Source organism: Scardinius erythrophthalmus, assembly GCF_964197995.2.
Source record: "Scardinius erythrophthalmus genome assembly, chromosome: 3".
NCBI lineage: Eukaryota > Metazoa > Chordata > Actinopteri > Cypriniformes > Leuciscidae > Scardinius > Scardinius erythrophthalmus.
The window spans coordinates 24,464,762-24,608,940 of NC_138223.1; the positions used below are offsets into that span (position 1 = coordinate 24,464,762).

General features: G+C 40.1%; 3 protein-coding genes across 5 annotated transcripts in view; 1 reads left to right on the top strand and 2 right to left on the bottom strand.

The window, feature by feature from the left end:
- Positions 1-33,748: 33,748 nt before the first annotated feature.
- On the bottom strand, positions 33,749-93,433 carry cckbra (cholecystokinin B receptor a; the record flags this gene model as incomplete). Its single annotated transcript, XM_081361083.1, has 5 exons — positions 33,749-34,284; positions 38,350-38,477; positions 73,212-73,470; positions 79,776-80,024; positions 93,277-93,433. The coding sequence occupies 5 exons, from the start codon at positions 93,431-93,433 to the stop codon at positions 33,749-33,751; spliced, it is 1,329 nt and encodes a 442-aa protein (XP_081217209.1).
- Positions 93,434-96,947: 3,514 nt separating this feature from the next.
- On the bottom strand, positions 96,948-106,297 carry LOC308687685 (T-cell-specific surface glycoprotein CD28). Of its 3 annotated transcripts, none has more exons than XM_081360397.1 (6): positions 106,262-106,297; positions 105,951-105,981; positions 100,819-100,850; positions 97,928-98,266; positions 97,670-97,788; positions 96,948-97,308 (listed from the first exon to the last, which is right to left on the bottom strand). In XM_081360397.1, exons 3-6 carry the CDS (start codon positions 100,826-100,828, stop codon positions 97,216-97,218), a joined length of 561 nt encoding a protein of 186 aa, XP_081216523.1. In that variant the 5' UTR covers positions 100,829-100,850; positions 105,951-105,981; positions 106,262-106,297; the 3' UTR covers positions 96,948-97,215. The 3 variants fall into 3 exon arrangements, with proteins under 3 accessions (XP_081216523.1, XP_081216521.1, XP_081216522.1); XM_081360395.1 differs by having other exon boundaries at positions 100,819-101,628; XM_081360396.1 differs by having other exon boundaries at positions 100,819-101,628; positions 105,951-106,290.
- Positions 106,298-106,424: 127 nt separating this feature from the next.
- The window catches only part of raph1b (Ras association (RalGDS/AF-6) and pleckstrin homology domains 1b), a 61,570-nt gene continuing 23,815 nt past the window's right edge, over positions 106,425-144,179 (top strand). Inside the window, 5 exon segments of the mRNA XM_081360689.1 lie at positions 106,425-106,887; positions 118,749-118,808; positions 137,505-137,626; positions 138,979-139,081; positions 139,623-140,197. Coding sequence (XP_081216815.1) covers positions 137,507-137,626; positions 138,979-139,081; positions 139,623-140,197 — 798 coding nt within the window. The 5' untranslated portion in view covers positions 106,425-106,887; positions 118,749-118,808; positions 137,505-137,506.

Sequence of the window (144,179 nt, forward strand, 5' to 3'; positions counted from 1 at the left end):
CCTGTTCATAAAAGGTGTGCAAATTGGAGAACTAGTGTGTGGCAAGGATGCGTGGTTCAGCGAGGTCTGTGACGGGAGAGAGGATCAGGAGGCAGGTGCGGTGTAAGTGGGTTAAGTGTGAATGACAAACACCTGTGTCTTGTTTCAGTAATTGGCGTGGGGAGACCAGATAAAAGCCAAGAGGAAACGAGACCACAAGAGAGAGAGAGACAAATAGGAGACCTGTTGGTGATCGTGCTACCAGCAGCACAGTGGAAAGAGGTTTGGAAATGCTACAACGCCGAGTGCGGAGAGCGCGAGGACGTCTTGAGTGATTACCGATTTATTGGACTGAGTTTGAATGCTGCAGCGCCATGTGCGCAACTCTGTTTTGTTCTTTTGTTTATTTTGAATAAATACCCACAGTCTCCTCAAGTTGACCCTGTCCTCTTCCTTCCCTACATATTGAACTCTGTTAAACTGGTACCGAAACCCGGGAAGGAAGACGGAAGCCGCCGCCAATATGCAGAATCCGTCAGCTTCACGCTTGATTTCATCCCTCGTGATGGCTCAACAGCTCCGGGACTCTTGCTGCAAGTGGCTACTGGCTGAGGGAAGCGACGTCGGGAAGATCATCGACCGTGTGGTACTGGAGCAGTTTATCGCCCGTCTGCCAAGGAAGACGGCGGAGTGGGTCCAGTGCCACCGACCGACGTCACTGGACTAAACTCTTCGTTTAATCTCCCGAGTGGGGATACCGAAAGAGATCCTCACTGATCAGGGCACAGTGTTTATGTCACGTACATTACGCAAACTTTACGAGTTATTGGGCATTAAATCGTTCTGGTGGAACGGTTTAATCGCACATTAAAGACCATGATTCGTAAAATTGTTCATGAAGACGGCAAAAATTGGGATAAGTGGTTGGAACCCCTGTTGTTTGCTGTGTGCGAGGTCCCGCAAGCCTCCACGGGGTTTTCCCCCTTCAAGCTCCTTTATGGTTGTCAGCCCCGTGGGGTGTTGGACGTTCTAAAGGAAACTAGGGAGTAAGGACCTTCGGAGAGTCATAACAAAATTCAGTATGTCCTGGACCTGAGAACAAAACTCCACACTTGGGGCGGCTCTCGATGGAGAATTTGTTACAGGCTCAGGACAGACAGACCCAGTTATACAATAGGGGAACTAAACTGAGAGAATTTTCACCGGGAGATAAAGTCCTTGTATTGCTTCCTACATCAAGTTCCAAATTACTCGCGAAGTGGCAAGGGCCCTTTGAGGTCACACAGCAAGTCGGATATCTCAATTATGAGGTATTTCGAACGGATAGGAATGGGGCACGTCAAATTTATCACCTCAACCTCCTTAAAAAGTGGAGTGAGGCAGAGTCAGTAATGCTGGCGATGGTGATTAGTGCAGTAGAAGATCTCGGGCCAGAGGCGAATATTAAAATTCCATCTCTTGCGCTGGCTCTGGGAGGAGATCATCTTTCGCTGTCCCAGATTACTCACGTAGCCAGGTTGCAGGCAGAATTTGCCAACGTGTTCTCGCCCCTACCCGGTCGAACAAATCTCATTCAGCACCATATTGAGTCCGAGTTGTATGTTGCAAGGGAGGCATGGTTCAGCGAGGTCTGTGACGGGAGAGAGGATCGAGAGACAGGTGCGGTGTAAGTGGGTTAACTGAGACCAGATAAAAGCCAAGAGAAAACGAGACCACGAGAGAGAGAGACAAACGGGAGACCGTGGGTGATCGTGCTACAAGCAGCACAGTGGAAAAAGTTTTGGAAATGCAACAACGCTGAGTGCGGAGAGCGCGAGGACGTCTTGAGTGATTACGGCTTTATTGGACTGAGTTTGAATGCGGCAGCGCCGTGTGCGCGACTTTGTTTTGTTCTTTTGTTTATTTTGAATAAATACCCACAGTCTCCCCAAGCCGACCCTGTCCTCTTCCTTCCCTACATACTGAACTCTGTTACATAGTGAAAAAAAGTGCACCTTTTTCAACTTGAAAAATTTGTTAAAATTAGAAAAAGAGTTAACTAGTTTTTAGCATATAAATTAAAAGTGCACCTCCACACCTGACACCAAACTTGCAGTGTTTATGGAGGATTTTTCTTACAAATGATCCAATATAACTGTTATGTTTGACAAGCTGAGCAACATATTCATATTGATTTAAATGAAAGATAGACAATATATTCTTTTTCCTGTATTATTGTTTTTGAAGCAATGTCAGGGTCTTACATTTCAATTAGTTGTTGTAATAAAAGAACACAAAAAAAACAAACATTTTTGCAACATGCTGAAAAATGATTGTATTGGCACAGACATAATATGGTGGGATTGTTGACAAGAGTTGTGTGCGATTTGTCAAAGTGACACATTGTTCATGGTGTTTAGAGTCACGAATTTGAAGATGATTCATTTTTATTATGAAATAACATGTACACAATCACTCACTTCTTTCACCCCAGCTTAATTTTCGTTGTGGGAATATGCAAAATGTCTGACTGTGTGATATAGGCTAAATTAATAAACAGCAATCTTTGTTGTAATCAAGTCAAGTGTTTCTAAAGACAATAAGTATCTAAATTAAATTAACTTAAGAAACTAACAATTAATAATCTGATATTTAGGAAAGATCCATTTAAAACAAACATGAAATGTTAATTTTAATTACTGGGTGGTGGGGGAGGATCTCTCTACCTGTGCTGTACTGTATGTCTAAATGTTCTAGAAGCTCTGTGAATTTGATAACAATGGATTTATCACAAATGAGTTGTCAATTTGTCAGCATATAATTAAAACAAAAATGGATTGTGATCATTTCATGCAGTTTTACTCACATAAGCTGTTTCCATCCAAAGTTGCGAATTTAACTTGTGTGCAAAATTGGAATATCGCATAAAACATTTGCGAATAAAGCAGCGTTTCCATCCAGTGTGTCGAAGAGAACAAAATAGTCATATTTTGTATATATAAACTCATAAATAGAGTTTCTTGTTAGTTAATAGTAGTTACTAGAGTGTTAATATGATGTTACTTATTTGTTCCAGTGTAGTTAATGACGGAACAAAATACTAAAGTGTTACTGATTTTTTATCTGCATTGAGGAATTTATTCGGTAAATGTGTTTCTGTAACGGTCACCAGCTGGAGTGCCCTTGAGAACTACCAGAGGGCACTCCACACCAGACTCTCACGTTCACTCATCAGACTACATCTCTCATCATTCTCTGCCTGGACTCATCAGCACTCATTATCACATTCACCTGTAGCTCATCTTCTTGTTTAAGCCTGGTTCACCCCTTCACTCACTGCGAAGTTTTGTATGTTGTTGCACTGCACTTCTGAGCGTTTTCCTGGTTTTCTTGTCTCCTGGTTGCCTGTTTTTTTGGATTTCTTTCTTGGCCCATGGATTACTCTTGTGCCTCTGACCCCTGCCTGTTTTGTTTTGTTTGTTTGTTGATTTGTTTGGACTGTCTTCCTGTGCTTGATCCTGTGCTTGTTGGATTACGATTCTGGATAACCCCTTTATTAAAAGCTGCATTTGGATCCTCTACCCTCTTGTCTCAGAGCGGTTCGTAACAGTTTCCATCTTATTGGTGGAAACATTTATTCGACTCAAATGACATATTTACGTTTTTTATGCAGATTTGTCGAATTTATGCGCATCTTGGCATTTCCATCCAGCAGTTTTTTATGCGATAGCCTGTCCCAAAATGTGCATAAAAATAGGTGGATGGAAACTTAGCTAATGCAAATCTAAACCCAAAGCTTATGAAGATAAACACTTTTGCATTCCTCTTACCAAAGCACCAAACACAATGTTGGCCAAACATTTAAAAAATGGTCATCTGTGAGAAGTGCGCCCTTTGATCCATCACAAGCACATCAGTGGTCAGGGGTCGGTCACTAATGTGTAATCCATGGACAGTTACTGTCTCCCGTTTCCTCTGTCTCTCTGCATTTGAAAAATGTTGCCCTGTAACATGGAGGACCATTTATGTAAAAGTGGGCCTGTGAGCAGCATATGTGGTCATTATGTTTGGCCACATTAGAGAAAATTACTGGATCAAAGGGTGAATTTTAAAAACACACTGAGAACAACAGAGATGAAATGAAGCAACAAGAATTACGATATCAGATGAAAGGAAGAAGAAGAGAGGAGGACAGAGAGAAATGTGAAGGCTAGTGAAGATAAATAGCTTGTTCTGGGGTCTAGTTCTCCAGGGCTTTCCAAGCCATTATTATGCAGTGGGCACCATGAAGCAGTGTGTGTGTGTGTGTGTGTGTCTGTGTGTGCGTGTGCGTGTGTGTGTGCATTTAAAGAGTCTATTTGGCTGACAACGAATCCTCCAACTCTGTCTCATACTGAAGCGAAGAGGAGTGTCCATCCATATGAAACATAGCCGCTCTTCTTTTACCACTTATGTCTAAGGTGAAAATTCAGCATGTTATTCTCACTTTCTTTTCTTCTTCCACCTTTTAAAGGTACACTATTTGAAAAAAAGCTTTGAATCACTATGTCAGAAGTGTAATGAGATCGTGATGGCTTGAATCTCATCTCAAAGTTATAAGGCCTCTCTGCCAGTGTGTGTATGGTACAAATATCCTGGTATAAATTGAGCAGTAAATTGCTGAATTATGAATGAGCCTTCTTTTATTACTTTTAAGGAGGTAAGTCAGAGGGTGTTCACTTGTTTATTTAAAAGAGGAGCAACCTTTTGCAGAGGATTCTCGTGCAATAAAATATATTCTGTGTGTGTAAATTTGCCTAAAAACATGGATCAGTCATCATTTGCTGTATTGACATTGAATAATAAAGCAACTAATGGAAATTTACATCTGTTCATTACCAAGGCCAGTATGACTGAGTCACTGCAGTAAAGATGCCAGCAGAAAGTAGAAAAGAAATGGAAGACAATTTTTTAGAACATCCTCAATGACAGGTATTGACAGAAATTAAGAGTGAAAGGCTGTCAGTAATTCTAATATTTTATTGGTGGTGCAGTTTTCTTTTAGATTGTTAGAATTGTTTCTTAAAACCCTGTGAGATTGGACAGACCCAATGAGAGATCTCTTGCTTAATATCTCCTGACACTGTAATCGGTCTTGAGATACCCCTGATTTGACCAAGGTTTTGGAGATGGGCACTAGATATGACTTATAAATGAAATACTGCACACGGACACACAGATTCTATCCCTCACAAGACATTACTTTGACCTTATGTCTCTCCAGGATCAATCCTTACACAGTCTAACCACAGAAATGAGCAGCTTGGAGACAGAATCTCATAACCGCTACAATGACAGTGTGTGTGACCAGGAGAGACTTGTTGACTCAAACTGACCCTCATAAAAACATAGCATCTCCTCTTGCGATCTGGCCATTTTTTCTCTCTCCCCACTGGGATTTCCTCAATGGGAGTCTTTTTTTAAGAGATGAAACGAAAATAAGTGCTTGAGAACTAAGCGTTCAGGCAGAGAGAATTGCTTAGCTTCCCCTGACAGTGCTAACACAGCAGTAATTGCATGTGTTTTTGATTAATCATATCTCAGTGTGAGATTTACCATTCACTCGGATGAATGAAACATGGAAAAATTCTTCCTTTTTATGTCATCTGGATGCTTTTCCTTCTAGCTCATTACCTGCCTGCCCGTGTGTGCAGCTAATTAATAATCACAAGGAAATTTCTTCTTGACAGGCAGGTGTGAACTGTAAACCTGAGAGATAATAAGGCAATTGAACAGAGAAGGTGGTGAAAGGAGCAAAAAGAGGACATTGACCCCAATTATGGCTGCCACAAAGAAACAAGACAAAAAGAACTGTTCGGTTAAAGTGAATATTAACAAAGTCCTCACTTGTAGCCAGATGTGCTGAATGCTCTTCCATGTCTAAGGATACAATTTTGGTAACACTTTATTTTGATGGTCCCTTTTGAACATTCTGTTGACTACAAGTAACTTTTCAACTACATGTCAACTTATTCTAACCCTAACAGTCTACTAATACTCTACTAAAACTCTAATGAGAGTTAGTAGACGTGTAGGTGTAATGTTACTTATAGACAACCGAATGTGCTAAAGGGACCATCAAAATAAAGTGAAACCACAATTTCTGCCTTTCCTAAAAAAGTGTCAGTGCTAGTGCTATTTTTGACTACAGCTTAAAAAATATAATTACATTCATTTTGATAAAAGCTACATTTTAAATACAACGAAAGGCAGTATGGATTATGCCATACTGTTTGTTGGATTGTGACCCTTCATTGTCGTGAAAGTTCCGAATGACCTATTGTTTTGTCTGAATGTTATCAGACTATGACTTGTTTAGGGATTAAAAGGATCTCAATCAGTGTCACTGAGAATACAAATCTAAGATTTCATGTTGCATTTTTTGGACTGGGATTGTCTTCAGTCCTAATTGATGACAATTCATTACAAAATATTTATTTATTGTAATGTATTAGGCTACATACATGGAAAGTCTGTTGTAATCGAACAGCTCAGTATGAGGGATGACTTGTGATCATTTGGATATTATGTTATCTAGTCATATCAAATGTTAAACAATGCAGTAATGCCCATTATGCACTACTGAGAATAGATACAGTGTTGAAATTTATTTGAGTTATGAAATGTCAGTTTACTCTAGATTTAATTACTGTTTGTTGCAGGCTGCAATAAAGTTGTTATTCCTTTGTGTCACAACAGTCTTTCTGGCGGTTTTAACACACCATCTCACTATCAAACTCTATATATTGTCTACACACACATCATACATAACATACTGTATACTCTTGTCATGATGCTCAGAGCTGTGCAGACAAGAAAGATGCAAGCGATTTAGAGTACCATGCTGAGACAACACCTGGGAATAAAGTAGCTGAATAAACATTCTGTGATGGAGGAGGAAGAGTGGGAGTTTCAAAGACATGATAACAGAAGACAGATTACCATGGCAGCATAGAGAAAGCTTTATTTTAGCCTTGACCTCAAACTACAAACCCAGAACACGACAAAGACATTGGCACATTGAGAAACAAGCTGGTATATACCACAGGTATTCTAAATATATCAAACATAATGAGAAAAAGACACTGATACAGATTTCTCGCAGCTTGTGTGACAAAGACAAGTCATATTAAACAGAACATACAGCGTCAGGGTACAAATTCCCACAATTCTCTCTATCTCAGAGGACCAGTAAATTTGGCCTTTATATTGGATGTGTATATTGTTTGTTTGTTTGTTTCTGGTATGTTTGTTTGTGTGGTTAATTATAAAAAAAAAAAACTTTTCCATAAATCATAAGTTTTTTCCCTACCCCATAGTGTGCTTTTTAAATCATGTGATATTTATTTTAAAAAATTGCATTTAGAGATTTATCATAAAAATATCCATTCAGAATAAAAGTGAATCATTCATCATCATTAGTCAAAACATAAACTTACAATGTTTTGGTAAAATTATACAAATCGCAAAGCACTCACAAGAAATACAACACATTTCCGGATATTTAATAAGGAAACTAGCAGAGGATAATTCCTCAAAGAGAAAATATTAGAGCAGAGAAACTTTGACACACTGCATAATTATCAATCTGTTAGTGCTCGTTTACATCTGCCACAGAAACAGCACAAGACAGCATAAGCATGTTAGAAAATATAAGGAATCTTCTCTGAATTAGGTCAGAAGGTGGGACAACTGGTAACCTGTTCCTGTTAAACCTGCCAAACATCAAAAGTGACACTTTCATTAGACTAGCCGAATACTTTTTGTCAAGCTTGACTGGGATAACAGATGAATTTCTGAATGCAGTTCTTTGTTATTTGTTGTCTGATTATCTAAAACTATTCCAAAGTAATTGTTTGTTTTGCTGTTATTTATTTATTCAGGTAGCTTTCATTTCAACCAGGTTCTATTTGTTACTTATTGTTTCGTTCTGTCCTAATCAAGCCATTCTTGAATCTATGAATGGTTGTCTTGGAAACAGGATCCATATCATATCCTCTGATGGCATGGTTTGAAATAAATGGCCAGACTTATGTTATCAGTCATCTACCCAAACAAAAACCTGCAAGACGAACTAGTTCAACTGTAGCTTTTGGCGGATGTCACTGACAACAAGAGAAATAACAGCAGCTGCTTAGCAGGTTGTGTATCTGAGTGAGAAATAACACTTTCTGTTTATCCCCAAGTTTTTTGTTTGATATAGGTCTGCCACATACCCAGGTGGTCCTTTAGAAGGAATGGAGAGATAGGAAAAATTGATCAATGAAAAGAAAAATTGCAAGTAGAGAGTGATAATAAAGAAAGAAGAAGACAGAAATGGAAGAGGTAAGGAGGGAGGGTGTGTACGCACTGAAGTACAGTATTTGCTCACTGTATCCTGAGGGCACATAAACAAATTATGAAGCTATGAATTCTAGTTTTGACCCTCAAAGTTATCCTTGTGTACATGAGGAGGAGGGAAGAAAGATTCTAATTCTAATTCTAATGGAGGGAGCAAGTGCCCGCTGTACAGCTCTTTTCTTCTACCTAATTCTCTTGCGCTCTGCCAAGCAAGATTTTCGAGAAAGTGTGTCATTCACAAAACCATTTAAAAAAACAACAACCATTTTATATAGGCCTGCAAAAACACTCAGTTGTGTTTTGGACCTCTTATTTGCCACCTGGGCATACGTCTATACAGGCTGCATTTTGTCATGGAATTTTTATTTTATCTATTCTCACTGATATATTGTTAGAAATAAAGTTCAATTTAAATTTGTAGAGTACATGTTAAACTTTTTTTCTGGTTGATCTATTGTTACTCAGAAATAATCAAAAGCCTACTTATATTTCTAATATAGCCTATTTGTAATGGCTTTACAAATTACTTGTTTCTAATTAGTTGTTTCTGTGGTTTCTAAACTTTATGGTAACACTTTAGTTTAGGGTCCAAATTCTCCCTATTAAGTTTCTTATTATCATGCATATTACTAGGATATTGGTTAATTATTAGTACTTATAAATAACATATTAATGCCATATTCTGCATGATCATATTTTACATTTCTTAATCCTACCCAATTCCTACCCAAAACCTAAACTGAACAATTACTTTACTAACTGTTAATAAGCAGTAATTGGGAGTTTATTAAACCCATCGGCAACTATAGTTGCTGCAGTGTATAGTTGTCATTTTTCTTTTGTAAATATTTTTCTAGATGTTATCCATGTTTTATGTCTCAATGACATGCAAGCAAACAACCAAATAAAGGATTTCAAGAAGAAAAAAAAAAGTATTCACTTCCTTCCTGTCACATGAGGCTGTCAACTTCCTACCCCCTACTTCCAGGAAGCATGGCGAAGGCAAGCCTCGCAAAGAAAGTTTACATTTTCATGTTACTAATAAGTATTTTTTGTTGACATATATATATATATATATATATATATATATATATATATATATATATATATATATATATATATATATATATATATATATATATACATGATCATGAAGGTCTCTAGAATCATCCAAACAAAACAAATCTTACAAGAGATCTATAGTTTTTTTTATACTTAGTCAAAAGTCTAAGCGACAAATGCCTTGTAAATACATACTGTATACAGTATCATGGTAAAATTTGGTATACTGTGTTAATAGGTTAATAAATTAAGGTTATTGGTCTTGTTTAGTGCATAAACATAACTTAACCCTTTAAATTACATCTCTACTCTGTATTTTCTGTATGCACTGTTATTTTTATTATTTAATTGTTTTTTTGTTTGTTATATAGATATAATTTTTTCTTCATTCTATTTATTTGTATTTATTTATTTTCATTTAACTTGTTGATACACAATGCCCTGGTATGGCTGCACTTTGTTCTGCACTATGTTCCACCACTTTAACCCTTGTGCGCTGTCTGTTTGCGGTTTACAGTCGGGCTGTTTGTGGTCTCAGAGACCAAAAAAAAAAAAAAATATATATATATATATATATATATATATATATATATATATATATATATATATATATATATATATATATATATATATATATTTTTTTTTTTTTTTTACAAATGTCATTTTACTCAGTTTATTAATGTTTTTACTCTGGATTTTGCCATTTTTACTCCACAAATTCACCTAATAAAAGACCCACATTTCTAAATTTCATTCATGGGGATAACATGAATAATTTGACATGGTTTACTGTAAGATTTTAGTTTTTCCAGTTAGATTCATATCTACATATTATGAAATCACAATTATAACAATTAAAGTTACTTTTTGTCAAAGTTTAGCCGTTTTTGTATTGGGAAAAAAAAATCTGTTTTTCAATAATGTTACATTATGATTAGAATCAAACCTGATCAAGATGTTACAAAGAGAACATCAAAGTTAGAGGGCCCAATTTTAACGATCTGAAACGCAAGTATCAAATGCGAAATGCAAGTAACTTTGTGGGCGGATCTCGGGCGCTGTTGCTATTATATCAGCGGGATAAATGACTCTTGCGCCCGACACAAATCTAAAATGGGTTGGTCAGAAGTAGCTACATTACTCATAGTTGTGGTTTGGGCGTAATGTGAAATAAACCAATCAGAGCGTCATCTCACATTCCCTTTAAGAGCAGGCGGTGGATTTGCCAGGCGCACGCCAGGAATGGTTCACAGCCGAGGAGACCGACATTCTTGTCAGGGCTGTAAAACACAGAGAAGTGACATTGTATGGGGATGGGAGAAACCCACCCAAATTAGCTTTGGTAAACAGGCGTAAAATAATTTGGGTAAATGTGTAAGCTAGATTTATGACTATTTTTTCGCATCTTCATGGACACCACAATGATTTCCCTCGTGTGGAATATTTTTCCTTTTAATTATGTATGGTTTGCAAAAATGTCAACTGCTGCGTCTGTGTGTAGATGAGAGAAGCAAAGTGTATGCGCATTGTGCACACGCTACATTATGGCCAAGCATGCGCCCCTTAAAATAGCATCTGAACGTGCCACTGACTTTAGACTAGGTTTTTCCTGGTCTGTGGCGGAATTGTTTTCTGGAACTGCAAAATAGCACCAGGGAACGTTTGCGCCGGAACAAGCCTCCTCTTTTCGCTGAACCGCCCCCGGGAGCGCAAGTTCATTCCCTAATTTATCGACGTGCGTCTGTGGAGGGAAAAGTCTGCTGTGCGTCAGGTGCAAAATAGGAATGATACATGCGTCGGTGTACAAAGTCAATTGCGCTGGGTGCAAGATAGGGCCCAGAGTCTTTAGAGTTTATCATTTATTTCAAACATCTGTTTTTCATATAATTCTACAAATTTAAAGTGTGCCACTTCATTTCTGTCTATGTGTGTTCTGTGTTGTTTCTGATTTTGAGGATGAATTTTGTCCATTGATGAAATTCATTTGATTCTAATCATAATATAATTCTGTCAGGACCACTACCGTCAAATATGATTGACAATTAGCATACAGTTTGGATTGGCGGTATGGTTCCGTGCCTAGCATGGATAAGAGCAGGGAGAGCAGCAATAATCCCCCTTGGGGTAACAGAACAGAACCAACATGAAAATTTGCAAATATATTTTATTCAAGATTTTAAAGTACAACATTATTCGATAATTATTCTGATTCAAGGGGAATCAGAATGTCAAATCCTGACTGGGCGAGATGAGGAGCTGGGGATGGAGGAGGGTAATTAGCTCCTGAGAAACGCGATAGCTGCTGATAATACTGAAGGAGCTTATATATGTATATGGTGATAGGCGTCGTATTCCTATAGGTAGATGTGGATCAGCTGAGGGTCAGCTGATGCGAGCTTGACTAACGTGACCGGCCAGAACTAACGCTACGCTTGATCATTATTGAAAAACTGATTTTTTTTTTTGTACAAAAAAAAAACTTAACTTTGACAAATAGTAACTTTTATTGTTATAATTGCGATTTCATAATATGTAAATATGAATACAACTGGAAAAACTTGTGAAAAGATGCCTTTCAGTTAGGCAAATAGTGGAGTTCTGCAGCCATCTACTGGTTAAAGTGATAATTTGTTACTTTTAAAACGTACTCGGTTACTAACGTAACCTCGGTTCTCTCTAGAGAGAGGAACGAGTACTGCGTAGAATACGCTAGGGGAAAATCCTTTTCCACGAGAATACTGAAGCCAACAAAATTATCCTTTAATTTTGCATTAATGTAAAACGCGTTGCGGCAGCATACAGACATAGGCGAAGCAGCTCGCGCGCCTATTGGCTGGTCTGCTGGCAACTGCTTAAGCCTATCGAGCGAGACCTAGAGTGACGTCAGACCCAATGAGGGCGCTTCGCGCCCTCTGCGTCACGTCCCGCCGAAACGGGCGTGGCTTAGGTCTATAAATACCGCTCGCAGGCATTAATTCTCTGGTTTTTCATAGTCGAAGCAACCAGAGCGCGTGCAGGCACGGCAGGATACGCAGTACTCGTTCCTCTCTCTAGAGAGAACCGAGGTTACGTTAGTAACCGAGTACGTTCTCTTACGAGAGATACTCTCGTACTGCGTAGAATACGCTAGGGGAACCTAATGTAAAACGCCGTGCGTGCTGGGATCTGATACCATAGACTCAAGGGCGACAGCCCGGAGTTCATACAGTACATAATCACCCAGGGGACCCACAGGGAGTCCTGGAAGAAAAAGGGGGGTTAGCCACTATCTTCCTTATAGCAGCATAGAGCAAGGATTGCAGTACTCAATAGCTGCATAACTGGCAACGCCAGCTATGAGATTTTGGCCATACTAGACCGACAGTAGTCTGGCCTGTAGTGCGGGAACCTCTAGGTTGTAAAACCTTATAAATGTAGACGGAGAGGCCCAGCCTGCCGCCATACAAATATCTTGCAAGGCAATCCCACTTGACCATGCCCACGATGAAGCCATGCTTCTCGTGGAGTGCGCTTTGACACCCAGCGGGCACTGCATGCCCTTGGTTGTGTAAGCTAGCGCTATCGCGTCCACTACCCATCTGGATAGGGTCTGTTTCGAAGCGGCTTGTCCCTTAGAACGTCCGCTGAACGAAACAAATAGCTGCTCCGTCTGTCTGAAAACAGACGAGCGAGACACATAAGCTCTTAACGCCCTGACTGGGCAAAGGGAGCTTTCATCCATATTTCCTTCAGTGACCGGCAGGGCAGACAGGGAAATGACCTGTGCTCTGAACGGTGTATTGAGGGATTTAGGAACATAACCGTGCTTAGGTTTGAGTATAACTCTAGAGTCATTCGGCCCAAATTCCATGCACGTCGCGCTTACTGAGAGCGCGTGTAAGTCCCCTATGCGCTTCACTGAAGCGAGAGCCAGAAGAAACGCCGTCTTGAAAGACAGGTGTTTAAGATCAATCTCCTGCAAGGGCTCAAATGGATGACCTTTCATGGCTTCCAGTACCGTAGAAAGGTCCCATATAGGGACTGTGGGAGGTCTGGGAGGATTCAGTCTCTTAGCTCCACGAAGGAAGCGAATAACTAAATCATTCCTTCCAATAGACTGGCCGAGCGTGGTCGAAGAGAACACTGCTATGGCCGCTACATAGACTTTGAGCGTGGAAGGGGACCTGCCCTTATCCAACAGCTCCTGTAGGAAGGGAAGAACCTCCGTCACACCGCAATGCAGGGGTGACACACCACGAGCTGTGCACCAGCTAGAGAACACTGACCATTTTGAGGCATAGAGACGTCGCGTAGACGGAGCTCTGGCCTGTGTGATAGTGTTTAGCACTCCCTGTGGGAGGTCAGCGGGTACCCGTTGATGGCCCACACATGGAGGGACCACAGCTCTGGGTGAGGATGCCAAATCGAGCCGTTGGCTTGAGAGAGGAGATCCCTCCTCAGAGGCACTGGCCACGGGGCGGTGCTTGCTAACTGCATCACGATTGGGAACCAAGGTTGGCTCATCCAAAGTGGGGCTACAAGCAGCACTGAGCATCCTTCTTCCCTGACCCGTTCTATCACCTGAGTCAGGAGGGAGACGGGGGGAAAAGCGTAGAGAGGACGGCGAGGCCACTCGTGGGTCAGCGCGTCCTTGCTCTTCGAGAAAAATTCTGGACAGTGAGCGTTTTCCTGAGACGCGAACAGGTCTACTTCCGCTCTGCCGAATTTCTTCCACAGCAGCTGGACTGTCTGTGGTTGCAAAGACCATTCCCCTGTCGGAACTTGGTTCCTGGACAGTCTGTCTGGTCCTATGTTTAGGAGCCCTGGCACGTGCGCTGCTCTCAGCGAGAGCAGGTTGCTGCGGGCCCATATCAGGAGGCGCTTGGTTAGCCTGTACAGAGTCAGGGACCTGAGGCCGCCCTGGCGATTTATGTAGGACACCACTGAGACGTTGTCTGAACGTATTAGCACGTGGTGTCCCTGTATGAGGGGACAAAAGCGCGTGAGCGCTTTGCTCACTGCCAACATTTCGAGGCAGTTGATATGTAAGAGCTTCTCCCGCTTTGACCATAGGCCAAAAAACGGTCTGCCCTCGAGCAGCGCTCCCCATCCCGAGGTGGATGCGTCCGTGGACACCACCATCACTCTCGAGGAAGTCCCCAGGCTTACACCTGATTGGTACCAGTCTTTTGCCACCCAAGGTTTCAAAGCTGCAATGCATGCTCGATTGACCTTGACGCGAAGCCGACCGGAGGCCCACGCTGAGCGTGGTACTCTCTTTCTGAGCCAGAACTGCAGTGGGCGCATGCGCAGAAGGCCCAACTGGAGAACTGAAGATGCTGAGGCCATCAGGCCGAGCATCCTTTGAAAAGCTCTGAGAGGGACTATCGCGCCGCAGCGGAACGCGCCGGCTGCGCGACGAATGTCTAGTGTGCGCTGAGATGACAGGCGTGCTGTCATTAGCAGCGAGTTCAGCTCTATTCCCAGAAAAGATATAATCTGTCTGGGGAAAAGTGAGCTCTTCTCCCAATTCACTGTGAGACCGAGATTCTCGAGGTGATCGAGTAAAATGGTCCTGTGCTCTACGAGCTCTGAGCGAGATTGGGCTAGAATCAGCCAGTCGTCCAGATAGTTCAGCACTCGTATGCCCCGTAATCTGAGGGGTGCGAGCGCTGCATCCATGCACTTCGTAAATGTACGGGGTGCCAGGGACAAGCCGAAAGGCAGGACTGTGTACTGATATGCCTGGCCCTCGAAGGCGAATCTCAAAAATCGCCTGTGACGTGACGCTATCTGTATTTGAAAATACGCGTCTTTTAGATCTATTGACACAAACCAGTCCCCCTGGCGGACGTGCGCGAGGATTTTTCTGGTTGTGAGCATCCTGAACTGGCGCTTCATAAGCGCTCTGTTCAACTGCCGCAGATCTAGTATGGGTCTGAGACCCCCGTCTTTCTTGGGCACCAGGAAGTATCTGCTGTACAACCCCCCCTCGCTTTGAGCTTGAGATAGGGGTTCTATAGCCCCTTTGCTCAACAGTTTCAAAATCTCGGTTCGAAGTAGATGGGCTACTTTCGATTCTACCGTGGTCTCGACGCGCGCCGTGAAGCGGCGGGGGCGTCGGCGAAACTGCAGCGAATAGCCTCCTTTTATGACGTTCAGCACCCATCTCGAAACCCCGGGAAGCTTTTCCCACGCAGGTGCGCGAGTAGCTAGGGGCCGGATGCGAAGCGCGCTCTGATCGGCTCGCGATGCAGCGGCTTTTGTGTGCTGTGACATAAGCGTCGCGCTCATGACGTCTGAGGCAGGGGGCGCGCTGATAACAGCGGGCAGAATGCCCGCGCTCGACTCCTCCGCAGTGTTTAGCTGAGAGGAGGAGGGCTGGGCTAGTTTCATGTCTGTGTGTGGGCGTGGGCGCGGAGCGGCGGGCACGTACACCACCTTTGCAGCATTGCTCGCGTGAGCAGAGCATATGCATACGGGTCCTGTATTCACAGGGACCGTGAGACATGTGGGAAGTAGCGTTAGTGGGCACTGGGTAGTGGGCACTTTTGCTACATTTGAAGCGCAATCGATCTGAGTCGATTTTATGTGCGCGCGCCCTGTGTGAAGGGCTGTGCTTGTGTGTAGGAATGGGCGCTGAGTAGCGGGCATTTTTTCTACACATGAAACACCGTCGGCCGTGGCCGGGACACCAGAAAATACACTCTTTAAGGGATTTATCTGGGTAGCCGTAAAAACGGCTTTTGTGTGCAGGCAAGCGGGTAATGGAACCGGCTTGTTGGCTGCTAAATACGCTGGACCAGTCACATTTCCTGGAACTGGACGAGCGGCAAGCTTTGGTGGAAGTCCGGCCGCAGCGGGACTTGGACACCGTCGCTTTCCTAGGCGTGCTAGGATGATTTCGGGGCCTCTGGCTTCAACACAACCTTCTGCCGCGGGCCACGCGGGGCGGGGCGGCGGCCGGATGAGCGAGAGCGCGGTCTCGAGCTCTGGGCTTGGCGGTGTTGAGAAGAGGAGGCGGCGGGCGGAGGCTTAGGCTGTGAGCTCTGAGCAGACGGTTTCGCACGGCCTGCTGCAGAACTGGAGCGCTTCGGGAGGAAGTGCTTCATGGCCTGGGTCGCTTTCTGCACCTCAGCGAACCTATCGGCGAAATCTTTGACCGAGGTTCCGAAGAGGCCGGCAGGGGAAAGCGGCGCGTCGAGGAACGCGGTGCGCTCCGACTCAGACATGTCAGAGAGCGTAAGCCACAGATGTCTCTCAGACACGGTGAGCGAGGCCATGCTCCGTCCGATGGCCTGTGCTGCTGACTTGGTGGCGCGAAGAGCGAGGTCTGTAGCGCTCCTCAAGTCCGGCACACAGATTGCGTCAGGTCCTTTCTCGTCCATCTGGCGGAGGAGATCGGCCTGGTATATCTGAAGCGTGGCCATGGTGTGCAACGCTGACGCGGCCTGCCCGGCGGCGGAGAAAGCGCGGCGGAGCAGAGTCGACGTCGTGCGGCAGGCTTTTGAGGGCAGCGCCATCTTAGCACGCCGTCCAGCGGAGGGCGGGCATAAGTGCGCTGCGATAGCCTCTTCAACCGGCGGCAGGGAGTGGTAGCCTCTGTTCTTTGCGTCATCGACAGCGGAGAACGCCAAAGAGACAGAGGACCGAATCCTGGTTGAAAAAGGGGAGTTCCAAGATTTAGCGACTTCTTCATGAAGCTCAGGAAGAAAGGGCGCTGGCTTGGATGCAGGTGAAACGCGCTCCCCAGGCAGGAAGAAGCCGTCCAGCCGGTTATGAGCAGGCTGCTCAGGCGTGGTCCACTCGAGGCCGAGGCTCGCCGTGGCCTGAGTGAGCACGCGCATGAGCTCCGCCTCAATGCTCGCTCTCTTTCCCGTAGAAGCACGGGCAGGAGGGGTGGGGTCCTCAGAGCCCGCCCAATCCTCACTGCCTGATGCTATGAGAGAGCAGGAATCCTCCTCTCGAAGCAGCGCATCGATCTCATCAGCGTCATCGACAGAAGCGGCGGCAGACCGCGGCCGCTGTCCGTCCGTGAGCGAAGCTGATGAAACCGGAGAAGCAGGCGGGCGCACCGGCGAGCTTTGACGGCTGAGAGAGGGCTCCGGGATCCGCTGAGCGCGGCGCTTTTTACGGCGCGGCACAACAGCAGGTGTGGGCGCAGTCTCGGTGAACAGTGCCAAGCGAGTCCTCAGAGTCGCTAAAGGCAACAGCTCGCAGTGATGGCAGCCGCCATCAGCGAGCGCGAGAGCTGCGTGTTCTTGACCCAGGCAGGAAGCGCAGATGACATGGCGGTCCCCGTCGCTGAGTGGGGCTCTGCACGAGCCACAAGCAGGCATCTTGAAAAAGACGCAGCTCTTTTAGATAGTCTGAGTCGCGCCGGCGAACACACACACACAGAGTAAGAAAAAGGATATGGGCGCTGGATAGCGCAGCAGGAAGGCGATGAAGGCGGCGCGGCCAGCAGCTTCTCGACTCGTCCCGCTGAGGTGCTCCTTCGACAGCGCGGCTTCTTCTCGGATCCAGCGATGTGAGTTGCTTCGCTGAAGGATGAAAAATCAGAGAATTAATGCCTGCGAGCGGTATTTATAGACCTAAGCCACGCCCGTTTCGGCGGGACGTGACGCAGAGGGCGCGAAGCGCCCTCATTGGGTCTGACGTCACTCTAGGTCTCGCTCGATAGGCTTAAGCAGTTGCCAGCAGACCAGCCAATAGGCGCGCGAGCTGCTTCGCCTATGTCTGTATGCTGCCGCAACGCGTTTTACATTAATGCAAAATTAAAGGATAATTTTGTTGGCTTCAGTATTCTCGTGGAAAAGGATTTTCCCCTAGCGTATTCTACGCAGTACGAGAGTATCTCTCGTAAGAGAACTGCATTTTCCAAAAGATGGGCAAAAATCTTTCACTAAACCAAGTCAAATTAATGAATGAAAGTTAGAAATGTGGGTCAAAAAGACCCCGAACAGCGCACAAGGGTTAAATGGATTTGTTGTTTGTTGTGTTTTCATATTCAAGAGATTATATAAGATAGATGCAGCTTTTTTGGGTTCGCATCAAATGTTCTTCGACTTTTATACAAAATAAATTTGTTTATGAATAAAGATTGATCTGTTGAAAGCAGTTATTTTGAGATAGATGCCAAATGTTCTCCTTCTATTCATATTTGACATTGAGGGGGTGCATACAACATATTTGCCCACCAGCAACTATAGTTGCCGCACATTCAAATACGATTTTCAAGAAAAAGAAAGAAAAAAAAACTTGGAGAAAATAAATGCAGAACATGTTCACATAGGACAATATTAACACGACTATATGCATGAAACTATTCAGAAAAATTTGGCCACAGATGGGTTTTAATAGTTAGTTAATAGTGAGAATTGGACCTTAAACTAAAGTTTATCAGACCAACTTTGACCAACTTTATCATAATTCCCTAATCTGCCTAATCTGAGTTATGAGAATATTTTTTTCAATACATATTAGGTAGCAAAAAATTTTAACTGGGACAACTGCCAACTTACTTGTATGTATAAAATATGGCCATACAAGCATTCCCACAATCCATTGGATAACAAGATAAACCAAGTATAAGCACATACACATCTCTACAATCCTTTTGATGCTGAATTTTAAAGCACTTGGTATTGCTGTGCAGATCCAGCTTTCATGTTTAGCATGAACCACTGAATAAATTAATTTCAGCACAAACAAGAGCTTAGCTTGCCTTTCATATATTCAAAGAGGCTTCGTTTGGGCCAGGCAAGAAGCCGAATATCCCAGGAGTCTCATCAGCTTCAGCAATAAGGAAGAAATCAATTAGAGCAACACCAATTTAATAAAGGCTGAAGTTTGTTAGGTTTTTTTTTTTGTAGTGGTTTTGCTAGAATGTGTATTAGAACATTAGTGGCTACAAGGCAATCACATTAAACTTCCCTCTACAGTTTATTTTCCTTTTATTTCATTATTTCCCAGAGCATCTAGTTGAAATTTTATACGAATTTCGTAAAAATAATTCTAAATCGAACATATTTTTCGAGCTGCCCAATTGGTATGAATGACCTACCCTGACCCCGCCCCTAAACCTACACAGTAAAATCTAATTAGTTAGACTTACTTAAAAAAAGCTTGCAAACCGATTACCTTAAAAAAATAATAAAAAAAAGTAAAGTGAAATAGGAATAGTATGTGGTACTGACAAATGCTTAGTTAGTATAGTTCACTTGCACAAGAGTTCTAGTAACTAAAAAAGAACTGTAGAGAGTACTTGATAATTTACTTAAAAATATATATATAATTGTTACCATTGTTGTGTTTTGCATGCTGAATGTTGAAGTCTGTGTGACTCAAGCATGATCAATTGCAAGGTTGTCACAAATATAGAGGGATTTTATAAACCCAATTAAAAGTTTCACAAGGTTCACTAGGTGTTTAGAACATAAGTGTTAGCAACAAAATTATAAAAGATATTTAATTGACATGAAATATAGTTACATCATTCATTCATATATATATATATATATATATATATATATATATATATATATATATATATATATATATATATATATATATATATATATATATACATAGTGCTATGCATAAGTTTAGACACCCATGCTAAAGTTGACTAAAAAGAGGAATAAAAAATTATCTTTTGGAAATTGAACTTAATGCCTTAATTTAAAAAATTAGGAAAAATCCAATAAAAACTGCATAAGTTTGGACACCCCTATGTTAAATTCCCATAGAGGCAGGCAGATTTTTATGTTTAAAGGCCAGTTACTTCATGGATCCAGGATACTATGCATCCTGATAAAGTTCCCTTGGCTTTTGGAATTAAAATAGCCCCACATCACCACATTTATTTCAGTTAGCCTAATAGCTGGTTTGATTTGCATTGAGAGATGATCTTATGGAAAGTACTCCATGCCAGTCTCTAGGTATGGTGAAGGCAATGTGATGATGTGGGGCTATTTTAATTCCAAAAGCCAAGGGAACTTTATCAGGATGCATAGTATCCTGGATCCATGAAGTAACTGGCCTTTAAAAATAAAAATCTGCCTGCCTCTATGGGAATTTAACATAGGGGTGTCCAAACTTATGCACCCTGTATTTTAAGGAAGAACATTTATTTATTTACGATACATTATTCATTCACAAAGAAAATTGGTGTCCTTAAAGGTTGGATTTTTCCTATTTTTTTTAATTAAGGCATTAAGTTAAATTTCCAAAAGATGATTTTTTATTCCTCTTTTTAGTCAACTTTAGCATGGGGGTCTAAACTTATGCATAGCACAGTATATATATATATATAAAAAGAAAGAAAAAGAAAAAAGGTTTGTTGATTGTGGCCTGTGGTGGAATGTTGGTCTACTCCTCTTCACTGCCTGTGCGAAGTTGCTGAATATTGGCAGGACCTGGAACATGCTGTCCTATATGCCAATCCAGAGCATCCTAAACATGCTCAATGGGTGACATGTACAGTGAGTATGCTGGCCATGCAATAACTGGGATGTTTTCAGCTTCCAGGAATTGTGTACAGGTCCTTGCAACATGGGGCCATGCATTATCATGCTGCAGCATGAAGTGATGTTCATGGATGAATGGCACAACAATGGGCCTCAGGATCTCTCCAAAGTGCCAGACGCCATCGAATGTGAGCATTTGCCCACTCAAGTCGGTTACGATGACGAACTGCAGTCAGGTCGAGACCCCGATGAGGACGACGAGCATGCAGATGAGCTTCCCTGAGACGGTTTCTGACAGTTTGTGCAGAAATTCTTTGGTTATGCAAAATGATTGTTGCAGCAGCTGTCTGGGTGCCTGGTCTCAGACGATCTTGGAGGTGAAGATGCTGGATGTCGAGGTCCTGGGCTGGTGTGGTTACACGTTGTCTGCAGTTGTGAGGCCGGTTGGATGTACTGCCATATTCTCTGAAATGCCTTTGGAGACGGTTTATGGTAGAGAAATGAACATTCAATTCACAGGCCACAGCTCTGGTGGACATTCCTGCAGTCAGCATGAATGAATGTGTTTGGGATGCTCTGGATCGGCATAGGCTATACGACAGCGTGCTCCGGTTTCTGCCAATATCAAGCCACTTCGCAAAGCCATTAAAGAGGAGTGGACCAACATTCTACAGGCCACAATCAACAACCTGTTATATATGTAAGGAATAATTGACGACAGGCCGTTGGATTATTAGAAAAATAATGCACACCCGAGGTGGTAATGCGGTCACGACGCGAAGCGGAGGTTACACCTCGGGTGTGCATTATTTTTCTAATAATTCAACGGCCTGAAGTCAATTATTCCGCTTATTCTACAGTTACCACACCTCGAAACATTGTTCAGATTATTTATTTCAAGACGTTGAGTAAAGTTTTTGTCATTAAAACGCTCTTGTATGTAGGACTAATTTCTTACGCATCTAATCCAGTGCCTCCGTTGCTAATTCCATAATGTCATTTTAGAGTTAGTAACGGAGGTTTGAGCCACTGATAGCAGACTAATGCTGGGGACACACGACTAGCTGACACATTCTCTGACTGTTTTCATCGCAGCATATTTTAAACACCGACTTTGAACACAGATTGAACGCGCTGAACACGCGTTTGGGTATGATCAGTCATCAAATTGCATTCATAACCGGCCTTAAAGTGTGTCCTCGGCTCGGCTTTATGCAGTTATTAGAGAGAGATGTTGCAATAATGAGACAGAAAAGCATGTGCGTCAATATTATTATTTATTTATTAATTCAATTCGTTTTATTTCATTCGTTCATTCTTTTTTTTTCTTTTGTTGACAAATGACAGTAGACTAGCCAAAAAAAAAAAAAAAAAAGCCTTTTAACAAGTAAGGCCTATCAATAATTATTTATTTGTTATATTATCTGCAATAAAAATCCGTGCTGCAGGACTATCCATTTATTTAGCCTATATTCAGTTTAATTTTCTATTGATTATAGATAGGAATATACTTTATTTATTAAAATTAAACTGCATGTTTCCATTGATTGTGAAGCTAGACATTGAAAATTGCAGATCAAGTGCATGGGGCTAAATGTTTTTTCTTGTTATGAATTGTATCCTATTTTCCGTTATTACAGTTAACTATGCGAAGTGATATGGAACTGTAATGCGGTCAAGACCTGCCTGGAACTACTTTAGCTGTGCGTTTCCCTGAAAATAATGCACACCTTAGAACGTGTCACGGTTCATGAATCGGCTGTCTCATTTCTGATGTGTGTGTGTGTGTGTGTCTGTGTGTGGGTGTGGTTACTCATTGTGTGGATTATTGTCGCCAGCTGTGTTCAATCCCCGTTCCCTTTATATGTGCAGTAATTCCCATCTCATGTTGTCAGATCGTTGTGGCTTCCCCGGTGTCGTGTCCTGTTCCCGTGTTTTGCTCTCGTCTCCTTGTGTGGATTCCTGTCTTCGTGGACCCGCTTCGTTGTGTTTCACGCTGTCTGGATTGTTTATTGTTTCCTGGTTCCTGAGCACGCCGATCACCGCACACCATCACCGGGTTGCCCATTGAAGTCCCTGCGTCATCTCGCCATCTGAGTGTTTGTTTCCCCGACCTGTGTTTCTCTGACCATCTTCAATAAACATTCTTTTACTTGCAATTGTATCCGTCTCTGTATCACTACAGAACGATCTGACCAATCATGGATACAGCAAGTGCGGCAAGTTGGAATGACTTCCTCACGCATAGCGTCACAAGAATGGATCAACAAGGAGAGGAGATCGCTAACACAGGTCGCGCAGTTCAAGCACTCGTGACGCAGGTGTCCGAGCTCACCCAACAGCTACAACTTCTTCGAGTTCCCACTGCGCCGCCCACACCGCCCGTTCAGCCCCCCCCCCCCCCCGCCTCTGCAAGAGAATCAGTCGGAGCCTCGTCTGCCCACGCCAGAGAAATATTCAGGTGAACCTGAGTATTGTAGGGCTTTTCTCACAGCATGTTCCATGCACTTTGCATTGCAGCCACGGACCTTTTGCACTGAACAGTCTAAAGTGGCGTTCGTGTTGACACTACTGTCGGGGAAGGCGGCTCTCTGGGGAACGGCGGTGTGGGAGAACCAAAATATCTGCTGCGCCTCGTTCCAGGCACTCTCCACAGAGATGAGAAGAGTATTCGATCGAGCGGTAGCGGGTAAGGAGGCGGCCAGATTACTCGCTGATCTACGCCAAGGAAATGGCTCGGTGTCGGACTATTCCATCCAGTTCCGCACCCTGGCTGCAGAGTGCCAATGGAACGAGGAGGCGCAGTGGGACATGTTCCTGCATGGGTTGGCTGACCACGTTCAAAAAGAGATTTACATTCTGGACCTTCCCAAGACCCTGGATGGCCTGGTGGAGCTTGCGCTGAGGGTCGATGCTCGTCTAAATCGTGTGACCTCTCATGTACATCAGAGTCGACTCCAGTACCACACTGAGGATCCACGGGCCAGCGGCGGGGGCGCGGTCAGCCCAGTTTCAGATCATGAACCCATGCAGGTGGGGAGAGCTCGGCTTTCCCGGGAGGAGAGGGAAAAGCGGAGATCCCAGGGACTCTGCCTTTACTGTGGCAAGGCTGGCCACTTTCTCTTTTCCTGTCCGGTAAAAGAGCAAGCCCGATAGTAAGTATGAGGCTACTATCGGGTGGGATCTCCGCCGAGAAGACCTCATCACCATCATCAACCCTCCTCCCGGTAAGACTGAAATGGGCAACTTCCACGCACCGCACTCATGCACTGCTGGATTCGGGAGCAGAGGGTAATTTTATGGACTTTGGACTTGCACTCAAACTCCAGATTCCCATCACTTCTCTCACTCACAAGATTTCCGTCAACGCACTCAATGGACAAGAACTTCCAAGAATCTCTCACGCTACTGAACCCCTCACACTCATCACTTCTGGCAATCACACTGAAATAATTTCCTTTTTACTCATGGACTCACCACTAGCACCAGTGGTTTTAGGGCACCCGTGGCTCATTCAACACAACCCCCGTATCGACTGGCACAATAATTCCATTTCCACTTGGAGTAACCGTTGTCATGAGTCATGTTTGATGTCTGCCTGTTCGTCTGTGTCTGGTTCTGTGTTTCAAAGTGAGGCAGCGGATTTGTCTAACGTGCCCGCGGAGCACCTTGACCTGAAGGAGGTGTTCAGTAATAGTTGGGGGCCTTAAGCACATAAATAGGTAATTTCGCGCAAATTCATCTAAAAGCGCCAAATTTGGCACAGATGTAGCTCAGGTCATACCGAAATGATTTAGCTAGGGCGCCGGAGCCAGCGACCCTTGGGGCCAAGATGGCGGCCAAATCCAATATGGCCGCCGCCCGAAAAGGGTTCCGGCTTTAACTTTTGAACCACATGAGTTACAAATACAAACTTGATATGTTTTTCAGCTTAATTGATCATGAGAAACACATAGGAATGATTATATTTATGACCCAGTATATCTGGACCCCTTAATCCTCCAATTCCAATATGGCCGCTGTCCAAAAAAGCAGTTTGGGCTGTAGTATGGGGCCTTACACACCATTGTTCGCGCAAATTCATCTACAAGCACCAAATTTGGCACAGATGTAGCTGAGGGGATACTGAAATGATTTAGCCAGGGCGCCCGAGCCAATGGTCCCTGAGACCAAGATGGCGGCCAAATCCAATATGGCCGCCGCCTGAAAGGGTTTCGGCTATAGCTTTTGAGCCAGATGAGATACAAATACAAACTTGATGTCTATTTTACCTTCTTTGACCATGGGAAACCCATAGGAATACTTACATTTATGATTGGGTATATCAGGACCCCCCAAATTCCCTAAATTCAATATGGCTGCTGTCCGAAAAATGGTTTTGGCTACAAATTTTTAACCAAATGCGCTACAAATGAGGATGTGGTGTCTATTTTATGTTTATTGGCCACAGGAAGTCCATTGGCATATTTATATTTATGCTTGTGTAAGTCTGGAACCTGTATTCTTTTCAAGACTGTGGTTGAAAATCCTTTTTTTTTACCACAACTTTGAAGGTTATTCTCAATGTTGATTCATTTCCTTATGAAAGTGAAATGGTTTTCAGTTTACCACAGGTGAATACATTTCAAAGTGTAATCATATAAGAAAGAATAAGACACAATTATTATTGCAAGGCAATATTTATATTATATCAAATTGTTAAAATAATAATATAGTCAATTTTTCCAAAACTCTTAAAGGTTTGCTTAGCATAACAAAAAAACAGCAATAACATAAAAAACAACAGTGAATTCTCATGGTCTCTCACATGAATTATCATTATCACTCACAATCACCGGATCTCTCATTGTCTTCACCATCATTGTTTGTACAAGCACCCTCACATGCACATATAGAAGTGCAACGAACTCCAGCTTTACAGCACTTACAGTGCCCTCTACATGCTGTCTTGCAGCCACAGTGGAGCAGAATGGTGCAGGCTTTACTGGCGTCTCCGAGATTAGTCCAGTAAGGTTCCCAAGTCTTGCTCGTAGAGTCCCGATACCATCCCCATGCATTGAACTCTGGGATATCTTGCTGGACAGCGGTTGCCTGATTCCAGTAGAAGCTGGCCTGCAGCAGTGCTCTTTTGATGTGCTGAATCAATGCAGCTTGGGTAGGTGGCAGGTTCTCGAGTAGTCTCGCGTAGCCAGACCTTCAGACTGATGGCTGAAGGTCTGGAATTCTTAGCAGCTTTCTTTGGCCAAGGCCCGCCCATAAGGCCGTTTGACCGACATGTCAAACAACCAATTACAGTTCGTTTCGTTCAGCGTCACGTTTCGGGGCGTGGAAATGTCCCCACAACAACAGACCGGCGTGCAACAAGTCAGTCAGCATAGAAAATCAAAGAAGGAGAAGAAAACAAGCAGTAAGTCACTGATCTGTTCGTGCACGTATACTTTTGAGAATCCTACGTTTAGCTGATCTTGATAAATGCTCATTGTCACTCATGTAAACACACCAGTTTTTCTTCCGCAATCACACGTCTGCGCGTTGTTTCCAGACAGACCGAAAATAAACGCGACACTCGCGCCCCCCGGAAATCCGATAAAATTCAACCAATCAGATGACGACTTCGACATTCCTGAAGTGTTTCCAGTTAAGTGTACCATAAGCATCAGACGTTTAGCCAACGTTCCGTGGGCGTGACGTCTGAGGCTGAGACTAGTTCTCGAGAGACTTGGTACCATTCGAAAAAAGGTGATGTCTAGCTTCATCTACACGGCTGAAACCACAGCTCTTGCTGTACATGATGACGACCATACGCTCCAGTCTTTGGACATGGACGTCATTGTTGATCTGTTCAGGCTCCAAGGTGAGGGTAACCAGAGATTCTGTGAGATCTGGTGTTGCCTCCCAAGCTGCCCATGCACTCTTTTTCCCATGGCACAGGAAGGCTGAGGTTGTGTCACAGCCTGTTAAAGCGTGGAAGAGTGGTAAGGCTAGTGACTTCTGGGGACCAAGATCCTTCATGATTTCATGAGCAGGAATGTCCCTATAGTTTTTTCCACCTGCAAAGCCGATCCAGAGCTCTGTGAGGCCGAGTGTGTTGAAGAAGCAGATGGCAAGGATGACAACATCGCTGTCGACAGTCCGGACAAATGCCTTTTTATGGCCATTGGCCCCAGCATGTGCAAGATGCAGGATTATTCTTGTATCTGCTTCTGGATGATTACAAGGCTGAAGGGCAGACATGTCATACCCTGGTCTGTTGGAGAGTACAGCATCTTTCTTGGTGGAAAGGAGGAGTTTACCTGACATGCCATGCTTGGTTATCTCTTCACTGATATATCCAAATAGTTAGATATAACAATATATCCAGTATATATATAATAGATATATCCAGTTACGTTTTGGAATTGGAGTTCTCCCATCTACTTTAGTTCTTGATCCGGTTCCTCTGCGTTGGTGAGTTTGTGTTTTGAGGTTCTCCTCTGGATATGTATCAAACATAATATCCAATCACGTGACAGATTCATAGCTCATGTGTGACCTCACAAACCCAGCAATATTGGTGTTAACATAGTCATGGAATGTTTTTTTCAGTAGTTGGCCGGACCATTTGGACCATGAGCTATGAATCTGTCACATGAGCTCATCATGTACAGCAAGAGCTGTGGTTCCAGCCGTGTAGATGAAGCTAGACATCACCTTTTTTCGAATGGTACCAAGTCTCTCGAGAACCTGCCACCCACCCAAGCTGCATTGATTCAGCACATCAAAAGAGCACTGCTGCAGGCCAGCTTCTACTGGAATCAGGCAACCGCTGTCCAGCAAGATATCCCAGAGTTCAATGCATGGGAATGGTATCGGGACTCTACGAGCAAGACTTGGGAACCTTACTGGACTAATCTCGGAGACGCCAGTAAAGCCTGCACCATTCTGCTCCACTGTGGCTGCAAGACAGCATGTAGAGGGCACTGTAAGTGCTGTAAAGCTGGAGTTCGTTGCACTTCTATATGTGCATGTGAGGGTGCTTGTACAAACAATGATGGTGAAGACAATGAGAGATCCGGTGATTGTGAGTGATAATGATAATTCATGTGAGAGACCATGAGAATTCACTGTTGTTTTTTATGTTATTGCTGTTTTTTTGTTATGCTAAGCAAACCTTTAAGAGTTTTGGAAAAATTGACTATATTATTATTTTAACAATTTGATATAATATAAATATCGCCTTGCAATAATAATTGTGTCTTATTCTTTCTTATTTTGATTACACTTTGAAATGTATTCACCTGTGGTAAACTGAAAACCATTTCACTTTCATAAGGAAATGAATCAACATTGAGAATAACCTTCAAAGTTGTGGTAAAAAAAAGGATTTTCAACCACAGTCTTGAAAAGAATACAGGTTCCAGACTTACACAAGCATAAATATAAATATGCCAATGGACTTCCTGTGGCCAATAAACATAAAATAGACACCACATCCTCATTTGTAGCGCATTTGGTTAAAAATTTGTAGCCAAAACCATTTTTCGGACAGCAGCCATATTGAATTTAGGGAATTTGGGGGGTCCTGATATACCCAATCATAAATGTAAGTATTCCTATGGGTTTCCCATGGTCAAAGAAGGTAAAATAGACATCAAGTTTGTATTTGTATCTCATCTGGCTCAAAAGCTATAGCCGAAACCCTTTCAGGCGGCGGCCATATTGGATTTGGCCGCCATCTTGGTCTCAGGGACCATTGGCTCGGGCGCCCTGGCTAAATCATTTCAGTATCCCCTCAGCTACATCTGTGCCAAATTTGGTGCTTGTAGATGAATTTGCGCGAACAATGGTGTGTAAGGCCCCATACTACAGCCCAAACTGCTTTTTTGGACAGCGGCCATATTGGAATTGGAGGATTAAGGGGTCCAGATATACTGGGTCATAAATATAAACATTCCTATGTGTTTCTCATGATCAATTAAGCTGAAAAACATATCAAGTTTGTATTTGTAACTCATGTGGTTCAAAAGTTAAAGCCGGAACCCTTTTCGGGCGGCGGCCATATTGGATTTGGCCGCCATCTTGGCCCCAAGGGTCGCTGGCTCCGGCGCCCTAGCTAAATCATTTCGGTATGACCTGAGCTACATCTGTGCCAAATTTGGCGCTTTTAGATGAATTTGCGCGAAAATGTGCTTAAGGCCCCCAACTATAAGTCTCGTGCTGCTTCTCTTCCTCCGCATCGTTCCTATGACTGTGCGATAGATCTACTGCCAGGTAAATCTCCGCCTAAGGGCAAACTTTACTCTCTTTCTGTTCCCGAGAGGGAGGCCATGGAGAAATATATTTATGATTCTCTAGCCTCTGGGTTCATCCAGCCTTCCTCTTCTCCTGCGGGGGTGGGGTTCTTTTTCGTTGGGAAGAAGGATGGCTCTCTGCGACCTTGTATTGATTACCGAGAGCTGAACAACATCACGGTTAAGAATTCTTATCCTTTGCCGTTGATGTCTTCAGCTTTCGAGAGGTTGCAGGGAGCATCCATTTTCACAAAACTGGACTTACGTAATGCATATCATTTGGTTCGCATCAGGAAGGGGGATGAATGGAAAACCGCTTTTAATACCCCTAGGGGGCACTTTGAATATTTGGTTATGCCTTTCGGGCTTTCCAACTCCCCAGCGGTTTTCCAAGCACTCGTTAATGACGTGTTGAGAGACATGGTAGATCAGTTCATATATGTTTACCTGGATGACATATTGATTTTTTCTTCGTCTCTCCAGGAACACGTTCAACACGTCAGACGAGTGCTCCAGAGACTGTTAGAGAATGGGCTTTTTGTCAAGGCGGAGAAATGCACGTTTCATGCACAGTCTGTTCCTTTCCTAGGGTACATCATCTCTTCTGAGGGAGTGCGCATGGATCCTGACAAGGTTAAGGCTGTAGTAGATTGGCCAAGTCCAGATTCCTGTAAGGCCCTACAGCGGTTTCTGGGGTTCGCCAATTTTTATCGGCGGTTCATTCGCAATTTCAGCCAACTAGTCGCACTTCTGACTGCCTTGACCTCCCCCCGAACGACGTTCTCGGCAGTGTTCGCCAACCTCAAAAGTCGCTTCGTTTCGGCTCCCATTCTTGTCACCCCTGATCCCACACGTCAGTTCGTGGTGGAGGTCGACACGTCAGAGGTGGGAGTAGGAGCAGTGCTTTCACAACGCGCTTCCTCAGACGACAAGATGCATCCCTGCGCGTTTTTTTCTCATGGACTATCGCCTGCTGAACGTAATTATGACATTGGTAACAGAGAGTTGTTGGCAGTCAAGTTAGCGTTGGAGGAGTGGCGTCATTGGTTAGAGGGTTCAGGGGTACCCTTTATCGTTTGGACCGATCACAAGAACCTTGAATATATCAGATCTGCTAAAAGACTCAACTCCAGGCAGGCTCGGTGGGCACTTTTTTTCGGACGTTTTGACTTTGTTCTCTCGTACCGCCCGGGTTCCAAAAACATCAAACCCGACTCTTTATCTCGTATTTTTGATCCATCCGAACGCCCGGTGACTCCCGAGTGCATTTTACCTGAGAAAGTAGTTATCTCCACACTCGTATGGGAGGTCGAGTCGAAGGTCAAGACGGCCTTAGAAGGGGTAACGCCTCCGCCCGGTTGCCCACCGAATCGTTTGTTTGTTCCGGAGGGGTTACGGTCCGACGTTATTCGGTGGGGTCATTGCTCCAACGTGGCTTGTCATCCAGGAGTGACTCGCACCAGTTATTTAGTTAAGCAACGATTCTGGTGGCCGTTAATGGCTCGCGACATTCATGATTTTGTTTTGGCTTGTTCTGTCTGTGCCACTGGTAAGACATCTAACCGACCTCCGGATGGGTTACTTTGACCGCTGTCTGTCCCTTCGAGACCCTGGTCCCACATCGCGCTAGATTTTGTCACCGCCCTCCCGCCCTCCAAGGGCATGACGGTTGTTTTAACCGTAGTGGACCGGTTTTCGAAGGCGGCACATTTCATCCCCTTGCCCAAATTACCTTCAGCCAAGGAAACAGCGGTCACGGTCATTAATCATGTCTTTCGGTTACATGGCCTCCCGACGGACGTGGTCTCTGACAGGGGGTTCCCAATTTGTGTCCAAATTTTGGCAGGAGTTCTGTAAGTTTTTGGGGGCCACGGTCAGTCTGTCTTCGGGTTATCATCCCTAGACCAATGGTCAGTCTGAGCGAGCCAACCAGGATCTTGAGAGAATGTTGCGATGTTTGGTAGCCAAGAATCCTTCGTCCTGGAGCAAACAACTTTCTATGGTGGAGTACGCCCATAACTCGTTACCAGTGTCATCTACGGGCCTCTCTCCGTTTAAGTGTAGTTTAGGTTACCAGCCACCAATTTTTCAGAGTCTGGAATCCGAAGTCGCGGTCCCCTCTGCTCACGCTTTCGTCCAGAGGTGTCGCCGCACTTGGACTAGAGCCCGTGAGACTCTACTCCAAGCGGGGGGGGCGCATGAAGGCCAAGGCCGATCGCCACCGGTCAAAGCCTCCCGTTTACGTCGTGGGTCAAAAAGTGTGGCTTTCTACCAGAAATATTCCGCTCCGTTCCGTTTCTAACAAGTTAGCTCCCAAATTTATCGGCCCATTTCCTGTCACCAAGATTATTAGTCCGGTGACAGTCCGACTCAAACTCCCTCCAGCGTACAGGAGAATTCATCCCGCCTTTCATTTGTCTAAAGTCAAGCCCGTGTTTTATTCTCACATTAATCCGCCCGCCCCGGTTCCCCCCCCCCCACCGCAACTTGTAGATGGGGAACTTACTTATTCGGTACATCGTATTCTGGACTCGAGACGGAGGGGACGCGGATTTCAGTACTTGGTGGACTGGGAGGGTTACGGTCCGGAGGAGAGAAGTTGGGTACCTGCTAGAGACATCCTGGATCACTCCCTTATCGATGATTACAATCGACAGGTAAGGTTGTCTGGGAACGCCAGGAGGCGTTCCTAGGGGAGGGGGTACTGTCACGGTTCATGAATCGGCTGTCTCATTTCTGATGTGTGTGTGTGTGTGTGTGTGTGTGTGTGTCTGTGTGTGGGTGTGGTTACTCATTGTGTGGATTATTGTCGCCAGCTGTGTTCAATCCCCGTTCCCTTTATATGTGCAGTAATTCCCATCTCATGTTGTCAGATCGTTGTGGCTTCCCCGGTGTCGTGTCCTGTTCCCGTGTTTTGCTCTCGTCTCCTCGTGTGGATTCCTGTCTTCGTGGACCCGCTTCGTTGTGTTTCACGCTGTCTGGATTGTTTATTGTTTCCTGGTTCCAGAGCACGCCGATCACCGCACACCATCACCAGGTTGCCCATTGAAGTCCCTGCGTCATCTCGCCATCTGAGTGTTTGTTTCCCCGACCTGTGTTTCTCTGACCATCTTCAATAAACATTATTTTACTTGCAATTATATCCGTCTCTGTATCACTACAGAACGTTCGTCAACCAATCAGATTCAAGCATTCAACGGCCCTGTAGTATAAATATATATATAAAAGGTTGTTGATTGTATATACTGTATATATAAAATATATTTTAATTTATATATTACTTTTCCTCCTTTGAAACCAAATAACTGATTTCTTGTTGCATTGCTGCATCAATGGGAAGATAATTACAATAGTATAAATTAGCCTAAGTTCCAAGTGCCCAACCAAAGGGATCACTAATCGCCATAATGGTGACAAAGAAAATTTTAGGAAAATCAACATCAATTTATGAAGTCAGCTTATATATATATTTTGTTGTTGTTGTTGTTGTTGTTGTATTATTGACAATTCAACATTCAAGATGACTTTGGGAAATGACTGAATGCAAACAGAGAAAAGTAACTGCAGAAGTGGAGGAAATGAGTGAAAAGTCCATTAAGAATTTTCCTGCCTCAAAAACCACACTCAAACCAATCAATTAATCTTAACTTGGGTTTTCTGAGTAAACAAAGCATAGTATGTGAATAGTTCAGATTACTAGATTTTTACAATTAAGTTAAGACATTGAGTAAAGTTAACAAAAAAGTGTTAGTTAGAATCAGTGTTGGATTTTACAGTGTACCCATCACGTGGGTTTAGACAAATCGTACGAATTCGTACGAGTGAGGTCGTAAGAATTATACACCTTTTACTCATTCATACGAATTGGTCGTGAGATAGCGTTGGTCATGCAGCTTATTGACCATTTAATAACATCAACTGGGATGAAGATTTCCAAGAGACCGTTATTCCGTTGATGACTGAATTGTCTTGTCCACCTGATACATCTTCATGAAGGATAACTTGTAAGAGATGTGCATCAAAAAAGAAGGAGCACAGATTAAACATTGTCTCCTACAAGACCATATTATGCTGTTATTATCAGAATATACAATAGAATGACTCTCAGTGGGGTCATTTAAGCAAAGCTCATTAAGACAAAGATTCTACTATACAACTAAGAAAACAGTTAACAAAAAATACAGACATCACAAACACTCAAAATAGACTGTACCATTTTGTAGCCAGAAAGCAGCTATCTACCAGTACTCTATTGTTTGATCATGCTACATGCAGTATTTGGTTCCATAACATAAAAGATACAAGAATATTTTTATGGTATTTCCCTACTAACAAATCCCATGCATGATAAGATTTTACACAATTAAAAATAAAGCTACATCTTTGCACATCCCATGTACTGCACCTTTTGATTGTATCACAATGCTAAAAGTTGAAGACACAACCATAGAGAGACACACCGACTTTGGACAGAAAGAACAGACAAATTAGGTATTTTTTCCAAATAAAAATGAACACTGACACCATGAAAATGAAGAACACATTTGGCGATCTAAACTCCTAAACAAGCAGTAAATGTCACAAGCACACAGCTCATGGATCAAACTGGAGACACCTGCAATGCTAATGCTAACACTGTCCTACCGTGCTAATAGTGGTATAACTGAACTTTGTTATGGATGCCCCTGTGACCCCAGTGATCTCATCGTCACCTTCCCTCCTCTTCCTCCGGTTGTGGCACGGCCGCCTGCAACACCCAAAGGTGACAATGAGAGCCTTGCGGAAGCGGGTGTTCATGAAGCAGTAGATAATAGGGTTGACGCAGGCTGAGGTATAGGACAGCAGCTGAATGAAGGAGATAGGAGCTCCGGAAAGAGTGCGCTGAGCTGACTTTTGGTCAAAAGCCTTCCAGGTGTTGGCTGAGTACAGAGGCATCCAGCATACGAAGAACATGGCAACTATAATGATCAGCATTCGTATCACTCGCTTCTTAGCAATGAGCTTAGCCTCTGAGGTGTTGCTCCGTGGACGGTCTGTCTTGACGGTTGCTGAGGTGGTCAGGGCAGAAAGTTCTATAGCAGAGGGCTTCTTTGGGACCTGGATGTAACATCCATCGCTCTCATCATGGCCAGGAGACATTACATCATTCAACCCATTCCTTACGCCTGTAATTAAAATAAGTGAAGAAATTAAGAAGGTGTACATTCACTCTATTCCGTTTTTAAAAGAAAATGTATATTATTTCTTTTTAAAGGTGCCCTAGAATGTGAAATTGAATTTAACTTGCCATAGTTAAATAACAATAGTTTAGTACATGGACATGATATACATTGAGTTTCAAACACCATTGTTTTCTCCTTCTTGTTTAAATCTCGTTTTTGAAAAACACCCCTGAAAAACGGGCGAATCTCCACATAACACCAACTGTGACGTAACCGATGGGATCATTAATATGTACGCCTCCAAAATTTGCATAAGCCAAGCCCTTTCAGAGCTACGGTGCTACACGGAACTGCGCTGCGCAGGTAAAGAATCAAGCGAGCATCGTAGGGCAAATGGCTGATCATGGACATAGATGTTATGTACCAGGCTGTGCAGGGGATGTGACGGCTTTTCATACACTTCCCACAGAAAAGCAATGTCAACAGGCGTGGCTGATGTTCATCTATAATCGGATCCCGCAAGAGTTTAATTCTAAGTTGTTTGTTTGCTCTGCTCATTTCACCACGGACTGTTTTGCTAACCTTGGACAATATCAAGCAGGCTTCAGTCAGCGTGACATTCAAGTTCAGTGCCGTTAGAACCACAACATTGGTCGGTGGATAGCAACAGGTTCTCTGAAGAGAAAAGGGCAGAGGCAAATATGTTCTCATTATCACATCACACGCATAGCTTTTAATGGTGCGTTCACAACGGACGAAATTTCGCTTCAAACTTTTGTTTTTACGCGCGTCAATTTAGCTCTTGACGCGTAAATTGATACAAAAAGTGGTCAAGCGTATCACTAGACGCCGCAGGCGCGAATTTCACATAGGCTAATCCCTTTTTGAATTTGACGCGCTATGATCGCGTCCGATGTGTGAACGCACAGGCATAGGCAGTTTATATGAAACGAAATGTTTATAAATGGAATGAATAAGGCCTGTTATTATTTTAATTTCCAGTTAGTTTCTTGATCTTGCGTTTCTGAAATATTTTGCAGATGTGCTGTTAAGTGGACAAACTTTTTGAGGACTTGTAAAACTCTAAAGATTAATAATCCCCTAAAATCGACAAAGGTTTTTCAATGTTGACTATATTCCAATGTTCTCATTACTGTATAGATTTCATACTACATTGCTATGTAAATAAGCCTGTTGTTCAAATGAACCTGATTATGCCCTTGGGCGCTTGAGTTGCCTAAATAAATAAATTAAATATGTGGCAGCCGTTGTGTGCAGTAAACTTTCCTTTAACAAGCCTGTGATGTGATGACCAGTTATAGTTTTAGTGCTAGTAAGCCTATTTAGAGGTGCAGATTAATTCAGGTAGGACTGTGTGTAGACATATTTTATTATGTGTATTATGAGGTGGTCCGCGAAAATTCTTGATTACAAATAGTGGTCCACACACTCAAAAAGTTTGAGAACCCCTGGTCTAAACAATGCGCGCTGCCATGACGACGACTCCGGTTGCCTACTTCCGTTCGTAGCGCTTGACCTGTACTGGCAGCGAGAGAATGAGTTCAAGCTCCTCATGTGCTGTTGTTATTTGTTTTAACAATTCAAAGAAGATTTCAAACTTTTTAGAAACTGAGTGTTTCGAGCATAAGATAAGAAGGAGATAATGTCCATGTCCGATTCCGTATCAGATGCATTCAATAAAGTAAACGTTTAGAGTGGTTAGCGTTAAAACTGAACTTCTCTCGCTACTAGTACAGGTCAAGCGCTACGAACCGGAAGTATGGAACCGGAGTCGTCGTTATGGCAGCGCCCATTGTTTAGAGCAGAATAAGGTGGATAGTCCAGCAAGTGGTAAGTAGTGATAATTTACACTTGTGTTATCTGAATCAAGCGTAAGATCCTAGTAAATTACGGCAACAAATAGCAAACTCAAACTAGCATACACAACGTTAGCTAAAAGGCCTAGTATGACAAAGTAACTGTTACGTTGAGGTTCATATTTATTGCCTGTATTGTCATATAACGTTAAATGTACAAAGTAATACTGTGGATGCATGTGTAAATTCCCTATTTTTTTTTTCAAATGTTACTTTCGTTTATTTCATGAACATGTCAGGGGCTAACGTAACTACGCTGTTATAGTTCCTCACAGATAAGCAGATAACTTAGCTCACTCAAACCTGCAGCCCGCAGTGAAAAGAGCCAATCAGAGCAGAACTCCTCATTACTATTCATGACCCTTCCAAATAAGGTAAAAACAGACCATTTCATTCTAGGGCCAATTTATAGGGTTGGAAATTGACCTGTTAAACATTTTCTGGACATTTTAAATGGCTTTTTAAGCCACATACCCTCTATGTAGATATCAGGGACAAAATTAAAATATTATTTCAACACATTCTAGGGCACCTTTAACACAAGAAATCTGCACTCCATTGACTTCCATTCATACCCATGAATGAAAGTAAATGGAGAGACTGGAAGAAATGCAGAAGACATTTCACAATCCTCTGCATTCAAAGGTTGCTGAACTCTAACTTTTGAATCTATATAATGAGAAGACCTGTAAATAACAGAGGATTTAAATGCCACAGATTGACCTCTTGGTTGAATTCAAAGAACACAAACTTTAAAGCTGCATAATAGCAGTGCTGCAAGAAAGTATTGAGTATATGGTGTATTTAAAAAAAGTTTTTGAAATTATTACTATATTTACTAAACACGGAAGTCCTAGAGCATTAGAGCAAGAGCTTCAGAAAAGTCTAGTGTCACCAAAGTTTAATGTAGATGGCATAATGTGGGTTTTGCAGGGCACAATAACATTATGAGGATGGGAAGGTTAATTTATATAAGTATCTTGTAACACTCTGCATGGACCTGATACAAGGGATTAACAAAGTAAGGAAAATAACAACCTTTATAAACAGTAGCCTGTTTAAATATGTAAAGACCTTGTTCTGCACGTCCCTACTCTGAATATTAACCCAATACCCAAATACCCCAAATATTAACTTCAGTATTCCGTGAGCTTAGAATTATAAGGTTCTATCTCCGTTTAGGGTAGTTCCGAGATATTGAGCATCAAAGTTTTTACATCCCAGCTGGCAAATCTGAGATGGAACCTTTTTATTTTATTAATAACTACTAACAAAATATTTTTTTACAAAAATAACACCCCACAGGCATTAATAAACACCTAATGGATCAGATTATGTCAAAAACTCAATTTCGACCAAAAGTGGAGATAGAACCTTATAATTCTAAGCTCACGATTCACTCTCGTTTTTTTTTTTCCAGCCTCGTTTATTTGATCCCAGCAATGGTACAAATAGTAGCCTACTTTTTGAGGGACACTTCTAATAAAAGATACCTGTGGAGGTCTTTAACTGCAATGCCCTCAGAAGTACCCCTTTCCACCTCACTGAAGTTGTCTAAAGCTTCTCTCTGAAAGAACTTCCAGCACATCAGTGCACAAATAACCTTAACACATAGGGAGGTACTCAGCATGACCTTAGTGCATTCAGTCCTCGCCATTGGGAGATTTGGGTCAAGCAGCCTCTAACACAAAATGGGAAGAGAAGGCAATAGTCTGTTGAGCTTTTGAGAATGCCAAAGGAAGCAAGCCACCTAACTCGTAGCAGTTACATCATGCAAAAAAAAAAAAAAAAAAAAAAAAAGTTTCCAAAAGGTTTCTAAAAAAGAAAGGTCTAAAATGATGACATGACAAAACTTTTGACTGGCTGTTTGGCACACATGAATCCAGTAAACACCATAGCCAGTAAACAATACCGAATTAGAGTTGTTTAAATTTTGGCTTCACTGGCTTACTACTGGAAATCCAAGTCACAGGTAACATCCAAAGGATAAGTTTAAATCGGATTCAAGTGCTAGCAGAAAAACATTTGTTTAAATGGAAAACGACTGGTGGCTAAACAAGTGCAGTCTTTTAGAAGTTTTCCAGGTGGTTCATCAAGGTGAACATGCATGCTTCAGACTACTCAGGGCTTCAAGGGCTTAATGAAATTGTGGTGTGAGGGCTTTTACAAAGAAGAAAAAAAAGATTCATACCACTAGAGTCTTTCTTCTGCTCCAGTTCAAACTGAATCCCTCTGTAAAGTTCTCTGGATATAAGACCGTAGGAAATTATCATCACCACACCTGGGATGAAGAATAGAATGAAGAGCAACAAGACGTACCTAACAGAGAGAAAGAAAGAAAGTAAAATATCTGTAAATGAAAAGGCAGGGATTCAATACAGATAAGACCGTAAGTATAACAATGAAACCAAAGGACTACATTTCAGTAGTAAACATATGAGAACCTGAGAGATGAGAGGTGAGACCGTACTGTGCTGCATTTTCCAAAAAACGTCATAAGCTTAAGGGGATTGTAAAAACCAGAAGATCTGAGATTCAGTTGAAGTTCTTTTATATTAAGAGTCCTATAATAAGAAACCAACCCAGAGAACATAAGTGCCACAGAGTGGAAAAGTAGAATGCTATGAATAAGGATAAATTGCTGTATTTTTACTTACAATTCTGTTTCAATCTGTTTGTCTCTTGGTGATAAGAAAAGCTTGATTCTTTGGCTTCTTTTGGAACTATTTTTGTTATTATCTTTCCTGAATATTATCTTAAAACTTCATCTAAGAAAAAACGTCCATTACAAAACAATCAACATACTGTAGCAACAAGTGATACAATAATATTAATACTGAAGTCCTCTGAGGTTATTGTCCACACAGTTGATAACTGAAATGCAAGATTATTTCAGTTACCCACATCATGAGCAGTATGATATATAGTTGTTACTGTTACAGAATATTAGTAAATATCTGATCACTGAACACCAAAAGTGACCACTCAGAATCAAGTATTTCAAAAGTGTCACACAAAATTAAGTGTTGTTGTACTGAATTCTGAACTTAATAAATAGCTTTGATCACCTGTGGCTGTGGTGATATTAAGTACAACAGCAATATAATATTGTTTAACTAACTTTTGCAGTCAATTATAATTATTTGCAAAGAACAACAAAAGCTAACAGACTCAGTCACATCATATTTTAAATTATGTGGTGTGATGGTCAGCTCTGGCATGCAATAGGGCAATGTAATAAGTCAAGTCAAGTCATCTTCATTTATATAGTGCTTTTAACAATATAGATTGTTTCAAAGCAGCTTTAAAGTGATAATAGGAAATCAAAGTAACAGAGATTGTTTTGGCTTTACAGCAGCTTTAGAATAAAGTTATTGTCCATCTAATGTAAGTTTGTGACTGATTCACTTCCATTGCAAAGATCATTAATTATTAACTTAGGGGCCACTTACACGATACCGTTTCAACCGAAAACAGAAAACTTTTAATGTGTTCCGGTCGCTCATTTGCACGACAACAGTGTTTGTTGTCTCGAGAACCCAAACCTTGAAACAGGTTCAGGTTCAATACTTGAATGTCAAAATTTAAATTAAAAAGCTGTATCCAGCAATATGACATCATTTTATAATATTCAAATGACAGAGTGGGGGTGTTCCCTGAAAGCATCTATGCTACCCTGTTCCTCTGATCTTTTTCATCTATCAGACAGCTTTGTGCTTGCAGCTCCTTTCCATGTTGCACTTATATGATATCAAAGACACTTTTCTCTCCTCTTGTTTCCTTTGTGGCTTTCAAATTCATTACGAGCTCCAGCACAAAGGCAATAAAAGCAATACTAATCTGAAGTAGATGTAAGAGATGAGGGTGTGATATTGGGAAGCACCTTTTTATGCAAAACAAATGTATACTGTGTGATCTTTAATAATACCTGCGTGATGTTTGAAGTTTTTTTCTCATTTAAACAGAGCAAAACAAGTGTTTTTTGCTTTTTTTTTTTTTTTTGGCCGATGAGTACAATTCAGAGAATTTAGTTAGAAGTACCTCTGGATCCTCATAATCTTCCCCAACCGCATAGACAAATGTTTCAGATTTATCAACCGCTTCAGGACCGGATGGGTTTAACAAAGTGTAGGCTTGTACCTTCTTTGATTTATCTGACAGGCCTACATGTGCCATTCCTTTTCAAACTTCTTCCAGTTATCAGAAATGTTGTCATTAAAAACCAATGGATTGATACGACAAAGTCCCTGGGCCATTGTATCCCACTTCTGCCACCATGCAAGTTTTTGAAGGACAGAAACACATAGAACCACTCTTGACCCCTTCAGTTGAATGAATGAATGAATGCGGCATTCATATAGCGCTTTCATATGCACTACTGTACACCCAAAGCGCTTTACAATAATTTAAAGGAACACACCGACTTTTTGGGACTTTAGCTTATTCACCGTCCATACATACTCTTTTCATCTCCATGCGTGCCGTAACTCTGTCTGAAGCACCCACCGCTAGCCTAGCTTAGCACAAAGACTGGACGTAAACGGCTCCAGCTAGCATACTGCTCCCAATAAGTGAAAAAATAACGCCAACATTTTCCTATTTACATGTTGTGATTTGTATAGTCACAGCATGTACAAATAACAAGGTCACATGAGACACAGCCATCTTCTAACCGTATACATACTGGGAACTATATTCTCAGAAGGCGAAGCGCTGCTACTTGGGCGGAGTGATTCACAGTAGAACTAACAGTCGATTAGCTTTTATCATAACAAACCAATCACCAGAACTAATCACAGTGAAGAAGACTCAAGTGACATTGTTTTTACTCAACCGTATGATTTAAATTAGGGATCGACCGATATGGATTTTTTAGTGCCGATGCCGATACCGATTTTTTTTCATCAGCCTTAGCCGATGACCGATACGGGCTGCCGATTTTCTTGGGCCGATATTTGGAGCCGATACTGCTTTTGCTCACTCAATTTAAATCATAAAAATGACACAATGATGATAACAAACGTTACAAGTCTCAATTTAAAAAAGGAACATTTATTGAACTTAAAAAAAAAAAACAATATTTGACAAATATTAAAAACATGTGAGGTAGAACAAGTAAAAAAAAGTTCAGTGCTAAAATTACTGAAAATAAATATTTAAGCATAATTCAAATTCTTTAAGTAAATTCTGAAAATAAATATTTAAGCATGAATAAAATAATTACACTATTGCACACAGTAGCAACAAGCAAGCAGCATAATAAACGTCTGTCTTTGCTATGCAGCCATGAACTGCGCTCTCCATGATGACATGGAGGAAGGATTAATTTATTTCCTGCCCTTTACGACTACATATATTTATGGAGATGAGAAATAAAAACCCGCCCTGTCCAGCTATGATCAGCTGTTCGGCCGAGTTTTCGATGCTGTCGTATTATTCCACCACGGATGCGGCATTCTGAAAAGTTGAGATGTTTTTATCTCGATGCGGCGCGGACGCGCTTGGAAAAAACAAGCGCGTCGCTTCCATTATGAGCGCGCATACCGCGCGCCTACATTTGAAATAACGAACTTGAGCGCGCAAAAGACGCGATGTGAACAGGCCCTAAAAATGTATTTGTTTCCATCTCACCACGGCATAGAAGCGCCTGGACAAACGAGCGCGCTGCATCGCATGCGTGTCGCAACCGCGTCGCTTCTTTTATGAGCACACGTCCAAACCTCAGCCAGGTGGTCGCTGAATAAAACTCCCACAAATATCACGAAACAACGTCGGCATTATTTAATCTTATGACCATTGTTCGTAACAGCTGCCATATGCATATGGATAGCCTCAAACTTAGCTATTTGCAGCTCCTTAAATACAATGACAAGCAGTTTTATAGATGAGGCATTCGCGTTTTCCATTTGGACCCACAAACTTGCCTAGTTGCACGCACATATAAAGCAACGTGTTTCCACTTTTAAAGTGTATGGCAATATTTCAGCTAAGTCAAACAGTTAAAAGATGCTTTGAAAGTTTAAAACTTGCCGTCTTGAAGAGGCTTCCAGCACTCTGCTAGTGTGGGAGGGGCAGTGCATGGGCTGCACGTGAACTGCAGCGTCTCCAGCAACACAGAGCTGCCTGCGGACGCCTGTCTGTAAATAATGCCGGGAAAAAACTATCGGCGAACGCAGCAGCCGCGTATCGGCCGATGCCGATACACGTCAAACCCGCAAATATCGGCCCGATTTATCGGCCGACCGATATATCGGTCGATCACTAATTTAAATGTTCATTTATCTTTCTATTTAAGAGACTCAATTAGTTGTTGTGGCCAGTGATCTCCCGGCCATGAATAAAACTTTATTTCTACAAAGAGCAACTTGGGAGCCATGTCAGGTGCTGCGCAGCTGAGAAATGGATTCTACGCTCAAAAGACAACAGATCATCAAAGTGTCATCGAGGTAGTGATTGTAGCTTCTTGATGGGACGCCGTCACCTTACTTCAGGTAAGTATTGTATTAAGAAGTCAGATTTAGTTGGTTATATTCATATTAAGAATTTTCATGACATATGTTTTAGAGTTTAAAAAAAAAAAAAAAAAAAAAAGGCTCAAATATTGTCCAAAATGAACTAACTGGCCTGGTTGATTCACTTCCGTTAATAAGTTTGGGGTCTGCAAGATAAGATTCAAATCCTGTTTTATATTTTGATATATTTAATGTTTGTGTAATTCAGTCACATCATCCTTGCAAATAAATAAATGAATAAAAATTATCTAAGACTTATATGCTTCTCTGTTCGTTAACCTAAATTTCGCTATGAGTATTGAAGAATCCAAATTTAAGAATATGTTTAAGATCTGCTGATCTTACTTTCTTACATAACATCACATGAAAAACTAAGGTGAATTACACTGTATTGGGCATTCAAGGTGAACATGATGGCATCAATTTACTGATCAGAAGTCAGCTTTAAGTCAGCTGTCTAAACATTGTAATAGTCTTTGATCTTCCAACTAAGAGCAATATCTCAGTTGGGGGCAATTGCCTCTATTGTCTTTAGATGATTCGATTTAGTGGTTACCTCTAAGGCTGTGTGTATGTTTAGCACCTTTAAGGACAGCCCACTGAAAGACCTTTAAAGAAACCATGTAAAGTTTGTTAGCCAGAATGATTTGGGAAGAACTGCAGCCGCGTCAACTCGAAGTCCTCAATAAAGAATAGCTTTGTTTGAACGTGATCCCCAACGTCTCCTGGTCTCTTGCTTCGACGAAGAAAAAGTTTTCAACAATTTGGTGCCTGCGACCCGGATGGAGAAACTGAAACTCATCAAAGAATGAACTTTCCAGACGGAACCATGAAACTTCAAGCTCAACAAAAGATCTGACAAAGATTGCCAGACTGAATCTTTCCAGCTTCCTCCAGATTGAAAAAACTTCAAGCTCCAAAAAGATCTCAAAGACTGAATTTTTCCAGAAGGAATCTTTCTCTACAAACGAAATACTTGGTGAGTTTCAATCCATTCAAAGAACCTTTAAAGACCAGTACAAGTTTGATATCCTCTGCGCCGTTCAGAGAAGTAGTTAACAGACAGCTGCAGGGTTTGGTTAACTAAGTTTATCCTCTTAAAAAAAAAAAAAAAGAAGATTTTTTTTTTTTTTTTTTTTTTTTTAAGAGATGAAATTGCATTATCCTCTACATTGCTAGAGAAGGTTTATCCTCTGTAAAGTTAGTGAAGATTTATCCTCTGCTTTATCAGGGACGGTTAGCATATGTGCTAATATTTTGGTTTATCCTTTGCTTCAGGCAGAGAAGAATTAGCTTTACGTGCTAGTTATTTCTGTTGATCCTCTGTTCTTTTTAGCGTAAAGTGCTAGTGTAGGCAGGGAAGATAATTTGTGAAATCCTTTGCTCTGGGCAAGGAAGGTTAACAATAGCTGATGTGTTAACAAGTGTACCCTCTGTGTAGACACTAGAGAGAAGTTTTAGTGTTTTTGATTGTGTGGTAACAAAGAAAACTCACAAAAAAAATGTTTAGGAAAAATGCCAGACTGATCCCCACTACTAAAAAAGGTGGCCGTGCGGCTCCATTGTGGTCAGAAAGCGAATTTAAAACATTGTTGGGAGAGCAAATGGACTCTATAGTGACTAAGTCCGTCAGATTGGATTTGACAAAGAAATATGAGATTCATCCAGACAAAGCATGGTCAATGGAAGATTGTAAAAAGGTACTAGGAGCAAGTGTTCGTAAGAACAAGGTTAAAGCCATTATTTGTTGCCACAGAGAATTCGTCTTAGCAATAGCCACAGAACAGTCTAAACGCAACTCAGAGCTAGAGAAACAGAATAATGAGCTCCGTGCTAGAATATCTTCTTTGACTAAGAAATTACACCGCAACAAAGACGCAGAAAAAACTGATGAGGGAGAATTTAGTCAGCCGGATAACATTTATAATGACTTAAAAGCTTTCTTTGAAAAAGATGTAGCCATCCCATCAGTAATTGATAAGCCTGTAGATTCAGTGAAGGTCTGTGGGGCAAGGAGAAGATCTCAGGGAATTGAGGGAACTGAAAATGTTCCTGCCAACTCTTCTGTTGTCCAAATACAAGCTGTTGCCAAAGCGCTAGGACCTAAAGATATCGAGAGATTATCCCAGAGTTTACCCTCAGCACGCACAGATTTTTCTGAATTTAGAAGAGCATTGATCAGTAAAATGCGTCTTTACGACATGTCGTTGCCAGAAGTTACACAGCTGATGTCACAAATTCTAACTGAATCTGAATTCAACAGTTTTGAGTCTGCTGTTACGTCTGAACTACAACATGCCAGTAAAGGCGATTTGAGAGAAGGTGTTTTGAAAATCCTAAAGAATCTCTTAGGACCAAAAATAGATTGGTCGAAAGTCACTAGATGTGCACAAAAGAAAGGAGAGACTATAAGTGAATACACTGAAAGATTTTCTCAGGCAGCTGCCACGTACAGTGGAATAGTGTAGGATTCTGAAAGTGTACTAGATGATAAAGGAGCTTTAATCCGTATTTGGGCAGATGGTCTTATAGCTGAATACAGATCAGCCTTGCCATTCCTACATGTTACGTGGGCTAACGGAACTCTCAGAAGTAACCTAGACAGGTTAGCTACATGGGAAAGGGATGCTGATGTTAAAACCCAAGTGAGAATAGCAGCAGCTACGTTTAACCCAACAAAACAAGACAATAGATGGACTAAAAAAGAAAGCACATGCCACTACTGTGGAAAATCAGGGCATTGGGAGAAAGAATGTAGGAAGAAGTTGCAAGATAATAAAAGAAATAGAATGCATAATTCTGCTCCTTCTCAGCCTGCCTACAATCCTGATGTAGTTCCGCCAATGTCCACTGAAGCTTTAGGACAGCTCGCTCAGGCTCTTCTAAGAGCACAAAAAGAACAGGAAAAAAACTAATTGTTGGGGCTGTGAGTAGCTACCTTTCCCCTGTAATCCATCATAATGACAAAAGAATTTTTGTGAAAGGTAGCATAAAAGAAAAAGAGATTGATTTTTTGCTTGATACAGGTGCAGAGATTACAATAATTCCTACAAAATTGGCTAAAGGTTTAGACATCCTTTCTTTAACTGGCGTAATAGGTGAAGATTCTGTTTTGTATGAAACCCCGCCCATAGAGGTACAATTTGGCCCGAAAACTCTGACTACAAAATTGCTATGTGCTCCATTGAATACAGGTGCAATTTTAGGCATGGATCTCCTGAGACAAGTACATCTAACTTTAGACATGTCCTCAGAATCTGCTAGCATTAAAATTTCCTCAGCACACGTTTCTACCAATAATGCAATCCCTCCAGAGTATGCTTTCTTACTGAATCATCCAATTTGGGCTAATGACAAGGATGATTGTGGTTTATTGACAGGTGTAGAACCAGTCAAACTGACAGGGACTCCACCCCCGGTTACCAAACAGTATCCGATCAGTAAGGAAGCCATACAGGGAATCAAACCTATTGTAGAAAAGTTGCTGACGCAAGGAGTGCTAGTTAAAACCAACAGTCCCTGTAACTCACCCATATGGCCAATCAAGAAATCCAATGGGACATGGAGACTTACCATAGACTACAGAGTAGCCAATAAAAACATTGATAAAATCACCCCGCTAGTGGCAGATCCATCTACAATTTGTAATGGCTTACCATTAGATTGTAAGATTTTTTCAGTAATCGATATGTCTAATGGATTCTTTTCTGTACCATTGCACTCTGACAGCCAGCCATGGTTAGCTTTCACAGTTGACCTTGAACAATATCAGTGGACCCGATTGGCCCAGGGATTTCAAAACTCCCCGACCGTATACCATCAGGCTGTCAGACGTGATTTGTGTGACCCAGAATGTCCAGTAAAACAGTCCACTATGATCCAATATGTCGATGATATTTTGATTGCCTCAACAGATCACGAGGTACATCAAACTGAATTGGCATCATTGTTGGACTATTTGCATAAAAAAGGACACAAATGCAGCTTTCACAAAGCTCAAATTGCTAAAAAGCAAGTCACATTTCTGGGTCAAACAATTGGTGCAGGAAATAGATCCATTACACAGGATCGAGCGGCTTCAGTCAAAGCCATACCTCCGCCTACTACCATTAAAACACTACGCTCATTTTTAGGAACAGCAGGTTACTGTAGACAATGGATTGAAGAATATGCCTCGATTGCTCAGCCTCTCTATGACTTGTTGAAAGGCCATGGTAAAGATTCAGATATTGTTTGTATGGAAGAACTTCACCTCAAAGCATTCAATGATTTGAAGAGAGCACTATGTCAAGCACCAGCATTAGGAATTGCCCAAGCTGATAGACCCTTTGTGCTTTATGTCCATGAACACTTGGGCTTTATTACTGCATGTCTAATGCAAGATCATGGGGGCAGTTTACGTCCAATTCATTACTATTCTGGTAAACTTGACATAGTAGCTCAAGGTATGGGACCATGCCTCAGAGCAGTACAGGCAGTTCATCTAGCGCTTCAGGCTTCATCAGTAATGGTGTTAGGTCAGACGGTAAATGTAAAATGCCCTCACTCAGTGTCCGCACTAATGAATCAAGCAAAAATCACTTCTGTCACTTCCTCTCGTTGGGGAAATTGGTTAACTACTCTCACAGCCCCGAACATTGTTTTACAGCGTGCACCAGTCACGAACCCCTCATCATGTATGATGTCTGCAATGACTGAAGTTGTGTTAGAGGATGAAGGCGAAATGACTCATGATTGTGTTACGCTTACATACGCAGCGACAAGTGAAATAGCAGAAACTCCCATAGAAAATGCAGAATTTGAGTTGTTTGTTGCTGGTTCAGCTCAAGTAATTGAAGGGAACAGACGAGCAGGTTATGCAGTAACGTCCACCACTGAGGTGGTAGCTTCAGGTCGTCTTCCAGATCATTTTTCAGCTCAGGCTGCAGAACTGGTAGCTTTAACTAGAGCATGCACACTAGCTTCAGGATCAGTTGCAAATATCTACACAGATTCCAGGTATGCTTTTGGGGTTATTCATGATTTTGGTGTCATTTGGCAAACCAGACAGTTTCTAACTTCTGCTGGATCCCCCATTAAGCATGATGAATTAGTGAAAGATCTTATGTTTGCCATGAAACTTCTAAAGAAATTAGCGGTGATCAAAGTGAAAGCACATATCACAACTAACACTACAGAAGCTAAAGGTAATGCTCTTGCAGATGTAGCAGCTAAACAGGCTTGTTCCTATGTAACTGTACAAGTGTGTTCAGGTAGTACAGCACAGAAGACAATTCTGCCTCCTGAATCTATCATTGATTTGTACAAAGATGTTCCTCTATATGAAGCATGGACATGGTTAGACAAAGGAGCCACCGTTGATTCATCTGGCTGCTGGACCAAAGGGGAGAAGTATGTTGCTCCCGAATCACTGCTGCCATATTTGGCTCAACAAATACACAATTTGGGTCACAGTGGTCCAGCAACGATGAATCACAGGTTCTCAAATCAATGGTGGAATCCAAAATTCAGAAATGTAGCCACAGAAACAGCCAAAAGGTGTATTACATGTCAGAAAAATAATGATGTACCAGCAGCCATTACACCAGCAGCACATACCCCAGCTCCACCAGGACCATTTCGTCACCTGCAAATTGATTACATCTCGTTGCCTCGTTGTAAGGGAAAAACTGACGTCTTGGTAATAATAGACAAATTCTCAAGATGGGTAGAAGCTTATCCAACAGGGCGTGCTACCGCTGCACATACTGCTAAATGTCTTGTCACTGATTTCATTTCCAGATGGGGATTACCAGATTGCATTGACTCAGATCAGGGTACGCACTTCACAGGACAGGTAGTTAAAGAAGTGTCTAAAATGTTGAAGATTAAGTGGAATCTTCACTGCCCCTACAGGCCACAAGCATCAAGACAGGTTGAAAGGGCAAACAGAACAATCAAAACCAGGCTAAGCAAAATGCATCAGGAAGGAGTGTCATGGGTTGAAGCACTGCCAGCTGTACTGTGTAGTATGAGAGCGTCATCTAACATATCCGTAGGACTGAGCCCTCATGAGATTATTACAGGACGCCCAATGCAGATGCCAGGTGTGATTGATCTTAGAAATGCTGATGTTCACATTGCCTCAGATGCCCTGATCTCTTACTGTGAACACTTTACAAAGGCAGTACAGAGTGCCAGAGAGAGAGTTGAGTCATGTTGGCAGACTCCACCAGAGGGTGGACACACAATCATCCCAGGTCAGTGGGTCATGATAAAATCATTCAGACACAAGCCGTTAAAACCTAAGTGGCATGGACCACATCAAGTAATGTTGATTACAGCAGCTGCAGTGTTGTGCCAGGGAAAGAAAACATGGACTCATGTGTCACATTGCAAAGTGGTTCCTCCCCCTACAGGGATAGGATAGGACACATGGACCAGTGAGGAGCCCAGGAAGAACTGGAAGCAACAGGCTTTCGGGGGCAAACCCTGCGGTGAAGATTCCCTTATAGGCCCTTCCCCACCATAGTCCATCCTCACCTCACTGTTCCTTTTAGGTGTCTCATGAATTAAGAAATAGGGAAAGAAGGAACCACAAGTAGCAGACTCAGATTAAACAGAGAATACAACCCTAATGTTTGCAGTTTTTACAATGAATACTGGTCTGTTGCAGTAGTTTTTTTTTTTTTTCTTTTTTTTTTCTTTCTTAACTCTGTGCAGATACCACTTGACGGTTATCCTGAGAACCATATGCACTGACCTACACACCTGCACATGATGACCCAACCTCCGGAAAACAACTAGACCAACTGCAGAGACTACAACCAACACAGAAGAAAAAAAAATACACAACGCAGAGATTAATCTACGGGAACTTCAGTCATCCAGCAACATGATCAAGATTGCCTTAATACGCCATGGACATAGCGCAAAGTGTAGACCCCAGAAACAACATATTCTTAGAGCTGATGAATATGTCAAGAAATGCCTTGTTTGCTGGAAAGAACGTTTGCATGCCACATGCACCTTCAGTAGGAGCCAGAATCCCTTGGGTTGCACACCCTATCTCCAAATGTGACACATGTACATTATTCGATCATCATACCAGTGGATTATTCAACAAAGATACATGTCACAATGTAACCATTCCTCCAGTTTCTCAGTGTTGCATTCCTGGACTACCATCCTGCAACCTAACTTCAGCTACTCCCATCATGACAGATCTACTCCTGCCAATGATGTTCCACTGGTGCATAGAAAATTATGCTCCAGCATCGACTCCACTGGGTGAAATTCCTCGTGAACGTTGCAGTTTTGTGATTGAAAGAGGAACAGATGATTCCCATGTGTACGTCACTACTACAGAAATGAAACAGGAAAATGATTTAAACAAGTGTCTCTCCAGGAACCCATCCCTACCAAAACTTTTTGCAATAAATCAGTTGTGTATGATTCCTCCACCAACTGGCACTTTTTGGTTATGTGGAGCTTCTGTCTACAGCATCCTACCCAGCCAATTCAACGGCAGGTGCACCCTGGTGTATGTTCTGCCAGCTATCAGAGAAAACACACACTCCACTCCAAGCTCTCCACAGTTACATGATTCAGCTCCTTCTACCAACACAGATGGCTGCATTCCAGGACTCACTTGTGTTCAAACGTGGTGGTCAAGAACTCTTGGAGCCTTAATCCCATCGTACGGTGTTATGCAGGCTCTCGATCAAGTCAGAAGCCTGTTGGATTCTGTACAGAAATTGGCCAATGATACGGCTTTGGCCCTGGGCAACATCACGAACACTATCGCTTCGCACAAGATAATGATCTTACAGAACAGAGTAGCCTTGGATTACATTCTTGCAACGCAAGGGGGAGCTTGCACCATTATCGGCCCTGAGTGCTGCACCGGGTTACTGGATCCAACAGAAAACTTGAACAAAATCCAACAAGACATTCTTGATCTTTCAACAAAATTACACCAGATGACTGAAGACAATTCTTCATGGTTCGGAAACTTGATTGGTAAACCTTGGCTGTGGATTAAAGAAATAGCAATTTTGCTGTTATTTCTCCTATTGGCGTTCTACGTATGCGTCCACAGTATTAAGTGTTTCATTCAACAAATGACTCACACCTCGCACGAGAAAATAACTGGTCCAACCATAAAAGAATATTACCCGTAAGATTTCACGGACCCTAAGTGCATGTTTGTTTCTGTGTCAACATGCAATTACAGATGAACAACACAGAGCAAGTTATATGTGCCTGTAACTTACACAAGTTACAAGAATGAACATATGCGATGTGCCTGTAACTTACACCAGTTACAAGAATTAACTTTATGTGTTTAAATTTGTATTTTGTGAGAGTTTTTAAGAACTCTCAAACGGGGGACTGAAGAATCCAAATTTAAGAATATGTTTAAGATCTGCTGATCTTACTTTCTTACATAACATCACATGAAAAACTAAGGTGAATTACACTGTATTGGGCATTCAAGGTGAACATGATGGCATCAATTTACTGATCAGAAGTCAGCTTTAAGTCAGCTGTCTAAACATTGTAATAATCTTTGATCTTCCAACTAAGAGTTGGACTGTGTGTGAATGTTACCTAGTCTAAGGTCTCGTGACCATTTGTTGTGTATACCATTTGGGGGGGGGGGGGGGTACCATTATCTCAGTTGGGGGCAATTGCCTCTATTGTCTTTAGATGATTAGATTTAGTGGTTACCTCTAAGGCTGTGTGTATGTTTAGCACCTTTAAGGACGGCCCACTGAAAGACCTATAAAGAAACCATGTAAAGTTTGTTAGCCAGAATGATTTGGGAAGAACTGCAGCCGCGTCAACGCGAAGTCCTCAATAAAGAATAACTTTGTTTGAACGTGATCCCCAACGTCTCCTGGTCTCTTGCTTCGACGAAGAAAAAGTTTTCAACAGTATCATTCCTCAAGGCAGGGCATTTATCTCTCGTCTGTTAACGCTGGCCCACTCCGTGCATAATTTAAGCAACCCGATCCAGCTAGACGAAGGGTGCATGTCCGAACTCAGATTTGGATACTTGGATCAGCAAAGGCCAGATGAATTTACCAAGCTCGCTCAGGCTTCATTTCATCCGCGCTTCACAAAAATTTTCCTATAGCTGTCGCCAGCGTCCTTTGGGGTTTGACATGGTCGCTAAACATATTATGTTGCTTGTGCTAATGAAGCAAGGTTGCCATCATTAAGGCAGATCATCTTGTCAGATGATTATGCCATTTCTGAGACGTTTATCTGGCAATCCGTAGTCTTAATTTTATAATTAAGGTCGCCGCACATTCCTGGCCAATGCAATGCCATAGCTATGTGCTTTTGTTTTCAGGCTTCAGATGGCTTTGCCTTTAGCCAACCCAGATCCATCACCATTCCCTCCCATAACAGAGAAATGTTAAATTAGATGATCTACTCAATCCAGCTAGACCGTACTTCACGAAGGCGCGGCTCCCTCCACCTTAAAAGCTCATACTTCTGCTTGGTCTCCGTTTATAACGTTTTGCTTTTCTTTCCAGATTTCCCATCCTGATCATGGCCGGTAGTTCCTTCCTCGTCTACAAGATTATTTCCTTCCTCGTCTATTATTTCTTTCATTCGTAGATTGCTCGCAGATATAAAATTTTACGCAAAGTTATCAATCCTAAGTCTTTTCACTGCAAACTTTCGTTCGTTTATTACTCAAAGGCATAGCTAAACAACCTTGCGCTATCATGGCTTCTATGTGTGGTCCATCGTGGCCTTGTCTCTATGTGGTCTATCACGACCTTGCGCTTTCAATGGATTTTATGTGCGGCCCATCATGGTCTAATGGTCCATCTAATGGTCTAATGGCACACTAGCGCAAGGTCATGATAGACCACATAGAGACAAGGCCACGATGGACCACGCATAGAAGCCATAATAGAGCAAGGTCATGATAGACCACATAAAGACAAGGCCACGATGGACCATTAGACCACGATGGGCCGCACATAGAAGCCATGATAGCACAAGGTTGTGATAGACCACATAGAGACAAGGCTTCTATGTGCGGCCTTGTCTCTATGTGGTCTATCACAACCTTGCGCTATCATGGCTTCTATGTGTGGTCCATTGTGGCCTTGTCTCTATGTGGTCTATGACGACCTTGCGCCATAATGGCTTCTATGTGTGGTCCATCATGGCCTTGTCTATGTGCGGCCCATCGTGGTATAATGGTCCATCCCTTCCTCAACCACGCTGTTGCCACCTCCTGCTAGCCCCACAGCTCACCCACATGCCACCTTCAGTGAGGTGAGCTCGCGGGTCTACCAGTGTTCAGCTCCAGCATGGTTGGTGGATCCCCAGTCTCCACCTCCGCGACCAGGACTTCACCTCGGCCCGTCGGGCCATCAGCTCAACCGTGGCACCTACCTCCCTCATATCCACCATGGCCCATCAGTCCAGCAGCTCCGCCGGGGTCCCTCGTCCCCCTGGCTCGGCCTTGGTCATTCGTTGACCTGCCCTCGCCTCAGGACTACACTCCTCTGTCTTCGCCTCGTCCCTTCGTCCCTCTGGCTCCGTTGGGCTCCTCACTCCCTCCAGCTTCACCTTGGTCCTCTGTCGCTCCGGCTCCACCGCGGCCTTCTGGATCCCCGCCTGCGCCTCGGTCGCCAGAGCTGTCAGCATCGCCATGTCCCTCGGGATCCTCTGCGTCGCCCTGGCTCGTCGGCTCAACGGCTCCATCCCGGTCTCCACTTCCACCTGTTTCGCCTCCGTCAGACGCCCCCCTAGAGTCGTCAGCCCTTTCTCCACCATGGCTCCTCCCTCTGTCGTCTCCGACAAAGCCATCTGCATGCCCGCCTGTACAGCCTGCTCCACCCTGGCCGCCTGCACAACCTGCTCCACCCTGGTCCCTCCTGCCTTCTGTCTGCCCTTCACCTGCTCTTCGTCCTCCTCCTGAGCCCCCTCCCTCCCTCCCTCCCTCCCTCCCTCCGCAGTTGGTCTATTTATGGTGTGAGGATGCGCCTACCGGGAGTATTGTCACGTGTCAGTGTTTGTTTGGACTTTCAGTTTGTATTTTGATTGGTTCCTGTTCTCCTTTGTTGTTTTCCCGCCACTCCTTTGTATCCATGTTTACTGTCATTATCAGTTCAGTTGTGTCACCTGTGTTTAGTTAATCATCATCATCTGTATCACCTGTTTTCTGTTACATTTTAGGATGTGTTGCTACCTGTTCTGTTGTCTTGTGATTTATTATATTAAACCTTCGTTTGAGGAAATATATCTCCGCCTGCCTTCCTGCAATCACCCGTGACAATGTTAAAATGTAATGCAATGTAAAATTGTACAGTAGCCTAGTCAGGTAAGGTCAGGTTAGGTTTGACGATGTGCGTTTTATTTAGGCTATTTATTTATTTTTGTCCCTGTGCACCGATCGGAGACAGAATTCACTGCTGATATTCTGGGGATACAACATAGCCAGTAGGCTATACTAGTAAGGACTTTCGCCTTTAAATATCTTTACTACATTGGATCAGTATCCTTTCTAGAACCGGCAAGAGCTTTCTAGCCTCGCGGCCCGCGTCAGCAGGGCCTTGCATCGCCCCCATAGACCTTAAAACAATCAGCAGATGGAAGGCGGGTCCATCCGCACATATCTCTACTCACCACACACCAGCTACAGGTGGAGAGGAGAGAGAGTGATAGAGCCAATTCAACCCTACTGAAAAAAGTATACTTTATTGTATTTGAAATATATTCCCCTTTTCAATAGAACAATACATCAATACATTCCAACACCTCAGGACAAACAAGCACTGCAGCAGTTCTTGACAACTGGACATGACAAATTACTTGTCAAAATTAATTCCTTCAGTGACATCACTGGTCTTTTGAGACTGTTGCTTTTTAGGATTCGGAGTGGTACTGGCATGAGCCTGATGACTAAGCTTTTGGCAAATCCCCCAGTTCTGCAGTATTTGGATGTGTCCATGCCGGTGGTTCTCTTGGCGAATGCCTCTTAACATGTCCTTGGTGATGCATGTTTACAGCGAGGGCGGCCTGTAGCATTTGCATCACTTTATCTAAGGCCATCCTGTCACTGTAGAAACTGATCATCAGCCCTTAATAACCACATTAAAGAAGCCACTCCATATATGCCTCACCCCACTTACAGGGTATGATGATGGAACTGCATCATTACCACTTAGGTGTGATCTTCAAACATGGAAACACTGACCAAGGCCATGCTTCAGCGTGTTGTCCACACTAATTTGAAAGAAACTATCACAAAGCAAAGAATGAGGGGTAAAGACTTTTATGATATAAATGCTCATCGGCTTGTGGTTTTCAATACCCCTGCTCATTAACCAAATAGCTACGCCTACACATCACAGGGTGGCAAGAGCATAAGGAACAGACGGCATCTCCTCCATGTCTCAGAACCCCCTCCAGCTGACTTTGAGGAGGATTTCCCAGTAGTGACTCATGCTGGGGCACTCACAACACCATCCAGTACTGAAGGATGCATGCAGCAACCACAGTCCCCTAAAGTGGATTGTTACACTAACACTGTAGAATTATGTGGTATTTCACTTTAAGTCACCAGTATTCCGGGTGACACAATAAAGAAAAGCAAGTTGCATGTAGAGGAAACTGGACTGGAATATACATAGAGGTGGATTGACAAACAAACAGCCAATCATTCTATTTTTAGTTTCTTTGAACAGGTGGTTGAACTTGGTTAAACCCAGTGTTGATCCGGTCTAATCTGATGTCAACCCAATGCAATCCACTCTAATTGTAAAATGCTTTTAAGCTATGACTTTAGCTACAGATGATGTTCCAAACTGTTTTCAGTAAACATGGGGAGAGACGACAAAATCAAAAGAGCTGATGAAAGACGGGGGGATAAAGCCCCCCTAAATATGGTCTAGGGTTAAGTTATATGTATACACAGGTGTTTCAGTCCAACTATAAAAGTATTATACACATTAATGATTAATAAAGTTGTCAAAATATCTCTCAAGGCAAAATTTCTTATCAACAAGAGTGTTTATCACAAGTGGCTGAACATTGCTCTCTCCAGTCAACAGTGTGTGCTGACAGCCCACTGGCCATCATCACAAGTAAATGCGTAGACAGCTTTTAAAACTTTGTTCAGCAGGACAGAAACAAAGCCAGCCCTCTGAGCCAGCCTCTTACCAGGACTTGAACCAGCAGGCTATGATTTGTGTGAAGTTCTTGGCCGATGATGTTCCTGATATGGATAACTGAACAGAGAGTTATGATGGATACTATACAAGGCTTGGGCCTCAATTTCATAATTTATGAGCAAGATTTAAAGGGGTCATATAATGGTACATGCACTTTTACAAGTTGATTGTACTGAAATGTGTGTTGGCAGTGCCTGTACACAACCTTCATAAAATGATAAAAATCCATCCAGTGTTTTTTTTTTTTTATCTTCTTATATGTTTCCCCCTCTCCTGAATCAAGCTGTTCGATTTTGTGACGTCACAAAATCGACGCCCCTCCCACAATGGTTGATTGACAGCAGCGTTTCAACACAGACCCGCCCTCGTGAGCGAGCTGTCAATCATAGCCCGCACCAACCGGCGCGTTCATTGCTGATAGCTGGAGCACTGAGTAGAATGGCGTCTAAGCAGTTGTGGTGTTCTTGGGTGTAATGGTAATAACGAACACAGCAGTCATTTTGATGTTCCTAAATCCGTACAGCTGAAGATGCAGTGGCTGAGTTTGTTTTCGAAGGGAATTCCCCGCGATCAACGTCAGTGCTTTCATGTTTGCACGAATCATTTCACCAGGCTGCTTTACAAAACGAGGATCAGTATAAAGCTGGTTTGCTAAGAAGCTGCTCCTGAAAAAAGGATTGGTACCAACTATTCGTGTTCCTGCTGCACCTCCAGAAGAAGTGAGTGAGTGTAACATTTTATTAAAGGGGTGGTTTACTGCTTTTTTTCTTTGCATGATTGTGTTTATGGGGTGCAATATAACATGTCTTCGGGGTTTTTTTTTTTGTTTAAGTCTTATTTTTCATAAATTTCACCTTTATTGTAAGCCGCTTTCTCCTCTGTCATTTGAACGACCGGTTGACTTCCTGATTCTATGAAAACACTCCCTCGGAAACAGGCAATGGGCTCAGATTGGTTAGTTGGGCCGGTGTGTTGTAATTGGCTAAACTGCGTTGTGCATTTGTCTGGAAACTTCAAGCCCATTACCTTTACGAGCGAAAGTTGCATGTGCTCCGGTCAAATGTAAATATCAGACCCAGAAAGCGGCAATGAAGAGAGTCAAGCAACCTCCGCAAACACGGCTCTTACCAAACGTTTCTGAATGGTAAATTTTTTATTATTATTATTCTATTCTAATCTACTATTATTATATATGTATTTCGATATGCTGTTACTTGAAAATGCTACTGCTGCTTGTTAGCTTTTGAGATACGGTTTTCTCCTGATTAAACATTTAATATAACTGAATAAATGACTGAGTAATACCGTTTTTTAAAGTTATTGTTTTAACTTCAGCAGTTTGAAGTTTGCTGTTGCGATTAGGCTACATATATATATATTTTTTTACTTTATACACGTTTGTCTTATACACACAAAATAGCATCGAACTAACTGGCTATAAACAAACAGCGTTGGCATTGGTTTACGTTCTTGATCAAATCGATCGTCATAAAATATACATGGAAAATACATTTACAAAATTAGTGCATAATTACAAATTCAGGTTCAAAATGTTTGTGCGCGTTTGTACGTGTAAGTGGCTACTAAAGCCAGCGCTGGCATTTGTTTACGTCCTTGATAAAACTAAAACATTATGTCTGAAATTATACATGCAAATACATTTCAAATTATTAAGTCTTACTTACAGGTTGTGGCCCAACAACTGCTGTCTCTGGTTGTAAAGTTGGAACTGCTTCATGTTTTAGTAACAGTTTCTTGTTGAATCCGGCATTGAATTCGTGGAGATTCTGGAAGCTGTCTTCCGTAAAATGCACAGCACAGAGAGCTATTACGATTGAAATTTTCAGGAACATAATCAAACATAAATTTTAGCCATTGTTGACGAACTACAGCGTCCGTATGAAGCCCGAACACAGAAGACCTGGCTGCTGGGTGAAAATAACACACTTTCGACAGCATGGCTACAGCTCTCCACTATAACTCCTCCTCTTCGACAAAGCCACAGAAATATGGCCATGCCCCCTTTTTTGCATGGGTTAGTTACGTATAAAACCCGGGAAGTACCTCGTTGTAGTCCCATTCGAGTCGTTTTTGTAGGCATTAAACTTCCTGATTTTTAAAAGTCGATATCTCTGCTTACATTGACCCCTTTAATTGCTCTTGTGATGCAGTTGGGACTTACTGCATTTAGAGTTGATTCCCTGACAGTAGGTCCCCTAGTAGATTCCCTGCTGGTTAGTGCTAGTTTGGTCCTGCCGTTTGTCCTAGCTATACAGCATGGTTGTGTTTGTCTCAGTTTTATTAATTGCCTCAGCAGGGACTGCTTGTTTAGACATTTTTTTCTAACAAATTCTGTTTAGAATTGCACACATGCTGATCCATACCATTAGTATGAACTATACTGTTCACTGTTGTACATGTTGTTAAGTTTTGTCTTTCATGTGTATATTGTGTTTGTTGTTATATTTAGGGCCCAAGCATTATTGCCATTTACAGATGTTGTACTTTAATAAACTCCTCTTACAATTTTGATCTGATCCTCTTCAAATTTGGTGATTCTAATCTTAAGGCCTTTGCGACGTAAAATTGTGAAGAGTTTTCGTCGAAGGGTGTGCCCTTAGCGGCCTGACAAATGGAGATGTGCAAACCCAATTTCAGCCAATTTCAGCCTTTTTATATGCATCATCAAATAAGTTCTACATAAATGTTGCTAGGCAACCACAAACAGCCTGCAGTAACTCAAGCATACAATGTCCGATCTGCCCCAAACTTCACATGTTTGATAAGAGTCCTGTCCTGAACACATGAGCATGCTCATATTGAGTTATAGTAATAGCGCCACCTGCTAGTAGCAGGAAGTGTGGCAAATACAAATGACTTTAACATGGTCCACCTGTATTTACATACTGCCCACTCACAAAACTTTGCACACGCGTCATAAATTTGATGTTTCGCTATGAAACAGGAATTTGTTGTAACTCGGACATACAGTGTCCGATCTGCCCCAAACTTCACATGTATTATTAAAGTTCTGGCCTGAAGACAACAGGAAATGACACATTTTACACTGTGATTAACTCCTTATAGAGATTTAACCAGATCAGCATCATATATGGTCAGTCTAATCTTAAGGCCTTAGCGGTGGTAAATTGTGAAGATCTTGAGTCTTCGCTGAAGGGTGTGTCCGTGGCGGCCTGACAAATTCTGATGTTTCGCCATGAAAGAGGAAGCTGTTGTAACTAAGGCTTACGATGTCCGATCTACCCCAAACTTCACATGTTTGATTTTAGTCCTATCCTGAACACATCTACTTGACAATATTCAGCTAGTCATAGCGCTACCTGCTGGCAACAAGAAATGGCATGCTTTACACTGTAATTCACTCCCAGAAACATGTTTAACCTGTTAACCATTGCCAGTGCGCGGGCGCACTGAAGCGGGTTTTTTTATATATATAGTTCAAAGTTACTATCAGATTTAATGTTATACCTTGACAAACTATACATCATTAAAAAGATATAAGACTCAAGTTTCAGTATTTGACCACTATTGTATTCTGAGAAACTTATAGCGACAGTTATTTCTTAATTTGTGTCAGGAGTTATGAAATGAAAAAATGAGTCGATACCTTTAATATGAATTATGCGCGTCAGCCGCTTTCATTCATAAAAAACTCCCGTGCTGTCGTCATGACAGCGATACACAAAACAACGTCCTTCAGGGCTTTAGCTCAAAAATGTGCAGATTTGGAGAAATATTGATAGATTCTCATAGGTTTACATCAGATTCTATTGACAGGAATAATATTTATTGAATTTATATCTAAATGTGTCGATGTAATCCTTATGAGCGCTTTGTACTCTATATACTGTGTTTTCAATTCATACCAATAGCCTGAGGGCGCTATTATGCACAATAATAGTCCATATATGGAACATGAAGAAGAGCCATGATCATGTGACATTCCAGGACGTCACAGATACACACAAAGCTACAGAGATCGCGCTGTTACATGCAGATTAAGATGTTTTGAAGATAATAAACATGTTTGCAATGATATTTGAGTTACCTGTGTTTTTCAAGCCATGCCAGGTATTTCCATAATAATAGATTATATTTATATGTAATGCTAATCTATATAGACTAATCATTGTGCAGAATACTATCAAATAGTATATTTTCTGTCTGATTTTTTTATCTGATGCCAAATTAAATCACAGAAGATTATTGAAAACATTTTATTTGCGTTATAAAGTACGTTTGGAGCACAAACATGGTTTTAATCTCATAAATTGTCATGTATTGATGGTGTGCTAAGCTAACATGCTAGCTAGCTCTAGGTGCTTCTATCTTGAAAAACATTTAACTAAATACAGAGTTTTAGACTTATCATCTTCATATTTTAAATATAATATGGTCAGACATGTGGCTTTAGCTGTAGTGCATTTCTAGATTGCTACAGTGCCAACTTCAATTTTATTTTCATGAAGATGTTTCATAAAAATAAATTTCTAATAACTTTACAAAACTTTGAAGCTATTTATAACTATTTTTTTCATTATGACAATAATTAATTCTACATTTACAATAAACTGCCAGGTGTCAGCTTTCAAATGAGATCATACTTGTGCTTTTAGTACAAAGGGTTCATGAACTGTATCTGTTTCAGTTTGGGTATGTCATTTCTGGGGATTTTTCAAAAGTGGGGTTGCAGCTTAACAGGTTAAAAATGCCATGAATTACCAAACATGATAGAAACATGTTAAATCATGCAACACTTGGCTAAGAGCTAATTTAGGCGATTAACGCCACGAAACAGGAAGTTGTTGTAACTCAGGCATACAATGTCCAATCTGCCCCAAACTTCATATGTTTGATAAGAGTCCTGTCCTGAAGACATCTACATGCCAATATTCAGTTATAGTAATAGCGCCACCTGCTGGTAGCAGGAAGTGTGGCAAATACAAATTACTTTGACATAGTCCTCCTATATTTACATACTGCCCACCGTGCTCTGTTTTCCTAAAGCCGCTGGATGGCGGTGGCACGGGTGCGAGGGCCCTTTTCATCGCTGCTTGCAGCTTTAATGTTTGGCTTGTTTTGTTTAGCAGTATTCATCTAACACAAAACGAGACATGAACACGCAGCAAATGAGAACACTTATAAGCCACGTGTTCACACAAAACATGACAACATGAAAGCACACAGCTAGTGTAAAACACAAGCTGTGTGCTACACAGTACAAGACAAAAAATGACATGAAGGCACATGAAACAAGGCACACAGACCAGACAAAACAGTGTCAGGGCTCTGTCACAAAACCTAGAAATAGACAGAGGTGACAGAACCCAGACAAATAGGCTATATACAAATAGTGAGTTTTTCATTATTATCACTGTAATTAAGCCTATTATATTGTTTAATTAGCTAATATGAGTTAGATAATGTTTTTTATGCTTTGTTAACAACTTATTAACTGTAAATATTTCTCGATTTAGATTAGGTCAAAGAAAATGGGAAAATGTCATTAATAGGCTTCATGCCCAGCTGCACTACTTCCTGAACTTCAGCCAGCTCCTTTGTTTCCTGTCTGCTATTATTGGACAAACTGATTAAGATCATCCTACTAGGTGATTTCAATGCCAGGGTAGGCCAAGACAGCACCACATGGCTTAAAGTCCTTGGGAAGTTTGGCACAGGTAAGGTGAACTCAAATGGTGAGCTTTTCCTCTCACTATGCACAGAGTTTAAACTTGCCATCACCAATACATTCTTCAAACATAAAGCGGCGCACAAGAACTCATGGATGCACCCGCGCTCACACCACTGGCACCTGATTGACTTCATTGTCACTCGACAGCGTGACATGGAGGACTTCCTGGATACCAGAGCCATGCGTGGGGCAAACTGCAGCACAGACCACATATTGATAATGTCGACAACTCATCTAAAGATAAGGAAGATGATAAATAAAGGAAAACAGCCAATAAAAAAGCTGGATGTCCTCAAACTAAAGCGTAAAAATGTAAGGGAAGTTCTTGAAGCAGATCTAAATGAAAGACTGATGGACCCAACCGTCACAGTCTCTATGGATGAAAGTTGGAACTCATTCAAATCTGTCGTCTATGAGACAGCAAAGATGACACTTGGGATCGCACACCGGAGAAATGAAGACTGGTTCGATGAGAATGGCGAGGAGCTCAGCAAACTCATAAAAAAGAGAAATGAGGCAAGAAACAAAGTGCTGAATAGAAACACCAGATCGGCTAAAGCAGAACTCAGGAAGCACTCTAAGCTAGTGCAGAGAAGATGCAGAGAGCTGAAAAATGACTGGTGGTCGAACAAGGCAGCGGAGCTACAACAACTGGCTGACATGAATTATACAAAAGAATTCTACCAGAGCATGAAAGCAGTATGGGGTCCGCGGGTCAACTACCCCGATCAACTTCTCGCTAGTGATACGACAACCTTACTAAGTGAAAAGCAGGACCTACTAAACAGATGGACTGAACACTTTAGCAGTCTATTAAATGTTCGCACAGATGTCGACCAACATGTGACGGATACTCTCCCCCAAGCACCTACTCAGCAATGGATGGATGCCCACCCTACCATTGATGAAGTCCATAAAGCTGTGAATTTGCTAAGTAGTGGTAAGGCCCCAGGTGTGGACGGAATCCATCCAGAGATAATCCAGCAAGGTGGCATTAAACTACTAGATACACTGCACAAGATCATAACTGCAGCATGAGACTCCCGATCTGTCCCACAAGACTGGAGGGACGCACAACTGATTACCCTGTTCAAGAAAGGCGACAGACGTGTATGTGGGAATTATCGAGGCATCTCACTTCTTTCTATCCCAGGAAAAGTATTTGCCAGAATTCTCCTCAACAGACTAGCAACCCATGCTGAAACAATCCTCCCTGGACCCAATGTGGTTTTCGACCAGGTAGAGGAATGGTAGACATGATTTTCTCCCTAAAACAGATACAGGAAAAGTGCATTGAGCAGAACAAGCCCCTCTTCATGGTATTTGTAGACTTTACTAAAGCCTTCGATACAGTGCACAGAGAAACATTATGGAAGATCCTGCGTAAAATCGGGTGCCCTGACCTGTTCACTGACCTGATCGCCTCCCTCCACAATGGCATGAAGGCTTCAGTAAGCATGAAGGGGGAACTATCTGACAACTTCGATGTGCTAAATGGAGTGAAACAAGGATGTGTTCTAGCGCCAACCTTGTTTTCCCTCTTCCTTACCACAGTCCTAGATCATGCTTTTGCAGATTGTGATAAAGGTGTGATGATACAGACAAGGCCAGGAGCTGACCTCTTCAACGTCAATCAGTTCAAATCATCAAGTAGAACTAAACCTCTCCTTGTCCGGGAACTTATGTTCGCTGACGACATTGCCTTTGTCGCCCACTCACACCAGGATATACAGGAAATGATCACCTGCTTTGCCACCGCAGCAACGGCCTATGGACTCAAGATAAACATAAAGAAGACAGAGATAATGTTTCAGCCACCCCCTGGCACAGAAAAAAGGAGCCAAAACATCCAAATCGGAGGCGAAAGTCTAGCCACGGTCAAAGAGTTTAAATACCTCGGGGCAAAAGTCACCTACAATAATAAACTAGATGCCGAATTAAATCTACGTAAATCTAAAGCTTCGCAGGTATTTGGCCGTCTAAAAAAAAGAGTCTGGTCCAACAAAGACCTCACCATAAAGACAAAATGTGCAGTGTATCGTGCAATTGTTCTCCCAGCTCTTCTATATGGAGCAGAATCTTGGACAGTTTATATGACCCAAGCACATAACCTAAATGCCTACATGATGAGACATCTGAGACAAATTCTAGGCATTAAATGGTGGCACCATATATCCAACAAAGAGTTACTAGATCAAACCAACTTACCTAGTATGTACGAAACACTAATCCAGCGAAATCTGAAATGGGTTGGCCATCTGAGCAGACTGGACAATAGTCGACTACCAAAACAGATAATCTACTCTCAGCTCAAAGAGGGGCACCGGGGCATAGGCAGGCCAAAGCTGCGCTTTAAAGACACAGTTAAACGAAATCTCAAGCATAAACAGATCCCACTAGGCAGCTGGGATCGCCAAGCAAAAAACAGGACTCTGTGGAGAAATCTAATTCGAAGGAAGTCATCATCGGATACGATGGACAGCAATTGATGATGATGATGATGATGATTAATCCAGGTGTGCCTGACCTCAGTAACAATAATCAGACACACCTGGATTAATCAGTTTGTCCAATAATGGCAGACAGGAAACAAAGGAGCTGGCTGAAGTTCAGGAAGTAGTGCAGCTGGGCATAAAGCCAATTGAGTGCTTTAAACCAACCTTTATTAGACATTTATTTCATTAATATTAATTATTGTTTCATATCTCTGTGATATATCTCTGTGATGGGTAGTTTTAGGGGTACAGTTAGTGTAGGGGGATAGAATATACAGTATGTACAGTAAAAAAGTCCCCATAAATAACATAAGCCAACTTCTATACAATGTATATGTGGCAGTGCAAAAGTGTTCACTATAAAAAACTCAAACACAGCCAGACACCAACAAAAAAGGATTCTTTATTTCCGACCGTGTTTAAAACCCTTTCACACATAAATTTAAAATATTCTGGCTGACCCCCCAGCGTGAGTTTTTCAAGACGACCGTTATTTAGAATGTGTCACTTTATGGTTTCCATGGTGAATAAACATTATGTGGTTAAATAAACCTAATGTGGTTGGAAACACTGAAAAGTTGTGATAAATGACAGCTATGGGCGCTGCGCCAGCCAACGCGCTAAAACACATTTGAATTTAGCAGTTGATCACGTGATGCACTGACCGTTCTAATCACACCGGTGTGATCGTACGCTCCAGGGACCAGCCTAGACTGATCACACCGGTGTTGATCGTACATGCGAAAGGGTTAAGAAAGAAGCAGCGTTAACACCTGAGGTTTCCGTTTGAGGGTAGGTGTATCAACCAAATATAGACAGCGAAAAAAGACAAAAAGGAAACACGTTCCAATAAATTTACAGAAACGTTCCCAAAAAAAAACCAAAGTATACAAAACTATCTGTAAGAATACTTAAATCCTGAATAAACAATGTCAGTAGCGTTGTATGCTTTCTGGATAAAGAACAAAACACAGAAACATTATTAAAGATACATTCTCATAAGCCACACACACTTGTAAGATCAGAAGTAAACATTTTACACTCTTCACGTTACCAGTGACATGCTATATTCTTTTCCATCTCTTAAAACAGAGTGTTAATAAACTTGAATGAACACAGACATCAAAAACAGTACATAGCTCTTAATCTATTTTCTTTGAGTGAATATAAACATTTACAATCAAGAATAATATAAATGACACTCACTCTGTGAATGACTGCACTACACTAGAAAACTCACGCAGCTGTCAACTCACGTGTGCACTCACGTGTCCTTAATCTCCTCTCTGATATAATTTTATCAAAAGAGAAATACAGTGAGGAAAATAAGTATTTGAACACCCTGCTATTTTGCAAGTTCTCCCACTTGGAAATCATGGAGGGGTCTGAAATTGTCATCGTAGGTGCATGTCCACTGTGAGAGACATAATCTAAAAAAAAAATCCAGAAATCACAATATATGATTTTTTTACTATTTATTTGTATGATACAGCTGCAAATAAGTATTTGAACACCTGTCTATCAGCTAGAATTCTGACCCTCAAAGACCTGTTAGTCTGCCTTTAAAATGTCCACCTCCACTCCATTTATTATCCTAAATTAGATGCACCTGTTTGAGGTCGTTAGCTGCATAAAGACACCTGTCCACCCCATACAATCAGTAAGAATCCAACTACTAACATGGCCAAGACCAAAGAGCTGTCCAAAGACACTAGAGACAAAATTGTACACCTCCACAAGGCTGGAAAGGGCTACGGGGAAATTGCCAAGCAGCTTGGTGAAAAAAGGTCCACTGTTGGAGCAATCATTAGAAAACGGAAGAAGCTAAACATGACTGTCAATCTCCCTCGGACTGGGGCTCCATGCAAGATCTCACCTCGTGGGGTCTCAATGATCCTAAGAAAGGTGAGAAATCAGCCCAGAACTACACGGGAGGAGCTGGTCAATGACCTGAAAAGAGCTGGGACCACTGTTTCCAAGGTTACTGTTGGTAATACACTAAGACGTCATGGTTTGAAATCATGCATGGCACGGAAGGTTCCCCTGCTTAAACCAGCACATGTCAAGGCCCGTCTTAAGTTTGCCAATGACCATTTGAATGATCCAGAGGAATCATGGGAAAAAAGTCATGTGGTCAGATGAGACCAAAATAGAACTTTTTGGTCATAATTCCACTAAACGTGTTTGGAGGAAGAAGAATGATGAGTACCATCCCAAGAACACCATCCCTACTGTGAAGCATGGGGGTGGTAGCATCATGCTTTGGGGGTGTTTTTCTGCACGTGGGACAGGGCGACTGCACTGTATTAAGGAGAGGATGACCGGGGCTATGTATTGCAAGATTTTGGGGAACAACCTCCTTCCCTCAGTTAGAGCATTGAAGATGGGTCGAGGCTGGGTCTTCCAACATGACAATGACCCGAAGCACACAGCCAGGATAACCAAGGAGTGGCTCTGTAAGAAGCATATCAAGGTTCTGGCGTGGTCTAGCCAGTCTCCAGACCTAAACCCAATAGAGAATCTTTGGAGGGAGCTCAAACTCTGTGTTTCTCAGCGACAGCCCAGAAACCTGACTGATCTAGAGAAGATCTGTGTGGAGGAGTGGGCCAAAATCCCTCCTGCAGTGTGTGCAAACCTGGTGAAAAACTACAGGAAACGTTTGACCTCTGTAATTGCAAACAAAGGCTACTGTACCAAATATTAACATTGATTTTCTCAGGTGTTCAAATACTTATTTGCAGCTGTATCATACAAATAAATAGTTAAAAAATCATACATTGTGATTTCTGGATTTTTTTTTTTTTAGATTATGTCTCTCACAGTGGACATGCACCTACGATGACAATTTCAGACCCCTCCATGATTTCTAAGTGGGAGAACTTACAAAATAGCAGGGTGTTCAAATACTTATTTTCCTCACTGTAAGTATTTTTTACTTTCTCTTTAACAACACCACATGAACTACGATACAAAGATTCAAACAACACTCAATGATCACACGGAACAATTACTCATGCTCAATCTCTGTCACTGCAGCCTGTACAATCTCATCACATGGAAATCTCTTGCATTCGAGAGAAATACAGAATCATGCGATTAAACTGCTCCACGGACTCAAACACCTGAATGAGGCTTTCCTCTTTTCTTTCAGAAAAACAGCGTTATTTTTAAACTCACAGACTGCAGCTCGCATGCACTCAGGGATTTCTATCGTAACACTATTCAGTTATTCTTCCTTTTACAACTGCACTACACGTATGTGTAAGGGCGCCTTCCAGAGGTGAGTAGGCATGACTACAGTCTATTTTTGCCCTGGTTACACTCTCCCCTGCCATAAGTTCCCTGCCACTTTCCAGCTTTTCGGATGTGTACATTATCATGCCTGCCAAAATTTGAGCCAAAACGGCTGAATGACACCGCGTTACAAGCGGACTTGGGCAAATTGTACAGGTTACTGTGTTTACCCGCAGTCTGCCTTTGAGACTGATGTGGCACCGGTGTCTGAACTGTTGGCTCAACTGGGACAGCCAGACTATGTCTCTGAGCCGGAACTGGACGCTTCACCACAGCATCAGGAACTCGCTCATCAACACTCTTGCATACTCCAAACTCAGGCTCTATCGATATATCTCTACCTGCGGATTGGATTGTTCTGGACTTCCTTCCACCAAAGGCATTGACTGTTCTCTTGTAGCTCGCCATGTCTCCTCCACAACTACACACTCAAGGTCTGAAAGCATTGATGGTTTCTCGAACAATGTACTCTTCTTTGCACACCTCCTCCCTCTGGTTCCACCACATATGTAGTTCCTTGAACCTCTTTCACTTCGTAAACTTCTGGTGCCCACGTGTCTTGGATCTTGTTTCTTCCTGCAGGACAGTGCCTCAAGTACACTTGGTGTCCAACAGCGACTTCTGGGCAATACACCTCACTCTCATGCCTGGCTGTTTGTTCTGCTGCTTTTTTCTCTGCATACTCTCTCGCTCTAGCATGGCCGTTTTGGAGTCGCTCCCGATGAAAAGACAACCAGTTGGATTCCGTGCCTTCCTCAGGCTCCCATCCCAACAATGCATCAACTGGAAGGTGCGGTTGTGTGCCAAACAACATGTAATATGAGGAATATCCCGTGGAGGAGTAAGGCGTCACGTTGTAAGCATACACCACCTCTGGCAGGTGTTCAGGCCACGTCCTCTTCTTGTCCGGTGGTAACGAGTGCAGCAGGTCATGCAGCGTGCGGTTGAATAGCTCACAATGGGGGTTCCCTTGTGGGTGATGCGGAGTAGTTCTTGACTTCCGTATCCCATACAATCTGCAAACACATCATCGACTACCCGATACAGTAATCCTCCATCGTCCTTGATCTTGTCCCATTGCTTGAGCTATGACCTTACTTGCCGAGGCAAATCTCGTGTCTCGCGGACGGAAGGATACTCAGGGCAGGGTGGGCATCCTGAAAGCGACAGAGCTCCTCCTTTGTATACCCAGGTAATGTTGGAGTGTTTCCAAGGGCAGGTTCTGGACTAACTTCCCCCTGAATCAACTCCACTGGCACCAGTCTAGCCGTTGCAAACTCTGGTTCTACAGCCTTTCCCTGTATTTCATTGCAAATGGCCACACAGCCATCATACTCTGCATCTTTGGTCACTATCTCCGCATCTTCCTGCTCTGGTCTCCGGGAGAGAGCATCAGCCGCTGTATTACAACACCCTGGCCGGTAGCGGACCCCAAAATTGAACACAGTCAGCTGTGCCACCCACCTTTGCTCCACTGCTCCCAACTTAGCCGTGTTAAGATGACAGAGTGGGTTATTGTCTGTGAGTATAGGGAACCGAGATCCCAGCAGATAACCTCTGAACTTTTCTGCTACAGCCCACTTTAACACCAAGAGCTCTAATTTCATGCTGCTGTAGTTCCGGTCGTTGTGTTCGGCACCTCTCAACCTTAGAAAAAGCGTAGGCTATGACCTTATTTCTCCAACTCTGGTGCTGGTACAAGACAGCGCCCAAACCCAAGCTACTGGCATCTGTCTCCAGCATGAACGAAAGAGAGAAGTCGGCATATCCCAGCACTGGAGCGCAAGTCAGCTCCCTCTTCAGGCGCTCAAATGCCTGTTGGCACTAGGATGTCCAAGAGCCTTTGAACAACTTGTTGCACAGGGGCCCCTACCCTTTTTGGTGCACATATTCACGACATTGTGCAAAGGTCCTGCCACCTTAGAGAAACCCGCCATAAACCAGTGCTAATAACTGCAAAACCCCAAAAATGATCGCAGTTCCTTCACGGTGCTAAGCACTGGCCACTGCACCACTGCACTGATACAGTCAGGGTTAAGGCCTACCCCTTGGGCCGATAATCTGTGCCCCAGAAACTTTACCTCTGCTTGGAGAAAGTGGCATTTCTCCACTTTAATCTTAAACCCGGACACCCTCAGCCGGAGGAGCACTGTATCAAGTCTGGACAAGTGGGTCTCGAATGTACTAGAATAGACCAAAAGATCATCCAAGTAAACAAGGACCATTTGAAACACCAGATTGCCCATTACGGCCTGCATGAGTCTCTGGAATGTTGCCGGTGCATTGCAGAGACCGAACGGCATCCGTTCATACTCATACAGCCCGAATGGCATGACGAAGGCAGTCTTATGTCGATCCTTCTCGTGGATAGCTACTTGGTAATAGCCGCTTGCCAGGTCTATGGTAGAAAACACCTGTGTCTTACACAGCGCATCTGGGCTCTCGTCGATCCACAACAGTGGAAACAGACCACCCCCTTTGTCTTGGGTAACTCTTTATGCTCTCGAACCTGAACCGTGGCAACCGAGGCAGCAGGTACACGTTTTGAATTTCCCAGCTAGTCGAACTGTAGAGCCTTCCCCAATTAGTACCTCTGCATTTGCCCACGGCGCGTTCCAAGAACCACTCTTTAGTCAGAGAACTGCTGCTTGAGCCATGGAAAGCCCCTCTCATTAATCGGCTCTGCGCAAAGGAGGAACCCCGTTTCCCGGCGCTAGTGCTTCAGCAGGGGCCACTACTTTCCCTTCATGTTTGCGCTGCAGTGTGCACTGGTGGGCTATATGTTCCACACCTTCACACCTAAGCAAATAGGCTTACCGTCTCGGGTATATCTGGGCTTAATTTTATCTCTTTGGGGCCTTTCTGTGCCCAAACTGGCTCTTTGAGTCGTAAGGCTATGTACCGCATTAGTTAGCTCACCGATTGCTTTTCCTTGTTGCGTCACTACTTTAACTACATCTTGCAAGACAGTGTTCAGGTCATTTGAAGAAGATGCGGACACACTTTTGATCTTGCACCATCCTCAACCCCCAGGCTCAGCAGATAACGACTCCTAGCAATAATCGCCCCACGGGGAAGCTCTTCTGCACACCACAACAGAGCCTCTTCTCTTACCTCAAAAAGCGTCACACGAGGCCGGTCCCGCACCATTTTGCACAGTTCTCGCCGAAGTATAGTGTCCCTTACCCCCTCCACAAACTGATCCCTTAGCACTAGCTGCACATCAGGCACTGCATTAGACGACTGTTAAAGTGCCGCATTTTAACATTGTCGACAAGGCATGCAAAAACTCCCGCAGATCCTCCCCTTTAACTGCTTCCGTGCATAGAAGGCGTGTAACAGCTGAAGGGTTGTCCGCTTCTCTCGAAAAAAGGCCTTCAAGCAAATCAAACAGGTCCTGAGGAATGCCATCCCCCCTCCCCTCGCACAATTTAACCAAACACATTTAATCAAGTGTCAATTCCCTTAAGTGTGACAAAATAAAATCTACTTGATCCTCTTCACTCAATCCCCTTACCGAATTACTCAATCGAGTTCCTCAATAAACTCGTCAACAGTCTGACAGTCTTTAATAGAGTCACCACTGTAAGGAACAATTTGTCTTTCTCTGGGAATATAGACGTACGATCTAGAATTCACTGTGCTCAGACTAGCAAGTGTTGACATCATCTGATCGTGTCTCCTCCCCAGCTCGGAGCTGTAGGAAAGGGTTACCTCTTCCATCGTCATCAGCCCTGAAGGTGGCACCAGCCCCTTGGCTGTCGACCTCCTGGGTTCCCACCTCCTCAGGAGCTTCTTCCTCCATAGCTCTATATCTCAGTTATAAGGAGTCTCAGTCTCTGCAAAGTTCAGCCACAAACACAGTCCAATGCAACCTCCTCATTTCAGAAGGTCCTGGCACTCTGGCTCCTTGTCCTCCCACAGTCCTTCCTGGCTCGGTGCACAGCTCTCTCTGCTGGCTCTGGCCCGCAATCCTCCTTCACCACTACCGTTGTTTATTTCCCCGCTTATGCTAACAGCATATTCGATTTGATGAAAAAAAAAATCCATAATAGGAAACCCGTAGAAGGAACTATCCCACTTCTGACACCAAATAGATGTGGCCAGTTAAACGTGTTCACTATAAGGGTTTGAGGGTAGGTGCATGAACCAAATTTAGACAGCGAAAAATCACAAAAAGGAAACATGTTCCTATAAATTTACAGAAACGTTCCCAAAAATAAAGTAAGAATACTTAAACCCTGAATAAACAACGGCAGAGGCTTTTTATGCTTTCTGGATAAAGAACAAAACACAGAAACATTATTAAAGATACATTCTCATAAGCCACACACACTTGTAAGATCAGAAGTAAACAGATTTTACACTCTTCACATTACCAGTGACATACTATATTATTTTCCATCACTTAAAACAGAGTATTAATAAACTTGAATGAACACAGACATCAAAAACAGTACATAGCTCTTAATCTATTTTCTTTGAGTGAATTTAAGCATTTACAATCAAGAATAATATAAATGACACTCACTCTGTGACGCGCTGCACTGCACTGGAAAACTCATGCAGCTGTCAACTCAAGTGTGCACTCACATGTCCTCAATCTCCCCTCTGATATTATTTTATCAAAAGAGAAAGAAGTATTGTTTACTTTCCCCTTAACAACACCACATGCATACAACGATTCAAACAACACTCAATGATCACACGGAACAATTACTCACGCTCAGTCTCACTGCAGCCTGTACGATCTCATCACATGGAAATCTCTTGTATTCGAGAGAAATAAATAATCGTGCGATAGAACTGCTCCACAGACTCAAACACCTGAATGAGGCTTTCCCCTTTTCTTTCAGAAAAAACAGCGTTATTTCTAAACTCACACACTGCAGCTCACATGCGCTCAGGGATTTCTATCGTAACACTATTCAATTATTCTTCATTTTACATTTGCATCATGTGCCCTCCAGTCATATTAACTATGACTTGACTATAAAGTAATAGTTTGTTAATGATTTGTAAATACTTAATTACTTAATGTGTTACCAGCTAATCAATAACTACTATTTTTTCATACCGCCCAGAGGACTACTAAGAAGTACTATATACAGGTTCATAATTAATATGAATAATGCATAATCTATAGCCTAATTAATTTTAAAGTGAAGGTAATGGTAACCCACTAGTAATGACTCAAGTATTACCAAATACTTCAGAAGGAATCACTAATTATTTGGATCAGTATTCTAAAGTGAAAAGCATGATCACTTCCCTAAAGAGATTGTAGATTTTTATTTTTATTTTATTTTTTATGGTAATAGCCTATTAGTTGTTGCTGTTGTAGTAGTAGTAGCTGTAAAGTTTTTGAGACATGGCTGATTTTGTGATGAAAGGTTTAGCCCCAATGAGTGGAAAAGGCATGTCCAATCCTTCTCTTGTAGAGCTATAGTCCATTGAAGTCATGTCAGAAAGATTGAACACACATGATGAACCACCACAAAGTCATAATTATAACTGGGATTTTCTTTGAGCCTAGAGTTTCTGAGTTGGGGTCGTGTCTGTGTTGACGGTAAAATTGTAGAATGATATTTTTAAAATATTTATGTACAATAAAACCAACTAATTAGCATTTTTTTATCATATTTGTCAAAAGTGGTATTCATTTTAATGAGAAAAAAACAGTATACTATAATCCTTATTAAATTAAATTATTTTCACATGAAAGCTTATTAATGTGATACCCTGAGTGTAAGTGTGTATAAAACGTAAAGTTCAAATTAAAATGATGACCTTTATGCCTTCATGTTATTGCATCATAGTTAAGACAAAAGTAATGGTGTCAAAAGACTAACCAAGTCTGTTCCACTTGACTGTTTGGCCAGTCAAGCCTGCACATGTGAGCCGTGATGTTCGACTTGTTGATTGGCACCAGTATACTGAACACAGGATAGGGCACCATAATACCCACAGATAGTACCCATGTGGCAGCGATGACCTTGTAGGCATGAGAACGGGTCTGCCATGCCCTTGACTTCAGCGGGTTGCAAATGGCACTGTATCTTTCAGTAGCAATGGCCACTAGACTGAAGGTGGAGATGCTGACTGACATTCCTGTGTAGACAAGAGAAGGGTATAAATTAATATGTAATCATATATAATGCAATGCTCATTAACTCAAAATATTTGTGTATATTATAATATAACATAATCTATGTACTAATCTTAAAGCTAAAAAAGGATACACTTTGAATACTGTTAATTTACAGAAAAGTAATTGCTGGATAAGATGATAGGTACAGTATTAACCTTCGTCAGTCCTCCACCTACCAGTCTGTATTCCACCATGTATTCACCATACTTTTTTTTTTTTTTTTTTTTTTGGTTGTGTATTTTATGATTATGTTGTTGTGCATCAGAGTTTTTCATACAAGCATTCCTACCCCTCCTAATTTCATCAGATTCAAACACTAAGGCTTGTGGAAGCTCTTGGTTTGAGAGCTGCAGCTAATAGGGTTTGCATCATGAATATGTATATTATGCAGCGTTTGCTACATTTTGCTTTGGCACACTTTACAAATCATTTTAATGTATGCAACCATTTAAAAAAAACACTTCTCAGATTCACCCCAGAATTGATTGTAAACTTCCTTTGATGAATTACTTTTCACTGAAAAAGTATGTTTTTTATGCCAATGTTTTTCTGTGCTTATTTCATTATGTTGCACGGTTTAATGCTAATGAGAAACCAGGGCTGCTACTGCAGAACCTCTGTTGATTATCCAACGACTAGGGCAGATGGATTTCTGAGTGAGATTGCCCAAGTGAATTTCTTAAAAACTTAAGTCCATGGTGAAATATATATATATATATAAATAATAATAATAATAATAATAAAATAATAATAATAATAAACAAGATGAAATGCAAGAGTACCAAAGATAATTCAGTTTACTGGGTGAGATGGAAAATACAGTTTAGTAGTTTTTTTTAAGTTTTTTTTTAGTTTTGTTTTTTGTTTTTAAGTATATAGTGTCTCCAACATGTTCTTATTATTGCAATGTATTGGCCTACCCCTGGGTTTTAGATCCACTCGACTTTGTTTCATATATACAGTGGCTGTATATCCTCTCTGCTTGTTTTTGCCAAGACCACACACACTCTGAACTTTTCAAAGTAGACCTTCAGGGAAATATTCAGTGCACGACCACAACGCATGATGTAGTCAGCCGGATCCGGGCCTTATCCAGATCAGATGGAGGACCTGCGCCTAGACACGACCACAACGCATGATGTAGTTAGCCAGATCCGGGCCTTATCCAGATCAGATGGAGGACCTGCACCGAGACACGACCACAACGCATCCCTGAAGTGTCAGCAGAGATTGTGTCAACTACACTCTCCCCTGTGAAGGCCTCATCGACAAGACAGCCATCAGCACTGATCCTCAACAAACCCGTCTCGATACCGGCGTGATGACTCCGATCAAACAGATGGAACTGGATAATATTCTGAATGTTCCAAACCAATCTGACTTCTGACCTATAATGCTTCTTGAATCATAATCATACACTGTTCGTTCATTGGTCAGAAGAGAACTGGCCCCCCGACTGAGCCTGGTTTCTCCCAAGGTTTTTTTCTCCATTCTGCCACCTGATGGAGTTTTGGTTCCTTGCCACTGTCAACTTTTTCGCCTTTTTTTTACCTTTGTTGCCATTGGCTTTTGGCTTGCTTAGTTGGGACATTAAATTTAACATTTAATTTAATTTTCAACAATAATATTGATCTGCCTGCATTGACACCATTATATGAGAACTGAACTGAGCTGGACGATGACATCACGGTTTTCTCCAGAGCAGCTATATAAATGAACTAAATTAATAACATTTTTACAACAAAAATGTAACATCACAGAACTTACTTAAGCTGGATGTGACACTATTTTCTTCTGGAAACAAACTGTGTTGCATTATTTTCCAGTTATCTCTGTAAAGCTTCCTGTTATCTATGTAAAGCTGCTTTGAAACAATCTGTATTGTAAAAAGCGCTCTATAAATAAATGTGACCTGACTTGACAGTGTGACATGTTTAAGAACTTTGCAAAGACAAATCTCTGAAGCTCTTTGACGGTTAAACGGTCAACGGTTTGACTCTATTCAGCTTGAAACTATTACATTCCACATAAAGCTATTTTACTGGGATTTTTTTCTTTGGATAAAGGAAGCTAAAAAAAAAGTTAGGCTATATTTTTCACATTAACAATCCAGATCAAATTTGCATCTCAAAAGAATTCACACTGGCTGAAAATGATGCCTAATTTAAAACTCAATTAAAACGGCGGTGTACACAAATGTTGCAGCCATTGTTACCACAGCCACAGACAGTGATTTGTGCTCTGAGGTAATTTCCTTTCTTGTGGGTAGACATTAGCAAATATGACCACTGAGGGTTGAAATCAATGGCTCATAATGGTTTTGTGCATTGATTGCCACTGGCTGACTAAAACTAGGAGCCCAAAGCACTTTCAGATTAATGCAATAATGTGAGCAAGGTAATACAAGAGAAAGCCACAGAATGCCAGTGAAGCTGTAGAATGTGATGGAATGTTCTCACAGGTGGGGGTGGGGTGACGGCGTGCTCTTCCACTGACTCAAGGCCAACGCTTTGCAGTGTGAGAATGACTTATTGCTGTCCAGCTCAGTGACAAGTAAATTCAGAGACGAAATGCTGATTTGGTTCCAGGCTGTGCTACACAGATCCTGAAGACTTATAGCTTCTATATTATGAAACACTTATAAATATGTATAACACTGTGAAAGGGATGATGAACAATACACCAGACAGTCCATTTATTTGGACCTATCATTTTGCAATAATGACCTAATTGTACATTTTTCCACGTATAATATTGTTGACTTGTTGACAAATGAGTAAATAAATGGACAAAAATATAGAATTGAGAATAAATTCTATGTGAGAAGAAAAATACTGCAGAGTGATGTAACAAACTAGCAGAGTGTAGGAGATTGGTTGCCAGGGACAACAGTATACATCTTAATGGTTTGACTGCAGAGTGCTGCGTTTGACCAATCAGAACAATCAGAATCAAGTATTCCAGAGAGCTGCACTGTTAAAAAATTTTAGTGGAAAATTACAGTATATTCCAGGTTAACAATTGCATGACTTTTACAGCAATTCCACTGTAGGACTTCTCTTGTATAACTGCACTCTTGGAAATCTCTTGATATTTCTCTGAATTGATTTCTTGATTCTTGTTGGTTTTATCTGTGCTGCTGTTGAGTGTTACCATTGTGTAAGTCGAGTACTGATGTCTGTGTTAGGGTAAGTAGACACAGGAGAGGAAGATGGATGGTGAATAGTGATTTATTGATAACAAAGGTGCAGGGATGAGGTGAGCAGGGTAGTGGAGTCCAAAGGGTGATCTTGGCGGAGACAGAGGACATGGAGATCGCTGGAGACAGGGAGAATAGTTCACTTAGTGAAAATGAGGTCCAGGTGTGAGTGATTTTGAATGATGTGCAGGTGGGAGCCAAGGAGGGTGATGGGAAATGTATTGCAGAGGCTGGTGACTAGGTTGATATGTGACAGAAGCCCCTGGAGGCTGACGAGGGCGTGGCCTATTTGGAGCAGGAAGCCTCCAGGGCGGTGCTGGTTCATGTGGCCAGGGCGGAGTTGGCCATTCAGGCGACCAGGGCAGAGCCGGCAGCTCAGGAGACTTGTTCAGAGCCGGCAGTTTGGGTATATAGTCTATATAGTATATATATATATATATATATACTATATATATATAGTGCAGATGATGGTGACTAGGTTGATATGTGACAGTAGGTGCGTTTCCATCACAGATTTGCACAAAAAATACCGTTCTAAATACCTACAAAAAACTATTGCGAAATGACGCCGTTTCCATTAACTGATGTTATGCGACTAAAAGTCATTCCAAAAATCTTGGCAACGGACGTTGGTAGGTTTATGTATATCCCAGCCACTGAACTGGCTATTATTATTAATCGAAGGAGACTTGGCATGTTATCCAAGCATTAATGGCAAGGAAAGGCCCTTATACTTGAGAGTGGCACATATGAGGTGTTTCTGGGTGTTTCTCCCTCATATCTGCTTCAAGGTCTTGATTGTGGCATTTCTTTGAGGTTTAGAATCATCCAGTATTCCTGTAATTCTTTTGTCTTTTATGAGTTTAATAAAGAACTATGTCTCATATTCTATCCAAACATACCACGTCATCTACGTCAGGTGACCTGTAAATGTGCAAAAACTGTTTCCATTGCAGTTTTGCAAAATATTCATTTTTCGAATTGCCTGAAAAACCGCCTCATGTGAGCGGAAAAACTTTTTTGTGATAAATGGGAGTTTTTGCGAAATTGACGTGTTTCCATTGGGCGTATTTTCAATTCGCAATTTCAATTTGCGCAGTTTGAAGGGTAATGGAAACGCGGCTGCTCTGTGCATCATTAGCTGATGGAAGAAAAAAATATTGTGTTGCAAGATGATGTCACACCTTTCAAAGATAAATCTCAGCAGCTAAATGGAAATATCCATCTACAAACAATAATGAGTTTGAAATAAGATATTGATAAATCTTTATGTTGAAATAATGCTAATAATAGTACTTTGACTAATTTATAATCAGCCAATTATCTTATTTTATATTCCACCTTGTCATTGTTTTAACAAATATTAATATCACACTTCTGACTTGGCTAGATCAGAAATTTCAATATGAATATACAAGGTCCAAGATTCCAAGCAAATAGAACACTGATCACCATTATTGTGACTTCAAAACGATTACAGTACTAAACAATATAATTTCTTACAGTAGCATGGTTAAAGACAACTTTACAATTTGAATTCACAATAAGACAAGAGCAGTAAATTCTTTGTTGTTGTTTTGTTGTTGTTGTTTTTTTGTGATGTCAGCAACTATTTTTGATTGTATTATGATATGTTTATAATTTAACATGTTATGTGTGTTTGTGTTATGTATGCATCTACATTGGAAACAAATTTCCTCTCAAGGACACATAAAAAAAAATCAATCTATCTAAATTGTGATGTCATCATTATTTTGCTGTTGATTAACAGTAATTTGTAAGAAAATGACCCATTCATTTCAATGTAAATGTCTGACTACAGTGCTTTATTGTAAAATAATACTCTTTAATCCTGTAAATTCCTGGCAATTAATACACACAGTGTGTGTAAAAATATATATATATAATTTAATGTAATTGTTAACCACAGTTTCAAGAAAAATACTGCTGTCATGAAGTTATTTTATGAAACACAGTCAAATTCTTACAAAGAAAAACAAATTAAGAATGAGATGGAATGCTCTGAAAAACATTAAGTTTCTTGCTATAGGCACAGCATTCTTTGTGATCTTCTTAATGATCTTATGTCGTGTCAGTTTCTTTGAATCATTCCTTTTCAATCTGATGCCCCACAGGTTTCACAAAAATGTATTTCTCATATCGATTAGTGTGAGTATGATGTGGGGCATGAAAAAGGTGTTGCTCAAGGAGGAAGAGACATCACAGGAGAAATAGCACAGTCAATGACTAATTAATGGTGAAGTGCAACGTATATAGTCAATTCAGACTGAAACTATAATTGAGAATAGATGGGATGAGCTTTTAGGGGCTCCCAGAGAGCTTAACTAGAGATGACATGATGATGTATTAAGCTAAGCAGGACGTGCCTGTGTTCTGGAAAGTTATTTAAGTGCTTTAAGCCTAATAAAACAGTTGTCTGCTTGTAAAATTAATATATGATTGCTGTCACAATAGATGATGACATCCTAAACTACCATGTTCAATCGTTTAGTCCATTCACAAACCTAAATAAGAGCCCTTGATTGTTATTTTCTTCAAAAGCATTACATGGCGACAAAAAACACTACAACAATTTCCTAAACAGTCCTTATATATATATATAAAAAAAAAAACTTTGCATAAGTGATGAAAAATGTATTTGTTTTACAGTGCTATAGACAAAACACAATAGAGAATTATTTCAGAAATATGTAATTATGCCTAATTATGAATGAAAAAAATATGAATTGCCAAAAGTAATTCAAATGCATGCTTGGCATTAGCACACCAAATTATGTTACAAATTATAACAAAAATACTATAATCAATTTTCACCCTATAAACAGAGCAGAAGGAAGCAACTTTGGCCCAAGTGCCTGTTCTGCAGAGTTTAGTTCCAACCCTAATAATCTAAAAATGTTATCATTAGGCTTTTTAGATTATTAGGTTTGGCTCTTTAATGAAAGTTTACTTTAGTGTTTAATACATTATTGAACAATGATCAATGACTAAGAAGAATCGAACATGAATCTTCCACTTGAGAAAGCTTCATTGAACGCTCCTCACCCATGAAATAGGCGACTGTCTTGCACATCGTGGCTCCAAAGATGAAGTCCTCCAGCAGGCTGGGGATTAGACTAAAGGGCATGCAGAAGATGGCCATCATGAGATCACTAATGGCCAGCGAGAGCAGGAAGGAGTTGGTGACAGTCCGCATTCTCTTGTTTACTATCAGGACCACAATGATCAGCAAGTTCCCAAGAACACTCAGGAGAAAGACAAGTGAGTAAAGAATAATCCTCACCGAGTCCATTTCTAAGGAGAGAGGAAAAATCATATTGGTTAAAAGAAACAACAAATAAATTATGTTATGACAACTTTAATGTCACCATGAAATCAAAATTCTTTCTTTTTCTTTTTTTATGCAATATTGTAGTACTTACTGATTAGTTAAGCTTGTTTCCATATTAGTTAATAGTAGTATAGCTGAAGTGTTAATGTAGTACTTCTCATTAGTCCTGCATTACTTCCTGCATAGTTACTTATTAATGATGGACCTTTATTATAAAGTGTTACCAAAATAACTTCCCCTCTGTAGTATACTTGAATAACATGAGGAAACGTTTGTCAGCTTGTGAATCTTTACTGAACAAGGCAACATCGACATACATCTAGCTCAGTCAACACCAGTGAACATACTGGCCAAAAACACATATATCCCCCCAACAGCCACGCCCTCAAAGGAACCTCACTATTTCCATAGTCAGTCAATACATTACACCCCTTTTCCCCAGTCCACAAAGTCTGAAAATCTTCTTGGAGGGCGATGCTCTCTTACAGGGTACCTCCGAGAATGAGGGGAATCAGACATGCCCTCAATTCCAGCTCCAGTAAGGTCAACATCAGGGTTTCCCACATCTAACGCAGGCGGCAGTAACTCAAGCATTTCAGCCCCTGGGGACTCAGGCGGATGTGCAGTATAGCCATCCGGCTCAGGCCTTGATTGGTCGGACAAGGGTGCCGTCCTGTCCAGCAGCTGATCAACATGTCGTCTGTGCATTTGCCCATCACCCGCTCTGACCTTGTATGACAGGGGACCTGTGACATCCACAATGATTCCAGGCATCCACTTAGAATCTCTGGAGTAGCTTCTCATGTACACCAAGTCCTTAGGTTTAAACTCTCTGACTGTGCCAGGGCATTTTTCAGCATTCAGCTCCTGTCTGCGAAGCATATCACCATCATGATCAGGGTGCAGACGATCCAGGGCAGTGGTGAGTCGCCAATTCATGAGCAACTCAGCAGGACTTTTCCCAGTTGATGAATTGGGTGTGACGTGCTGTGACAACAAGAAACGAGCGAGTCTGGTCTGCCACTCGCCCTTGGTGATGCGAGACAGGGCCTCCTTGGTTGTCTGCACCATGCGTTCAGCTTGACCATTTGAGCTTGGGTGATAAGGTGCTGTAGTGACATGTCGAATGCCGTTGCGCTCGGCAAATTCTTGGAATTCTGCAGAGGTGAACGAAGCACCATTGTCTGACACTATGACGTCGGGCAACCCATGTGTGGCAAAAAGCAGTCTCAGTGTGTTGATGACGGCCGATGATGACATGGAACTCATCAGAGACACCTCCAGCCACTTCCTATGTGCATCAACCACTATGAGGAATATTTTGCCCTGAAAAGGGCCTGCGAAGTCAATATGCAGCCGGGACCATCTTTTTGTTGTCCACTCCCAAGGGTGAACTTTTGCCTTAGGAGGTGCATGACGTGACATCTGACAGGTTTCACATGCTTTAACAGTCTCCTCAATGTCTCGGTCCATGCCCGGCCACCACACATAACTCCTTGCGAGTCCCTTCATGTGTACAATGCCCGGGTGCGCGTCATGCAACATAGCCAGTATTTCTCTCCTCGCCAAGCAGGGAACAACCACACGGCTTCCCCATAGCAAACAGTTCTTATGTGCAGAGAGTTCATGGCGGCGCAAAAGGAATGGTTTGAACTGGCTATCCATTACATCAGCCGGCCACCCATGCAGCACCCAGCGCATTACTCGTGCCATGACAGAGTCCTTTAGTGTAAGGTTAGCAATTCGCTCAGCATGCATGGGTGCTTCTGGCACCATTTCAAGTAGCAACACTTCCAATGGTGGTGGTGTAACAGCATCAGATGCCGGCAAGGGTAAGCGACTGCATTGCCCATTTGTTTGCCGGTCGGTAGCACAGCTCATAGTCGTAAGATCCAATGATCAAACTCCAACGCAGCATCCGTGGTGAAAGGATGGCAGGCATTGGCTTGGAATGGTGCAGGAGTCCCAGCAGGGTTTTGTGGTCTGTAAAAATCACAAAATGGCGGCCTGCGAGATATTGGTGGAACTTTCTTACTGCAAAAACAACTGCCAATGCTTCCTTATCAATTTGGGCATAATTCCGCTCAGTGGTGGTCATTGTTCTGGAAGCAAAGCACATGGGTCTCTCCTGGCCGTCACATTCCATGTGGAATAATAAAGCACCAAGCCCATAGGGTGAGGCATCGCAAACCACTGCCAAGGGTTTCTTTTCATCATAGTGCACCAGCACTTTATCCGTTTGCAGCAACTCTTTTGCCTGAGCATATGTCATCTTGTGCTTCGCTCCCCAATGCCACGTAGCAGACTGGTCTAGAAGGCGGTGCAGGGGTTCCAGGACATTGGCCTTATTGGGAAGAAAACAGCTGTAAAAGTTAAGCAGCCCCAAGAATGCCTGAAGTTCTGTTTTGTTCTGTGGGGGCGGAGCATTTTGGATAGCTTCCACTTTCTCACGGGTTGGCTTGATGCCATCTTTATCCACTCTAAACCCCAAGAACTGGGGCAAACATGCTCCAATTTGCAGCGACATCTCTTATCTTCTCTGATGATATGTGTACTGCCGCAAAGGCAGGACAACCTGTAACTTACATGAGATCGCAGTAATAGCAAATGTCAACTATCCAACGATCCAATCAATTATTGATGGACAAAATTAAGTCCCGCCTTACATTTTTTCTTGTTCAAGAAACTGTTTCACTCATTACAATAGGGAAGAAAAGACTATCGCAACTTCCATTTAATGCCGACTTTAATAAAGTGAACTAACATTTCAAAGGTAAATGTTTAAAACACAGTTTGCAATGTACATTTTTATATATTTTACTGCACAAGCTGATGAGCAGAAGTCTATGTGTTGTATGATTATGGGTTATGAGAAACGAATTGAGGGGAGGCTGTTTACATGGCATCATCTCCTCATCAGGGCAGTGATGATGCAGTCCTGAGAAGAAAATTATATTTTTGGTTTCAGATGGGCAATCTGTAATGTAATCACACTCCCAGGCAGGTGGCTGACTGTGAAATCCTTGCTTCAGGTTTGAACAATTAATTCACCATATATAACTAACAAAGTATTCTCTATGCATTTTTTGACCACCTAGCGTGTAGACGTTATTGATAATCATTCTCCCTGTTTCAGCGGTTGATTCTGGCTCTACAATTCTCATAACTGTGACTTCATATCATACAATGTGACTGTGTCAGATGTATGTTCAGTTTGTTTTTGTTTTAGTTCTGGTTTTCCATGTCTGCCTGCCCGCCTGTTTCCCTTGTTAATTTCCTTGGTTTCTGATTATGTTACGCGCCTGTTTTATTTTTTGTTGATTACTCCCTGTGTATTTAAGCCTTCAGTGCTCACAGTTCTTTATTCGGTGTTGATTTTCGTTAATTTACGGGGTTGTGTTATTTTGCTTATTCCTTGAGATTTCCAGAGTGTTCCAAACTGGATTAAAAATTAAAGACTGTTTTTGTTGTATTCCTTGTCATCATGCATTTCATTACAGCCATCTTGTGACAGACTGTATATCTCGTAATTGCAGCTTTAATTCCATAACTGCAGTATATTTTCTCATAATTGTAACTTTATTTTTAATAATCGCTACTTTACATATGGAATTTTGAAAAAAAATAAATTCTTGTAATTGTGTCTTTATATCTTGCAATTGTGACTATATTTCGTAATGTTTATTTCTTATTTTAAACTTCATCTCACAATTACATGGTTTATTTTTTACACTGAAGCAGAAACAAGCTTTCAAAGATGTCAATGTATTTAAATGTATGCTGCTTTCTTGGATTCTTCAATATTTCTTAAAAGTCTTAAAGGGTTAGTTCACCCAAAATGAAATTTCTTTCATTAATTACTCACCCTCATGTCGTTCCAAACCCGTAAGATCTTCGGAAAACAAATTAAGATATTTTTGATGAAATTCGAGAGCTTTCTGAAATTGTTGAATACAGTCATTATTTTGGGGGGTTTTTGTGCACAAAAAGTATTCTCCTCGCTTCATAACATTAAGGTTGAACCACTGTAGTCACATGCTATTACACCTTGCTCTGAGCCGCCTCAAAACACTACTGCTTGGCAAGCACGTGCTGGTCCGTACGGACAAGTTACACTGCGACCATTGCGTACATCAACCATCAAGGTGGTCTACGCTCCCCTCGCATGTCACAACTCGCCCGCCATCTCCTCCTATGGAGTCAGAAGCATCTGAGGTCGCTTTGTGCCACTTATATCGCCGGCCTGCTATATTGTGCCACCGATGAGCTCTCACGACAGCCTGTGGCCCCAGGAGAGTGGAGACCAGCTGATGTGGGACCACTTCTGGGCTACACAGATAGATATGTTTGCTTCTCCGGACTCGTCCCATTGCCAGCTGTTTTTTTTCCCTGACTGAGGGGACCCTCAGCTAAGATGTTCGATTGGTACCGTGCTTCCCTTTCTGCAAGAGGGGTTGGAGCGAAGGCTGTCTCCCTCCACCCTCAAAGTGTATGTTGCCTCTATTGCTGCACATCACGATGCAGTTGATGGAAAATCTGATCATCAGGTTCCTGAGGGGCGCAAGGAGACTGAATCCGCCTCACCCCCCTCTATCCCCTCTTGGGACCTATCTCTGGTGCTGACGGCACTGCAGAGACCTCCCTTTGAGCCATTGCAGACAGCTGAGTTAAGAAACATTTCTCCTGTTTGTTTTGGCCTCTATCAAGAGGGTAGGGGACCTGCATGCATTTTCGGTCAACGAATAGTGCCTGGAATTCGGGACGACCAACTCTCACGTCATCCTGAGACCCAAGGTTCCTACCACTCCCTTTCGGTACCAGGTGGTGAACCTGCAAGATCGTACTTGTCTCAGTCTCGGCCACTGGTCTTGCCAAATATGGCTTTTGGTCTCGACCGAGTCCAGGTGTCTTTATTATGTTCCCAGTAAGCACACATACGTCGCCGCTTGATTAAACTTTTTTAATTTTATTGGTTCAACCGCCACCCGCCCGAATTTAATTAAAATATTATTTTTCGTCACGTCATCCGCCCGATCCGCGGTTTATCCGCATCTCTAGTATGTGTGTGTGTGTGAGAGAGAGTTGGCTCGGCCCTCCCTCATGCAGTTTAATTGGTTGACATCGCGAGTATGATTGACAGGAACAGAATGTGAGGCTGATCAGACAGATTGCGAATGTGTGTGCGCCTTTAGGCCTATATAATTATTTTTGACTATTCTTTGAATTAGTCAATTATTTTAAATTAAATTAAAATCAGTCATTATTTCATTATTACATAATGATTTAATTTCTATAGGCTATATTTTTTAAAATAGAGTCGGCTCTTCATATATGCGAGCCAGCTCCCGACGTTCACCTACAAGAGATCACTACTAATAACCATCACACACTAGATTATCTTCGCACAAATGCTTGTACTGTTAAGTATACTGTGCAAAATGGTTCTTATGAATTTCTTAAACAACTTCCTGATGCATTTATTTTAAAATTCTGCAGTTTGTTCTCAAATAAAAACAATTAATAAATAATAAATTACACTGTGTTCATTGTTGTTTAACCAAACTTTAATGTTTTCTGAAAATACATGTCTTTCCTATTAACCCACGTCCATGTAACAATATAATACAATACAATATTTTTTTTCAGGGAAGGCATAAACCAACCATAGGGGTACACTCTGTAATACTGGTCACTTCTTTTCTACACTACTGTACACCTGGAGTGAAGCTATATTGTCATTTAGTAGCTCAAATGCTCAGTACTAGTACCTAGCAGTGGTAACAGTAGTGGGTTGGTGTTTGTATATCAGTTCTAACACTGCAATTATGAGGTATCACCATATGTTATCATTCTGTTTTCTTTAGATTAGAAGATTATATGATATCAAGGGGAATGTCTATACTTAAAAATCCTTGGTGTTGTGACACTGTTTTTGCTTTTAGATAAACAAATAATAACCCAAAATGATTGTCTTGATAATGTCATGCATAAGACTTTTTTTTCCTGTCCTGGACTCGGTCTTGACTCGGTCTTGTCTTGGACTCGAAACTCTTTGGACTTGGTCTTGTCTTGGACTCGAAACTCTGGACTTGGTCTTGCCTTGGACTCGACTAGTCCTGGTCTTTGACTTGTCTTGGACTCGACAAAGGTGGTCTTGACTACAGCCCTAGCTGGTTCACCAGCATGGTCTTTGCAGGGTGGAGTGTGAGGAGGCCAGTTGTCTGTATGCAAGCAGTGTTTTGGGGACAAGCATTGTTTTTGCTTGCATATTTCTATATGTAACATATCATTGTAAATTAATAACAATATAATATTAGAACATATGATTTATTGTAATATATAATTATAACTTTAAATAATTTATTTAGCTCATTCTAAAAGTAGAACTGAAAAACAATTGTCTTAGTTATGATAATATTATTAATAAATTTAATCTAAAGTAAAAGTAAAAATTCAAACGGGTGAGTTCAAATGATCAAAGGCTTTGTCTCCTGTTTCAAAGGATCTGTAAATCAGTTAAAATCAGTTAAACAGAGCTTATGTACATTGTAGGGCTGACTTCTAATAGTCGAGGATTCGACGATTCGATTCGGAGAGGTCTGATTCGACTATGAACCTCATAGTCGAATACATGGGCGTCAGTTTGGTTTGAAATGTGCTGGGGACAGAGACGCATTCGCATTTTCAGAAGGGCTGGGTACCATTTTTATTTTATTTTTTTCGCTTTCGCGCAGGTCATGTTTTGAAAGACGATGTCCTGTAGCTTACTAATGTAAATAAATAAAAATGTATTCAAAAACCTGCTTCACGTTTTCAGCAGGGCTGCGGAGCGGCTGTGAGTTGACTCCACGGTTCTCATGTGCGTTAAAAAGCTTTACGTGGTTTAATGTACCTAAACAATGATTACCAAATTCCCCTCTCATGTTGCTCCTCATAACCACTTAAAATGGTAAAAAAAAAATCGAATCCAGAGTCCAATTATTATGGACGTTAACAGATATTAAGCGTTTCTGCTTCACATTTTCAGCAGGGCTGTGGAGCGGCTGTGAGTTGACTCCACACGGTTCTCATGTGCGTTAAAAAGCTGACTCCACACGGTTCTCATGTGCGTTAAAAAGCTTTAAGTTGTTTAATGTACCTAAACAACGATTACCAAATTTCCCTCTCATATTGCTCCTCATAACCACTGAAAATGGTCAAAAAATCGAACCCAGAGTCCAATTATTATGGACGTTATCTGATATTAAGCGTTTCTGCTTCACATTTTCAGCAGGGCTGCGGAGCGGCTGTGAGTTGACTCCACGCGGTTCTCATGGGCGTGAAAAAGCTTTACGTGGTTTAATGTACCTAAAAAACCATCACCAAATTTCTCTCTCATATTGCTCCTCATGTTTATGAAATGTTATGATATATGTGTGATATATATGTGTTTTTTAGCTCTTTTGTTTGAAATGGAAAAAATCTAGCTGCTATCTAAAAAAAAAAAAAAAAAAAAAAAAAGGTTCGACTATCAGTCGACTACGGCAAAATCTAACGAATCAGATTCGACTATGAAAATCCTTAGTCGAAAACAGCCCTAGTACATTGCAAAACAAAAACATACATTTAGAGATATGAAAACAAAGAAAAATGCCAAATAACAGCGTAATCATAAGCAGTTTGTTCAATAACATGGTTTATGAGAAGAGCTGTCTCAATGGGACACTTAACAGCAACTTGAATGAAAGTTCAAAAATATTAATTGCAGTTTTTAAAGACTTCCATGCTCATTTGGGATCTCGCGTGTTAAAATCCAGCTGTCAGTCGCTGATTCCAAAAAGTGTAGTAAAAGGTGTCATTGCAGTCTGGAGCATGAAATATTGTAGACAATAGTTATAGCATGCACTTTCATCAATTGCTAAGAGAGAAGTCAAGGGCCAAGTGCCCAACTAAAAGGAATACTAATCATCATAACAGAGACTTCAACAACCTTTATACATGTACCATGAAAGAAATAAAGCCATGTGGGTTTATAATAAGTGAACATGGTGATGATATTTTTGGAGTTGTTTAAGCAATTTCTGGTGAGATCTTTTTATTTGCAGTTGATTTAATCTAAGGCTGTGTGGCTGTAAGTCAGTTGTGTTTCTGCCCGTCTCTTCTTTTTTTTCTGCTCTTGTTCTTCCTCTTATCTTCAGTGATTATGTTTGTTAACGGCAGGTGTCATCAATAATCCTCAATCATCAGTTGTAGAGTGAATCTATTTTATTTCAATAACTGCTACACTGCTTCAGTGTTACTTTTACTCTATAGATTGGGACCATATTAAAACTGAGCAGTTATCGTTTAGCATTGAGGATTTTACTGTGTACCAGTAAACATTTAACTAGCAACATATGTTTTACCTTATTAAATTATTTATTAAAACTAATTTGGAAAATTGTTTTGGTATTTATTTAACTATGAACACGTACTAAGAAACATGATATGTAACTCATACGCAAGTTTTGATGTGGTTTTGCTGGGATCATACCAGCACTCACAAGACAACATATGCTGGTCCACCAGCACACCAGCATCCCATGCTGTGAACCAACATGCAAAACATACCGACCAGCAATGCTGGATTTTTCAGCAGGGAAGCTCAGTGCCAACTCGTTTTCCGTCAGTTCTTTTTCGTGAACTGGAATGTGTGCAAAGGATTGTGGGTGATTGAAGGACGCGAAGGATACACTTGATGTGTCCTTTAATGTTAGCCGAAAGAAGAACACGAAATCCTTCAATTTGAGATGGCCTTTTTTTCAGAGCATCATTAGGTTGCAGCCGAGATGCATATGCAACCTTACTAGAACGCAGCCTTCCATTTGAGAAGCACCCATATTTGTCATTAAATCATTTATTCAAGAGATTTTGTTAAAAAATGCTGATTCATCCAGTAATAAAACAAGTGAATTCTGAGTGAATCATTCTTTCAAACCAATTAATAATAATAATAATAATAATAATTAATTAATTAATTAATTAAAATCAATTAAATATGTTTTTAAATAGGCAGGTTTGTTTAGTTGTCTATTCAGAATCAGGGATAATCGTAATCTCTATTTAAAAAAAAAAAAAATATATGTTATTCTCAATTTATCCAGAATCGAGCAGCTCTATGACTTCAGCAGTGGAAAGCAAAGGGGATTTTCATATAGCACGTGAAGGCAGCATAACAGCCGGGACTGTGGTTTTGCTTCACGGGGTGGTATACTCACTACTCACCCTTTCCTAAGCCAACACCTGACATGTGAGGCATTATATTTGCAGTTAGCAAAGTCTGAATATTTTTTTTTTTTTTTTTTGCCGTGATTGTCCTTGCAAACAACAATGTATGTATTTCAATAATTCATCTTTATGATGTTTTATTCATTTGTCAGTTCAGCTGCTTTCTTCATGAGTTTTACTTATTCTGGAATTCTGGAAATGGTATACAGGCATTGCTTGTGCCAGAATTATGAATAGGTCCTTCTTAATTTGATAAATAAATTAGTAAATGTGAGTCTGTAAGTCTGTGATTTTTAGAATGTCACATAATTAGACTGAGTAAAAGGATTTGCTGTCATTTGAAGCCAATTAAAAATGAAAGCCATTTTATTCAGGCACAGTGCCAAAGTCTAATGTTAAGAGCCTCAGTTCAATTTCAGAGCCAAAGACAGCAACACAGCTTGCATCCAATCATGAAATCAATGCAGTTATTTTTCTTACTTAGTAAATAATGAGCTCATTTTTCTCTACACCACAGTCAACCCTATAAAACGTAATAATAATTGTCCAGAGTAACACTTCTTTATTTAAACTTTTTGATTTTTTTGTTTGTTCAATAAATGCATAATATCCTGTTCAGCCAATAAATTCATATCAAGGCAACACAACAGTCTTGCATTTGAAAGGGCTTTAGCATGGCTCCTGTAATTAACTCTTAACTATTGCTTCTGAAGAACATATACATGCATATAGACCCCAACAATTAACATAGATAAGTAAAAAACGTGGGCTGTTAACATCACCCCACAACAAATAACAAACATTAAAGCTGCTGTCTGTAACTTTTTGCACTCTAGCGGTTAATAAACAGAACTGCATGTGTCTTGCGGAAGAACATTTAGCCGGAGCTACTTCTCTCTGTTTATGTCTATGACGAGTCACGTAGGCACTGGGCTATTCCACAGTGGTATGACCCGTACCAGTCTAAAATAGTCAGAATATATACACTTATAGGTGCACTGTAGTGATTCAGGATAAGACAAAAACATGGTTTGGATTCATGATGTACTCGCTTATTATATATATGTTAACACAAAAAACAACAACAACTACATACATTTAAAGCCAGCAAACAGTGATACTATATTACCGCATAATTTATTCATGCTGCAGCAGTGCATGATGGGACCAATTAGCCAGCGGCAAGCGAGGAAGGTTGGGATGATTCTAAAGGCCCTGAACAGACAGGGGCCCCAGCAGAACCAACAACCCTCGAATGCTCTAAGGCGTGATGAAACAAGATATGGGCTCCCCCTTGACACTGAGTGATTTATCTTAAAATGCCGCACTTCACACTCCAATCAGGTAGTTGGCAAGAGATGGTGAAGCCAATATCAGGATCAGAAATAGAAAAAGAAACAGGAGAGGAGTGGAGTGAGCAAGACGGAGAAGACAGCAAGTCAGTGGAGCGTGAGAGATTTGTGAAATATTATCAGAAAAATGTTCATGTTTACTCTAAATCTTTCATTGTGGAATTTAAAAAGACATGTTTTTAGAAAAGCACTCCTTTTACATATGGAAAAAATAAATAAAGTGGGGTAATACGCCTCTCTCCGAATAGTCAAATAGTTCAAACATTCAGAAAATCATATCTCCATACTAATGCATTATCATCGCAACTGTATAGAAATAGGTAAAACACTCTAACACAGACATTTGTGATATTAAAATAACTATATTAAATGATCACATTAAACTAAATAAGCTATCCATTAGCATTCTCATTCATCTCAGTGCACCTTGCTCAGCAGGCACAGTTTTGAGCCAATCATTTGAGCAGCAAATGCAATGTGACTTACGACTCTAGAGACTCTGGAGAAAAAGACATGGCGTTATGGCAATGATAATGGCAGCTCAACAATACACACATGCAGTCCCAAGGCCTTTGCTAGCAACTACAATGTCCTCTTATTATAAGCAGCTAGTTTTTTTCATAAAGTTGCTAATAATAATTTTGTTGTGGGTTGCCGTTTTATTGGGCTTTTTTCCAGAAAACAGTCATGTGTTCGGACTACTAATAGCAGTTGTCAAATATCCCCACCTACTGTTTGACCCACACTCTACATGATGTCATTATTAATTGCCATAGTTTATCTTATTTCCTAAGATGTTTCTACCTTTCTCAGCTCCTCCCCTCTCCAAAAACAAATGTTTTCTTTTCCATACGTGTGTACACGAGAGAGAAGAGAGAGAGAGAGAGAGAGAGAGAGAGAGAGAGAGAGAGAGAGAGAGAGAGAGAGAGAGAGAGAATGTATTCAATGATTTAGATGGCCAGTTGTACTACATGTAAAGCATTTTTAGTATTACTTTATCATTTTAAAATAGGGGGATTGATTGATTGATTGATTGATTGATTGATTGATTGATTGATTGATTGATTGATTGATTGATTGATTGATTGATTGATTGATTGATTGATTGATTGATTGATTGATTGATTGATTTGCAAGACCAGTTTGCTTGTTTATACCTCTGTCAGTGACTATACTGTGACATGAGAAATATGTTGATGTTTACGAATTAAAGACTCTAAAAAAAGATTAAAAAAGCTCTTTGCAGCCATCTACCAAACATGGCCATGCAGCAACACCTTGAACCCTTGGGCACAACGCAGAGTGGGATTTCTCCAGTCAGAGAATCTGTATCTAATTAGATCATTACAATCCTGTAATTACCATTTCTGATTTTATATATATATATATATATATATATATATATACACTAAAACTACTTCAAATTTATGCTCGTGCATGAATCACTGTCTTTGCCAACTGTATGCTACCACCTTTCGTCATTTACACTGTAAGTTAACACATCAGAACTCTCTCAAATGAGAATCTCCCCACCTTTTCAAAGAGCAAAACCACCCGATTGAGTGAGTCGCCATCATCTGGATCCATAAATTAGAAAAAGGTGACTGAAATGCTGTAGTAGTTTCGTAATCACAGGTAAGAAACTGCTATGGGTGTTTGTGCATAAAAATGTAATCAAATTGAATATTTTTTATTTCGAGCTGGGGGGTTTTATTATCAATGTCAAACTGAATATATCAAATTATAGATTTTTGAAATGAATAGACAGAATACTTGCAGCCAGTAGGTCCTTGCAGGCAGTTTTAATCTGCTACCAAACTAACACTCCCCCTGACTTGTGTCACTATGATTCATAACCTTGCACAAACTGATAAATTTAAAACAAAATTGTTATTTAGAAATAGGATCATCATTCTCATGCCTGCCAGTCATTCTAGGGGTCAGGGTTTTGAAGTATAGTGACCATATTTACCCATGATTATTTGTCCACGTCCTAGCAAACACCACATTTGTATGTTCAAAGATTATTATGATGATGAAGTTATCTGAAAAAATGCAAAGAGCATTCTTGGGGTTTAACACTAACCATTACCTCTGACATTCTTGGGAATGTATTGACTACAGGGAAAATATTTACTATGTTATTATTATTTAAAATACAGAGGTTATGTTAAAGATACTGATGTACTATTGAAAGAAAATAAACACATTTTAAAGAGCATTTAAACAAATAAACACACAAACATTATGGGAAAAACAAGCTGCTATTTGTTTTTTTCTTCAATGCGTCTATGTGCAGTATAGTGTTTGCTAGGGCGTAGTAGCTTTTGGAATTATTTAATTAATGTTCAGGCACACTGTTATAGCTATAAAAAATAATAAATAATTTGTTTGGGGGAAAAGACCATTTTTACCATCAGCAAAGTGTTGAGCGTTTCATTTCATGTTGTTGTTCACACAAACTGGCTCTTTATATAGTCAAAACGTAATTTGACTCAGAAATGTAAATAACAATAATAAAATAATAACTAAAATAAATAAATAAATATGCAACAGATAAAATAACAAGGCAATAAAATTACACGCAAACGTTGACATGCATTTGGTTTGTCCTCACCTTTTGGTCGTGTGGGTTTGAATTTCTGAATTATTGACGCATTGCTACAGGTGGCGTTAACTTCCACGCTTAACGCAGAGCTGTTCACGCTGGAATTGCCAGTTCTTGAGCATTCCCAAAATGGGTTCTGAGTTTCATTCATTCTCTGTAAATCCATTGTCAAAACAGCCCGCGAGAACTGGTAGAAGTAGCTTCCTAAATCACTGTAAAACTATATTATTTACGATATTGCATTAAATGAATATTTTAAACAAAACAAAAATATATAGTTTGTGCCATGAATTAGCAAAAGGCTCCTAAAGCTTATGTATGACTACGCGCTGAAATATTCTGCCACCAATTGCCTGCATCTGCGCGCGCCTCAGTGAGAGAATGCACTGTGCGCGTGAAACTGTATCAATGGAAAGCGCTGTAGCTCTGATGAGCGAGCCGCGTGGGTAGACTGTTCTTTAAGAGTGTTAGCACAGAGGGTGGGGTGATTGTAGGAAGGGAGGGAGAAATTACAAGAGAAACAGACTCACTCTCAGTCAACATTTAACAGTGCGCCTCAAACTAGCGAATCTTGGCTAATGGCATGTAAGTCCTATGTCGTCCTCCAGTGGATGTCTTGTGTTACTGCTTGTTGATTATCAAAAGGAATTAGAAGTTAGAGCTCCAGGGCTGTTAAACAAAAAGCTTTCACGAGATTATTTAAATAATATTTTTTTAATTTGTAATAATCATTTTTAATAGTAATTTTGCAGTGTGTTTGATCTTGTGATGTTTCTCTTTGTGAGCTTTAGTTGGAGTGGCTGAAAAAATGAAACTTTATGCACAACTTCCAGCCTGCATGGAGAGGTTCCCGAGACTCCAGAGACACCAGCAGCTTCAAATACCTGTTTTTTTTATAGCTGCCCTTTTAATACAATTAATTTGTTTGAAAGAAACTTTATCTGACTGAGTTCTTCTGTGCTGTAAATCATTCCCAAATCTTTTGACAGTTTGATCATATCTGTTCAGGTTTCGCAAATATTAGTTGTTTTCATGCATTTTGCACCATTGCATGCTTTTCATCTTCAGAAAGATCTTTCTTGCTCCCCATGTTGCATGAGAACTGTGACTTCCTTATTAAAGTGGAACAACCTTTTGAGTAGGTTTTCCTTTTACCTAAGAAGACCTGGCAAACTATTTAACAAACCTGTCTGAGATTGATAACAGTTATCTACAAATATATGAGAAATAAAACAAACAACCAAACAAACACTTTCTTTGAAAAACTAAAAGACTAAAGTCTGAATGTGTAACGACTGAAATCCTACAGATATGTTACTTGCATAATAATTTGGAACATAGTATATAGACTCCACAAGACCCCTGAAGGTGTCCTGTGGTATCTGGCACCAAGATATTAGCAGCAGATCCATTAAGTCCATTAAGTTGTGGGGTTGTAATAATAATAATTAGTTACATTTGTATGGCGCTTTTCTAGGTACTCAAAGTGCTTTTACATATGGAAGGGGGAATCTCCTCAACCACCACCAATGTGCAGCATCCACCTGGATGATGCGAAGGCAGCCATATAGCGCCAGAACGCCCACCACACACCAGCTTACTGGTGGAGAGGAGAAAGAGTGATGAAGCCAATCAGTATAATTATATGGGGATGATTAGGAGGCCATAATGGATAGAGGCCAATGAGCAACTTTGTCCAACTTTGTCCTCTTTTTCCAAAGGACATCCTGGGATTTTTAATGAGAGTCAGGACCTCAGTTTAACGTCTCATCCGAAGGATGGTGTTTTTTGACAGTATAGTGTCCCCATCACTATACTGGGGTGTTAGGACCCACGTTAGGACCATCCAGGTACTGACCAGGCTCAACCCTGCTTAGCTTCAGTGGGCAACCAGTCTTGGGCTACAGGGTGATATGGCTGCTGGTGCCTCCATGGGTCGGATTTTGTTGGTCCAGCACATCCCACAGATGCTTAATCAGATTGAGATCTGGGGAATTTGGAGGCCAAGGCAACACCTTTAACTCTTTGTCATGTTCCTCAAACCATTCCTGAACATTTTTTGCAGTGTAGTGTAGCATTATCCTGCTGAAAGGGGCCACTGCCATCAGGTCAAAGTAACATCCACATGACATGAATGCCAGGACCTAAGGTTTTGCAAAGAAAACATGATTTTATCAGACCAGGCAAACTTCTTTCATTGCTCCATGGTCCAGTTCTGACTCTCATGTGCTCATTGTAGGCACTTTGATGGTGGACAGGGGTCATCATGGACACTGACCAGCCTGCGGCTACGCAGCTTCATACGCAGCAAACTGTGAAGCACTATGTGTTCTGACACCTTTCTATCATGGGCAGCATTAAGTCTTTCAGCAATTTGAGCTACAGTAGCTCTCCTGTTTGATTGGAACAGACGAGCTTGCCTTCATTTCCCACATGCATCAATGAGCCTCGGGCACAATAAACCTGATGCTGGTTCACCAGTTGTCTTCCCGTGCACCACTTTTGGTTGGTACTAACCACTGCATACCAGGAACATCCCAAAAGATAAGCTGTTTTGGAGATGCTCTGACCCAGTTGTCTAGCCATCACTATTTGATCCTTCAAAGTCAGTCATTCAGGTCTTTTTTCTTGCCCTTTATCCCTTTTTTCCTTAATCTGTTTCCTAGCTCCTGAGCTCGTGAATCAGTATATCGTGCACACGAATTTGGGCACTGGTAAAGACAGTAAAGGATGCTGGCTCACTACACATTGGGACACTGATGACTCTATTTCTGGCGACGTGACAACGTCCTCATTGTAAAACATCACTACATGATGTTTTATTAACAAAGTTCGTGAGGAACACGTTCAAATTATCTATCCAGTCATCACATCATTCCAACCAGCTGTCAACAATCAGTGATCAACATGTCTACCCAATCAGCTTGAGTGGAGGCCTCTATATATATATATATATATATATATATATATATATATATATATATATATATATATATATATATATATATATATATATATATATATATACATGCAGTCGACTCACCTATGTTCCTCGACAGTTTTCAGCATCCCTCCACCAACCTCACGTCTCCTCACACTCACCTGGTTTCTTTCCTAACTAGAAATACGGGGGGAGTACTCTGGGTTTCGGGCCAAAATACAGAGCTTGGAGCCCTCTCCTCGAACAGCACGCCAAATACGCATACTACTTTACTCTATCTGAGTATTTGTAAGTGTGAACTCGTGAATGGTAGGCTACTGCATTTATGAACAACAGCAGAGCTGATATCTTTCTGTCATAATGTTATTCAAAAGTACATTATTGATACTTTGCTTGTTACGTATACGTGTAACATTTCAGCCGTAAATAAATTATAAATGTTAACTAGATTGTTCATTACCTGCCTAGTGATGTATGTTTATGATGAATTATAATAAAATAATGGTCTGTATTTTTTAAATAATCTATCGCGTGTCATTATATGTTGTGAGTTTGCTCACGTGATTTAAGTTGCACACTTCAGAGCTTTTGTTAAGGGAACATAGTGAGTATGGATGATCCCTGGTTTTCCCTGGTTTATGTTGGGGCTGGTTCAGGTTTGGGATAGTAATTTTAAAGACAAAAACAAGTCCATAGTAGGTCTTCTTTTAGACAGGCAAACATATGTGTATACAGGAAAGAGATTGTTGTATTATGTTTATTTTGAAATAAATGTTAAAAAACACACACATGCCAGCAAGGCTAATAATATTTTGGCTACATGTAATAGTGGGTTAAATGAAAGTATAAAACTATGAATAAAAATAAAAAAATCAAATGTAGTTGGATCTTTCTCAGGATGTCACCAATGCTATATGCCCTTTTTAAAACATGGCTGTCTGATTTGATGGCAGGTCATATTGGGCAGGTCTTGTTGAAGGTTGTTAGACAGGCTCATACTACAGTGTCTAAAAACCCTGCCAGGTTGGATGTTGAACCCCCTGCCATTTCCGTCTGCATTCTCTGTCTTTGAAGGGAGTATCAATTTGACTGCACTTGATCTGGTTTGCAGGCATGAGAAAGGAATAAAAAGAAAAAAAAATCAATTATTGACCAAGAGCAATATCGGCAACAGCTATTATAAAATAGTCAACATTTCAAAGAACTGTAGCCAAAGTTTAAATCAGGCCTTAAATAAATAAATGCTTGTTGGCAAATTATACTGTAAAAAGATTTGCATTATCTATAATCGTTATAACTGCATGCCATTATTTAAATATAATATAATATTGTATTGATTACATGAGAGATTTTTTTTTAGCCAAATTGATAACAACTCTAATACTCTGTAATAGACTGATTTCATGTATTGAAATATGTGTGTTGAATGAGCATTTTATAAATGTAAATATAAGTATTTACCCGCAAAAAGAAAACGATGCAAGTCATTACCAGCCCATATATGGCCATGACTCCAAACGCGACCCACCAAACCAGGTGACTCTCGTGTTGACAGCGATCACGCCTTTTAAATGGGCTCTCTGTTGACAAACCCACACAAAAAGAGAAACACAAAATGTGACTTTAAACTGTACATGAAGTCATATTGGCAATTTTTTTTATCTAGATAATGCTCATCTTTTTAGTCTTGTTATACATTAACAACCATTAAAAATATACCTTCAACAAACACAATAGTTTGCGGTGTGTATGTCACTGTCTTAAATGGAGGAGGATAGTTTATCTCGGCCTCACAGGTGTACAGGTCTGTAAAATTCGTAGTCACACCGAGCAGGATGAAACTGGTACTGTTATCCATAACATTAACACTGAGATTGGCAGGGAAATCTGGGCTCTTGCTATTTATGTTGTTGGATGTATCATTTATCTTGATACAAATGGAGGTGACCATGTCTGGGCCTTTAAATAATTTGAAGTCCATTTCTGTTGCACTGAGTTCAGGGCAGGGCACATTAACATTGCTGTTCACTGCCACATGCTTAACCGGTGGGAGATTGCCTGCAGTGTAGAGAAGACAAAAGTCACATAGTTCCATCATTAACATCTCACAACATCTTAATGAATAGTATTCAAGCTTTCATTTTTCAAAACCTGAAATCTCTTATTGGTCTGGCACAATGTTAATTTACTATACTTATATTACATTATTTATTTTATACTTGAAGAAGATGTCTAATTTTGTAGAAGTGGTTATGGAATCCACAAATCACCACAGTCACCCACGTTGCAGCAGAAGATGGCTTCTGTTCTCAAGATCGCTCATAGGCTCTCTATGTATCCTATCTTACAGTTACATTGCTATTCCATTAAGTTATATGCACTTCTTTAAAAAAAAAAAAAAAAACCTATGGATATAAGAACAGTAATTTATAGTTTTGTCTTTTTAGTTTCATGGTGGTCTGAATAACTTTATGTATGATGAATGTACTCAGGCACTTACAAAATATATGCCAGAATAACTAACCCAAAGAACTGTTTGACTGGTTTCTTAATTTCACAAATCTTTCATCACAACTTTTGCCTGTAAGAGTGGAGAAATGTTGTCATAGAGACAGTTTCTGTGTGAACAAACTGCTTTGAACCTCAGGGAAAGAGTGAATCATCTTCATGAAGAATCATTAACTTTCTCAGCACTGCATTTTCTCTTGTCAGATTGTCAGTGGCAAAGCCAAACATGTCAGCTTGTTGCAAAATGTATAGAATATTTGCTGCAAGGTCCCACTTTATATGTCTTATGTACTAACGTTTAAATTAAGCATTTGATACAATGCATTTCTTGTGCACATTGTGTTTTACATTGTTTTTTTTTGTTTTTTTTTTACATGTTTTTAAATACCTTTTTAATATATATAATTTGCATCTATATAATTACACTGTTGACCCTTTCCTTACTCCTTAACCCACCCTTGAACCTAACCATACCACCAAACCTGTGTTTATCCTTACCCGTATCCCACCTCAAGAACAGCAGAAGTGTTTTGTAATACAACATGAGCACAATTTTTTCACCTACTATAAGTGTGATCTGCGAAATGGGTTCTAGCTTCATGCACTCAATTGTACTTTGTAGCCTCACAAATTAAATCTTTGTGGTAAAACTGATTGTACTGTAAATGTGTCTGACTGCATAATAATTAATTTATCCAATCCTCACTCAATCAGTTAGATTGTATTTTGATATTTAAGAAATCTAGCAACTCATACACTGGCACCAATGTATGTTGTTGCACAGATTTCAGTGTGACTGACATGTAAGGAAATGAAAAATATTTAAATTATACAAAATAAAAAAACTGAAATTTAAATGTACACATACATAACTAACTTTATTTGCTTTTCCAATAGTCAAACATTTTCTATTTATAAATAAGACTTAATTTAAATCATCAGTTCTCTTCTGTATATATTGTTGTACTGTGTTGTTGAAAATCTTCATGACTAAGTGCACTTAACCGCACTTCAGCAGCAGATTGTAGCGACAAAGTAGCAGAACATTATTTATTGTTAAACTGTGTATATTCATCATCCACACAAAAGGATATTATAGATATATTGAAAAATTGGTGAGGAAGAAGATATGAAGCAACAGGTAAAGCACCAAGATTAAAATTTTTTAAATGTCTTTATAAAATGTCTTTATATTTTGCCACTTATAAAAATGGTCTCGTGTTTTTTTTCTATTATTATTATTATTATTATTTATTTTTATTAGTAGGTTTTTATTATATATATATATATATATATATATATATATAAGCTTGTATATTTAAGTTCAGTAATTTCACTTAAATGACAATGAAAACTACCTATTAGTTGTCATTTAAGTGAAATTACTGAACTTAAATATACAAGAATATTCTAGAAAAAAATTTCAGATGGCACTTAGAGGCTTTTGCATCTGAACTCTTTATACATATATATATATATATATATATATATATATATACGTATATATGGACTCCACAAGACCTCTTAATATTAATCTTCTTAAATATGATTATTTATTTATTTATATTTGACTACCATAAGGGCATTCCCGTCAGCCCACACAAACTGTAGCCAGGGTGTAAACAAAAGATTTTATGGTATCTTGTTATTGTGACTTTACATTGCATAATTTCTACTTAAATATGCACACTTTTCCTATGAACCGAGACTTCATATCAAAATGTAGACTTTCGTTTTTAATATTTAAGTTTGCCATTACAGGCCTTTCTGCTCAAAGCTGCTTGCAGTTATAAACCCAAGGGCAATGTCTCATTGGTCCTGGTCACATTCCGTCCCATCCTAAATTAGGGTTTTTTTCTACAAAATAAAAAAATCAAAACATTCTAAAAAAGGTACTAATTCTACAGTAACTGCTTTTATTCAAGTAAAATCATTTAATATAACTAAATCAGCCATAATACATTAGATACATTATACTAGACTTCAGATACACAAAATAACATTAGATAAGACTTAAGAAAACAATCGCATATAACTTGTATGAGTGTCTATGTAACCCACTGTATTGCATTTTTAAAGTTATCACAGAATCAAGATCTTACCTTTGCACATGCTCTGTGTTTCAGATCGGGTGCTATGGAAGAGACAGAGACTTAAGAGGGTCACAGATGTCCTGAAAATCTCCATCTGTTGTATTCTAAGTCTTCACACAATGGAAGTGCTGTTAAAAACGGCAGATCTGCCTTTCGGTTTGGCACTATGGCGTGCTTGTATGGCAAATTCAGCCTTCGGTGTAACAGAAGAACAGATCGCAAGCCAAACAGGAAGTTTCCATTTTCTCCTTGCACCCTTTGTGGTTGATGTTATTTGCATGTTAAGGTTTCATAGTGCGTTTGGTAGAGATTCTCATGGTATCATACAGTAGCTGGTGTTTCCTCATTGAGGGGAGGTAGTAAAGGAGACCCCTGTAGGTGTTTTCTAGTAAACTGTCTGTTTGAGTATTGTCGGGGGGGGGGGGGGGATTTAGGGTTAAAGTGGGTTTGTGCTTGAGAGTAACAGATGCAGAAAGTGAAAGAGAGAGAGGGAGAGGGAGGAAGAAAAAGAAAGCCAGCTCCTAGAGGCTCTTCAAAGTTAAAATGACAGAAACATACACACCCTTGATCAGAAAAGGCCTGCATGCATTTTTTAAAAAGTGCATTAAAAGCATTTTCTGACTGTCTGGCTCCAAAGGTGACACATTCAAACACGTGATGTGGGGGGGGAAATGCCTTTAAGCTGATTTAGTAAATCTTCATGTTTCCTGTTTTTAATCTAGCCTAAAACTGGGTGCACGTCAGAGGCAGTGCACTTTGTGATCTCTATGGCAACCAACCCACGATGCTGACGATGATCTGTGTTCGTTGTGCTCTTTCCTTAATGGAAGGAAAGATTAATCAAGTTTCCTCTTATATTATTCATGAGCAAATTATGAGGTTTTGTGGTTCTCTTTAAATTTAGATCTAAACCTAGAACTGGTTTCAGACCCCTACATGCACTAGCACCCCCTTAAATCTACTTCCTGTGTGAACCACAAAACGTGACGACATGTTTACAGAGCCCATGAATGAGATATAATAGTGCTTCCAAACAAAAAGTATTGGAACATCAGAATGAAATCCCATGCATGTGTTATATTCTATCCAACATATAGGTGTCTTAGTTTTACAGACCTTAAAAATATTACAATGTTTTTTTTTAAATCAAACAAATAAATAAATGTGCAACCCCATTTTCAGAAAAGTTGGGACATTCTGTAAAATAGGAAGTAAAAGTTGGCAAACCACAGCCAAAAATAGAAAAATATTTATGTCATGCTCCCTTCATCAGACAAACTTGGTCTTCATCATCCCCTTCGTCTAGAAACGTCATATTTGTCCTCATATAAAATATTTTTTTTTTTCTATTTTTTGAGCTGTGGTTTGCAAACTGTTTCCTCCTTTTTTTTTAATTTTCTTGTGGTTGAGCACCCTCATTGAGTATTTCTGCCCTTTATTTGTGTGCACTTTGTGTTGAAATTTTGTGGAACATTTTGTAAAATGCTATTAAAATCAATAATCTGTGATTTGTTAATTCTCTTTAACCTTTTTTTAACTGATAAAAGTACAAAGAAAAGATTTACAATGTTTTGTACTGACCAACTTTTTTTATTTTGATGGCTGTAACACATTTCAGAGGCATGTTTCCCACTGTGTCATGACCTTTCCCTTAAGTGTCACCACCCTCCCCCCTCCCCCCCTTTTTATTTATTTTTTATTATTTTTTTTTATGAAAATGCACATTCCGAACTTAAAGGGATAGTTCACCCAAAAATTCTGTCAGTAATTACTCACCCTCATGTTGTTCCAACCCCGTAAGGCTTTCGTTCATCTTCGGAATGAATTCATGTAGTGTAACAACGCTGCGCGTCTGGGTTATACGTCACCACGTAGGCTCACTATTGGCTGACGCTGGTCATGTGTGTGATGCGTGTGACGTACAACACAGAATGCGTGACATTCATTTTTGGGTGAACTAACCCTTTAAATGGTTGTAATTCGAGACTGCTTATGGAATATGTTATATGCCAATGTAACAATGGAAAATATACATAACATTTGTCTTGTTTTAAAGAAGACATTTGGCAGATTTTTGTAGAAGTGAAATAAATTTAGAAAGTGAAACAGAAAAAAAAGTTATAGAAGTTTGAGTTTATGAAAATGTACAATGTAAAAATTTAATTATTTATATTTTATATAAAATCAAATCAAAAGCACGCACATCCAAAGCAATATGTTGCTCAAATTGGGTAGCCTAGAAATCTAGACGCACCCTAGCGGCAGCAAAAATTATTTTGCAGCCAGGGTAGTCTAGCAACTCTCCGTTGACTTTCGGAGCTGTAAAAACCTAAATTGGGTCAGGCCAATCACGTCGCGTATAGAGTAGGCGGGGCGGGCTTAACATGATGACGACAGAGTTGCGACGGTTCCCTGCTAACATTACTTTAAAACAAAGAATGGCTGCTGCTGCTGGCGAACAGTCTTTCGAATCGGCTTTGGCCGCGACTCTGGAGGACTTGGTTAAGTTTTTCTTTGAGAAAAGAGCAAAGATCGGCACTTAAGTCATTCTTAAAAAAGGAAGATGTGTTCGTAGTTTTGCCGGCCAGATTCAAAAGTTGAATCTATCAACTAACGTCAGCTCCGCTGTTGGGAAAACGCTCTGGTTGGTTGAAGGAAGCGCTGTCCTATTGCGTGCAGAGGGAATTTGAAAGACAGCTGTTTATCCCGCCCCTCGGATTGAGCCGTGTCTATGGTGAGTTGCCAGACCTAACATCTTGATGTATTGGGTGCTGGACAAGAAAATTAATAAAACATAAATTTTTATAATATTTTATTTTATATAAAATATATATTTTCAAAACATGTTGGACTCTAAAATTGCAAGAAAATGAAAGCCAAAAATCTGAACAAGTTGTGTTTCAAATTTTAGGTTGATATCTCAAAAAATTTGCTTTCAGTAAAATTTTGTTTGGGCGCAGTACCAAACTTTTTCACTAGGTGACCTCCATTTCCATATATGTTTTGAGTGATCTGATTCTGAAACATATATTTCCACAATTTTCATACAATTTTTGAAGTAGACATCCTATTCAGAAGTAGTATGGGAAGTTTGGCAGATTTTGATATGAATTCAACCTCTAATAAACACATAAAAAGGAACACGTATGTGCGCTATAGTTCGCTGCCACATCACAAATGGTGAATCTATAATTTTTTTCTATCTATCTTTTGACCTCTTGGCATGAAAACAAACTGAGATTTCTACCTTTCTTTCATGATTTTTCATGTTCATTACTATTTCAAAATAAAGGTCTGAACACGCCTTAGGAGTATGAAAATATTATTGTTGCAAATTGATAAATTACGACTCCTCTGTAATTTAGAGATTATAGAAACTAGAGATTGTAAGCTTTCAAATGATATATAGTTTGTCAAGATTAGTTTAGGTTTAGTATAGGATATTACTGTTTTAAATATGTAGGCTAATGGCTTTTGGGCCCACCGGTGTGTCTCTGTACAATCCCAATATATGCCTCCATGTCCATGGTACCTTCACATACATGCAAGTCAATGATGCATTGATGCACCCCCATACCATGATAGATGTTTGCTTTTGCAACAGTCGCTGATGAAAGTCTGGATGGTTCATTTTGTGTTTGGGATTTGTTTTTTCCAAAAACAAGCTGAAACATGGACTGATTGGACTCATCTGACCACAGCACACATTTCCACTGTCTTTGGATCATCTGATATGAGCTCTGGCCCAGAGAACTCGTCGGCATCTCTGCATAGATAGAATTGATGTTTAGCTTGCTTAACAGTATTCTCTGGATTCCCTGAATTTTGTCAGAATTATATATAGACCTATGGTATGGTGAAATGCCCAAATTCTTGGCAACCTTGCATTGAGAAATGTGATTTTGGAATTGTTTGAAAATTCTCTCATGAAATTTGGCAAAAAGTGCTGAGCCATGACCCATCTTTGCTGGCAAAGACTTTGAGCCTTTGATCGAGGCTCCTTTAACCCTTAAATGCATCATTATTATACATATTAGTGACCCTGATCTATATCTAACAAGGATGGATCTCTACCTGTCACTGTACTAGAAAACTCACATGATATTAGAGTAACTTATTTTGTTATCCTCTGGACAGATTGAGCAGATGTTTTATACCATCATCACTGCCCTCGTCAAAGCTCATATAGTCCATTCAGCATCTGGCTCATATTCACAATCTCAAACATATTCTCAAAACTATATCTTTTTCAACATCTTCAAAATCAATATTTTAAATGCTGACAGCTTCTTTACCAGATCCACCACCAAGTGACAGTGACACTACTATTTGATTGCGTTCAGTACTTGCTCTGCAGTAAATCTCTGTGACATTTCAAGTTTTGCTGATGATACTTCCTATTCTTTTTCTGGTTGCTTGCAGTAGCTATGAGTGAAACTTCACTTCATCACTTCATCATTGTTTATCAGACATTGCCACCTTGTGGAATTAAGGTGAATTGCACTTATTCAGTCATCAAAGATTCGATTATTGTTGTGCAGAAAAAATATAATGAGATCCCGGGTCACTATAGGTATGCGTTAAGGGCTAATACTCAATAATGATACCCTCAGTTCACCTGCTTATTGTGGACTGCTTCAAAACAGTTTAACTTGGATATTGTGTAATCTTTATACTTTTATTTTGCCTCTGTCCCAACTTTTTAGGGAATGTTGCAGCCATCAAAATCAAAATACAATTAAGTTAGTTACTGAAAACATTGGAAATATTTTCTTTATACCTTTGTCAGTTAAATAAAGGTTCAAGATAATTAACAAGTCACAGATTCTTGACTGTATTGCATTTTACAAAATGTCCCCACTCTCTTTTTGTAAATGGGGTTGTATTTATATTAAAAATGTATTCAAATCAAAATAAAATATATAATATTTTAATTATCAATTATATAATTACATAAACATATGACCTCATTTAAATAATGTACTATAAATAATTTAATTTATTATTAATAATATAGTTAATTGATTGTAGTTTTAGTATTAGTATTGTTTATTATTATTTTTTACTTATTAATATATTCTTAATTATTATCACTTTGTTACTAGCTTGGCGTTTGCTGTAATGAAGTGGCAAAACCTTACCGTTGATCTCATGCAGTTTTGGTTTTCTCCGCTGGGGGGAGAACGTTACTTTCTGTTAGTTCATTTGTTACTTCGTTCTCCAAAACAAATAAACTAACGTTACCCAACTAAAAAATCATTGACTAAGAATAACATCGAATATTTTATCAACAACTGAAATTAAGTTCAATTTAACAATTTCGAACAGTCGTAGAAATCAAGACTGCGTCTAAATTATGCAAAACGGGTCTCCAGAAAACTAACTATCTAATAAAACAGATGTATTTCATGATTCTAGCCGTCTCTAATCCAGTCAGTGCCATGATACATACACACGTGCTGCTGTCCGTTCCGTTGCAGTGGTGCTCACTGCAAAGCCAGTGACGTCCAGATCCAGCTCCGCCCCTCTGGACCTAATGGGTGGAGCCTGATCTAGTCCAGTACCACCTCTATGGACTCAATGGGTGAAGTTTTGTTTAGCGATAGTGTTATGGTAGGGATAGGGTGTGGTTGAACCTTCTAGTTCCACCCATTAGGTCTAGCTAGGGGGAGGTGGACGTCAAGCTCCACTCACAAGCCTCACGCCCGTTGTTCTTGCACCAGTAGCGGTCAGCTGGTGTGCTCTTGTGAAGAGAGGGGCGATCCACGCACCTCCTTATGATCGGCTGATTGGTCGAGCGCTGAATCTGGGCAGGACAGGAAACGGGACGCGAGCAACGCGCAGCAATCTCCGTTCTCCGGGAGAGAGAATGGGAGAGGAAACCGAAATGTGTCAATAGGAGACTGGAAGGATTGAATCGGGCGAATTAATAATTTGCCCTTTTGGTATCCTATATAGGCCTACTGCGCTATTCACCACCAGGAACGTGGGATATTTATCTTTAGTTGGCCCTACTCTTATAAATAATTGTTGGCTGTTTTCATTACATAGGAAAATTGCAGAGCTCTTCGCTTCTGGGTAAGTGACCACTATTATCTAATCTTATGTCTGAGACTCTTACTTGGCTTTAAGTTGTGCTGCGTTCTGTTAAAGTAGGGTTACATTTGGAAATCACTGGGGATCGCCAATATCCAACTCCAAAGAAAATGGCTCAGTTATACTGTCTGCTGTTGTATTATGTCCTTATGAGAAAATTGCCTGGACAAAAAGGCATATGGAGCCTGTTAAAGAAAGGGGTCGAATTCATCTTTGTCATTTGACAATGGGACAGTTCCCACGTGCACAAAAGCTCCCCATCATCAATCAATGAATTTCTCTGGACGGGTTGTAGTTGTTATGCAGAACTGTAGGCTATACGCTTGTGTGATTGTACGCTTTTGGCTTCATCTCCAGTTGAGTCAAAGGAAGCCTCTTGTAGTTCTGGGTGTGTGGCCGAGTAGCCTACTGTGACCAACGGATGGTCTTTCATTTTGGTCATGTTATCATGTTATCATGTTACATGTATTCACCACAACACAGGAGAATAAAAAGTCCGTCACGTGTTCTCATAAAATGCTGTAGCCTACTGTATGTTGGCATGATCCTGGGTGTGTTCAAAACATACGCCCATAAATTTCATGCCCCCTTCACCCCACGTTGGTGAAGGGAGTTGTTTTTTTCCACGCACTGTAATTACCGGTATGCTTCCATCATTTCGCTTTAAAATGAATAATATCACTTGAAACAGTGTTGTCAGCTTGCTGGTCTCCGCCCAGTCGAGCCCGAAGGCAATCGTGTAGGTCTGGATATTAAACCACACATTTCCATTCGATAATTATAAAGGGTTCATAAATTAATGAAAACAGTTTTTTGATGTTAGTGGGGGAAAGTGCAGTCTATGAAAAGATTTCCGGCATGTTTAACCGTCTTTTATTTGCGTGTCGCGTGCGCCGTCGTGCTCATTGTCCTGCTACAGTCACTCTTAGGTCATACGTGGTTTTGTCACGTTTTCCAACATCGTTCTTAATGTAATTCTTCATCCATATCCATGAATAGCCATTTAACTGGGACTATGTTATGTCCATGTTGCTGTTAAAATTGAGAGTTAAGATAATTGATGTTTAGAATAATCTTGCTACTCCTGTCATTCAGAATATGTTAAACAGGGATTGTCCCTTCCTCACCCGTTTCATGAGAAGGGGGAAACGACATGAAGACCTGTAATTTTGGGGACATTCTTTGAGATGTTATTGTTCACAGACACATCTCATTTTTTATATAGTTTTAAGTTAAGTTACTTTTTATGAACTCATAGAACATGTCTAATTAATATTGTGACGCAATTGACACATTTTACTTGCATGCTTGTAGGACTAAAGGACTGTAAAGAATGCAATGTGACCAAATTCATTGAGGGGTGCTATGCTTTTCAAGTGCTTCTGGTTCAAATAAAAGTTAATGTAGTGAGATGTTGAATCATGAAACACTTCTTTCTTTCTTTCTTTCTCAATAAGTTCTAGTGCCACTTTTGTTTTGTTTTAGTCTGTAGTCAACAAGTCAACATCCTTCATGGGGTAGAATGTGGGATGTAGTCTTTGAATGGTTGACCTCAAGAAAATGAGTACTTAGTCCATGTTTTTTCCATTTTCCTCAGTTCCTTGTTCACTACCATGTAGAGAAGGGGATGCATGGTCCTCTGGGCATGAGTGTGGACAAAGCAGTTCATTTTGTATGAAAAAAAAACAGCTGCTACTAATGCATCTCAGCAAGGCGAAGAGCTAAGTCATATGTGTGTGATCTAAGTTTAACTAAACATGCTATTACATGTCAAATTTGAGGGAGATAATCCAGCTATGTATGGGACACTTTTATACAGTACATATTTTCCAGCTTCTGGCAGCTACGTTTATTTAAAAATATATATAAAATTTCTGCTATTGGGACTTTTGCATGGTTTGAATGATTTTGATTTCTTAAGAAGTGTAAAATGGATACTTTGAGTTAGATTTCAGATGTGCACTTTTTTTTTTAAAGAGCTGGAGCTACACAAACGACTCAGATGTTAGTTGGTGTTATTTTACCAAAGCTCCCCCTTTAGAAAAGGGGGCAAACCTTCAAAGAGAACTGTAACCCTCCGTGAAACAGTCACCAGGGAAAGTGAAACCAGATAGGCCCTAAGCAAGGAACCGCAATGGAGCACCCGGAGGCCAGCGAATGCTCTGCTGGTATAAATGCTTGGCACCAGTCATCAGGTGCGCTTAGCCATTGGCTTTCAGGATTACCAGAGCCACACTCTTCACACTCAGTTGCCTCTGATTTCCCATAAGTAATTTGCCCAACTTTACCTCCCAAACAGAACTGATTTAGAAACTAAGGGAGACAGAAAAACAGATTTCAATAAATAAAAACATATTATTTTCTTTTGCATATTTAAAACAATGTGTCTGTTTTAAAATAACCTGTTTGTATTAATCTCTCATTTACTATCCACTTATAAAATATTTAATTCAGGAGAATAATTCAATCTGATTTTACAGTGAAATTGTGAAGAAAATCGATTCATTCAGGTTTTTTGTATTATTTTTTATGTGCAGAGCAGAAAAAGCTACACATTAGATTTGTCCTCATTAATAGATTCGGTGTATCATTACATAGAAATCAGGATAAGTCCTAAACGCATAGTTTAAACAAATGATCAAGGTTAAAGCATATGTGAAGAGGTACAATGCGATACTAAGTTGAAGTATTATAAACATTAACATGCTTTTTAAATAAATCTGCTTTGAAACATTGGAATGCATGTGCATACGAATAAAATTGACTTGAAAAGTGCATTTACATGGATTTTTAAAGTTAGACCCGGTGTTATTGTTTTGTCTTACAGAGGTGAAATAACAAATGTGTATTTAATCCTTCAAGTATTCAATTACACATCGTCATGTATATTTGGACAGACAGACAGGTGAATACTGTAGCTTGACAATGCAAAACCCCCAGAGTTTGAATCATTGTGATGATTCAAACATTATTGAGGTGTAGCCACACACTGACTGTCATTCTACCCCAAGTATTGACAAAGATACTGACTCCTCTGCTCTGAACACATCTTATTCCAGTGATTTTCCAAAAGAACTGGGGACCATCTCATATGATGTGGTAGAGTTCTAGAGAACTGCTCAGAGAACATTGGGAAATTTCAACTTAGGCACTACTCGGTTTGTAATAACAAAAGGCTGGAGGTGAGAATTAGGGGTGTGCACGAAAAGCCGAGTATTCAAATTATATTCACTCTCTAAGAACTATTCGGAAAAATAAAAATACTATTAGAATTTTGCTTTGCTGGCCGTAAATGCAGTGAATCCATGAAAAATCCTGAGCACACAAACTAAAACTCACAGTTATAACTAAATGCATTGGGTGGCTCTGTGGAGTGTGTAAACAAGCTGATTGTATTTGATCACAGAATGTCGTTTTCTCCCTCTAGGCGCAGTAAACATTGTCGGGTGAAACTGAGTTGACAGTCGACTGATAGTGAATTTTACCGATAAAGATATCTAGGTTGGACCACACTGGCCAATAACTGATTAATCAACCGTTAGGTTTTAAAATGGATACTGAATGAAAACAAACATAACACATAAAATAGTGTTGAACATTATTACAAAAAAATTAAAAACCGTACTGAACCTTGAAAATGTCTTGGAAAAACACAAAATCTGAAAACACTGTCTAATTGGTCATGAGATGTTTGTCCAACCAATTTTGAAATGCATTAGTAAACTTGCTAGTCTGGCAAGAACAAATGAAGTGGCTCATTTCCCAGATTCTGAACTTTCCCTCTTCCCTTCCATCTGTGTCCCAATGATGTTTGACCTCCCATGACATTAGTGATCTCACCATGACGACAGCTCTGCTTCATCCAGCTGGAAAAGATATCACTGAGTGTTCTTCCCTTCCCTCAGAACAGAATTTTCTCATTCAGTATGCTTACATTGAAGAAAGAGAGGGAAGAAATATACTGAATTAAAAGAAGACTTAATTAAATTAATAGAAGAAGGCAAGGGGAAATAAGAATGCATCAAACACAGCATCTCGTTGGCTCATCTGGCATGATGTCCTTTATTTAAAAGGCTTAAACTGTCTTGAAATCAGCTGTAAGGCCATGACCCTGCTCTGAGAGCGAATGAATGAAAGGAATGAGATGGGTCAGAGCATATCCGGTCACTGCAAAATCTTTGCTTATTTGTCCACTGAATGCACATCCAAATATGTTTAAATCTTATCCTCTTGAAAATACAGTTGCCATCTGAAAGCAGTGCATTTATATTTTTCTTTGAAAATTTAGATTGTAGGGAACAAAAACTTTAGAATGAAGATATCCTTTTTTACAATATTATATAAGAAATATGTTTCTTATTCTTATGTTTCCTTGTTAATAAAGGCTCGAACTCTCTCAAAGATTGTCAAAACAAACTGTTAGTGGGGGTTTTAGTACATACAACAAGATTAATTTGAGTGGGGAAATATATTTTACTGGACTGCACAGTTTTAAATGTAAATAGACACCAGTTTTACTGATGTATTTAAATAAAAGTATCACCTGAGGGTATCTTAGTTTTTTTTTGTTTTTTTTGTAATAATCCTATATTCCTTGTATAGCTTTTGTTTTGTTTATTTGTTGACTTTTGTTATTTACTTTGTTTTTGTCAGGAAGATCACTTTGTGCTGATGTCGTTAAACAAATGCATGTTTATGAATGGGAGAAATCGTAAAGCTCAATACGGCGTCGGCAGCTGTTGGACCAGAAATCCTGCTTTACAGTTAAAAGAGTCTGTGATTTGTAGTTAAAGGGATGGTTCACCCAAAAATCATCTTCATGTTGTTCCAAACCCATAAGACTTCCGTTCACCTTCCGTCTAATAGCAATCCTTCTCCTGGAGGGCCACTTTTATAGACCCCTGCCTTATGGGGTTGAAGCTGCATTGGTGTGAGTAAAGGATGACAAAATGTTCATTTTTGGGTGAACTATTTCATTTTTGAATGAACCTTTTCATCTCTAATTTGAAATATGTAATTATTACATTTTGATAAACAGTTACATGGATTGTTGCAGTTACCTGCATTTATTCAGCAGGATCTGCACTGTCTGGGACGGTAGTCAAGTTCACGACGACTCAGTCCTACTCAGACAGGTTATGAGTCAATGATTGGGTTTGTTGTCAGTCACAGGCTTATTTTGTACACAAGTAGGTTTATGCCCCTTTCATGGATTCACTTAATGGTGAGTGTGCAGTGCTCAGTGTCTCACACACACATTCTTGGTAGGTTCCAAACCACTAGTCACCCTCCTGTTAATCTTTTGGCCATTATGGCCATTTTATTGTGTGGCTGCTCCCAATTACACTCCCACGTGCCAGACAGGAAACTCTCAGGCCTGTTTCCAGGTCAGCCTCACTGTTTGGCACTCTGCAGTTCTTTGTGCCTGCCAGGGACGTCACTTGGCCCTTTTTAGGGGGGCTTCAGCGAGCGATTGTGTCTCCTCAGAAGACTTGGATTATTATTGTGGATTACTTGTAGCTGCAAATTGGTCGAATGGGCTTTGAGTGGAGGGACAGAAATCTGTCAGGTTTATAAAAATATCTTTGTGTTTAAAAAAATGAATGAAATGGTTGAGTATGATGGCAGAATGATGATGGAAGAATTTTTTATTTTGATTTTTTTACTTTTTTTTTTGGTGAACTATCCCTTTATGGAAGCCCTGTATCAGGCTGATTTTGGGTTCATCCAAACATGTTTCTTTCTTGTGGACAAAAACTTAATAGAATCAAAGAGAACAAAATCTGGAAAGACTTGAGCAAAATTATGGCAAGCTGTCTTTTCTGACAGGTTCATAAAACTGTATGGCGAGTGGTCATTGTATGGAAGAATTTGTAGCTTTGGAGGAGCTGGAATTGGGTTTCGACAAACCCCCCATCACTGTGGGAATATTCCATCTGTTGAAATTCCCACACAGTGTGTACTTTTTACAGCATTGAGGATCTGTTTGTGGCTGCAGAGAATCCTTAACAGTTAACAGTGTGTCTTTATGACATGACTTTATGACATGATTATGATTAATAATTTATAAACAATGAATTAAATCCAGATCACAGTGCAAACCTAAAAGAGGCCACATATTTATATAACATGCGTTAAGAGAGTAGGCCTGCTCCAGAGCTTTAACAGATCCTCATCCTTTGGTTTCCAGTGTTATAAATATCACTGTTATATCAGATCAGTGGTGTCCTATTAAAGGACGGTCGGGAGATTTTGTAGATCCACTTACCTATCCTATCTAAGATATTTCTGTCAGCATCAGTGCCATACAGTCAATACTAATATATTTTTTGCTCTATATGTTGACTTTGATCCTTTGTATTGATTGTCCAAATAAACCAGATGGTTTACAATGTTTAACATGACCGTCTGAGGTCTTCTGTTGTTAAATATTTAAAGTATTGTTAAAGTATTTTTTTAAGCATTAGGCCTAATCCTGAAAGCTCTCATAGTAGAAATGTTCTCATTTATACTCATGAAATATATGTGCTCTTATCTATAAATCTTTTATAAGATTGTTTTCTCTGTTTCAAACCTTTCTGCTGATTCATGTCGTGTGTGTGTGTGTGTGTGTGTGTGTGTGTGTGTGTGTGTGTGTGTGTGTGTGTGTGTGTGTGTGTGTGTGTGTGTGTGTGTGTGTGTGTGTGTGTGAATTGAGGCTAGTAAATCAATAACCTAGCATTAGGACATCCCTGGAGAACATCAGAAAGAGAGAGATGTCCACTCTTTAACATTTAGCTCTCAAAAAGCCATTATGTGGTATTAGTACTCGTTTCTCTCCATTTTCTGTTGAGGTCTGCAGACGAGATCTGACAGACTGTCAGCGTTTGCTATTACACTGAAAAAATATAGTTTTCAAAGTTGTAAATAAAGCAAAGATTATTGGAGTATGTTTAATAAGAAAATACTATTTCAGTCTTTCTACTTCAGAATGTCAAGTTACTTGCTGTTTTGCTGCATTGGCAAAGGCCATGTCGTAATTGCCATAATTATGAGATGACAACCCGTGACGTTCTACTCAGAGCTGTTCACGTCCTCGGACTCTGTTATTATCACCAAATATTAAGAGTAAAATCGCAATTAGTACTAGTGATGTGAAGAATGGATAATTTTCCTGTCTTAGATCTTTGAATCTCATTCAGCAAAACAAACAAAAGTTACATTTAAATGTTACACCTTACATTTTCAGTAGGCAAATTCCGCCAACATGTCTGTTTATGCAAACTTACCATATTCTGATGAGAAACCCATTATGATTAATTCACTCAACTGCTGTTTTGTCTGAGTCGTTAGTCCTTTTATTATATAACAGACGAATAGGCTCTGTACAGGAAACCGATTTGATGAACGAAAGGATGTTACGCATACTTGATCACAACAATGAACGAATAACTCTCTGAGACTTGTTATTCCGTAAGCTGTAAACTCTTGTCAAACTGTAACCTACAACTGTCACCCAACACAGTGAGTAAGTTACACATTCTACATTGATTAAAAGAAAATCAAATTTGTTTTTAATAGTAGTATTATTTTATACAGAAATAAATTATCTATAATTCAGATGAGAATAAAGTTAGTGTTAATTAAAATTAAGGAAAACAAATATATTGATCTGAAATATAGCAAATTAATTTTAAATTCATTCAGGTACAATTGCCAAACATATCTCAAGGTCTTTTTGTCTTTTTATTAATTTAATTAATAAACTAATTATATAAAACTATTGTCCATGCACTACAAATAAACTGGTTCTATGCCTTTTAAAGTCCCCGTGAACCGGAAGTTGCAAACGACTTTTCTCCAGTGTTATGACGTATTTCCAAGTGAAACGGAATATTGAACAGAGGGCAGGGTTTTACTCTAGCGCTCCGCCTCTCCATCTCTGCTCATAGCAGACTGACGGTTTGAGGGGCGTGGTTAAGCGTTTCCCAAACCAAGCCGTCAAACCTGCGTCATCAGAAAAAGACGCCATTCCAGACCCGGAAGTAACTTTTCAGATTTTGATGAAAGATTACCATGGTAAAAACATTTTTTTATATATATTTACTTGCACGGATTAATTGTTCACCACAAGACTAGTAATATGCGCTAACAAAGTAAATAGGGTCAATTTTGATTTCATGGGGACTTTAATAAAACTTATTTAAAAAATACAAGGCATTGTAAAACTTAAGACATTTATTTTCCTTTGGTGGTACAGCCTACAGACATGCACAATATAAAAAAAATTGCCTTCTACATTTTTGTTTTGCTTTTCCCTCCATTGTACCGAACTCGTACCGAACCGTGATGTCTGAACCGAGGTATGAACCGAACCGTGACTTCTGTGTACCGTTCCACCCCTAGCTAACACACATTCTTTTAATCATCTTTAATTGAGAACTTGTGAGAATCTGTGCATCTGGGTCTACTTGCCTGGAGAGGGAAGAAAGAAAAGCAATTTTGAGTTACTTCGAGCTTATAATTTGCTTAAAACTGTACCAGTCAGCTTGGGACATGCAGTCTTCAAACTTCATCTTAATGTCGTGCAGTTCTGTCTCCATGTGTGGACACTATGTTCAATCTGTCCACTCAGAAACAATAGTCAGTTCATGGTAAAGTCTCAAAATGGGGTTTTCCTCTGACATCACCTCCACTGTTTTGGCTTCTGTTCTGTGCCTCCTCACTCCTCATTTCCTGTTCGCCCTGGAAGTCTCTGTGTAGACTTTCACTGCGTTATGCTTGTGCCCTTTGCATTAAATGCTGATAGACACACCTGGTTGTCATCTGACTCTCTTTCTGTCACACAATATCAGTGTGTTAAGAGCACAGTGCATGACAATTATGTGAAACTCATCTAGATTTTCTCATGGTGCTTTTTCTTTCTTCATTATACTGATGGTCTCTAGTACTTACCAACCTAATTTGTGTAAAAAAGATTGTAATTTGTCTCTGCTTTTAAACCTTTTCTTGAACTTCCAATAGCACATACATGTTTTGCAAGCCAAGATAAACTGAAAAACAGATGCACGGTGCAGCAAAAGAATCAGCCTTTCAAAACAACTCCTTTTGTGAAGTAGTTTTCCCATCAAGCAGGAACCCAGACCATCTGACACCTGGGTGATGATTTCATTTTTATTTTTTATTTTATTTACCACTGTGTTTAAGTCGCTATGAAACGGAAATAGCGACATATCGTTTCTTCTGTGATTGTTACTTGGGCTGCAACTTAACAACTATTTTGATAATCGATTAATCTGTCAATTGTTTTATTAATCGATTAATTGGATGAAAACCCCCAAAAAATTATATATTAAAAATGTTTAATTAAAAATCTATTTTAATTGATTCCATTATTTAAAAGAAATTGTATTTTATTTACTGACCAATGCTGTCCTACAAACAATGTGTAATATAAAGCCTAAAACAAATATAGTGAATGAATGTAGTACATTATGAGCAAAAGGGTTAAAATACAAACATTAAATGCTAAACCTGGAAATACTGATTGCTTACTATTTTAAAGCAGAATTTAAAATGACTAAATTAAAAAAGATAATAAACAAAATTACAAAATGTTGACTTGTATGAGGTTTAAAGAACACACATTCACTCATCTGAACATAGGCTAATTAAATTACATTAATGGGCTATTCCAACAATAGTGCATTTACTGTTACTGCTCTCATAAATATGATATCTTGTGTTTCAAGTAGAATTTTAAGTAGCTCCGTCTGATTGATGCACATGCACCCACCACCGCTCGTTCACTTAAGTTTGTGAAGTTTAACAAGACTTGGGCCCTGTCCCAAATGGCACCCTGAGCACTCGCGGTCTTCCTATGAGTCCGCACTTTCGTGACGTAATGCCACTTTCTGCTGTGGAGCTCGCTTCATTGCGGGCTTGGCAAAAGTGCGCATCGAGGGCGCATATCGACCGTGAGCACACTTTTGACATCTAAAATGGGACAGCCTACGTCTCATGGACTTAACGGACAGGTGCACACGGCAGCCATTGTAGTCTACAAGACCGAAAGCAACATGACTGGCTGATGGTTTCCGAGCACGGCACACCGATTGATTAGTTGTTGCACCTGAGTGTAACAGATTATTGAAAAAGAAAAAATGTAGGATGAGAACTTGCTTCTATTCATTGGTTGTTTATTGGATTTTGAGATGGGGCATTTCTCTCAAAAGTGGGGGCAGATGAACAAGAGCTTGCAGGGGCAAAACATTTTGATTAAACATTACGAGGTCAAAACATTTTTTAAATGAATTGTTCACAAATAAGATCTAGAACATGTATTTTGAAAATATATAGGGTGAATTTTCATTTAATGCTGAATTTTAAGATATATTTTGTCCCAGTTCTTATCTAACAAACACTCTCTCAAACTCTTATATCCAAACAAACACGGTGTCAGTTTTGACTGTGTCAGTGTCTGTTTTGTTCATACAATGTGGATAAGCTACAACAGGTAAATTTGTCAGCAGTGTTGACACACTTCACCATGAACAAAAATAATGTTTGAGTACCAATATGTAAAATGTTTTACTCGTTGTGAAGAACTTTACTTCGACTGGTTTCATTTAACACCTGAGAACACAACACACTGAATAGCAAAAAGAGATCAGTTATCCTAAATTAAATTAGATTTTTGGTTTAAGTTTCCGGCTAAAAGTTTCAGTGTTTCTGTCAAAAAAACAAAAACAAAAAAATCATTTTGGTGCATCACTACTTTGTAACAGAAAACTATCCTATTTTGAATTTCAAAATATAGGTGAACTTACAGTTAAATCAATTTCGTGACAGTGTGTCAGCACACCTAATGAGCCCTTCGCATCATGAACAAGTTGCTTTTGTTTTATTTAGAGAGAAAATTGTATCTTTCCCATGCGTTTTACCAATGTAGACACTGAGAACGCTTCTTACGGACTGTGTAACCATGGTAACCAATATCACATATGATAAGAGGATTTTTATAATGACTCACTATTCAAATACTCCTACACCTTCCTTCATTTTTAACAACTTTTTAAAGACAGTATTTAATCAGGGAGCTGTTTTTTCAGCACTGTTGGTGGAATGTGGAGAGACTGTGTTGTTCAGTATGTCTAACACACATGAGTCACACCCCAAAGTGTCTCAAGAAAGATCTAATGAGGGAGTATTTTGCAAGGACACCACATGGTTTGCAGGTCGGTGAGCCACTGCTTTGTTATGCGGCACTCACACAGCGTCTCATGCTGCCATGTGGACAGACGGTCGGCACAGTTGTGCCTCAGTGTGCAGCTGTGGTCTTCTTTGTTCGGGATTCGGGACGCACAATCCTTTTCATATTCTTCACTTTTGTCTCTCATCAGCTGAGATGTTTGGGAGTGTGTATGTCAAGGTTTTGAGGGCAAATAAGAGGTTGTGTGTTATGACTTTCTTGATCAAGACGAATGAGCACAACTAAGTCATCACTCTTTTTGTAATTCGATTTGAAAGGGATTGTGAAGGTTATGAGTCATTGTTGTCTGGGAAAAGATTTGTTTGTTCAAAATGCCAGTGTGGTTTTAATTAAAGTAACCCTCTTTGTCCTTATCCCCCGCTCTGGGTTTGAGGTTTTTTAGTCCTATTTAAATTCAGTTTCTTTTGATGTGTACACAATATCTGGGTTAAAAGCTTTTGGTACACAGTTTACCTTTCAATTGGGACTGTCAATTATGATATTATAATATATTAATTAAAACCAGGTCACATCAAAGTCCCAGTTTTTGTGAGAAAAGAAAAACAATCATATTGTGTGTATACACAAGCTTATTCCCTCTCTCTTTCTACAGGCATAAGTTAACCTATTGGGCAGTTTGAGCAGACTGAAAGAGTGCAACACTGTACCAAAGGTAGGCCATTCTTCTACATCCAGAAAATTACTGTCAAAGTCTGGATCCCTTTTGTGGGTATTGTTTGGAGTTGCTGGTGTGTGATCTGTGATATACAATTTTTGTCTGTGCTGAAGGTGAAACATGTAATTCAGTTTTCATTAGCATGTCTTCTGTGTACATGCACAATAACGAATAATGTGAGAGTCAAATATTGCACCTGTAACTATGGTGAAAATGTTCTGAGGTGACTGAAATGTCTCGTTAAACATTTGCATGACAGATAATGTCTGCAGGAAGCTGGGTGTCTGTTTTTTTCTGCCATCTTTTTATCCCCAAGCTAACAGGAAAAATGCCTGGACAAAGAAATCCATTGTGTACAGTACATGTGTTTTCAGAGGAACCATTGAAAGTGCAGACAGAAGCGAGGTTGGAAAGAATGATTGAGGTTTAGGAGACATAATTTAGTGAAGGTTTAGCATTTTAAAATCACAGCTGGATTTTTTAGAATAATGCCTGAAATGAGTGCAACCATTTGAAGCCTTGGCTTGGAGGCTCCAGACAGCTCTGTGTTAAATATGGTGAACAAACTGGAATGTTTCTGGAAATTAGTTTGGAGTGTTTGTATGTGTGTTTGCATTTACTGTAAAGATTTATTTTTCCTGGTTAGATATTTATATGGTTAGATAAAATATGTGAATATCCTGATATCTTAATAAAAAAAAAATAATTAAAATAATGAAAGTCTTGTGAAGAAAGCTATTTTGGTGTAATATGTCATGTGTTGTTGTTAATCTGAGGTTGTATTTACCCAATTTTAAGACCTGCTGAAGACCAGATGATTATTTTATTATGTCCTGATATTTAAAAGTATTCAAAAGGGTGCCCTTTATTTTACACATGGCTGTATACCAAAATAGGTTTCTTCACAAGATTTTCATTCTTTTAATGAAACATTTTTTTTTCTTTAAGATATCAGGATATTAACATATTTTCTGTTTTTGAATTTAGCATGGTATAATTTCGGCAACCAGGAAAAATGAATATTTACAGTAAATGCAAACATACACACAAACACTCCAAACAAATTTCCAGAAACATTCCAGTTTGTTCACCATATTAAACATAGAGCTGTCTGGAGGCTCCAGCCAAGGCTTCAAATGGTTGACATGTGCCATGTGTGACAAACTAAGTACACCTTATGATTAAATAGCTTGTACAACCACCTTTAGCAACTTGATCATTCTCTCACATCGTTCTGGAGAAATTTTTGCCCTTCTCCTTTACATTAGTTGCTTCAGTTCATTGAGGTTTGTGGGCATCTGTTTATGCACAGCTCCCTTAAAGGTGCATACCGTTGACTGGGTCATTGCAACACCTTGACTCTTTTCTTTTTCAGCCATTCTGGTTTAGAATTGCTGGTGTGCTTAGGATCATTGTCCTGTTGCATGGCCCAATTTCGGCAAAGCTTTAGCTGTCTAAATGGCTTCAAATTTGACTATAGAATACTTTGGTATACAGAGGAGTTCATGGTCGACTCGATGACTGCAAGATGCCCAGGTCCTGTGGCTGCAAAACAAGCCCAAATCGTCACTCCTCCACCACAGTGCTTGACAGTTGGTATAAGGCGTTTGTGTTGATATGCTGTTTGGTTTTCGCCAAATGTGGTGCTGTGCATTATAGCCAAACATCTCCAATTTGGTCTCGTCTGTCCAAAGGACCTTGTTCCAGAAGTCTTATGGTTTGTTCAGATGCAAATTTGCAAACCAAAGCTGTACTGCATGTTCTTTTTAGAGAGAAGAAGCTTTCTCTTGGCAACCCTTCCAAACATGCCATACTTGTCCAGTCTTCTTCAAATTGTACTGCCATGAACGTTAACATTTAACATGTTAATTGAGGCCTGTAGAGTCTGAGGTGTAGTTCTTGGGTGTTTTGCGATTTCTCCTGGCAGTGCACGGTCTGACCTTGGGCTGAATTTGCTGGGACGTCCACTTCTGGGAAGATTGGCAACTGTCTTGAATGTTTTCCACTTGTGAATCAAAGTTAATCAAACCCATATAGAATCAAAGATGCAAAGAGTATATTTCTAAGAATTTGGCAGGTGTGTTTTAAATTTATTTTTATTTTTTTGTTTTGTGGACATTCATATTTTTCATTTCAAGACATCAAGGTATTACTAGAGAAAATATCTCACAAATTACAAAGCTTCCAAAAAAAAAAAAAATCTATATTTAGTATGGTTTCTTTCATGACTGAAATGTTGCAATAAATATTGACTATATTTGCAAGCTACAGTAGTGTGTGAAATCTTTAAAGATCTGCTGATAGCAGGCTGTGTATTTCATATTCCCTGTCTAAAGCTTACAACCAGTGTAAATGGCTTTTTTTGGAGTTCAGACTAAAGAATATGTTTAAAAATAACCTGAAGTATGTCTAGTCTGACTCATATGTTAAGACTCAGTGACATGAGGCTCTCAGGTGACCAGGCGGTGTTAAATCTACGTTCTCTCTTGCTGTCTCACCTTTGGCGTCTAAATAAACTGGGTTGACGTGTTTGGGATTACTATTGGTGACAAATGTAACAAGTAGCTTCCTACTGCTTCACTTGTACTCGCAGTGCATGGGCGCCCTTCTTTTCAACAATGTAACCAAAGCAGCTGCCAGCTGAAGTCAAAGGTCATGGGCTGACGTCGGGTGCGACAATTTGCCGCACAGCTCTCAGCAACACGTTTGTTTTTTGGGTGGGGGATGGACGTGCCATTCCCAGCTGCCAGAGACAGGTCAGAGACTTCTGTCACGTCTGCGTGTCCACCCTGACATGCAACAGGCCCTCAAAGAGTTAGCAGTTGGCCAATGCTACACAGTCCATCTGTACATGAAGTGCAAAAGAGGACAGATATGTCAGATAGTCAAATGCTCCCTTTTGTCTGTGGAGGCACTGTGGGAGAACATTGCACGCAGACTGCAAGTTGTGTAATACTAGGAATGGGTATCTGGAGTGCAACTGGCACAAACAAATGTTTTTTGGACAAATCAAAATCACTTGCTTGTCATTCTTCCCAAACATACAGAAAAATAATAAATAATTTGTATGTACTATATAATGTACTGATATGCACAGTATTCACATAACCATATACTTAAACACAGTGCACAGATACAGAATGCCATTACAAATGTGCAAGGTACACAAAAGCAGTTCTTAAACAGACACTGTTTACGCTTAAATAGTTTTGATAGGATGTTGTCGTTTGCTGATTGCTGAGATGATTTCATGTGAGTGACATGATGCTCAGCCCTCGTACCAGTGTACACATCATCAAGGATGTGATGTCAGGGGGGAAGGAGGAGGGGATGCTAAAGTTTTTGATAAAAAAAAAAAAAAAAAAATTGATTAAAGATTGCGAGGGCTCATGATTTTAAAAACAAAAAAATAATGATGTGCACAGAAAAATCACTAATGATAAATACTGCAATATTCTAAATAAGAATTGTCAATGTGGACTCCATGAAGAACAAACTCGTCTCCATACAGGCGTGACTCCGATCTTCAACCAAATAGAACTGGATAAATATTCTGAATGTTCCAATCCAATCTGACTTCTGACCTATAATGCTGCCTGAATCATAATCATACACTGTGCGTTCATAGGCGTTATTGTCTGTTTTTAGTACATTGTTGTCGTGTAAACACGACAACAATGTTTTTTTGTTATTTGTCGTGTTACTGAGAAGATTTACTTTAGTTAAAAGATCTTGTAAATCTAAGCATGGCTATCAGCTCTATGGGCGGCATCAGAATATTCTAAAACATCCAAAAATGCCACAGTGAATATATCGAGCCATAAGTATTGATATTGTTCAAATTATATTTTTTACGAAGAATATTACTGAACATAATGTTGAAAATGTCCCACTAACTGTCAACTTCAGAAATGCAGGATTTATTTTTCTTTTAAGTTTGTCTCTTCGGGATTTCTGTAGTCTGGTGTTCATTGTGTAAAGGTGACGGTTGTATAATTGTTTCACTGGGTGTTTTTAACTTCGTCTATGGTTAGCATGGTTGTCTATGGTTAGTTTAAATAAGTGAGTCTGAGATAAAGTAGTTGCTGGTTTTACCAAAATTGGCAAAGTTCATAACTTTGTGCCTTAATAAAGTTTTGCAAGAAACACAAAGGGTCAGTCAGCACAACTGCATAGTCTGTTTTGTCACAGTTATATCTGTGAAACATTTGGTACTTATTACTTCTGCATGTAGTGCAACTCTGACCTAAATGATCAACAAATCCTCTAGTTTGTTCAGAGTTGTCTGCAGAATGGAAGACTATGCAAGCATTCATTTAAATGAATGTTCTTCATTGCAGATCAAAGCTCCAAAAACCTACTCTAAGTCCTGCCCATGAGCGACAATAGGCACAGACTAGTGGGCAAAAAATGCATGATGGGATGCAGTAAACCGGCAGCTATTATTCTGTGGATTATGACAGGTCAGAAATCCCCTCTTGTTCAAGTGCAGTGCTGAAGGGTTGGGAGGGGTTTCAGTTCTAATATTACGTGATGTTGGAGTTCAACATTCTGATAGTCTGCAGGATAAAGCTGCGGTACTGTCTGTCTAATGGAAGTGGAGAGAACAGTGCGTGGTTACTAGAGTCTCTGGTGATCCTTAAAGAACTGCAGTTCCCGACAGAACTCTTAAATTGCTGGATCTAGTGACATCACATGGAATATCTGCAGCGCCAGAGCTTGTATCTGTCTTCGTAGAATAAGTACCCTTTTTTTTTCATATGTATTATTTCCTTTTATGGATATATTTCAGACTCTGCAGTATGTTGCAGGTGCTTTTTGCATGCACGGAACCTGCATTATCTGCTGACTGGTTCATGGTGGTGTGTGTGCGTGCGTGCGTGCGTGTGTGTGTGTGTGTGTGACTCAGGGCCGTGCACAGGGGGATGGCCCGGTGGCTAGAGCCACTGCCCCTCTGCCCTCATCGACTGAGGTGCCCCTCTTCCCCACCCCCCACCGCTCCGCTCAAAGCATTTCGCTGATTCCGCTAATCCGCTCCAGGTTTTCCCGCTCGCTCCGCAGCATCACTCACAGTATACGACAGTTCACGAGTGCTAACAACTTGTACAACCAGGGCTGGACTGGCCATCGGACATACCGCACACTTTCCAGGTGGGCCGACGTGCTTTTTGGGCCGATACATCTCATACTCATACATTATTTTTCTTTTTCACGGCCCATAAAATTTGTACATCGGCGGCCCATTCGTTTTGTTTTGCTTAATTGGCGGTGCTGGGTTTGTGCCAGTGTATGCATCAGAAAAAGTCAGCGTTAGGTTTTTTTGTTCTGACAGACCAGTCCATGAAACACGTAGATCAAAGGCCCAAGTATAGAAATTGGTACAAAACTAATTATGAAAGTTTCCTTTATTGTTTTACAAAATATGGCTATTACTGTCATGTGATTAATATTATAACTATTATAGGTGTAATGTAAATAGACACTGTAACTAAAAGAGTTTTGAAATTTTCGTTTAAATTGCACATTGAATATGGGTTGGAGCTTTTAATTTTACTTATTTCATCTGTTAACTCTCACTCGTTCCTATACTCACTCATAACATGGCATTAGTAGTTTTAAGGAATTGGAGTTTATGATCATATAGTGGGCCAGTCTGGACCAAAATGCCAGGGCCGATTTTTTTTTTTTTCAGTCCAGCCCTGTACAACATATCCACGTTCTTAGAATTAGCTGCTTGTCTAATCAAATTATTGTACTCTTGATCAGATCTAATACAAATAACTACATTTTCTGTTGTTGGCACACTTGTAGTGTGCCAACCCCCCCAAAAATAGTGCCCCTTTTTTGGTTTAGGCCACTGCCCCTTAAAATGTCTGTGCACGGCCCTGGTGTGACTTATAGGCTTCACATTTCAAGACCACCTGCGACCCCAGTGAAGGGGATTACTTGCTCATCTTGCCCTGAAGCAGTACACAACTGCATTTCAGACACTTGCACACACACACACACACACACACACACACACACACACACAGAGCAAAGCGAGGGGGATACCCAACAGTCAGCACTGTCCGTGAGCATGTGCCTTTGGTTTTTGTTTCAGGCAGGATGTGGCAGATGTGGAAGAAAGAATAGCCGAATAGAACATCTGGAGGATACAGTTCATGAAACCACTTAAATCTACTTTTATTCCTCCACTGGAATAAAAAATCTCAAACAAAGTCTGTTATTTTAAGGACCAATCAAAATCATCAATTGTTGAAGGTTCTGAACTCTTCAGCACAGAGCGTTCATTAGGCAGACCCTCTGTTTTAAGACTTGCATCAAAAGCTCTGATGAAAGATGATGAAAAGTGTTTCAAATGAGCTGGTTGCCTCATGGGAGCTGACATATTAAGTTAATATGACCAGATGAATACATCTCACTTTATCTCAGTAACCCTCATTATTGAACACTTTTGCTTATGGAATAAATTTATTTTGCATGAGGCTGCCTTCACATCTTCGGGTGTCAGTATAAATTCCAAGACTAGCTGCATAGGCGGATTGTGTGTAAAGCCTTGGAACCCCCTGGTCATGGGTCAAAAATTAACGGGGGCTTGGTCCAAAAATTCACCTGCACATTTTAAACTTAATCTTGTAATAAAGTGAAACTTAAAATTAAATGAAAAGTGTCGATTGCAGCATTCAATTTAGATCTGCTCATGTATCATCTACTTTTTACTTTTTACGCACTATAACCAATCCCACATGACTGTTGAGCTTATGAATGCAATGGCCAATCAGAGGCGTTACGATTAATAATCGCTGAAACGCAGGAGTTTTGTTCAGTGCGCGAGCTGAACTCTGAATTCTGACTGAATTCTGCACTCTTGCGAATGCTCTCATCTTCATAAACTGATAAACATAGCCTAAACAGATTTGGTGATTGAGCTCTTGAGAGCTTCTAAATTAATACAAATAGCATTGAGCAGTGTATCCAATCACAAACATACTGTATATGATGATTTCTTGAACGCAATGGCCAATTAGACGTGTTTAAGTTAGAATACCCTCACCACTCAAAAGCCAGAGTTTTTGTCCAGTGCTGAGATCTGCACATCCAAATTCTCTCGTTATAATTTAAAGGGATAGTTCACCCAAAAATTTTAATTAGCCCATGATTTATTCATCCTCAAGTCATCCTAGGAGTATATGACATTCTTCTTTCAGATGTATACAATCGGAGTTAAATAAAAAAATGTCCTGGCCCAAGCTTTATAATGGCAGTAAATGGCCATTTCTGTTTTGAAGTCCATGAAAGTGCATCTATCCATCATAAAAGTGCATCTAGTATCCATCATAAAAGTGCATCTACCCATTATAAAAGTGCTCCACACGGGTCCGGGGGGTTAATAAAGGCCTGAAGCGGAACGATGAGTTTGTGTAAGAAAAATATTCATATTTAACACGTTACAAAGTAAAATTCTAGCTTCTGGCCAAACGAACATACGCAGTCTGCTTACACCTAAAGCTCAACTTACGAAACTTGTGACGTCAGAAGTAGCGTAGTGCGTCATGGCGTAGCATAAATATCAGCAGTACGTCGCATTACTCGCATAAGTTGCGCCTGGACTTAAGTCGAATCAGTATGTTCGTTTGGCCGGAAGCTAGTTATTTTACTTTATAAAGTTTTAAATATGAATATTTTTCCTACACAAACGCATGGCTTTGCTTCAGAAGGCCTTTATTAACCCCCCGGAGCCATGTGGAGCACTTTTATGATGGATAGATGCACTTTTGTGGACTTAAAAACAGAAGCAGCCATTTACTGCCATTATAAAGCTTGGAAGAGCCAGGACATTTTTTTTATACAACTCAGATTGTATTCGTCTGAAAGAAGAATGTCATATACACCTAGGATGACTTGAGGGTGAGTAAACCATGGGCTAATTTTCATTTTTGGGTGAACTAACTCTAACAAAAAAGTGTAGACATTATGTAGGCTAAATAAGATATTCATTGTACAGTCAGCTTAATTGATTAGCATAACTTTATGAGATTGCGATGATTTAAGATGAGTGACAGGTTATTGATTATAAAGGGAGCACTTTTATGCACGCTTTCTAGGCGATAATCCATTCAGAATTTGAAGAAAACTTATGTTTTGCTGCATAGGCAATGGTTAGGCTATTTATTTTTCGACCTGGCTGCCATGAACATAACCACTTTAATAACATGAGCTTTTGTTTATGCTGGTAGGTGTAGGTTGTTGATAGACGACACATATCTATTTCTTCACATTCTATTTAAATGTGTTTTTAAGGAGGAATCGCATCTAGCCTCACCCAGTTGGTTCACCCTCCGCCTATGACTAGCTGTTCTATTAGTTTATTGTCCATCACATGAGCTCTATTTAAAGGAATAGTTTACCCAAACAAATTAAAATTCTGTCATTATTTACTCACCCTTATATTATTCCAAACCCATATGACTTCCTTTTTTCAGTGGAACCAAAAATAAGATATTTTTAAGAATCGTCACATCGATTTTTTTTTCTTTTTTCTCATAGAACAATCATTTATAGTGACCAAAGCTGTTAAGCTCTAAATTGACAAAACGCCCCACCACTGATGTAGTCTTTTACGACTTGTGTGCTACATTCCAAGTCTTCTAAAGCTTCACAAAGACAACAAAATAAAAGTTGTTATTCTTCCCATAACTTCTCCTTTGGACCACATTTAGTAAATTTTGTATTGCATGTAGGTTGTGTCCAGGCCATTTTGGGCATTTGCATCAGGTCCGATTTTTAAGTAAAATGTTCTGAAAATCAAGTTCATTGGAAGTTTGTGAACATCCTTATTTCAGCCCGAAATGAATGTTCCCTAAAAGTTTTCGAATGTTTGCTGGAAGTCCTCCAGATATTACACTTGAACATTTCTTTAGCATGTAAAGAACCCTACATGAAGATGTTCATGCAATGTTCACAATGCGCATTCAGGGGACTTTGTGGTGATCTTTTTTGATCATTTGACCATAATGGATTCTACAGATTGTGGTTACACAGAATTGGCACAGGTTTATATGATTATGTGTCATTGAAGTTTCAGTTCTTCCTTGTTGCTTGAACATTTTGGCTCACTGTGTCAGACAGAGTGAAGGTCAGACTACGGAAAAGTGGCACACCTTTTTGCGTGTCGAACTTTGGACTTGTGTGGCTCCTGTATGAAAGGAGCCCTTTCATTGGGCCACCGGCTGTGTGTGCTTTGTGTACTGTTTGGTTGGCCAAAGGATATGACATCAAGTGCTAAGTGAGAATCAACCCACACCCTAATGAAATGTCTTAAGACACCATGTCTCACTCTGGTTTTCTCTCTTTTGCTGCCTTTCCCTCTGTATATGCCTTATCTTTATCTTTCTCTCGATTCAGACAAGTTCTGTTGTTCTGAAGAGAAGGAAAGAAAAATAAAATTTTCAGCCTGAAATAGTCAGGTTTTGTTTGAGAGAATCTTCCTCCAGTATTCATAGTTGTCTTGTTACTATCAGAAACCATCCTCATAATAACAGTGTAGACTCTGAGTTTGTAGTTTTGGTAGCCGACATTTGGCTCAGGGTTGTTTTGATCAGTTGTTCAAGTGACTTAGTGTTCACTTTCATTTCAGTACAAACTCTGTGAACTCTGTATATAGAAATACCCTCTCCAGTTGTCCCTCTGTTTTTATTCTGTGCAGAAAATGGTTTAAAAATGTATTTAAAGAGATCATGAACTGTATTTTTTTTTATGTTTTCAGAGGTGCACTTGTAATGGTAGTATGATGTTTACATCAAAAGTTTCATAATTTAGAAAAATATATATATTTTCCATTGTCTACCCTGATTTCAGCCCTCTCTTTTGAACACTGTTTGAAGGGGCGTGTCTGCTTTGAGACTTCAGTTTAAACGCCTACTGCTATGATTGGCTAACATCTTAGCATATGAAATGAGTATATGTGGAACTCTCTCTAAAGTTTTGGCAAGAGTCCAGAACTCAGTGACCGATAAACATCAGTTAGGGTGGGTGATGTGATGAAAATCTTGTCTCGATATGAGTAATTTTATTTCATGATAACGATATCACAATATAGTTATTTTTGCTTTAAATAATGTTTTTATGAAATATATTTTTTTATACCATTGAAATTTCTTAATGCTCATCGCCAATTTCAATATCACAAAAAAAATGAAAAACTTAAAGCACTAGAAATAAGAAATACTACAAAAATTGTATAAAGTAATTAAATGTACAAAAAAACTGCATAGTCTTCACTGTGTAAATTAAATATAAATTTATTCACATACACTGTCAACAGCGTCTATAACTCATATCAATACCCGCCATGTGACTCAGCTGGATACGTCACGTCAGAGATGTGTGTGGAGTCATGCCCTCACAGAGTGTTTTTTGGACTTATTTTAGCAATTACGGAGTGATTCAACAACTACGTCAGCTAAAGACTTAATGATAGTTTATAATATATTTATTAAGTGAGTTACAGGAAAACAGCGGACAGGGAAAAAAAGCATCCAAATATGTATTTTGAATGTCTCATACTAGTGATTTTAACTGTGTGTCTGTGTACTAAATTAAGGGAGAATTATCCCTCAGGTTGTATTCTTCTCTCTCTGTCCCCTATTTCACTCTCCTCTTAAGATACTTGATTTTTCTGTCTTCCTTAGAGCTGATCTGTGTCCCACTGCACTATACAGGAATGCTGTCTTATGCCATCCTCCCTCAGAGACCATCTGGCAACACACACACACACACACACACACACGCATCTAATGTTTTAATTGAAGATTTTTTTGGAGCTTCACAATTGCTCAGCACATGTGATATGATGCTATTTCTGGCTAGGGTGTGAGCCGCATTCAGCTGTTTGCTTTACACTGAGAGGTGATGGATTTTAAAGTGTCTTCAGCTCCAGATGCTTAATTTGTCACTCTACTGAAGTTAATATTTATTCATTCAATTGCTCACTACCAGGTCTCGACAATAACATTTTTTTGACATGCCAGTATATCGTATTTGTACTTGATCAACAATATTTTTATTGGCCACACACATAAACAAAAATAAACATTTAAGTAACACATTTTTTATTTTATGTCAGAATTATTTTGTTTGTTTGTTTTTTGTTAAACATATGATGTTTTCTTAATGGACATGCTATTCTCAATAAATCTTGCATGTTGCATCCAGATTTGTGTTATCATCTGATGATTTGTTTTTGTACTCGTTAAGGGGTTGATGAGAGATAGTAGCGACGCATAGTTTTTTTCAACACATGCATGTTTTTCATGTAATTCTAATATGATGTACATTAGCCTTTTTTCCTCACATGCCCTCACAGAGCCAATTCTTCACCTTGCGTAATGCATGAAAAGAGCTGAAGAACAGATTTTGGAAAAAGCAGAGCTAAAAATACCCACCGCACTCTATACCCACCCAAATTTTAACCTCTTTTAATAAAACATCCAGTCATTGCTGCCCATGCAGATTACAATCAGACATTTGTTTGGCAGTACAGTAACTTGTTCTTTAAATGTCTCAATGTGACATGTTCAAAGGTCACAGGTAGGGTTTTGGTCACATAATGACTGGTGTGTTTTTAAGGCATTTACAACAGTGTTGTGTTAGAACAGCTGTTACTGTTAGTTATTAAAATGAAGTGGGTCAGTAAAAAGCTGACTTTATTTCTGCAGAGTTTGTTTTTATTTGGAAAGATGTAGAGAGCTGAAAAATTAGGAAGAGGAATTGATTTAGAGAGAATGGATTTGTGTCAGTGGAGAAGGAGGGATTCTTTTCTTTCTGCTTTAATTTATATGATCAATTCAATGTGGAATCACACTTTTTGTAATGTAATAAAGTCTTATGCTCTCAAAACATATGACAGTGCTGAATGTGGATCATAAAGGCCCTGATATATACTCACAGCGAAGTTCTTTTCCATTCTTCGCTTAGGGGTAAAAAGAAGTTCCGAATGCGTGACCAGCAGTATAATGTTAGCGAACATCCGACACTGCCCGCGCTGCTGAGAGCGACATTTAGTCAAAACCACTGAAAAGGACAGGCACACACACACACACACATTTCTCCTTTTATGCTCGAGTGTTAAGTTAATTCAGAAGTTGGCATCTGCTGGAAAGTGATTTATTAGATTTAAATGGCACTCAGAACCCCATATGTCTTGTGTTTGGGTAAGGCCGAATAATAACATTAGGACACATGCCACTTGTGTGCGTGTGTGTTTATTTGTGGCCAAGCTCATGTAGCAATGCACACTTGTGCTTGTGTGTGTTTGTGCAAGAGGTGACAGCTGTAGTGTGTCTTGTTGCTTCGCTTTGACACCGTGTGTGTTTTTGAAAGAGTGGGATTGTGCACATGGAAAAGGGTGGTAGCCTGTTCACCCCTCTTCCTTTTCCTGTCCTCCTCCTTGGCCAGCCATGATGTCATATTCAGCCTCAGTGTGTGTGTGTGTGTGTGTCAGTCAGAGAACAGCTGCTGGAGGGTGGTGGGAGAGCCTTGACAGAACAGCTCGCGGGGGAAATCAAGAATTCTGCACATCCTGGACATTTCCTGTCTTTCCCTCTGTTCCTCCTCTCTTTTTATTCTCCTCTCAAATCTATTACTTTCACTTTCTTACACAAGTCACAAGTACATGTCTACAACATCTGAACACAACACAACAATTTACTTTGTTTTGGAAAGCTTATTATATTAATAAAAAAAGGAATTATGTTTATCCCTTTACAATATTATACATATTTTAAAATAACTATATGCATAACTATATGCATTTTTACAAGTCTGTATATCCCATTATAAAAGTTCTGGGGTATATCATATGAATATATATGGATCATTCATTTTAATGAAATGAATCATTAAAGGAGCCGGTTTCAAATGTTAGCAAGTTCTACTCTCAATTAACATTTTATGATTAGACAAGATTCGTAAAGCATTCCACATCACACCGTCACAAAACATACTTATTTAACATTTTCGACTTTTTTGGAAATCATATTGTTGACTCCATAATGCTAATTATGTCATAACTTTGAATAAGAAGAGCAGCAGTCATTTTGTTTTGAAATGTTCCACCCTTGTCACATTCGGAATATCTCAAATATTTTATTTTAAAGTCCCCCTGTAGTCAATAACATTATCCCTTAAAACGTATCTTTGATCATCAAAATGACATATTGAAAAGTTTTTTTTTTCCTGTGTAAAAAATGATTCATTTCATAAAATAGCTTGAATGTAACTTTACAACCTTTCTTCATTTAGTATATGCGGATCCATGAATATGCATATTAGTCCCCGCCTCCTCTCACTCACATCAGCGCTGTGACTACGTTATCAAACAGCTAATAATGTGTTGCTAATGTTACAAACCATGTTCCCATTCACCATCTCAGAGTCAGACAGCTGCCCTCTAAAAATCGGAATCCTTAGAAACGCTTTGAACAACTCAGAACGTCAGTGGAGAAAGGCATATAGTTCATCATAACATCGTAATATACATCATATACATAATTCACTCGCTATATTGCTAAATGTACCTGATTTTTCATAGCAACGGAAAAATATAACAGGATGATCTGGCTTCTCTTGAGACTCCTCGCAGTATAGTATTGGGGATACTTAAATTGATTAATCGATTCACCAGTGCTATTGATCTGCATTACCAAACGTGGATGTTTTACACCAGAAACATACACTGATGTACTATTTTATTTAATACTGTGAAGCTGCTTTGATACAATCTGTATTGTGAAAAGCGCTATATAAATAAAGTTGACTTGACTTGACTTGACTTGACTTATAGTTAATGATTTGCTAAGGCCCACCGCCATGTTGACGTGATTGGTTACATATCTTTTTGTACATATTTGTGACATAGAAAACAACTGCAATTTCAAACCGCGTTTTTGAGACTGTCTTTGGTTCACTGCAGTTTTAAGGAGAAAATACTTTTGTGTGTGTGTGTGTGTGTGTGTGTGTGTGTGTGTGTGTGTGTGTGTGTGTGTGTGTGTGTGTGTGTGTGTGTGTGTGTGTGTGTGTGTGTGTGTGTGTGTGTGTGTGTGTGTGTGTGTGTGTGTGTGTGTGTGTGTGTGTGTGTCTGTGTCTGTGTCTGTGTCTGTGTGTGTGTGTGTGTGTGTGTGTGTGTGTGTGACACACCATCACCATTGTGTGTGTGTGTGTGTGTCTGTGTGTGTCTGTGTGTGTCTGTGTCTGTGTCTGTGTCTGTGTCTGTGTCTGTGTGTGTGTGTGTGTGTGTGTGTGTGTGTGTGTGTGTGTGTGTGTGTGTGTGTGTGTGTGTGTGTGTGTGTGTGTGTGTGTGACACACCATCAGCATTGTGTGTGTGTGTGTGTGAGAGGTAGAGAGAGAGGGAGAGAGAGCGCTTAGCAGAGCAGCAGCTCTGTAAGAGCTTAGTAACCAGCAGCTGTTAAGCAACAGGGTGCCAAGATAACACACCTCTCTAATTTCCGTCTGCACTCTTTTTCTATCTCCACCTTTTTTAGTATTATTTTCTATGGCTCCATAATTCAGCAAAATCTCCTTTTGTCCCACACTCTCCTCTCTCATTCCCTCTCTCTCTTTTTATTTATCCTCATTGTGCTTGACTGTTTTATGCAGAACTGTGGCCTTTCCCAGTAGAGTGACTGAAGGGGTCATTAGCATCCTGCTGATCTGAAAGCAGTGAGACAGAACAGGAGGGTTGGAATTATATCTTAGAAAGATTCGATCTACTGAATTAAGCACATTGTTGACCTGAACCTATGAGAATGTGTGTGACTGATTATATCATGTGACACTGGACTTGCATATGCAAACTCTGAAAGATGCAGCTCGCCTTGGGGTATCTAAAACCATCTCATAATAGTAATGGTAAAAACATTCAGTTTAGTGTCTCCTGCCAATCTGAGGTCTGTCAGCAGGACTGTGACGTTAGAAAACACCAGGAATCTCCTAACCCAAACATTAGCTATGTTCCCATCCAAATTTGCAAATTTAACTTATGCACATAATTGGAATATTGCATAAAACATTTGCAAATAAAGCACCGTTTCCAACCAGTAAGTCGAAGAGAACAAAATAGTCACTTTCTGATAAACTGGCGATAAATATCACTGAGAAATATGGAAGTTGATGCAGTAGGAGAAGCCACAGTATAGTATATAATAATGTTCTTATATATAATATAATATATTACTCCTCAGAGCACACAGACAAAACGCAATAAACACAGAACTTGCTTTCTGAGGCGGATGCCTGCTGTTTGGGAACGCAGTTGTGTTAACAGTTCTGGGAGGTACTAATTAACCGATCCACTTTGACAACAGACTTTGCTTAGGCATTTTAGAATGGCCAAAAGGGCATTTCAGATGCTGTGCAATGAAATCGGTCCACTGGTTGGTCTAGTTATGCAGTTACATCGCAAAGTCACATGTCATTTTTGATGCACATCTAGGAATTTATTAGGTAAATCCGACTCAATTAACCGCATACATTATTTTTTTTTTTGTGCATTTTTAGGAATTTATGCACATCTTGGCGTTTCCATGCAGCTTTTTTTTTTTTTTATGCAATATTCCAAAATGTGCAAATAGGTGGATGGAAACATAGCTACTGACTCTCAGTGACCTTGATGGGGTTGGTATGATATTTATGAAGTCAGGCTAATCTCAAGAACCCCTAAAAAACGTTCTCACGGTTATTTTACTCAAGATCCTAACTAACCATTATAGTCCATTGCAATGAGCTGTTAGAATTACACTAACAAGTGTGAGTCTCGAAATGTCCCGTTTAAACAGTAACTTACAGTAGTGTCTCAAATACTGTCTGTATGAATGTGCAACATGAGTCTTACTAGTAACCAGAGCCACAGTGACCAAAGTAATGTCAAAGATGGTGTTGCCATAAAACTGAAAAGTCTTATAGGCCTAACTTTTGATATGCCAAGAGTCCAGTCAAGCTGTCAGTTCATCCCTCAAATCTTCATTAACCTACTGCAGCTTTTATATCTGGATGGAGAGCGGAGCATTCAAGTAATGCATAAAGGCCAATTCACTCCCGCACAGACAAACACCAACAAATGCGTTTGTTGGGTTTTGTCGGATCAGTGTTATGCCTTAAATCAGCCACTATCATCCCAGTCCCAAAAAGGCCTGATGTAGACAGTCTGAGTTACCCCTGTCGGCGTCTGTTGCCGTTGGTCAGGGTTTGTTTTCACCTGACTGACCATGTTCAGTCAGTGTCTGTTGGGGCAGTGTGAACATGACAGTTATTTTTCATAAAATTCTAAATCCAACGGCAGACTTGTTTGTCTCTGCAGTGAGAATTGGCCTTAAAACACAAAGCTGATGGGAGCAGCTCCGGTGGAAAACAGAGACTGGATCTAGAACCTTTAGATGACACACCGCTCATATCTCCATCGCAAGTTGTCCAGTCCGGTTGCGTTCACACAGCGTAAGTTTTCCGAGAATGCGGTTGTAAGTCGTGAATTTTTTTTGGGTGTTACGAGTTTGGTTATATAATTGTCACTCCCGTTACTGAACTGTGTGTGAACGCAACCGAATTAAGGACTTGAATATGGGACTGACAACCATTTTGCTGCTGTGAACGTGGCCTAAGATATATAAAAGGGACAGTAAAGACATCATGTACAAAAGGTTTCTAAATAAAATGCTTTTTTTCATTAAAAGAATCCTGAAAATATGTATCATGTTTTTTCTTAAAACATTGATAACATTGATAATAATATACAAGAACCATTTCTTGAGCACCAAATCAGCATATTAGAATGGTTTGTGAAGGATCTGAAGATGTAACAGAGGCCAGCTAGTAGTTGCTGTGCGAGTAAACCTCACTCCTCTGATCTCAATAGGCGCTCTAGCGACAGACGCTAGAGGCTGCAGTCTTTAGCCTCCTTGTTAGAGCGCCTGACTCTCATGCCGGAGACCCGGGTTCGAGACCTGGAATACAGATCACTGTATTTTTTTAATGCAGCCTTAGTGAGCATAAATAACTTCTACCCCTAAACTTTTGAACGGTAGCCTAGTGTATATTTTGACTTTGGTTGGTGTAGTTAATTACATGGCTCACTTGAATACTGATTTCTGATCTAAATGTTTTCTATGGAAATGTTTTATAACTTTGTGTTGAAGCTAAGATAAAGCTTGGTGCATGCATTAGTCCAGACACACCCTTGTTGGATCAAAGAGGGAAGGGGGTCATTATAGGGTTAAGGTGAGCTCAGAATCCCTGAGGGATCATCTCTGCACTCAAGGCATGCGAGTTGTGAGAAAGTGAAAAAGATGGCAAATGAAATGAGAGAGTTGAGAATATGGTCTGTTTAGGTTTCTACAGTCTCACGTTGTGTGTAATAATAAATATATAATGTGTGTAATAATATATATTACATGTAATAGTGATTGTCTCTTGATAATGGTGTCTCCAACTGATAGTGAAAGTGAATCTGGCTGTCATTCATATGCATCTTTGCATGGTTTGTAACTCATCTGGTGGTTGTTCAGCGAAGTTCATGGTTTATCCATTCACCCAACCCTGACTCAGCATGAAAAGCCTAATACATGCTTACAGGCATGCTGAGTCGAGTGTTTTTGTTGAGTCCCAGTTGTTGTGACTGTACAGCAGTTACTTTACTGTCCACTAGAGGGCAATCACCTTACACCCTCACACCTCTATTCTATTGAGGTCATTACTAACACACCCAGCATTCCCTTGATTATAGTATTTACTCTATATCTAGAGAAAATATGATTTCATTGCAATGCACTGAAACAGTGTTGATCTCGAAGTCAAATTACCGTGTTTTGTTGATCTGTGTGTGCTAATGTGCATGTCTATGTGTTTGATGCAGTGTAGTATAACTTAAATAATACAGAAGTACTTTGTGTCATTTTAATAAAGCCAGTAATCGACATCATTTTCATCAGAAAATACAGCGGAAGGTACAGCAGGGGTTGTTACGGCAATGATAGTGGGAGATCTAGAGAGGGTTGCTATAGCAACTATGCCAGTCTTTGAGACAGAGCTGAGGTTTCCATAACAACTACATCACACCCTCTCAGAAGGCATCCTTGAAATAATAATGACTGACTTTACGCAGAGATTACTACTCAAGGTGTCTGACAGAGCAGCATGTTTAAAGATAATGTGGAAAATTGGCATATTTTCTTCAATATTCCAGACTTTTGCAGTGTCAAATGCAGATTGGAAGGTGTCATCACAACCTTATTTAAAGATTTGAGGGTTGCCATGGTGATGTGAGATAAGGAGAAATAGGGTGAGAGAAATTAATATCATACACCGGGTTACATAAGTGGAAGCGAAATCATCATGACAACCTGTGATGTGCGTCATTCTTCAGATCACACCTCAAATGAATCAAAACCTAATAGTGTTGATAAGACACATCAAACCCAACAAGTCAATAAGTCAATCTTAAAATGTTGGTGTGCTTTGTCAGCAGAACGTGATATATGTGATGTTCTGTATGTTTGGGCATGTTGATGAGGACATGGCACACTGGTTGAGTCCTCATTGGCTGCTGTATCATGTAACTGTGTGTGTGTGTGTGTGTGTGTGTGTGTGTGTGTGTGTGTGTGTGTGTGTGTGTGTGTGTGTGTGTGTGTGTGTTACAGCAGATATGGAGCAGGTATCAGATGATGAGCTGGATCATGCTGCTGAAGAAGACAGCGATAAGGAGGATCAGGATCTGGACAAGATGTTTGGCGCCTGGTTGGGAGAACTGGACAAACTCACACAGGTGACACTCTCACATTCAGTGTGACATTGTGATGTATTATATCTTTAATATGATGTAGTATCTTCACTTTGTGGGCTTTTCTCTGAAAATATTTATATATGCAATTTATTTGATTAATTTAATTAATTAGGTCAATATTGGATATTTATTTGTACTTGCTCAACTCCCCTATTTTTACATTTAGATTACTTTTCCTGTCATTTAATGGAGTGGTTTTTTTTTATTCAACTAGGGGACCTCAGCAGAGTAGACTTTCAAGGGGGCCTGAAGATGAATTAAAATGATTTAAAATAAGACATAACAAGCATCAAAATAAGCTGAAACAAGATTTAAATTCATCCCTTCAAAGTGATTTAAAAAAAATTGTTTTAGACATGGACAAGCCATGTAAATTAATAAAAACATATAAGTGCATGGGCATTTTAATATAATTTATGAATTAACGTTTTTCTGCTTAAGGAGTCAAGTCACCTTTATTTATATAGCACTTTTTTCAATACAGATTGTTTCAAAGCAGCTTTACAGAGAAAATAATGCAACAAAGTTTGTTACGTCTGTAGAGCAGATCTAGAAGAAAATCGTGCCATAGTCCAGCTTAAAGGGATAGTTCACCCAAAAATGAAAATTCTGTCATCATTTACTCTCCCTCAAGTTGTTCCAAACCTGTATGACTTTCTTTCTTCTGCTGAACACAAAAGAAGATATTTTAAAGAATGTTGGTAATTAAACTGTTGCTGGTCCCATTGACATCCATATATTTTTTTTCCTACTATGGAAGGAAATAGGGTCCATCAGTCGTTTGTTTACCGACTTTCTTCAAAATATCTTCTTTTGTGTTCAGCAGAAGAAAGAAAGTCATACAGGTTTGGAACAACTTGAGGGAGAGTAAATGATGACAGAATTTTCATTTTTGGGTGAACTATCCCTTTAAGTAAGTTGATGGTTATGGTTCATTTTTGTTGTAAAAAAATGTATTAATTTAGTTCATTTATCTATACAGCCGCTCAGGAGAAAACAGTGATGTCATCATCCAGCTCAGTTCAGAAGGAGTGCAGGATTGTAATAGAATACTATTTTAATGGTTTATTTAATTTATTGAAACAAAATAGTACATAATTTATATATTATATTATATATGGGGGGGGGGGTTGTTAGTGGTTATAACATCAAATAAATTTTTGACCAGAATTTAGTATTCTATTACAATTCTTAATACATTGACAGCCTTAATTCAGATACTTTATTTTCATTTATTTTAATGTATGGATGTATTGTATTGATGATTATATTCATGATTTAGCTGTCTCTTCTTACCTAATCCCCCCGCCCCCTCTCTTTCTCTCTAATGTTAGAGTTTGGATGATGGGCGTCCTGAGAAAGTGCAAAAAGCTCCTCTCAGACAGGAAACAAACCTTGCCAATTTCTCGTACCGTTTCTCTATGTACAACATCAATGGTTAGACTACACACAGACACACACCACCTCTGTTTACTCAACATTCTTTATCACACACAATGCCTTCTCGTGTATCTAATATGGTGGTGTTTCGGCATACTGCAATTTTCATGGATTATCATAAAACCACCATCATAACAGCTAAATGTTTGTAGCTATAGTTCAGTTCTGTTCAAATGTTTGGTGTTTGTAAGATTTAAAAAAAAAAAGAAATGTTTTGAACACTGCTCACCACAATGTCATTAAAAATATAGTCAAATTGTAATATTGTGAAATGTTACAGTTTAAAAATGTTCAGCATCATTACTCCAATCTTCTGTGTCACATGGTCCTTCAGAAATCATTTTAATACGCTGATTTGGTGCTCAGGAAACATTGAAATCTAAATCTTTTGTAACATTATACATTTCTTTATTGTGACATCCTTGCTGAATTAAAGTATTAATTTCTTTCAAAACAACAAAAAAAATCGTACTAACCCCAAACGTCTGAACATTAGTATTATGTATGAATCCAAATTGTCCTCTATCTATCCATGTAGAAGCCATTAACCAGGGTGAGACGGTGGACCTGGACGCTCTCATGGCTGACTTGTGTTCAATCGAACAAGAGCTCAGCAAACCCATGAGCAAGACCTCAGACGTCAAATCTAGACAGAGACCGACAGGCCGCTCGGCCAGCACCAAACACACCGGAGGGGGCAGCAGCGGAGGAAGCACCAGCAGCAGCACCCGAGCTTCGCCCGCCTCCACCGTACGCGGTGGCAGCGGCCAGTCACGGCCCCTGGCCTCCAACTTTTCCCTGGATGACATCACTGCTCAGCTAGAAAAGGCATCCCTGAGCATGGACGAGGCAGCAAAGCAGACTTCTGAATCTTCCTCGTCATCCTCCTCCTCATATTCATCTGCCACTCTCTCACACCCGCCTTCTAACTCGCATCATCGCCGTACAGGATCGGTTGGTACGGTCAGCGACCAGGAAGTGCGCTCGATTGGTCATTCCTCCAGGTCAAGCGTCAACTCTGCCTCGGCATCCAGCATGGACTCTCTGGATATCCGAGGGCAGGAGAATGAGGCACAGTCACAGAATCAGAGCCAAAGCCAGACTAGCACAGAGGTAACACACACAAACATGATATTAAATCTTTTTTATCCACTCTTTTTCATTTTGAATTATTTCATAGCTAGCACTTAGACTGGACAGTAAACATGACAGCGTGTCCATAGAAGACCAGAGGTATAGAAGAGCTTCTCACTGTGAGAACCTCTGAGAGAAATTTCAGCAGAGTGAGATGAAAACTGAAAGCAGATGTGAGGGGCTTAAATCTGAAGCACAACACCAGAAAAGAAACATCCACAAAAGAAATGGATTGAGAGGCATTGTCAGTCAGCACAGGGATAATGGTGTAAATCGGGCCTGGTCCCTTTACCACATACAGTGTAGCCTAATCTCACAACTCCAGTTTAGAGATTCCAAATACAAAGTCAACATGAATGTTGTCGATGCTTCTTTATTACATTTACATTTTTAGATCTAGGTGCATTCAGTACTTCTAACATCATTACTTGAAGAACCCAAAGAACAGCGATGCTAAGGCTAGCTAATAAAACAACTGAATGCACCTTTAATTATTTAAAAAATACATTAAATATGCAACTTATACAACAGTGACTTTAATCACCTCTTCTATGGTGAGAATTTTTGTTTTCTGAGCTAAAATTCATTTTGATATTTTTGTGTAAATAGGGTCACAAATTTCAAAGTGATTCTACTATCCTGATGATATAATAAAGAAAAGGTCTCATTTGAAGATTAAAATGAAAGATTGAATTCAGTTTTCTAGTAGTTTAACATAATCTTTTTGAAATATTTCTTTGGGAAAAAATATTTGAACAAAACTGCTTTTTGATATTTTAAAAAGAAAAATATTTCAGAAGGTTTTTTTATTTTTTATTAAAGCTTACAATGACTAATATATTTTCCATGTGATAACACAGATGATTAATTGAAAATAAGAGTGCATCAAACTAAATAGGGTTAATTTGGATTTCATGTTGACTTTAATACTTAGTTTAGTACAAAGAGTTGCCGGTAATTATTTAGGAGTTTCTTAATGTGGATCTTAGAGTGTATATGTGGGCGTTTAAGAGAAAAAAAAAATCTAAATTTAAAATTCTTTTCCTGTCAGCGCAACTTCAGTCAGGAAAATAATTAGTCTTCATCATCATTCTATTTTGAATAAATGTCTTCCTGTCAGTCTAATTGCTACCAAAAAACAAAGAGTCATTGACCATTTAAAATGTTTATCCTGTTATTCACGAAACCGTTTAGAACAAAGAGGGTCTCTTTACTTGGACTGTCAACATTCCCTGTGACCCAGACACACACACAGTTCTATTCATAGCAGTTGTTTGTTCTTTTGTTGAGGGCAAAGTCTGTATTGTGGTTTTGGGAAATGTGATGATCGAGGTTTCACTGAATTCGCCATGGAATCATTAAAGCTGAGTCATCTCTTGGCTGCCCACTTACTGCTTAGACACTCATATACAACCAATTTCTCAAAAGCACGCACACTCAGCTTTTATAGTTCTTCAGTACTGCTGTCAGAACCTGGGAAGGAAATCTGATAAAACAGAGATGTTATTACGCCACTCTTGTAACCACAGCATTGCTCATCCGCACCAGGATGTACAAACCCTGATACTTTACTAAGCTATAAATGCATACTGCGGTTTTAGATGTAAACTAGTGCTGTTTCACAGATGGAACAATGTGATTTCATGTCTGCGTGTGAAAGAGAATGCGTGCACAAATCCTCCCGTCGCAGTCTTGCATGAAAATATCACGTGACAGACATTGTGCTGTACAGTACATGGTCACTGTAAACATTACAGTGTGACAGTAACACCTGCTTTGCTACATGACTACTCTACTCTAACTCATTTAAATGCATGATGTGTTTGTTTTAGTAACATCTTTGTTGTTGTACTGTATGCTTACACTAAAAAAAGTTCTGTAGGAGCAACTGATGAGATGGCTTCTGTAATGTCATCTATATTAATATGAAACAAGGGTTTTCAACCACTGTTCTGTGGACCCATAGGCTCTGTGAAGAGCTACTGCAGTGCAGATAAACAGTATAAAAAGCATCTTTTTCACTCTTAGAATAAAAGGTTCTGTATAGAACCTTAAAGGGTTCTGTCAGGCGTCGTTCATTTTGTTTTCGATTTTTATTTTTATAAAACCGCTTGGAAGCGTAATTTATTGAAAAATTTCAATACTTTCAATACAAACATGAAAGTATTATGCCATAATTTAAGACAATTAAGATATTTATTATTATATAGAACATTTTCGGCATAAAGGGTTCTTAAAAATTGAGCCAAGAACTCTAGCGTTCTATATAGAAGTCCATTGAACCTTTTTTTTCTAAGAGTGTATATATGTGGGGTCTCTAGGTTGCTTGAGTGGGATGGGGTACAGGGTCCATTGGTCTGTAAAGATTGAAAACCCATGGTATTGAATGAAACAATGGAGGAGAGGATTAAGGATTGTTAAAGAGAAGCCACAGAGTTATAGTGCCCCTATTCTGCTTCTTTTCTTTTTTAATATTACCTTTCATGCAGTGTGTAATATAGCTAGCTGTTTGTGAATGTAAAAGGTCTGCAAAGTTTAAAAGATCTAAGTGCACATCAAATAAAGTTGTCGTCTCCTAAAAGCAAGAATTTATTGTGAACTGCCAAAACGAGTCGTCAGCGAATCCAGCTAACAAATTTGCATAATACCAGCCTATGGTCTTCATTGGCTGCCCACGAACAACGTCTACTTTGACCCGCCCTCAAGCACTCTAGATGTAGCTGAGGCCTAGAAGAGTTTGGTTTGTGTTGTTGACATGTCAAGAAGACACTGTTTTCACTGCTGCGAATCCACTTTTCATACACTTCATAAGGATGAGGACTCACGCTGAAATTGATACGGGAAAAAACGACTGCAGTGTTCGTATCGCTGTGTATATAAGCACTGAGGAAGCCTCCTCAGTTAAAATTCAGATATGGTAATGGGTGTTTCGTTTCCGCCATGCGCTGCAAGCGGTAGACCAATCGAGACAGACTTGGCCATCTGACCAATCAGAGCAGAGTAGCTCTCAGAAATAATAAGTTTAGACTGACTGAATCTTCAAACAAACCGTTTTTAGACTCTTTGAGAAATGTGGTGATGTGCGATGTATATTATGAGAAAATTAAAGTGTTTTTGACCTATAAAAAAAAAATATTTTTGATAAATAAAAATGGATGATATCTGAAAATATTTTTTAAAAACAAACAAAAAGCATGTTTACAGTTAAGATATGAAAATACAGTTTTACCTGATTAGGCAGAGCAGCACAGTAAATGTTAAAATACATACTGTTTCTAAAGTAATGCCAAAAGACTTGAATTATACATGTCAAACAGTGAAACTGATGTGCTGAAATTGCTTAAAATATGTCAAAACTGTCATGACCACATAAACTAGTATTTTTTTATGTGCAAGGATACCAGAGAAGGGACATGACGTAACTATCTGCGAAGTATTGATAACATGGAACAAACTCACTCCCACCCACAGGATTTGCATTGCTAATGCATAAATAAAAGTTAATCTGCCTAGAACTAAATGCTCACCACAAAAAGGATCATTTTGAAAACTTGACAGTTAAATACAAGCCCATTAAAGGTATAGTTCACCCAATAATTACAATTCTGTCATCATTTACTCACCTTCACGATACAGTATTCTATCATCATTTTTGTCCATCTCAAGTATCAAGCAAGTTTACAGTTGAGCTTCTGTTTACTATTTTTCATGTGTGATCAATGTTTATCTGACCCTGGACCACAAAACCAGTCACATGGGTAATTATGAAAGCTGAATAAATAGGCTTTCCATTGATGTATGGTTTGTTAGGATATGACAATATTTGGCCGAGATACAACTATTTAAAAATCTGGAATCTGAGGGTGCAAAAAATCAAAACATTGAGAAAATCGCCTTTAAAGTTGTCCATTTATGTTCGCAACTGTGCTGCATTCACTTACAAAAATAAATGTTTTATATA

Bases quoted from the DNA above. Each gene is read 5' to 3' on its own strand.
- LOC308687685 (XM_081360395.1), bottom strand. From the start codon at position 100,903: ATGGAGATTTTCAGGACATCTGTGACCCTCTTAAGTCTCTGTCTCTTC. The intron at 97,789-97,927 runs GTATATTTTTAA...GTTTGTCAACAG, and splicing joins AACTATTGTGTTTGTTGAAG to AGAGCCCATTTAAAAGGCGT. The intron at 97,309-97,669 runs GTAAATACTTAT...CCTGCAAACCAG, and splicing joins GCATCGTTTTCTTTTTGCGG to ATCAAGTGCAGTCAAATTGA.